General features: G+C 51.4%; 6 protein-coding genes and 1 long non-coding RNA gene across 13 annotated transcripts; 2 read left to right on the forward strand and 5 right to left on the reverse strand.

The window, feature by feature from the left end:
- The first annotated feature begins 1,747 nt into the window (after nucleotides 1-1,747).
- On the forward strand, nucleotides 1,748-31,488 carry COL8A2 (collagen type VIII alpha 2 chain). 2 transcript variants are annotated; one of them, XM_064398554.1, is made up of 3 exons: nucleotides 1,748-2,025; nucleotides 22,194-22,384; nucleotides 26,723-31,488. In XM_064398554.1, the coding sequence occupies exons 2-3, from the start codon at nucleotides 22,210-22,212 to the stop codon at nucleotides 28,642-28,644; spliced, it is 2,097 nt and encodes a 698-aa protein (XP_064254624.1). In that variant the 5' UTR covers nucleotides 1,748-2,025; nucleotides 22,194-22,209; the 3' UTR covers nucleotides 28,645-31,488. The 2 variants fall into 2 exon arrangements, with proteins under 2 accessions (XP_064254624.1, XP_064254625.1); XM_064398555.1 differs by lacking the exon at nucleotides 1,748-2,025 and adding an exon at nucleotides 18,883-19,072.
- Nucleotides 31,489-32,225: 737 nt separating this feature from the next.
- On the reverse strand, nucleotides 32,226-37,997 carry ADPRS (ADP-ribosylserine hydrolase). The gene is made up of 6 exons (XM_064398558.1): nucleotides 37,750-37,997; nucleotides 36,274-36,370; nucleotides 35,292-35,499; nucleotides 35,018-35,202; nucleotides 34,826-34,926; nucleotides 32,226-34,326 (listed from the first exon to the last, which is right to left on the reverse strand). Exons 1-6 carry the CDS (start codon nucleotides 37,976-37,978, stop codon nucleotides 34,034-34,036), a joined length of 1,113 nt encoding a protein of 370 aa, XP_064254628.1. The 5' UTR covers nucleotides 37,979-37,997; the 3' UTR covers nucleotides 32,226-34,033.
- Nucleotides 37,998-38,144: 147 nt separating this feature from the next.
- TEKT2 (tektin 2) lies at nucleotides 38,145-44,973 on the reverse strand. Of its 4 annotated transcripts, none has more exons than XM_064398168.1 (10): nucleotides 44,844-44,973; nucleotides 43,677-43,848; nucleotides 43,173-43,298; nucleotides 42,321-42,526; nucleotides 41,696-41,839; nucleotides 41,106-41,220; nucleotides 40,661-40,768; nucleotides 40,137-40,280; nucleotides 39,205-39,284; nucleotides 38,145-38,551 (listed from the first exon to the last, which is right to left on the reverse strand). In XM_064398168.1, exons 2-10 carry the CDS (start codon nucleotides 43,830-43,832, stop codon nucleotides 38,350-38,352), a joined length of 1,281 nt encoding a protein of 426 aa, XP_064254238.1. In that variant the 5' UTR covers nucleotides 43,833-43,848; nucleotides 44,844-44,973; the 3' UTR covers nucleotides 38,145-38,349. The 4 variants fall into 4 exon arrangements, with proteins under 4 accessions (XP_064254238.1, XP_064254239.1, XP_064254241.1 ...); XM_064398169.1 differs by having other exon boundaries at nucleotides 44,875-44,955; XM_064398171.1 differs by lacking the exon at nucleotides 44,844-44,973 and adding an exon at nucleotides 44,739-44,761.
- A 450-nt stretch (nucleotides 44,974-45,423) lies between these two features.
- Nucleotides 45,424-79,447, reverse strand: AGO3 (argonaute RISC catalytic component 3). The gene is made up of 19 exons (XM_064398165.1): nucleotides 79,198-79,447; nucleotides 72,569-72,740; nucleotides 71,371-71,491; nucleotides 70,627-70,835; nucleotides 69,303-69,439; nucleotides 67,086-67,220; nucleotides 64,867-64,954; nucleotides 64,589-64,736; nucleotides 64,170-64,289; nucleotides 63,554-63,676; nucleotides 63,245-63,378; nucleotides 62,628-62,812; nucleotides 62,195-62,354; nucleotides 61,457-61,547; nucleotides 60,043-60,237; nucleotides 59,605-59,739; nucleotides 58,933-59,034; nucleotides 57,678-57,877; nucleotides 45,424-56,684 (listed from the first exon to the last, which is right to left on the reverse strand). Exons 1-19 carry the CDS (start codon nucleotides 79,214-79,216, stop codon nucleotides 56,576-56,578), a joined length of 2,583 nt encoding a protein of 860 aa, XP_064254235.1. The 5' UTR covers nucleotides 79,217-79,447; the 3' UTR covers nucleotides 45,424-56,575.
- Nucleotides 79,448-79,478: 31 nt separating this feature from the next.
- On the forward strand, nucleotides 79,479-85,749 carry LOC135285668 (uncharacterized). The gene is made up of 3 exons (XR_010350426.1): nucleotides 79,479-79,773; nucleotides 80,542-80,710; nucleotides 80,965-85,749. It is a non-coding gene; the product is annotated as an uncharacterized LOC135285668 (long non-coding RNA).
- Nucleotides 81,889-104,846, reverse strand: LOC135285666 (protein argonaute-1). Of its 3 annotated transcripts, none has more exons than XR_010350425.1 (20): nucleotides 104,690-104,846; nucleotides 97,615-97,798; nucleotides 96,776-96,896; nucleotides 96,461-96,646; nucleotides 96,089-96,221; nucleotides 95,854-95,988; nucleotides 95,519-95,606; nucleotides 94,293-94,440; nucleotides 94,072-94,191; nucleotides 93,155-93,277; nucleotides 92,640-92,773; nucleotides 91,250-91,434; nucleotides 90,942-91,101; nucleotides 90,566-90,656; nucleotides 88,717-88,911; nucleotides 88,456-88,590; nucleotides 87,488-87,589; nucleotides 86,479-86,678; nucleotides 85,567-86,061; nucleotides 81,889-84,327 (listed from the first exon to the last, which is right to left on the reverse strand). XR_010350425.1 is itself a non-coding variant. In XM_064398166.1 (19 exons), the coding sequence occupies exons 1-19, from the start codon at nucleotides 104,712-104,714 to the stop codon at nucleotides 85,953-85,955; spliced, it is 2,574 nt and encodes an 857-aa protein (XP_064254236.1). In that variant the 5' UTR covers nucleotides 104,715-104,846; the 3' UTR covers nucleotides 81,889-85,952. The 3 variants fall into 3 exon arrangements, 1 of the variants encoding a protein (XP_064254236.1); XR_010350424.1 differs by having other exon boundaries at nucleotides 81,889-84,453; XM_064398166.1 differs by having other exon boundaries at nucleotides 81,889-86,061.
- A 1,346-nt stretch (nucleotides 104,847-106,192) lies between these two features.
- Nucleotides 106,193-121,280, reverse strand: LOC135285664 (protein argonaute-4). The gene is made up of 18 exons (XM_064398164.1): nucleotides 120,829-121,280; nucleotides 118,195-118,360; nucleotides 117,440-117,560; nucleotides 116,293-116,474; nucleotides 115,771-115,907; nucleotides 115,557-115,691; nucleotides 115,318-115,405; nucleotides 114,743-114,890; nucleotides 114,547-114,666; nucleotides 114,201-114,329; nucleotides 113,929-114,062; nucleotides 113,273-113,457; nucleotides 112,882-113,041; nucleotides 111,612-111,927; nucleotides 111,209-111,343; nucleotides 110,352-110,453; nucleotides 109,938-110,137; nucleotides 106,193-109,845 (listed from the first exon to the last, which is right to left on the reverse strand). Exons 1-18 carry the CDS (start codon nucleotides 120,845-120,847, stop codon nucleotides 109,737-109,739), a joined length of 2,586 nt encoding a protein of 861 aa, XP_064254234.1. The 5' UTR covers nucleotides 120,848-121,280; the 3' UTR covers nucleotides 106,193-109,736.
- Between the last annotated feature and the right edge of the window lie 725 nt (nucleotides 121,281-122,005).

The following is a 122,005-nucleotide window of genomic DNA, read 5'->3' on the forward strand; positions in this document are numbered from 1 at the left end:
AGGTGCACCAGCACCCAAAGCAGAGGATCGGGGGGCTGCAGTCAGAAGCAGCTGTAACTCCACAAGACATAAAAGAAAAGAAAGAACCCAGTGAGGTGGTAGAAGACCCCAGAGCAAAAATTACCATTGCTGGGCAGCAGGAAGAAGCATGTGCTTGGCCAGGAGCAGCCAGAGTGACACAGCCCAGCCGAGCTGGCATGGCCAGGGTGCCACGGCTGCACCCCAGGCTCCATCCTGGGGCAGGGACAGCCCTGGGGAGGAACGAGCCAGCACAGGAGCCATGGCAGGCAGCAGAGGCCGGCACGGAGCGAGGCTGCAGCCCATGGTTTGCTCTGTGGGACAGAGGAATGTCTGTGCTGGCAAATGAGCCTCCGAGCAGAGGAAATGCTTTGCCAGTGAGAGCTCTGGTTAAACAAGGCTGGTTCATTTCTGCGGGAGCTGCCGTGCCAGCGGAGGCCCCTGCACGCTCTGCCCCGTGCTCGGCTGCTGCAGGTGGGACGAGGGCGTGGGCAGGAGGGCTGGCACTGCCAGAGCACCGTGGCCGTGGTGCTGAGGTGGTGGCAGAGCCGCGGCTGCCAGCAGCCACCCCGCTGGGCTGCGGTCCCCGCAGTCACCCTGGGCTGTGCTTCAGCCGGGCTCAGCCTGGCCGGGGGCAGCCTTGGGGCTGCTCACCCTGCCCTGGGGGCTGTGGTAAAGGACCAGCTGCGGGTGGAGCCCCAGCCCTGCCTGCTCCGGGCACGGAGGGGACCCCAGCCCCATCGGCCCGCGCAGGGCGCAGCACATCAGCATTCCTGGGAGCAGGGTCCGGCCCCACGGCGGCTGCTCTCCGGGGGAAGGCATTGAGGGGGGATTAGCTGTCTGATGCCCCCCTTGCTCAGGCGCTTAATACAGAAAACAAACACCCTTGTGCACCCAGCGGCCTCCATCCCGACGGGCTTTCTCCGTGCCCGTTGCCTGAGCAACCCTAATCTGCCTCCCGGGGCACACCGGGGCCCTGCACCCCCGCGCCCACGCACCCCGGCAGCTGCGGCAGCGCCCGGAGCCCCGGCTGTGCCCGGCACGCGGCTGCCAGCGGGATGCCACGGCTCCTCCGCCGGGCACGGGCAGCGCACGGTGCCCGGCACAGGCAGCAGGTGGGGGATGCGGGCGTTCCTCTCTCCCGGGACTGAGGCAGCTCTGTCCCGGTGTGTGGTTTAAAACTGTGCCAAGACACGAGGCAGCAGGACTCGGCTGCGCTGGCACCGCATTTCCAAACTGTTCTGCCCAGGGCAACGGGATTTTCAGGGTTTCCCCACCATAGAAGTGGGGATCTTGTCCTGCTGCGGCCCTGTGTCCACGCTGGGTGAGCATGGGGGCAACGCTGCTCCAGCCCTGGGCTGCCGTAGGGCCAAGAAGGGGAAAGGAGGTTGGAGCCCATTCACCCCATGCCAGGGGCGGGCAGCGCCCAGCCCTGGGGGCTCTGCACATGGAGGGGGCTCTTCTCCCACCCTGTGGCTGCTGGCATCAGCATCCCAGGGCACAGGGCATCCCTGCTCGGGGAAAGGCAGGGTCTGGGGGAAGCCATGCCCACGGGCCCCCTGTCCCGGGTGGGGTGGCGAGGAGTGGCCGGGGGGGCGGGGGCAGGGGCCGCGCTCTCGGGGGTGCGGTGCGCGCAGTCTCCCTCCTGCGCCGGAGAACGAGCAGCGGCCGGGCTGGGACCGCCGAGGGGAGAGAGGAAAAAAAGAGGGAAAAGGGAGAAATCGCAGCACCCGCTCCGGCTCGGCCCCTCTCCGCACCCCCCGCACCTTTGGTCCCGCTCCGCATCCCCCGCACCCCTGATCCCGCTCCGCATCCCTCTCTCTCCGCATCCCCCCGTCCCGCTCCGCATCCCCCGCACCTCCCGCGCCCCCGGCCCCGCTCCGCCCTCCCGCCCGCCCCGCTCCGCCCCGCGGGGTGCCCGGCCCGGCCCGGCCCGGCCCGCCGCTCCCGCCAGCGGCCGCCCGTGCCCGCCGCTCCGCTCCGCTCCGCCGCGCCGACGGCAGCGAGGTAAGGTCCGCGCCGCTCCGCCGGGATGGGCTCAGGGCTCCGCCGCGATGGGCTCAGGGCTCCGCCGCTCCCGGTCCCGCTCCCGGTCCCGCTCCCCTGCGCATCCCGCGGGCTGCGCCGGGCTCGGGCAGGAGTTGATCCCGTGGATTTCCCAGTCACGAGTCCCGCTGTTCTGGTGCCTTTTCCCCGAGGAGCACCGCAGGACGCTCCAGCCATCCCTCTTCGGGCAGGTCTGAGCCCGCTTTCCTCCACTTTACCTTTTCTCATCCTTTCTCCCTCCTCTGACCCACCTCGGTCACGTCCCGTTCCCGCGAATCCTCCCCAGAGCCTCTGCCGTCTCCCAGTGCCCAGCCCCTTCTTTCTGCTGTTAGGAAATGTTTGTGAGAACAAAAGTTTTGGGGAAAGTGCCGTGACCTTTGGGACAGCCACTGCTGGCACTCACTGCTCCAGCCCTGCCTGGAGTCTCGTCCCCTCCTGCAGCTCCAACATCTGCACCCGGGTACCAGCACCATTCCCGGGTGCTGGCACTGTGGTGCCTTCCACAAAAACCTTGGGAAACACCAGGTGCTTATTTTCTTAAGAGTGTTGCTGTTAATTGTCTCCTGAGCTACCAGGTTCTCCAGCTTTGAACATTCCCAATAAGCCAGGAAAGATCCCCCCTGTACAGTAGCCCCAGGCCAGGCAATAACCTACCGGAGATATTTCTCATCTATGGGCAGCTTTGCTATAAGGAACATGTTTAATAAATCATAAGGCCGGTGAATTCCTGGGATTTTTATTGCTTCTGTAAAAATGCAGTTTTGATCCGTCTGCGAGGGATATTGGGAAACAAAGCGGCTCCTTTCAGAGCCGGATCCTACGAATTTAGGACACAGACCTGGCAGCAGGGCTGGTGGCTGCGAGCCCCCTGGGCAGGGGCAGTGCCGTGGTGGGGCACAGGGGCTGTCCTGTCCCTGCTCTTTTAGGAACCAATGCAACCCAGGTGCCTGAATCCCTGTCTTGGCTTTCCTCACTCCTCTGGGGCTCTGGACACGACCGTGTGTGTGGAGCCGAGGCAGCGATGCCAGGGGAAACATCACAGCTGGAAACAACCAGGCTTCCAGTTACATTTTTCCTCCTTGCCTTGTTGCCCAGAGGGAAAAGAAGCAGCAAAACCCGAAGTGCTAAAAAATGGGAGAGGTTCTTGCAGGAGGACTCGCCTGGTTTCCGTCAGCCCGGCTGACCCCATCTCCCAGCAGTGGGGCGGTGGATTGTCCCAGCTCCCAGGCTGGGCAGAGGAATGGCAATAAAGCAATTTTCTTTGCCTGTTCCAATCTGAAAACTGGGGTTTAGAAGCGGGAGCAGAGCCAAAACGCAAACAGCACACAGAGATGTGAATCCAGCAGCTGTCAGGGGCTCATTGGGATTTCGGAAACCACGAGTGCTGTGGCCAGGGCAGTTGGTTGTGGGCTGGAATAGGTGGTGGAGGCTCTGCCCCACTGCACTGGGCCAAACTGAGAGGCCAGGCTGTCCTTGTGCAAGGAGGCAGCAGTTTGGTGATCGGGATTTGTCCCGTCTCCTGCCATGCCTTTGTTTTAGGCTGTGCAGAGCCCGGCCACAGAGGCGGGGAGGGAGCGTTTCTTTGTACAGGGAAGCATTTAAATTCTTTGCAGTGATTCATATATTCCATTCATATGAAACACAGTCCTGCCGAGTGTGAATGGGGACTGCGGGGGGATTTTTTTAAGGCAATAAGCCCTAGAAGTGTCAAAAGTTATTCACACCTTGGTGAAATCAAGGATATTTCTGTCCGTGGCTCTTGGCAGGGGCTCAGCACAGCTCGCCTTGCGTTGGGTTTTTGGTTTCCCACTTGGATACGGAGCAGGGGGAGCACAGGGGCAGCGCTCCCATTCCCCGTGCCCAGTGATGGAAGATTTCCTGGTGCCAGAGGGGCCTGGCATGGGCTGTGCCCGGCGGTTGTGGCTCAACACCCCGGGGTCACACGCCCAGAAAGCCCCTGGCTGGTGAGCAGCCACCTCTTGTGGTGGTCACCAAGGCTGTGGCCACAGCTACAGACCAGCTGTCCCCATTGGGGCAGAGCCTGCCCTGCCTGCCCTCAGCACAGGACACAGGAACAGCCCAGAGAGGGGCGTTTTTGGGGGGTGCTGGGACCTGAATGAGGGGCTCCTGGGGTCAGGCATGACCCTGGAGTCACTGAGCTGCTCTGAGGGGCTGCCAAGTCCCTGTTGAGGAGTGTTAGTTTGGGGGGAATCAAATGGAGTGGCTGGGGGCCAAGATATGGGGGCATCAGCCCGGTGCCACAAGGTGCCCCAGGTGTGGGGGCAGCACCACGGGGAGCTCTCTCCTCTGCCAGCTGCTCCAGGACGCTTTGCACCACTGTAAATCCTCTCCGAAGGAACTGGAAGACAGTTTTATGGCTGCTGGGGAGGCAGATTAGCAGGGTGTTGTTTCCAGTGCTGATCCATCACGGGACGCCGGCGCTGCGTGGTGCATCCAAGCGCGGTGCAGCCTCTCCCGGGGAGGTGGAGGTGAAACTGCCCGGTTTGGATGCTCTGTCTGCTCGCTGGCTCTGTGGTGTGAGGGACAAAACCTCCTCCTTGGGCCCTGGGTGCCATGGCCAGCAGCAGGCAGGCTCCTCACACTCTGCTACAGCTGCGGATCAAGGGGATTTGGGCAGTGGCACCTGCAAAAGGCATTAACCCGGTGGGGAGGGCGTGGGGCAGGTCCTGTCTGTCCCCTCTGTCATTGTCTCCTATTTCATCTTGTCCACAGCCCAGGAAGGAGCAGAGTTTCCATTCCTCTGCGCTAAAGAAAATATCTGTGACAATAAAATCTCATAGCTCAGAAGAGAGAGGGATAAAAAGACAGCAAAATGAATTTGTCTTCCCTCAGTTTCTCAATCCCACCTTTTTCCCTCTGGGAGAGGGTGCAGGCCATCGACTCTGTTGGGCATGCACTAGACTCTGAGCATCCCCAGTCCTCCATGCACTTTGTCACAGCTAATTAGAGAGGGTAATTAACTGACTTAACAAAGGCAGGGTGGGATTGACTCATGCCCATCCCCTCTTTTGCACTCAGGGGTTCCCTGTGCAAAAAACACACTGGGGACATTTGGGGAGCAGGGCAGGGTTCTGCTGGAACCTGGCTGTGTCCTGCAGTAATCCAGTGGGACTGGGACCCTCAGGGTGGCTGGTGGGACAGGGGTGACACCCCAGAGCAGCAGCTCTCCCCTCCTGCTCAGGGCTCAGCTGCACGTTGCTTCCCTGCGTTGGCGACTTGGACGCCGGCACAGACATAATAAACCGCTTTTCCTTTTCCCCCTGTCACCGGAGCCGCTCCTGAGTCACATCCCTGGCTGCCTGGCTCTTCCCCAGGGCTGTCTGCTCTGGCTGCATAACCCTGCACATCGGCTGCAGACTTCAAAGCCGCGGGATCCATCCCGGCCGGGAAGGGCTGCGGGGATGGCAGCGCTCCGGGAAACATCTGCAGGGCCGGGGGGGCAGGGCTGGCCTGGCTGCTGCCATGTGATGCTCTGCTCCCCAAAAGCCTGGCTCACCCCTGGGCATTGATCTGCTCCAAAGAGCTGCAGGAGCTGGATTCTTCACCAAAGCCACATCCTGCCCTGTTCTCCCACGTTCTTGCAGGAGCATCCCAAGAGCAGGGACCCCACAGCTCCTGACGGCTGCTGCCCCCCTGAAGTGCTCCTGAGCTTGGCTGGGGGCTGCAGGTGGGAGATGGGTCCTAAAAAGGACCAAAGGTGGCAGTGTGAGGGTGTCTGCTGTTCCCTGAGCCCAGTGCTCCCAGTGCCTCTGGCCCAGTGTCAGCCGAGTTCACAGAGCAAAGCTCCAGCTCACAGGCAGCAACTGCAGCCAAATTCTGCAGAGCAGCCAGGTCTGGTCTCTGTGACCTTCCCTGGGGCCGAGCCCATCCTGCTGGCCCATCTGGAGATGTTTGTCCTCAGAGGCTCTTCCAGGCGCCTCCATCCAGGACGGGGCTTGGCAGGGTGCAGTCAGGGAGGAGGACAACAACTCCAGTGTCCACCTGCTGTGGATGCAGTGACTGATACAGTGCCTTGCCCAGCTTGGCTGTTTTGCACCAAAACCCTGAGTCCTTATTTCTCGCAGCGCTCCCAGCCCAAGTTCTGCCTTCCCCAGGCAGGATGTGGCCCCAGAAATTGCCCCAAAGCAGCAGATTTGTGCAAACCTGCTGCACGCTGGAGCAGCCTGGCAATGCTGGACCCCTGGGACCTCGCAGTGCTCCTGTGCCTGCCCCACAGAGCTCTGGCTGTCGCTGAGAGCCTCTTTATTGTTCTGGTGGAGGGTTTTGTTTCACTGCTGCCTTCCAAGTTCCCAGGGATCTAAATTCTAAAGCAGGGTCTTGTAAAGAGCCCTGTCCAGATGGGCGAGATGATATTGCCATATCAGATGAGAACTATCCCTGCCTTTATCCACAGACAATGCAGCAGTGGGAGCAAACAAGGATAGAGCCTTTCTTCCGAGGCACATTAGCCAAATAAGAGCCTTCACTTTGTTTTGTGCCGAAACCTAAGGCCCTGAGGCCAGACCACCTCAGGGAACTGTCCCCATCCCTGCAGCCATGTGAGGATTTGCCCTTTTCCCCATTTTCCTGGCAGGGCAGGGCAGCAGGTCGTGCCCATCTCAGTGCTGGGGTGTTCCCTGTCCTGTCAGAGTGCTGTGCGTGCCCCCAGGGCTGGGAAGGTCTCAGCAGTGCTGCAGGGACTGGGCAGCACTCAGGCCCCTTCTCTCCTTGGATACCACAGAAGGTGGAAGATGATTTGGTTGTGCCCCATCATTTGTGGGGTAGTTGAACCCACTCAGAAGAGTCAGGGCAGACGAGGCTGCTCTGTGCACTCACTTGTGGTGATGCACAAACCCTGCAGCCAATTCACCTGCTTTCAGATTTCATTACAAGACCCAGAATTCAGCCCAGGTTTGTTTTAAGAAGTTACCAGAGGCTGAGAGAGCCTGGGACTGATTTATGGCTTCCCATCAAAATCATGTGGTTTCACCACGAAACTTGGAAGCTCTGGCTGCATTTTTCCTTTGGAGATTTTGGCTTTGCTCCAGGGCTGGGAGTGTGAATCCAGGGTGTGCATCAGGGCTGGAGCATTCGGGCGCTGAGACTGAAATGGAGGAGATATGGATCACCAAGGAGAATATTTAATGTCAGGACAACACAGCCGTGGTTCTCAGGGAAGCACTGATAAGGCAGTGGGAGGCTTGGCACGGCGCAGAGCTGCAGCAGGTCCTTTGCTCTCACTGTAGCTTTCATTTCAACACTCAACACTTATCACCCTCACATCCTGCTCAGTGTCAGCAGCATCTCCTGAGCTGCTGTGCCCAGCAGGCTGGGAAGTTCCACTGCCCTCCCCGATGCCCTGCTCTGGACTCACAGGGTGAGCTGCCAGTGCCCACCGGGGTTAAATATGTGGGCTTTTGCCAGAGAAGCATATTTCAGCCTCAAACATGCATTGTCAACAACTGCAGAAAGGTATTTCTCACTGCTCCGTGTACTGTGAGCCAGGGACAAGAACAAGACGACTTTTATTGCTATTTCTTCATATTTCCTGATATTGCCAGTCTGGCACTCACAACCCACAGGCAGATCCTGACCTGGGCCTGGGTTTGGATTACAGCAGCGATACCTTTGTCTTTGCTTTGCCTTTAATTTCAGAAGCTTTGGGCCCTGTAGGGCTGAGCTGATAACCCTGGAGGGCAGAGCCCACAGACCCAGGGCAGCTTGGTCAAGGTCAGACCCCAAACCAGCCTGTGCCCAGGCACACAGAATCATTGAGATTGGAAAAGCCCTTCAGGATGATCAAGTCCAGTCTTCAACCAAATACCCCATGCCCACTAAGCCGTGCCCTGAAGTGCCACGTCTGTTTTTTGAACACTTCCAGGGATTCTGACTCCACCACATCCCTGGGGAGCCTGTTCCACAGCTGGACCCAGGCCAACCCCCTGCCCCTCACAGCAGCTCAAGGACCCCAAAGCCCAGTGATTGCCACGGGCCCACAGACCCCTGAGGGCCACATTGTGGGGGTCTCAGCCCCTGGCTCATGGCAGTGCATGAAGAGAGGAAAGGAGCTTTGTGTTACATAAATAACAAGGTCAAACCCCGCGAGCTGCTCCTGCTGCGCGCGTCCTGCCGAGCATCCCCCGGCGCGGGGGCCAGCGGGACAGCGGAGCCGCTTCGGGGCTTGGGTGCCTTTCTGGTTTCAATTTAATGGCTTTTTAAAGTCGAGATGAAAGGGAGAGGCGGGCAGGGCCGCAGCAGTTCCCCTGTCTGCATCCGAAGGAAGCTGGTGGGGCCGTGCCGAGCCCCGGTGGCTCCGTGCCCGCTTCCCGATCCTCCGCTTGCTCCTTCCCACCGCCGGCACAGACACGTCCACACCACGAACAGACGCTGTCCCTGCCAGCACTGCGCCCTGCTGGGAAGTGCCAGCTCATGTGGCAGCGTGGGATGACCCCTCAAGGCCTGGTGCGGGACACTCAGGTGTCTGGCACTGACCTGACAGCCTGGCACAGTTGGTGTCGATGGTTTCTTCCATTTCACCTCCCATTAAAGACCACACGTGATGTGGTCATTGCCAAGCATCAGCTACGGGCCAGGACAAGACCCCAGCGCTCCTCAAGCAGCCATAAATTGAGCTGTACGAGGAGTCTGTAATTATTTTATGCCAAGCCTGGTATTTTCCTCCCCCCAGGGAAGCAGCAGAGCGAACAAGAGCAGGCCTGTGCCAAACCATGCCCGGGCAGTGCTTTTATGAAATCTTGGGTTCGTCAGAATTAATTTCATTTAAAACATTCTTCTCGTTTTTCATAAAGCACAGCAAATCCGCGGTACTTAGGGCAGGAATGCAGCCAGAGCGCTGCCGGGCAGGCGGTGAGTTACCCGCGGCAGACGGGCCGTGACGCGGGGTCGGCCTCGGCTTCCTGGGGGCATCCAGCTGGGAGGAGACGCTCAGTGACCGTCTGGGAGCAGCCAGCACGGAGCTCCAGCAGTCCCATCCCGTCCTGCGCTCCCAGGGGATGGGGAGGTCCAGGTGTTTGTCCCCAAAGCTCTGTGAAGGCTGTGGATGTGGCTGTTCCCATCGCAGCGCTGTCCCTGCCCGTGTGGGATGGGGCATCACTGTCTGCTTGAGTGCCCTGGCTGGCAGCAGCTGGCCCAGGGGTGGAACCTGGTCCAAAACCTGAGCAAAACTGCTCAGATTGTCAATAATTCAAGTGATTTTTGGGGCTGGGGTACCTGACTGGGGCTGGGGGCTGAAGCAGTGTGGGGACAAGGGGTGGGAGCTGGTGCTCCTGCCTTGCATGAGAAGGCGTGAAGACCAGAGCTGTGGGAGAAACAAACCTCTGTCCACTACTGCTGAGATGTGGCAGGGCACCTTCCCAAAGGCAGGACCTCTGCAGGGCTGCTGCTGGAGGGCTCTTGGCTTGGGAAGGGGTTTAGTCCCTGGGGTCCAATCCCAGCAGGAGAAACAGCTCAAAATTCCCATAATTCTGGAGACCTGACCCACTGGGGAGGGGTGTAACTCCCCTCCCTTCAACCTTCCCCCTCTTGCAGCCTCGCAGGACAGGACCCAGGCGAGCCCCTCAGCTGCTGTGTCCTCTTAGGATGCAAACAGGAGCTCGTGACCTTGGGTGACCCTGGGGCAATGAGAGGAGACACGGGACATCCCTGTGGGATTAGAAACCAGAGGGAGCCAATGGGTCCATGCAGCTGCTCCTGCTGCAGGCTGGGATCATCCCTGCCATGCTGGGAACCTTGTGTGCTCCAAACTTCCCCCTCCTGCCAGGTCTGTGGGCTCCAGCCTGCCAGGCAGCTGGCAGGGGTGAGCAGGGGGATCAGAGGGTCTAGCAGGTGTCGACCCTTATCTTTCATCCTGCTGCAGGGAAATCCATGGCTCCGTCTCCCCTGCTCCTGCCCGAGCCCTGCCCTTTCCCTCCATGTGTGCTCTGCTGACTGGGATGGACTGGGAGATGGAACAGCGTGGGCTCTGCACCACGGCCAGAGCCCTCCGAGCTCAGCTCTGGCTGGATGGCACTGCAGAGAGTGGCCAGCACTCCTGGCACAGCCAGGTGCCCGGCTGGTGGCGTTTGCCAGCCGCAGGGTCGGGGTGATCCGTGTGGAGCGTGAGAGCACGGGGCTGGGCGTGCTGTTTATTTTGGTTAAATTGAGTTTTCTCTGGGAGATTGGGGGGCGCGGGGGGCCTCCAGACAAGGGGCTTTTGTGAGCTGAGCTGCAAGCCGATCCCCTTTTGTGGTTTTGCTTTTTTGGATGATACAATTTGTTATTCCAAGAACTACCCAGCAAATGGACCCCATTAGCCGAGTCCCCAGAGCAGCTGGAGCTGGAGCTGGCGCTTGCAGTGCCTTTGTCTGCATCCACCTTGGGCCCACGAGGAGCACTGGGGCCATGGCACTGCTTTGCCCTGGATGGTGCTGGGGGAGATGGAGGGGCAGGAGCTGCTGTCTCTCCTTGCTGGCTGTGCTGACAGAGCATCTTATGGGATTAGCCTGGGCTGGGACCAGCAGAAAGCACTGGGTTTGTTGAATTCCCTGTCACACTCATGGCACACACTGACAATAACCCAGTTGTTGCCACGCTGCTGGGGGCTGGAGCCAGTGCTGGGGCAACCCACCCAGGGGCAGCCCTTTCAGCCCCTCACACAGGGCTGGACCTCGCCCTCACGCTTGATGGGAGCTGTGGGAATCCACATCCCTCTCTGCCTTTGGGCACGAGCAGCATCCCCTGCACCAGGGGCAGCATTAGGGACCCCACTGGCATCCCCCCGCTGCTCCAAAGCGCCCCTGCACAGCCAGCACACCAAGGGCAGCTGCGTGAGCGTCGCGGCAACTCCGGTGCTGTTGGAGCCCGGCCCGGGGCCGGGGTGCCGGGGCACGGCCACCTCCGGCCAGCAGGGCTGGGCGCTCCAGCCGGAGCATCCTTGGCCTCGGCGCTGCCTCCCGCGGGGATGCTGCCGCCGCTGTTTGTCTTGGCTCCGATGGGCTTTTTCCTGCATGTGAGAGGCTGGAGCTGCGCAGGAGCCAGTGGGGTTATAAATAAAAGCGTCGGACACCTCTGTGGGTGGTGCTGAAAGCTCCTGAATTATCCCCCGCCCTGACACAGGCCGTGTGGCTGCCGCGCTCGGGACACACCCGCGGCTCTCCCGCTGCCCGGCCCCGTCCTGGCCGCCCTTGCACAGCCCCCGTGCCCCCTCCTGAAGTGCTGGGACACCCTGGCCTGGCCAGCTGGGATGTGTCCCCCTCCCACCAGCCTCCTAACGGGACAGGTTCCCCAGCGAGCAGGGGTGTCCAGCTGTGGGCACACACACCAGCCCTGCCCGGAGGTGAGTTTGCCCCAGGGGCTGGGTGCGGGAGCATCCCTAGGGCACGGTGCGTGCTGGCACCACAGAGGGGTCATTACCTGCTGCCAGGTAGCCCCGTGGCCATCTCTGGCTGCTGAAGAACTGTGAGGAGAGTGAACCTTGCCACCCCACCTCCCGCACCGTGCCGTGGCGCTGGGCTGGTGCGGGCAGAGTGGCCGGAGGCCGTGGGACTGTCACCTCGCCCTCCCCGGGCACTGCCTCCTGCCTTGCACGGCATTTGTTTCCATTGGCTCATCAGGGCCACGGTCCGGCCTGGCAGAGCCCGGCGGGGCCGTGGGAAGGGGCAGCCCTGACTTCCCAACAAAAGGAGCCCGGCAGTGGGCAGGAGACAGAGCCGGGAGCCAAGCGCAGGGCAGGACCCCGTGCGGGCTCCTCGGAGCGGCCGCCTCCGCTCACCCTGCCCGGGGGATGCAGCCCCCGGTGCCCCCCTCGGGGGCGAAGGCCAGCACGGATGGGGGGTCCTGGCGCCCAGCCCCGACCGCAGCCCCCCTCCCACCGCCATTCCACCCAGGGCCTGACATTTCAACGTGCCGAGCCTTCGGAAAACAGCATTTTAATGCTCTTGCTGTAAAAGCGGTGGAAAATGTCCGTGGGCTTGTGCGGGAAGGCTCCCGGGAGCCGTGGGCGGGCCGGGCGCTGCTGAGCCCTGCCAGGGCAGCGCGGGTGGGTGGGATCTGGGCAGCCCCAGGGCTCTGACACCCCTGCAGGCACAGCCAGCTCTGCTCACCCCGGTTTCTGCAGCAGGGGTGAGGCTGGGGCTGCCTGTCCCAGCTGGGTTCTGCACTCGAGGCACAGAGGGGACTGTCACCTCACCGTCCCCTGGCATTGCCCCCTGCCATCCCTGCCTCCAGAGCTTTTCCTGTGCTCTTCCCATACCAACTCCAGGCTGAAGGATGAAGGGTTCCTTGGGCATCTTTTCTCTTCTGTTTTTGGAGGTTGTTTTAGGATTGTTCTCTAGAAAAAATGGGCTGAATTTAATTCTTCCCATATTTCATTGCTCAGAAATGCCAGGCCAGTGTGGCAGCATGGCACCTGCAGCAGATGCCCAGTGCCTGCCCAAACTGGGGCTGCCCCGTGCCCACCACTTCCTAGAAGGCAGCAACATGGCCCAGGTTGGGTCTGATCCCCAGGTTTGGATCCATTCCCAGCTCTGGGTCTGTCCCCAGGATCTGGATCTGCAAATAACACGGGGAAATGACTGGCACAACACTTGGGGTCCCTCGGGCACAGTAACCATGCCAGCCCCTCCTGAGCTCCTTGGCAGCCTCCTGGCACCTGTGCCCAAGCAAGGGGGTGCCCTTTTCAAGGCAGGGTGTCCTGGCTGGGCGCAGCAGTGTGCCATGGCAGGAGGAGACCCCTTGGGTCCCGAGTGGAGACTGAGGGAGGCTCCACATGACACAGCCTGGAGGAGAACTCGCAGCCAGCTGAGTGCTTTTCCAGCTCCAAGCCCAAACAAAAGGTTTTGTAATAAGTGTCTCCCTGTGCCCGGGTTCAGGGTCCGGCTTTGCGCCCCGGCGCTTCCGAGTGGGAACATTTGGATGTAGATGGGAGCACAGGGGTGCAAAATCGGGGACTGACCCTGAGGGACCAAACTTCATCCCATTCTCAGTCCCCTGGGACACTGCAGGGACAGCCCTGAGCACCACTGGCTGCGTGTCCATCCAGGGCCAGCGTCTCTAACAGAAACAAATGAGTCCTACTAAGAAAATATTCCATATATTCTGCACTGCTTTCCACTGGTGCTGGAGCTCCAAGTCCCCAGTTTTGCTTGGCAAAGGGTCAATGGTAACAGCGACGCCCAAGGCAGATGCTCTGGAGCTGTGAAGGTCACTGGCTCCTCTGGGCCTTTCTTAGCCAGTCCCAGCACTGCCCCAGCTTCTCCTTTCTCCATTCTGGGCCCAGAAGTGTTTTTTCCTCTGGGATGATCTGGGGCACAGGAAATCCACACATTTCCCCCTGGGCTGCCCTGTCCAGGTCTGGTTGCTCTGCAGGTGCCGCGTGCCCTGGGCAGGGCAGAGCTGCCCGAGGGTGTCGCATTGGGAGGGGAAGAGCAGTGGGGGATGAGCACAATTTTGGGTGCAGGGGTCTAGGAGAGGGGTGGGATCTGGAACTCTTTGAAGCAAATTCAATGGGATGCTTGATGGAACTGGAAATTTGGAGCTTGGAAAGGAAAGTGTGGCTTTGGGTCGTGGCACGTTGGTGCCAAGTGATACTGAAAGAGAGGTAGTGACAGAGATGGTGCACGTGGGGACACTGAGTGGCACCTCATGGTCCCCAGGACATGTCACCCAGCTGTCCAGGAGTGCTGCTGTCCTGTGGGACAACTCTGCTGCCTCTGCACGGGGTCCTGGAGCATGGGGCTTTGGTGTAATCCTCAGGAAAGCAGGGCCACTGGAATTCCCTGTGAGGCTGTTGACTCCAGGACAAAGGAAATGTGGAAACTTAAAAAAAAACCCAAAAAAAGTAGAAATTTCAAATTGAAAAATCAAAGCAGCTGATTCAGCAATGGTGAAATATCTTGTGACAGCATCAGGCAAATTATTTCCAAACAAAATTCTGGGAAAAAATCAGCTTGATTTTGCACAACCCACAACTGTCCCGATGGAAAGGCACAAGGGGGTTGTCCATTGGGATGGGGGCATGGAGTCCCACGGTGCTGTGGGGCCCCAGGAGCACAGCCTGGCAGAGAGGATGCCCCCTAAAATGGGGATTACAGGGCACAGGAAATCTGAAATCCAGCCAGGAGCACGAGGCTGTGCCAGACAGGAGCGTGGGATATGGGATTGTCTTGTCAGAGTTTCCACTGAACACCTCGGGCTGGCCGGGGTGGCACATCAGCTCACAGAAATGAAATCAAATTAAATAACATAAATACTGCCTGAAACGTGCACTCCATCCCTTCCCTGGGTGTGGAAATGGGGAAGCAGCTGCATGTGGCTGCCGTGCCAGGAGTGCTCCTTCATGGTGCATGGCCTTGGGGGCAGCAGGGAATGGGATGGGATGGGATGGGCTGGGGATGGGATGGATGGGATGGGATGGGATGGGATGGGATGGGATGGGATGGGATGGGATGGGATGGGATGGGATGGGATGGGATGGGGTGGGGATGGGATGGGATGGGATGGGATGGGGATGGGGATAGGGGTGAGCATGGGGATGGGATGGGATGGGATGGGATGGGATGGGATGGGATGGGATGGGATGGGATGGGATGGGATGGGATGGGGATGGGGATAGGGGTGAGCATGGGGATGGGTATAGAAGTGGTGAAGAGAGGGGGATGGCGAGGGGATGGCGAGGGGCTGGGGAAGCCGATGCTGGCCCGGGGCCGCGATTTCCCGAGGCGAGGGCAGGAGCGAGGCACCGCCCCGGCAGGTAACCCCATCCCCCAGCGCAGCCCGCCAGGGAGGGACGCAGCCGAGGCTGCCGCTCCTGAAATTTATTTTAATGTAAACCTAGCTGTAAGGCAGCTTTTTCTCATTTTTAAACTATTTCATATCCATCCTTGGCCTGACATTTGTTTTCTTTGAGTGCGGTGGGGAGCGCGGTCGGCATTGCTGAGGATATCTCCTCTGGAATCTTGGCAGAGGCGGCTCCCTATCTTTGAAGAAACGGCAAATGCAAAACAGAAGGCCGATATTAGAGAAGCATAAACAATATTTTTTCCCCCGTTAACCCCAGGAGAGGCGCTGGGGCCGGCTCGGCGACACGGCGGCGGGGGGACCCCGACCCTGCCCGGCCACAGGGACCCTCTCCCGGGCTGTCCCCCGGCCAGGGACACCCCAGAACCCTCCGGGCTGGTCCCGTCACCTGCGGCCACGCCGCTGTCCCCAAGAGCTGTGACCGACCCGGCGGGACAGGGAGCGGTGGCAGCAGGGAAGGGACACACTGGGGGGGTTTGCAGAGGTTGGGGACGGGCTGGTGGGGCCGGGGGTGTCCCAAGCAGGGTTTTGTCCTGTTTGGGGTCAGGAGCTGAGCTCTGGAGTCTCCCCCGGGAGTTGTTCCCGGGGTGAAGCGGGTGTCACCGGGGTTTTGTGGAGGATGCCTGGGCAGACAGGCACAGGGAGCAGTGCTGGCACCAGCCAGGCTCACCTGGGGGGTTGCTAAAAAGCTGGAAAAGGAGAGGAAACAGAGATCAAAGGACCCAACAAAACCGAGGAGACAGAATTTCAAACTCTGTCGTTAAAATAAAATCACTGTTAGGCTAAACACTGCGAGGCAGGTTCCTGTCTGAGCAGCTGGGCAGGGATGGGGATGTTCCTGTGTTTCAGACAGCAGGAGATGCTTTCACTGCCATTCACAGATTTGCCGTCGTACCTGGGCAGGTGCTGAGGGAGGAGTGGAGAGCTCAGGTGGGAAAACCACAGCGTGGGGACGCCGTGGTGGGGATGCTGTGCCAGGGACTGAGCTGCTGACCAGCAGCACCAGCTGGGGAGCTGCTGGCTCCATGCTGTGCCACTGCTCTGCAGCTTGCATTTACCGTGGTGCAAGGCCAGCACTCTTTTCCTTGGGAGAGCAGGTGCTGCTGCTGAGGCTCCTTGTTGCCCCAGAGCCACTGAGGGCTCCCCAGATGTTCCTATGGGCTCCCACTGCATCCCCCTTAGCAGGGATCCCCTTCCCGTGGGATGGGGGGACAGGGCTGGCACAGGCACGGTGCTGCTGCCCCACATGTCCCAGCCCCCAGGGGAGCTGCCCTGAGCACCCTGCCCCAGAAGGCTCATGAGAATGAAACCAGTGACCCCAGCACGAGGCTGGAAGTTTACATGTCTGCGGCTGATGGCCACTTGCCTGCAAATTCCCTGGGGCGGGAATCGCTCTCTGCAGGTCCCTCCAGGCTTAGCAGATTTCTTTGCAAAACACCCGTTGCCTTAGAAAATGTTATTTCTGCACAGGAGCAAGGTGGGTCTGACCTGCAGACCTCGGGAAAACTCCAACTGCTTCCCACTGCTCCCAGCAGGACTCCCCTGTCCCTGGAGCAGGGCTGGCCCAGCTGGCACAGGGTCCCTGGAGAGTGAGGCCCAGTGCTCCAGCAGCTCCCTGGGGCTCTCAGCCCCCTCCTTCCTCTGGTGTCTGGGCAAATGCTCCACGTCCCACACCAGGAGCCGGGCACAAGCGTCTGTGCTCGGTCAGGGCATGAGCCTGGGTTCACAGAGCAGCTTGGACCCTGCACAGCCCCTGAGCAAACCCCTGGAAAGGGGATCCAGCCGAGGGGATGGAACCCTCCAAGACCCTCAGCACCCTCATCCCTACTGCAGCCCAGTCTGGCCCTTGGCTGCTGCTCTGCTCCTCCAGCCCTCAGGGACAGTGTCACAGCTGCCCCAGGCAGGCCACCACCCCACTGGGAAGAGGAGGAGGAGGAGGAGAGGGGAAGAAGAAGGGAAGAAAAAAAATGAATCCCCACAAAAATGTCTTCATAACAGGAAACGTCTCATAAAATACCTGTGGTTTGGCATGTGTGATTCCACTGGTCAAACTATGCACCTGGCAGGGAACCCTGCTATTAATGCTGCAGCTCTGGTATTTCAGTGGAGTGGAGGCTGACGGGGGGGTGGGACTGGGGATTTGGGGTGCAGAAACTCCGCTGGGGCCAGAGCAAGGGGGGACATGTCCCTTGGGTCCCTCTCACCTCTGTGGGTGACTTCCCAGCTGTGCATCCCTGAGGGAGCTGCAGCACCCAGGGATGTGTGAGCTGGGCTGAGCCTTGCCCCAGGCAGGACCTGCTGCTCCCAGACAGGGTTTTCACCCAGACCCAGAACCAGCCGGGGGTCTCCGCCCGGCCTCGGTGCCCACCCTTCTGCAGGGATGCCCTCAGCCCACGGCGGGGCTGTGCCGCGGAGTTTTGACAGCTGGAGGTGAGGGATTAAGCCCTGAGCCGTGACCCGCGGCTGCGCTGCCGGCACACACGCCCGGGGTCACTAATCCGCTCGGGCTGAGCCCTGACCCGGCGGCCGCAGGATCAAGCGGTGCCACCGCCCCCGGGGCGGGCAGGGCTGCAGGAGCCCGGGACCCCGGCTCCAGGCAGCTTGCACCATGGCCATGCCGTGCCGTGCCATGCCGTACCATGATCTGCCAGGCTGTGCCATGCTGTACCACGCTATACCAGGCTGTACCACGCTGTACCATGCTATACCATGCTGTACCATCCTGTACCATGCTATACCATGCTGTACCATGCTGTACCATCCTGTACCACGCTATACCATGCTGTACATGCCATGATTGGCTGTGCCATGTCGTACCACGCTGTACCATGCTATACCATGCTGTACCACGCTGTACCATGCTGTACCGTGCCATGCCATGCCGTGCCGTGCCGTGCCTATCCCGCTCCGTTCAGGGCCAGGCGCGGGCACCGTGTGCGGGAGCAGGTCCCTGCAGATGGGGTGGGGTGTTTTTTCTTCGTCAAGGAAAATGTTTTCTTGTTCCCTGGGCTGCTGGCGGGCGAGGCTCCGGCTCGGGCTCCGGGTCCGGCAGCTCGTACAGCAGCCCTGGATGGGATCGGGTGTCCTGCAGTCGAGGACAGGCTGGTGCCAAGTCGCTGCTCAGCCGAGCTGCTCCCTGATGCCTTTGGCTTTCGCAGCCCGGCCTGCGGAAACAACGTGCTGTTCTCCCTCTTCATAGCTCACTTTTCGTTTTTGACTCGGTTTATTATTATTTTTAAAGCATGTGTAGCGCAAAGCAAATCATCGACCTCCCGCTGGAGCCGGGCCAGCCCCGTGTTGGGCTTGGAAATGCTCCCTGCTTTATTTTTTATTGTAAATGACCGGAGGATGGAGCGGCTCGATGGGACACGGCGGCGGCCAAGCCCGCCTGCTCCAGCCCACCCACACTCCCGGCTGCTCCCGGTGCTTCCCTTTCCCCGCATCCCCCCGCCCCGGGCGACTGCGAGGTGCTTCCCACGGCTCCCCCAGCCCGGGGCCAGCTTCTGCCACAGCTTCTTGCAGAGGTGGTGGCTGTGCCTTGTGATGCCAGAGCACAGAATGGGGACGGGCTTGGGCAGGGGGAAGAGGATGGGGACAGCAATGGGTGCGGGGATGGGATGAGGCCTCACCGGTGAGCCTTGAAGTGCATCAAATTCCCCATCCTGCCTCATCCCTGAGCCCCTCTGTGGGGCTGGCATGGCCCTGGGATGGATGTGGGGCCAGAGCTGGGGTGAGTGCCAGCAAGCACACGCTGTGCCCCAAACTGACCATGCTTTGACTGCCGGGTCTAAACGAGCTCCCCGTTGCGCCGACCTTCAGTCACAATGGCAGATCCCCCGTGGATCACATATATTGACTTAAAAAATAATTAGCCTCAAAGGGAGCAGGCGCGGGGCCGGCCAGGCCCTTCATTAATATTTAAGTAACAGGGGCCATAAATCAGCTGCAGCTCAGCCAACAGCCCTGGCCGTGTCCGTGGGGAAGCGGGGCCATGGTGTTCACAGGAACATTGCCCAGTCCAAGCATGGGAGTGCTGACATGGGCTCCGTGGGGAGAGTGGGACAGTGTGGGGGGCAGCAGCCCTCTTCCACTGGGAATGGCCAGGAGCACACCAGGAACACGCTGGCAGCTCACCAGGCTGCCCAGCACAAGCCACGAGCGGTTCCGGAGCGACGGAGGCAGCACGGGCTGGTTGTTTTCCTGCAAGAACAAGGTGACATTTCTTGTCTCTTTTCTCATGGTTTAAGTGTGAGATTTTTTCCCCGTTCCCAGCGCTTTCATGGCGTGCCAAGGGTTTTTAACACGTCTGCTCGCCGCCTGCCAGGGGAGCCGACACTCGCACCGTCAGCGTGGCGGCGGCGGCTCTGAAGCCGTGCCAGGGGTCGGGGCCCTGCTCCCCCCAGAGCTGAGCAGAGTGGGGCTGCTGGGCCCCATCCTGCTCCACCATCCCCAGAGAACAGCATGGACCCCTCAAGTGCTGCCCCTGTATGAACCCTCCTGGCTCAGCAGCTCCCGCTGGGCTTGGCTTGGCATCAAGGGATGGTTTTGGTCACACTGGGGTGTGCTGGGGGGCTGCAGCTGCCTCTGAAGGACAGCAGCTCGGCTGGACAGTGCCCAGCCTGGTGGCTGCAGTGCCAGGCAGAGCGGAGTGAGCCAGGAGGGGCTACAGTTGGGACCCCCAAAGCATCTCCCCTGCTCCAAGTGGGAAAAAGATTAATCTCATGGGATTTCTGTTGGCCATACAAGAGCAGGTTCTTGACCCCAGACCTCAGGAGGATGGGCAGGTGACCCCAGGAGGACGGGCAGGTGACCCCAGGAGGACAGGCAGGTGACCCCTGTCTGTCTGCAGCCCCCCCATACACAGGATGGATCTGCCACCATTCACGACCTGCCAGGCGAGCGGGGAGCGTCGTGTGGCTGCTCCGTGTGATTAATTATCAGTTCATAACACAGGAGATTTCAAGCATGAAAGAGCCTCTCCACAAGCACGTTGTGCACACTTTATCCATCATATGAGACTCCAGATGTTTCCATTTTATTGTTATTAAATCACTGCCTGGAGAGTGCGGGTAGCAGGAGGCCTCCTGCCCCAGTGCTGGGCACAGCTGGGGGGACAGCACAGCACCAGAGACCCCTTGTGTTGAGGGACACGTACCTGGGGGCTCAGGCCAGGCTCCCCCTGTTGCTCTGCAGAGACTGGGGCAGTTGGAATGACCCGGCTGGATCAAGGGGGCGACAGGACACAGAGCAGGGAACTCAGTTTCACATGCAATACACAATGAAACCCTGGTCAGATTCCCTTGTGCTCCCTCTCCCTTCCCTCTGGCTCCGTTTTCCCTGCATCCCACATCTCTCTGAAGTCTGAGGTCTCACAGCAGGAGGATGCAGTGCCCAGCAGCAAGGGGCTGAACCACCCCAGGGTGCTGCTCCATGGCAGCATCCTGAGAAAACAGCCCAGTGGAGGGGAGGAGCAGGGGTGAATCCAGCCCAGGTGGGAGAGGAGAGAGCTAGGAAGGGAGGGAGGGAGGTAGAGATGGAGGCACAGGGGTCATACCAGGTAAGGAAAACAAGTAAATAGCTGATTCAGGAGTTTGTTCTCCTCTTTTATTTAACAGAAACTGTATTTTTACAGCTGCAATCCCTTAGAATGGGATTCTTTTCCCCTTAAACAAATCCTTGTAAAATAATGCTTCATAAAAAGAAGCGTTCCTCTCCTCGACCCTGAAGACAGAAAAACAATAATGCCGGCGAGGCCCCGGCCGTGCTGCCAAGGAGGCCGGGGGTGGCTGTCACCCCTGTCCCTGGCAGTGCCACCCGACCCCCAGCCACGGCTCCGGGTGTCTCAGTGGGACTGGCACCGCTCGGGGCTGTGGCTCTGGTGGGATGGGCAGGGCACAGCTCCTCTTCCAGCATCTGCCACAGCCACCTGCATCCTCACAGGGTCATCGTGCTGCTAATGGCAGGGCCGTCCCTGTCCCCTCCAGCCCTCAGCTGACTCCCAGACCATTCTCCAGGCACAAGAGCAGCTGTCAAGGCTGCCTCATCCCTGGAGACTCCAAAAACCTGCCAAGCCCTTGTGGCATCAGGAACAATCCCATGCCAGGACTCCCTGCTCCCTTGACTTAATTTGCTTTAATTTTGTTTTAATTTGGGTTGCTTTTTCTCTAGGCTGCAGCTTTTTTTTTTTTTTTTCCACTGCTGCTTCAGCAAAAGCGATTCAGGAAATTCCGATGAAATCCCAGCATGCAGCAGCCCTGCCCCTGCTCCCTGGCAGGACAGGCCAGGAGCTTAATTCTCATTAATAACCACCACAGGTCAATTATTGCAGAAGGAAAAGCAGCAAAAACTCTCTGGTATCACGTGTTGTTAAAGCTTCCGAAAATAAATGTTCGTTGCAAATCAATCTGTTTGCAGCTCCGCACGTGGAGCTGACAGGGAGAGTTGCTGGAGGAAGAGAATATTTATAAAGGGGGTTTATTTTAAATAAACAAGCACTTAAGGCTGAGGCTGCTGCTCCCATCCCTCGTCCTCCGCGTGAGTTCCCGGCGCTGCCCGCGAAGCGCCGCAGTTGAGCCACAAACGCAGAAAGGCTCTGGCTCCCACGTCGTGGGTTTGGCCCAGCACCCACTCGGGAGGCCCAGCACCCACTCGGGAGGCCCAGCACCCACTCGGGAGGCTCAGCACCCTCCCTGCCCCCAGGGGAGGCAGGTTTTGGCAGTGGCAGCCTGTGCCTGCCACAGGGACCATGGCCGTGTGAGAGGAGCCCCTGCTCACTGGAGGGTTGTGGCAGCAATGATGGGCTCGGTGAGCTGCAGGTCTCATCTGCATTTTTTCCCTCCTCTTATATTTGTTAAAAATGCATAAGGGATGTGAGAGTTACCACAGACACTCAGGGCAGCATCTGTAAGACTCCACTGGGCATCTCCATGGCTGGTTACAGTTCAAAATGAGAGAAGAGCCTCGAGCTGAGCCAGGAGAGGTTCAGGTTAGATACCAGAAAGAATTTCTCTTTGGAAAGGGCTGCCAGGCATTGGAAGGAGCTGCCCAGGGAAGTGGTGGAGTCCCAGTCCCTGGAGGTGTCTGAGGAACAACTGGATGTGGCACTCAGTGCTCTGGGCTAGTGAATCACAGGTTGGCCTCAATGGTCTTGGAGGTCCTTTCCAACCTCGGTGACTCTGGGTTCTATTCTATAAACTGTATTTACCGTGCATTTCCCAGCTGTGGTGTGTCGGGAAGGACAACATGTTCAGGATATCTGCTCCACAAAAAGGCAAATCCAAGGGAGTCCTGCTGAGGTGGGGGTGTGTACCAGTGTGGCTGTTCTTTGTCTGCAGGAGCCGTGGGAGCAGGATGCTGCCGGACGTCGCGGCGCTGCTGGCGATGCTGGGCACGATGGTGACGGTGATGGGCCCTGGCTCGGCGGCGGCAGGCGGCGTGGGGGGCTACGCTCAAGTCAAGTACATGCAGCCCATGGTGAAGGGACCCCTGGGACCCCCGTTCCGTGAAGGCAAAGGGCAGTACCTGGGTAAGGGATGCACGCTGCGGGACTGTGCGAGGCCACGGGGCAGTGGGAAGGGGACATGGCACCTCACAGTCATTGGGCACTTGTCACACTCCACCCTTCAGGCTCCTGGAAGCCGCCTGGCACAGCTGAAGGTGCTGCTGTCCAAAACACTTGGTTGAGCATGGCCAGATCATCTGGGTCTTTAACCCAGTGCAAAAGGACAGGGTGGACATGGGTAGAGGCTCAGCAGGGAAGTGAAGCCTTTTGCTGGGGCTGGGAGGGCACCAGGGGACACAGGGGACCCTCCAGCCTCTGGCTCCTGCCCTCCTGCCCATCCCCAGCAGCAGGAGGCACAGAAGCCCCAGCACTCGCTGTCTCTGCCTCTCCCTGCTGTTAAACCTGAGCTGTCCTGGCAAGGCTTTTTCCACTCCTCCACCTATTCCGTTTCCCTGTCTGCATTTTGCACCAGCTGGGAAAGGAAAGAGTGCCAAGGCTGGAGCTGAGACCCAGCCTGGCAAGGGAAGAGCAGGAGAGAGACATTTCCTCTCTCGGAGAGCAGCGACAGAAACTCCAGACGTGTTAAATCATTCCCCACGGAGTGATGTGCACCAGAGGGGCAGAGGCACCAGGGTCATTGCTCTGCACAGCCGGGGCTCCAGCACCCCCAGCCTTCTGTAATCCCCTGTCCCTGCTGCCCTTCCTGCACCCAGCCCAGTGCTGGCACCACCACGGGATGGGGCACTGCTGGGCTTGGGTATCCAGACCTGCCAGGTCGGTGCTTGGCTTTTGGGAAGAGCCATTGGAAGCTCCCCACTGGTTGTCACACACCTGGACCCTCCCAGGAGCTGAAGTCTTGGCTCTGGGAGAAGAAACTGGAGAAGGCTGGGCCACCGGTGGCTGATTTACTGGAGGGCTTATCAGGAGTTCAGCCCAGCACATGTGTCAGAAAACACACAGCAAAACCTGGAGCCGAAGTGTGCTACAAGCCCCCCCTCCCTGCCCCCTTTCCAGCTGTTGTAAAGCTGCTCCCTGAATCCCAGCCAGAGCCAAAACCTTCCAGCGTAGCACAGGAACACTTCAGCTGCTGGTGGGACTGGATTCAAATCTCTCCCTGCTGTTCTTCCTTCTTTTTTCCCTTCTTCCTATGCATGGGAGTGTCCTGCATTGCCTCTGAGCAATGCTGCCTATGGTGGGGAGAGCAAAGAGTGTGCCAGGCTGGGGCAAGGAGGGGTTTGGACAAGCTCTACCAGGTTAGACCAGGCAGAGGGGACACTGAGGCAGGGCAGAGCACAGAAGTCCCCTGGACATTACTCCTCTAAAACCCTTGGGAAGGAGAGGACAGGTGGGGGACAGGAGAGAGGGACGCAGGGACAGCTGCAGCCCGAGCCACCGGCTGCGGGGCCGCACAGAGGCAGCTGGGGAAGCCGGTGCCTCCTGGATCCCAGCGAGCTCCCATCTCTGCTTAACCTCTAATTTGGCAAGGAAAATCCCTGCTGGCCTTCTGCCCTGCTCGGGGAGCTCAGCTGACTGCCGCGACGGCGCGGGGCTGTGCCGTGCCCCCGCGGGTTACCCCGGCCGGGGGGAGCTCTGGGGGCCCCCGTGCTGCCCCAGGCTCTGCGACCCCCGGCTGGGGGTTCCCTCAGCCTGCAGGTGCCATCTGGTGAGTGACAGCTTTCCTCAAGGTGCCAGGCACCTTTTCTCGCTCAGGAATAGCTGCCCCAGAGCACAGAGGGAGCTCAGGGGAGGAGATGCTGCTAAATGCTGAAATGCTCGGAACGTTGAAGCAGAGATTTGCACATTGGGGGTTTATTTTGGCTTAATTTAAACCATGTCAGTGGCCCTGTAGACAGGTAAACCCACGAGTGAGTGCTGTGCTGGGACAACCACTGCTGGGAGACAGTAGAGAGGTGCTAAAACACTGATCCCACGCAACATCCCTGTGAGCCTGTGAAACTCTCTCACGAGACAGGGCTTGGCAGCAGCTCTGGAACAAGCTCAGCCAGGCTCCACCACAGAGCAGCCAACCTCTCCTTCCTGCAGTGTCATCTGGCCGTGCTGGCCAGACCCACTGCTGGCTGCTCATGGCTGGGAACCACTTCCCATCCTGCTGGATTCTTCCTCTGCTGGCCGGTCTGCGCTGCTGGGTCCCTTCTCCAGGCAGGAGGGGTCCTTACTGGCATGAACACAGCTCCAGAGGGGCTGCAGCACCCACCTGGCCGTGTCCATGCTCCTCAGGAGCTGGGATGCTCCGTGGTGCCCGGGGGGGAGCTCCCAGGGGTCATTCCTGCCCTGTCCCCCTCCCGCTGCCCCAGCTGGCTCCGTTAACACTCACAGCAGCTCGGCTCATGCGTTGAGGGGAGCACAGAACCCCACGCTGGTGCTGCAGAGCTCCGAGACATGTGTCTGTGGTAAGACATGGGCTTTTGAAATCGGACACCAGTGGGGCTGCAGTGTCCCAGTTTCTCTCCGCTGACGGCCCCGGTTTGGTTTTCCCGTCTGCTTTTTTGGCCGCCTGCAAGCTGGCAGCTCCCGCCTGGCGTTTCTCTCCACTGCCTTGTGTGAGAGAGTGTGTGTGTGCTTTTTCCTTCCTTCGTGGGCTCAGCTGTAGATCCTTGTTCTGATTCCATGCAAAATGACCTAGAAAACGAATTCATTTCAAACCATTGCAAGAAAATTAAAAATTAAAAAGAAAAAGTGTGGGGGGAGAAAACACATTGAAATAATTTACTGGAGAATTTTTTTCCAGAATCCAAACCCCAGAAATAGTGCAGCACTGCACAGCTCCCTTGCCCTCTTTTCCACACCATTTTCCTGGGTGAAGAGCAGAAGTTTGCATAAATCCAGTGGCAGTGTCGTGACAGACAAGTATTTCCTTCATCAAGAGAGCCAAGTGACCACAGCTACAGCTGAGAACGTGGGCCAGGCTGTGATTTATAGATAAGCTCTAAAAATGTTTCCATTACCCAAGGAAAACACAGTGGCACCAGGCTGGGAAGGGCCAGAGCTAATTGCTGTGTCCAGGGCAGGCACAGCCACCTCTGATGCTCCGGGAGCTGTGCCTGCTGCTGCCAGTGTTATTCTTTTCACGTGTCTCAAATCTCCCATAAGCTTTTCCCGTTGACTGAGGAAATCTCCGTGCTGGCGGATCCCAGCACCACGTGTGTCCGTGCTCCCAAAGCCCAGCTTGGCTCACTGAAGGGGCCAGACTGGCTGACCTTGTATCCTGCTCCCACCCCAGGCAGGATCCATCCCCATCCCAGGAACTTGTCCATATAGATCTATTCCCAACTGGAATGATCTCCCTAGGGCAGATTTGATTTAAATTCACCCAAGATGTCACAGCCCTTTCCTCTGCCTTTAGCATTTCTCATCATTGTTGCGTGTACATGTGACTGTCGAGTATTTCCTTCATTTCAAACTGCCCAAAAAAGTGTTTGTCAGATTTATTCTTTCTCACCCTTTCCTGGTGTCACGTGGGAGGCGACACCCTGCCTGGGCCAGCCTCGAGGAGTTATTTATGCTCACGTCTGTGCTTTCCATGCTGAGCTGTGGTGGGCATGTCATCTGCCTCTCCTTGCCTTTGGAGTCTCTCAGCCCATTAGTTTCTTTCTTATATCCGTTTGCAAAAGACCTCAATAAATTCTTGAAATGTCAAGTGGTTGCGGCCTATTCCCAGCTGGGCTGACTCATTTGGACGGAGCTGAGGCTGCATTTCCCTCCCAGCTCTTGGCTTCTGCTCCATCCCAAGAGCTTTTTTGCTTTTTGGTTTTTCTCTGCCTTGCTGGACTCGGGAGCTGTGCCAGCAAGCACTGTAGGCATGGCCTAACCCATACATCCATCGCCTCCTCAGGCTCTGGAGTACATGTCCAAGAGTTTTCTTTTTAATCCAAAAGGATTAAAGGTCTCCCAAGGCCCTGGACTCGTGGGACGGGGTGAGGGATTATCCTTAGTCTTGGCTCGCTCTGTCGCCATCCTCTCAGCTGAGGCCAGGCAGGAACAACTGAATCCCACGGTGCTTTCGAGGCCGCTGGGAAGTGAGGCAGCAGGAGGTTTGAATCCAGCTCTAAAACCACCCTGCAGTAACTCATCACAAAATAGCCCTGCCAGAGCTGGCAGCAAGCACTGGCACCTTCCATGGTGCCACCTGACATCATGGAGGGATGTGAAGCTGGAATGAGAACTCTGGGCTTCGGCCTTGCCTCAGGACAGCGCTCTGATGTGGGGGCCCAGGAAGCTGCTGTGGCCGTGTTTCAGTGCAAGGGTCTCCTTTCAAACCCAGCCCAGGCCACTCAGAGACTCCAGCATCCCAAGGGCACTCCTTGCCCACGGCCAGTGACACTGTGTCTCCTCTCTCCACAGACATGCCGCCACTGCTGCCCATGGACCTCAAAGGCGAGCCAGGACCGCCAGGGAAGCCTGGCCCACGTGGACCTCCCGGGCCGCCCGGCTACCCGGGCAAACCGGGCACGGGGAAGCCAGGAATGCACGGCCAGCCCGGGCCTGCTGGGCCCCCTGGCTTCTCAGGCATTGGGAAACCCGGCATCCCAGGGCTCCCCGGGAAGGCGGGTATGAAAGGGATGCCCGGAGCCAAGGGCGAGCCTGGCATGCGTGGGGAGCAAGGCCCGAGGGGCCTCCCCGGCCCGCCGGGGCTGCCCGGGCCAGCCGGCCTCTCTGTCAATGGGAAGCCGGGTCCCCAGGGCGGCCCCGGCCTGCCCGGCTTTCGGGGAGAGCCTGGCCCGAAAGGAGAGCCGGGTCCCCGCGGAGAACGAGGGATGAAGGGTGAAAACGGCGTGGGGAAGCCAGGCTTACCGGGGCCGCGGGGGAACGGGGGCCCTCCCGGCCCCGCGGGGCCCCCGGGGCCCGCCGGCGTTGGGAAGCCTGGCCTCGATGGGCTGCCGGGAGCGCCCGGGGACAAGGGCGACATGGGTCCCCCGGGCGGGCCGGGTGTCACCGGGGAGCCCGGCCCTGTGGGGCCGCGGGGACCCCCCGGCATCGATGGCATCGGTGTCCCGGGCGCCGCGGGGGTGCCGGGGATACAGGGCCCCATGGGACCGAAGGGAGAGCCCGGGCTCCGCGGCCTCCCTGGCCTGCCGGGCCCCACGGGCTATGGGAAGCCAGGCATGCCCGGCCTGAAAGGAGACCGCGGGCAGCCCGGGGCACAGGGAGCCATCGGCGATAAGGGGGAGCCCGGCGTTGATGGGGAGCCGGGCGAGCCGGGCCCGGCCGGCATCATCGGCCCGCCGGGCCCGCCGGGGTCCATGGGGCTGCCGGGCAAGCACGGGCTGCCCGGCCCCAAGGGGGACGTGGGGCCGAGCGGGCCCCCGGGAATGCCGGGGATACGCGGCGACCAGGGCCCGAACGGCTTCGCCGGGAAGCCGGGCGTGCCGGGAGAAAGGGGCCTGCCTGGGTCACTGGGACCTCCCGGCCCAATGGGCCCCAAAGGCGAACCGGGGTTCATCGGCCTCCCGGGGGTGCCTGGATTAACGGGCGGCCCTGGGCCCAAAGGGGACGGTGGGATCCCGGGGCAGCCGGGGCTGAGGGGCCCCTCCGGCATCCCGGGATTGCAAGGACCTGCTGGGCCCATGGGGCCTCAGGGGTTACCAGGCCTGAAAGGGGAGCCCGGGCTCCCTGGCATTCCCGGCGAGGGGAAGACCGGAGAGCCTGGCATGGCCGGACCCATCGGCCCACCTGGAATGCCAGGAACACCGGGGCTGAACGGGCCACCAGGGCCACCGGGGCCGCCTGGGCCACCAGGAGCGCCAGGAGTGCTGGACGAGACGGGCATTGCGGGGCTGCACCTGCCCGACGGCGGCGTGGAGGGAGCTGTGCTGGGCAACGGGAAGCCGGGCAAGCCACAGTACGGCCGAGGAGAGCTCGCTGCCCGCATCGCGCCGGCCTTCACTGCCATCCTCACCTCCCCCTTCCCCGCATCCGGCATGCCCGTCAAGTTTGACCGGACCTTGTACAACGGGCACAATGGCTACAACCCGGTCACCGGGATCTTCACCTGCCCCGTATCCGGAATCTACTACTTTGCCTACCACGTGCACGTCAAAGGGACCAACGTTTGGGTGGCCCTGTATAAGAACAACGTGCCGGCCACCTACACCTACGATGAGTACAAAAAGGGGTACCTGGACCAGGCCTCGGGCAGTGCCGTGCTTGAACTCAAGGAGAACGACCAGGTCTGGGTACAGATGCCCTCGGACCAGGCCAATGGGCTGTACTCCACGGAATACATCCACTCCTCCTTCTCCGGGTTCCTGCTCTGCCCCACATAACAGCTGTTGGGCTTCCTTTTCACCCACTTTAGCCATAAACTTTTTTTTTTTTTTTTTGATAAAAAAGTGTTTTAAAATTAATACAAAAAAGAAAAATCACTGGGAAGAACGCGCAAGACATTGTCATGGGACCTTGCTTCACGCTGTTTGATCCATGAGTCAAGAGGGTAATCGGGAAGGAGACATCTATCCATCTATTTTCCTTTTTGGGGGGGAGGGAGAAGGGAGGGAGGGGAGCGACTTCCTCAGCAAAGCATATTTGGAATAAGTACCCCAGTGACTGGACATCAAACACAGGAACACGCTTGGGATGGCAAGGATCTGGCTCTGTGATCCAGAGAGGAAGACCAGACCCCCATGGTCTGTATCAAGTGCCCTCGTTTCCCATTTGGAATGCTAGATAAATAAATCCAGCTGTGTCATGGTGATGTGTTGGTAACCAATGCAGGGTCCCAGGCACTTACACAAACCCATACAGCAGCAGGGATCCATGCTGGATTGAGAAATTTCTTTCCAAACCATCAGATGCCCAAGTTCCAGGCTTGCTGACGCCTGTTTTTCCAGACTGTGCTTTGGGGCAGTCTCTCCGATTCACTCCAGATTCAGTGTGGTTGGATTTATAATCCTAAAGAGTGGAACACTTTGCATAAGCACCTTCTTCTAAGAAGTAAATATTATTTTTAACCCTCCCCCCCAGCACCTTTAGGAATAAAATCATCCAGGCACTGGTACCTGGGAGGATGCCGTGACCGGTTCCAAAGGCGGTGAGGGAAGCTGGGACCCCCATGATGAACAACGATCTGCTCTCTCCATTCACCTGCTGGGAAGTCCAAGGGCTGGTCCTGTCCCGTCTGTCTCTGCAGCCCAAAGACTTGCTTGGCCTCAGGAGCATCTCTGCCCACACAAGGATGGCAGTGCAAGCCCAGCTCACGGTGCTGCCAGCTGGTGTGACATAAGGAAGTGCCACTGATGGACAACTCGCTTTTCCTGTCTCACTATTCTGGGATGTGTGAACTCTTGCATTGGTGTCCCCCCTTTTCCCTGGGGATCTTGGAATTCAGAAAAAATAGTGCTGGTTCTAACTTGCCACGCAGTGATTTCACCACGGTGCTATGACCCATGTAAGAACATCACTTACAAGTGTAGTGCAATACCTGTGACAGGGCACCAGCCCCGGGGCCACTCTGTGACTGAGGTTAAAGAAATCAACATTTGCCTGCTCTTACCACTTTGTCTCTCTAATGCTTGGAGCGTTACTGACCTGAGCATGAGCTGCAGGGCTCTGGGCCAGGCATGATGGCACTGCCCCACACAGATCCTGTGGCTTTGCAGGTTTTCTCACAGTAGAACAGTCACTGCCACTTCCAGGACAGGGATGCTGCTCATCCCAGGCCAGGAGCATGCTGCTGAAGTCAATCCATGTGCATATCCCACTGCATGTCCTTCTGCAAAGGCACATCCCTGAGAAACAGCAACAATTTGGTCACCAGCTCTGACCTTTGCATTTTCCCAAAGCCTGTTTGATGGCCAAAGAAACGTAGCAAGACTGGGACTGGGCTTGTTTTCAGATGGACTCTATGAGATATTTAAACAACTTTTCCTGGTTTTGTTTTGCTTGTTTGTTTTCTCCTCAAGCCTGTCCTGTGTTTCTGCCTCTTGCCATTCAGGCCTTCCTTTTAAAAACTCACCTATCCTGAAATTAAGAAACACAAGAAGGAAATTTGCAGTTGGAAGGCCAGTGCTCTGGGCACTGCCCATTGGGGCTGTGTGTCCCCTCCATGGGATCTTTTCCCTGTGAATTTCTCTCCTTAAAGCTGCAAGTTTCATGCAGAGATGAAACTGCTCAAGCTGGAAGGTGTCTGATCCCACTGGACATTTTTAACTCCTGAGGGTGTGGTCAGGACCATTTGGGTTGTGATCCTAACAGGTTATTTCCCAGCAGGAACAGTCCCTTAAATTAAAAGTGGAAGCTCAGATGATTTTTCCAAGCCCAGGTTTGGTAGGAGGGGATGCTGGGAGAGGACTTGTCTCCTTTCCTGTGGAGAATAGAGGGATTTGAGCTGGTCCAGCCTCGTGCAGGGCCAGGAGCTGCCACACCTGGTGGGAGCTTCATCCTGCTCCTCAAAGCAACTTATTTATACTGTGCCTAATCTACAGCCCATCTCTTGTTCTGTTCTGCTTCATTCCAAACTTCTTGTTCGAGCTGGCAAAAAAGCAACGACCAAACTCCTCACTGTAGCCACCCCCAGATTAAGTTTGTGCTGTAGATACTGTTTTGTAATTCCACTTTCCTATCACGTGCAGAGCAAACCCATAATCACCCCTTGCAGCTATTTAACCTCTTACATTTACACACTAATGGAAAGCAAAGATATTACACGCACATAGTTAGGCTAAAAAAAAAAAAAAACGATGCACAGGATGAGGGAGGCTGTTCACTCTCCAGAAGGATTTTTTTTTTTTCTGGAATACTGAGTACATATTAGCCAGCAGAAAGGATTATTTTCTGTCGTGTGTGTGAGCGCGTGGGATTTTGGTTTCAATCACAAGAATAAAAAAGGTTGGGTTGGATGAGGTATGTCTATTTTTAATGCTGAAAACTGCATTACAATGTGCATTTTTATATACAAATTCTTACTATTTTTTTTAAATTTGCCTCTAGTATCTTCATTTCTAACCTAGTATATAGAGGTTTTTAGTTTTGTAAATACTTATTACATGCACTGTCCTAGTAAAAGTTGGTTTAAAATGCACTCTTTGTGACCCAAAACTGACCTGCTCTTCACAACTAAAACTGCAGTACTTGATTGTATTGACAAACATCAATAAAACTTATTGTATAGAGGTGGGCTCAGCTGTGCTTTGTCCTGGTCTTGCTCTGTCTCATACAGTTCTTACACTCTATTTCCACCTCAAATGATCTCACTCATGCCCAGCAGATTCCCTAACTGATCCTTATGTAAAAAGTTATTGCAGTTTCTTGTGATTAAGGAAAAGACTCCTGTCTCCAGAAATTCAGTTTTAGAAAAGGTTGAAACCCAGATCCTTCCAGCCTGGTGATTATTAATTTCAGGGACTCAAAGTCTTAGGGATTCCCTTTCCCTTCTGTGTAGTTTTTTTTCCCCATGATGTTTTTATCCTGTATCACACACCTTGTGCACAGCCAGCCTCAATCCTGAGTGAGTCAGGAACACTCAGGGCTGGTGAATCACTGGCAAAACAAGGCTCACAGTCCCAAGATAAGAAAATGTGTTTTCCCATCTGATCTCACCTGGCAGAGGTGAAACATTTCCAGGGAAGCTTGGCTGACACACAGGCACCTTCAAAAGCTCATTCCAAGGAGCAAGCCATCCTCCTGCTGCCATTCACGAGGCTCCCAGTGAATTCCCTGGTCTCTGCACCATCATCATGCTGCACTCCACACCTGAACTCCTTCCACAGGCAGAGAAGGAAAAGGGGCCTTTCCAAAGGCCCTCCCTGCAGTGCTCAGTGTGAACCCACCCTTGGACCACTCCTGGTCCTCTTGGCACTGAGGATGCACAACTTCATGACTTGAGTGAAAACACAGGAGCAGTGGCTACTTAACAAAGATAACTGAGGGATTTTACTTCTTTCCAAGGAAACTAAAGGGTGTAGTACACATCTGAATTCAGGCTCAAAGAGCTCCAGTCTTTAAACAGGAGTTCTTTGCTTGTCAGGAGTTCCAAACATTTAAAATTATAAAGCTGCTTTAAAAGAAAAAAATATCTTTTTTTAAAATAATTACATGAATCTGGTTGTCCCTCTGGCAGAATAATGTGGAAAACCTGATATTTTACAGCTCAGATCTGCAGCACAATACAAAAATACACAACAGACCAAAATTCCACATGTTCCAGGACAAGAATCCATTTATACAAGGAAAACCCATTATAGCATCACACAAAAGACTGGCACTTGAAGGAAACAGACAACAGGGAAAACTGGAAGGACCTGTGGCAGCCAGATTCCCACATGTGCATGCAGCCTGACACAGCCACCACGTGCTGACACCACTGGGGAGCACCACAGCCACTTCCCAGTGTCACAAGACATGCTGGAGAAATCACAAGTTACAGTGTCACATTTAAGTTTATAAACATTTCCATATGACGACTTTTTGTTTTCAATTATTAAAAAGCTTCCAACCCTTTCTAGATGTGCCATTCCCAAGCTGTTTCTCCCTTTCTGACCAGCTCCACTAGGAAAAGGTTTTAAATGTGAAGTTCTGCAACACAGCTGTGCTAGAATGTTCTTGGCCACCAGCACCAGCTTCTTTTCAATATTGATGTCCCCAATTAACCCACCTTTCCCTTTAATTCTGGGGCAATTTTTACCAAGTACAGAGGCTGAGACTGTGATAAATTAACTCCTGCATCCTGCTCAAGTCACTTTTGTGGCTGACTGCAGAAGAACCAGGCATTCTATCCCTGTAGTACTTCCACTTCCCAGTCTGCACTCCACAGGAGCTGAACTCTCATGATCCTTGTGGGTCCCTTTCAATTTGGGGTATTCTGTGATTTAAGGAATCTCACTTGGTGCTCTGGGCATACACAGGACTTTAAAAATACAGGATGCATGGATTAGGAACACAGGAGCAGCCAGTGGCTGCAGCAGTGTGACAGCAGCTGTGCAAAGGGGCACAAAGTGCAGCAGGTGCCAACAGGCCAAGGACACAGGAGGAGCAGCAATTAGTGACACTCTCTCCCAGCAGGGACAATGAGCCAGCTGGGATTGTCTGCAGGCATCAAAGGTGTCTCACAGAGCCATCAGCAGTGCAAAGAAATCCCTTCTCTGGCCCTTCTCATTCTGCCTTTAAGGCAACAAACATCCCTGGAAATCTGTGCTCCATTATCCTAACTCAGCACAGGTGACAACTGTGCCACGAGGCCTCTCTGGTGACTCCTATGACATCCCTTATCTGGCCAGCTGAGAATGACCTGCTGCTCTACCAGGGGTGTGGACACTGGACAAGCCACTGCCCACCAAAACAGAGCCCATGGACACAGGAGCAGAGGAAAACAGGGAGTGTCCATGGATTCAGACACCCACCAGTGACTGCAATGACAAATGGCACAATGGTGGACACAGCAAGCAGCAGAAATCCATGGAAAATGAGACACTCGTGTACACCCGGGGAGCTGCCCCCACTGTCCAAGTGCAGCCACTTCCCAGCTGACCCGTGACTGAAGGGGATGTCCCCTGTTTTCCAGGCTGGCTCCAGCTCCCAGCTGACAGCAGCAGGCTCCCCTCCTCCCAGGGGAGGCTCGCTGGCGTCGGTCGATGGCGCGGCTCCACCACTGGGTCTGACCAGAGGAGCAGAGCTGACCATCCCTTTGCCTTCAGGAAAGCCCTGGAGCTGCCCTGGAGCTCAGAGCCGCTGGCAGTAGAGTTCATAGAGGCTCTTGGCCATCCTCTGGGTCTCCTGGAAAGCCTCACAGCTCTGCTCCCAGCTCGGGGGCACCTGCTCCTCCCCGTAGTAGGCGCCGGCGATGGCCCCCGCCATGGTGGCGATGGTGTCCGTGTCCCCCCCCAGGGAGATGCAGTAGATGATGGTTCTCTGCAGGGCGTTGTAGTGCTCAGGAATGTCAGGATCAGCGTCCATGCAGCGCAGGAAGGAGTAAATGGCAGTGGGGACGGAGCGCAGCGCAGCGATGCCGTTGCCTGGAACACACCCTGTCAGCACCCTCCGGCCTTCCTTCCTTTTCCCTTCCCACTGCAACCTGCTGTTGCCAGTGACTTTCCATAGCAATATCATGGATTTTACCAGGGAAAGGTGAAAAAGTCTGTCCCTCAGAAACCCCCCAGTTCCCCAGTGCCACTCACATCCTGCACAGCAATTCCCAGTTACCCCAGTATGGCCTGGCCATACACATCTACTCGTTGCCATTCAACATGATGACCCAATAGCCCTTAAGAGATCTTAGAATGTTAAGAAACATGATGAAAGGTAAATTTCCCTTAGCAAGACTTTTTTTGCTGTCAATACACAGAGGAAACACTGGGTTGAGACTCAGAATTCCTGACTGATAAGTACAGGCCGCTTTTCCAGCATAGTCTGGGCCTGACAGGCAGCATAGGCTGAAGAGGAATCTAGGGGAACACACATCTACCAGGCTGGCTGAGTTAGTCCTGCTTCCAGCTTCCTAAGAAAGGTACTCACCCAACTCAAACAATACATCTGCTTTGGGAACACTGCTGAGCTCCAAAAATTCCTTGATTTTCTTCAGACGCCTGGAAAACGGTAAATCCTCAAATCCCAGCCTGCAAACAGAGAGTGCAGTGAAGAGGAGAGAATGTGACGAGCCAGAAGAAACCACCACAGCAGGGTTGGGGCTCTCCCTGAGCTACTCACGCTCGGGCATCACTGAGAGACTTGTCATCGGCCTCCACGTGCTCCATGTGGCTGATGAGCTGCTCCAGGAAGGTTTCCCTGCTGAGCCCTTCCTGCAGGGCCAGGTGCACAGCCAGGGCCTGCAGGATGGCCCCGTTGTAGCCCAGGGAGTTGGCGTGGGTCAGCTCCGCGCTCAGCTTCGCAAACTGCCAGAGAAACCCCGCTGTCAGCAGAGCTTCCTGGGACACTGCCCTGGCAGCAGGGACAGCCAGAGAAGCCCAGAATGTTCCGGTACCTTCTTGACGTCCTGGATGTCGGAGTAGACGAGGGGGATGCCGGCCACCCTCATGGCCCCGCCGTTCCCGTAGGAGCCCTTCCCGTTGAACTGGGCTCGCGCGGGCTCAAACACGTCATTGCACTTGGGGCTCAGGAGCTTCTTGAAGACGTTGACCACGGCCATCCCATAGCCCCTGTTGGGCTCCTTCTTGTACTCCTCAGCAAACCTGGGGTGGGCAGGGGGGAAAACACCCGGGGGTTTGGTCTGTTACTGGGGTTTGTGATTGGATGAAGCCTCTTGCTAAAGTGGATTAATAACACACACGTAAATCAGTGACAGTCAGGGCTCAGGGATTCAGTTCTGCAGGAAACAATTCCCAAAGAACAGTGTGAAAGAAGGATGTATAAATATCACCTTCCATAACCCACTTGTTTCCCTCTCAACTCTGCCTCAAAATAGAAGCAAACTAGAAACATTTCCGTGGGTCACAACCACAAGGAAAGTCTTTTGTTCAAGTTCAATTGAAGAGTTTTCTAAACAAAGAAATGCTTTCCCTTAAGTGGAACCAAATGCTCTCAGGGCTGGGGATTCAACAGGGAAACGGATCATGAACAGAGTCAAGCTGAGCTCACTCCTATTCCCTCACTAAATTAAGGGCAGCACAAACATAAATAGCAACAAATAAACATGAAACAAAATGTTTCTGGAATCTCCAAGCATTCTCCTCCCCAAAGGTGAACACACACGGGGCTGAAACACACAGGACTGACACACACAGGGCTGCCCTGTCAAGGCAGCTTCAGACTCCACACTGCAGCTGATGCTGCTGCATGGTCCAAGGCACAGCAAAGTAAAAGGATTAACAAACTAAAGGATTAACAATCTCTTTCCTAACTTTTTCCCCTCCAAAAATTATGAATTAGAATTAGTCTGTGTCAGTCCCTGTCCCCTTCCAGACAGTCTCAGGGATGGTTACACCTTCAGGAAGCCTCATGCTCACCTCTTGGCCATGTCAACCTCATCGAACTCCTGCTTGGCCAGCAGTGACTGCACCACCGACCTGCTCATGGCCGTGTCGTCCGTGTACGGCAGCGACTCTGCAACGGGGGGCAAAGAGTCACAAACTGCTCCTGCCCTTTGCCAGCACCTCCCTCACCTCCCAGGCCTGACTGCCACAGGCTGTGGCTGCCCCTGGATCCCTGGAAGTGTCCAAGGCCAGGCTGGACAGGGCTTGGCACAACCTGGCACAGTGGAAGGTGTCCCTGCCCATGGCAGGGGTGGCACTGGATGATTTTTAAGGTGCCTTCCAACCCAAACCTGTCTGGAATTTAAGTTCCTTGGCACTCTGAGGTTGACACTGCCATGGCTGTCAGAGTAAGGACACAGTTAGGGAGCTGCATCCACAGCTATAATGACAAAGAATATACTTCAAGGTTAGTAAGAGCCAGGAGAAGATGCCTGACATCCAGAGGTATATATGGACAAGAGAGTCAGGCCAACACAGAATCACAGATTTCCAGGATGGTTTAGATTGGAAGAGACCTTAAAGCCCATCCTGCTCCACTTCTTGAAATGGGCAGGGACACCTTCCACTATCCCAGGCTGCTCCAAGCCCCGTCCAACCTGGCCTTGGACACTTCCAGGGATGGAACAGCCACAGCTTCTCTGGGCAACCTGTGCCAGAGCATCATCACTCTCATGGGGAACAATTCCTTCCCAATATCCCATCTAACCCTGCCCGCTGGCAGTGAAAAGCCATTCCCCTTGTCCTGTCCTACCAGGCCTTTGTCAATAGCCTCCATTCTTTCCTGCAGACTCCTCTCAGCACTATAAGGCTGCAATCATTTCCTAAGCATTAAACAGCTCTGAGCTTCTCTCACTCTCCTCCTCCTCAAGTTTTGGTACCTCTGCACTGCCCCAGCATTGCCACACCCACTCACAGCACACTCCACCTCAGCATCCTGGAGTAGGAGCAGCACGGGCAAAGCAGAAAAAACCACGGGTCCCTCTCCATCAGCAGTGTCCCTAAGGAATCCCCAGGGAATCAGGAACGGGTGTTGAACCCCCACAGGACAGGAGACAGCCAGGGCAGGCACAGCAGAGATGCCCCACAACCAGGTGAGGGCAGGCACTAGGGGCAGCCACGTTTCAGGGGAGCACAGGGGTTGGGGATTCTGCAGGTTGGGCACACCTCAAAGCCCAGCCCTGGAGGTGCTGAGGGAGTGGGATACAAACACCCCAAAGCCCAGCCCTGCGGGTGCTGAGAGAGTTCAACACAAACACCCCAAAGCCCAGTCCTGGGGAGTGCTGGGCTCTAACCCAATCTCTGGGGTGCCGAGTGCCGTGTGTGTGAAGGGGGACAGGGGACATCCCCCGCTCCCCGCCGCGCTCTCCCCACGCACCTCCACGTGCGCTCCCCGCCGCGCTCTCCCCACGCACCTCCACGTGCGCTCCCCGCCGCGCTCTCCCCACGCACCTCCACGTGCGCTCCCCGCCGCCTCCCCTCCCTCCTCAGGCGGCGCCGGTTCCAGCCCTTTGAGGAAACTCAGCAGCTCCGGCAGCTTCACGACGCTCCTGCCTTCGAAAACAGCTCCCAGGCAATCCCCCAACAACGCCCCGGCCAAGCAGCCCCGGAACCGAGCGAGGCCGGGCCGGGGACGAGCCGGGAGCCGCCCGGGCCCTGAGGCAGACCCCGCCGCCGCCATCTTGCCGCGCGCGGCGCCTTCTTCCTCCGGGCCGCCAGGGGGCAGTGTGTGAGGAAGCTGCCGCGCACGCTGCCCCCTGGCGGCCCGGAGGACCGCGGTGCGGACAGCACGGCCGCCTTTCCCTTTAAATCCCTCCTGGAATCCAGCTGGATTTAATCGCCGCGGATGACAACTGGGGACAGGCCCTTTATTGTTTATAAATCTCCTCGGAGCGCGGGAGGCTGTAAACATCATCCAAGGGCCAGACAGTTATAAAACAAACTAGAAGAATTCCATTCTCCCCAAACGCGACGCAGATGCCGCTTTTGCTCGCTACGGAACTGAATCACCGGGAGTTTTTCATCCCCCCCGCGCTTGCACAATTCCCGGCGCTAAGCCAGCTCCAGCTGACTGTTCCTCGGCAGGTTCCTGGTGCGGCTGACGGCGTCGACCTCTGGGTCAAACTTCTCCACGGGGACCACGAGTTTTCTGCGGGTGTCCATGCACTTGTTGTCCAGCTGCAGAGAATTGTTTTTGTAGCCAATATCTGTCTGAATGCGGTGAAGTTGTCTGTAAAGAGCGTCCAAGGCATCCCTGGGAATGAGCAGAAGGGACAGGAGTTGGGATCAAATGGGAGCAGACTCCCCAGGGAATGGTCACAGCCCTAACCCCGCCAGAGCTCAAGGAACATTTGGAAAATGCCCTCAAGCACAGGGTGGGATTTTTGGGGTGTCCCGTGCAGGGCCAGGAGTTGGTCTCAGTGATTCTTATGTGTCTCTCCCAACTCAGGATATTCCATGATTTTAAACTGGACAGGAAGCACCCAACTTCCCACTTGCTGGCAGCATTTGGCCCTGTACAGGGAATGAACTCAGCAGATCCTCATTGTTTGGGCAGGGAATAGCCAGCCCACACATTGCTCTGGGAGGGCAGCAAGAGATGTGCACCCGGGGAGCTGCCAGCCCACAGCAGCACTTCTGTTCCTTCCTTGTCACTCTTTTTTTTGGCACAGTCAGGGCCTGGATGAATTCAGAGTCAAGCAGGGGCTGTGTGAGCCCCATTCCCCTCCCAGCACAGCCCCTCTGTACCCCACACCCACCAAGCCCCAACACTGCTGCCCCTCATGAGCCCAAGCAGCACGAGCACCAAAATTTGGGTGCTGGAGGTGTGCCCAGAGCAGGGGCACCCAGAGGCACATCCCCTGAGGGCAGCGCTGGGCATGCTGTGCTGGGCAGCAGGGCACTCACTGTGACTGTGTCCGCTTCTGCTGGAGCGCACGGATTATCCCCTCCAGCTGCTGCACCTCGTCTGTCAGTCCGTACTGAGCCTGCAGGAGGAGGGGACAGCACTCAACAGGGCTTTACAAAGGCTACAGTTCCCTCTTTCCCCTCTCCCCCAGCTCTGACGTTATTCCCTTGCTTTGCTGTCTCACTGCAGGATCCCTTGCTCAGCTGCTCCAAAACCCATCCATTGTTGCGGTGTGTCATCATGGGGTGCCTCAGTTTCCCTGGTTCCTCCCTGAAGTTTCCTTCTGCAGGTGGGGTGTCAACCACCTCTCCTTTTCCCCACCCTTGAGCCCTGCTGGGCACTGTCTATCAACCCAGAAATTCCAGGGGAACATCGAGTGATTGGCAGGTTCAAAGGATGCTCTCCATCCCTGAGGGGCCATTGGCCCACCCAGGTGTCCCTCTCAGCTGAGACCCCCTCCCCCTGTACCTGGATTGGTGGTCCCTGTGCTCCCCTCTCCCCGGGTTAAAAGGGTGAGCACTCCATGTGCTCGAGGGGTTCTCATGGAGCATTCAGAGGCCATGCAGCCCAGAACAAAAACTCTGGATTAACCCTCCATCAGGACCAACTCCTTCTTCACCATCACCTTAAAAGGTTTCTCCAGCACAGGGAGGCCTGAGGAGTGACCCTCTTCTACCAACAAGCCCCAGCCATAAGCCCTGGAGCTCGGGATGTGCCTGGACGTGTCCCCAGGTGCCCAGCTGCGACCACTGGTACCCAAATAGCATCTCTAGGGAGAAAACTCCACAGGTGCCACTATTTGGTTCAGCAGCAGGGACCAGACAAGCTAAGGCACATCCCATTCAGTAATATTAGTAAAAACCAATAATCCATGTTTTCCAGAGCCCCCTGCCTGGTCAGCTGCCTGCAGGGGGCAGGGCAGGTGAGGTACCTGATCGCGGCAGAGCTCGATGTGGGGCCGGTACGTGCGCGTCTCCAGGCGGGTGTGAGCCACCTTCAGATCCAGAGTTCTCTTCCGGATATCTTCCTCCAGCTGCCGGATCTCCTCCTCCATTTCAGCGATTTCCTCCAAGGTCTGTGGATAGACGTGTGTCGTGAGGGACAGCCTGGGGTGCAGACTGGGAAACTGCCCCTGTGTGTCTGGGAATTTTGCTGTGCTGGGGACAGATTTTACTCAAGGGCTTCTGAGGACTGAATTCTCTGCTTTCACATGGACCAGGATGGTGCTGCTGAGACAAGGGGTGAAATAAAGAGGCTGAAACCTGGCAGTGCTGCCAAGCAGTGCCAGAGAAGCACTTGTGAGAGGTGGGATACTGCTGGGATCGTCTGTGTGCCACTGAACAGCAAACACATGGAAACTACACTCAGGCTGAGTCACTTCCCATGTAACAAACAGCCTTTGGGACTCCCTTCCCAGCCAGGATTGTAGTCAATGACCAAAGAAACAACACTTACATTCTTCTCCTGCCATTTCAGCTCACTAAGGGCTGCTTCCATGTCTCTCATCCTCTTCCTCAGCGCAAACTCTGTAGCTATACGCTGAGCATCCAGCTCATTGTTTGTCTGAGGAGAGAACAGCTCCAGTCACACATGGCTGCAAGGTGTCTGTGTCCCCCCAAGCTGTGCCTGGAAGGTTGGGACAAGCTCAGGAGCAAAACCAGCTGGGTTTGGCTGCTGCCACATGTGCATGTCACACCTCCCCAGTAGCCAAAAGGTGGGGATCAATGGACAGGGAATGTCCTACAGCTTGCTGACACTGCTGCAAGCTCTTCAGCATAACCAAGCTCCTACTCAAACCAGGAGGGCAGCTGCTCCCAGACACATCCAGAGACATGCCTGCCACTCTCCCACACCAGATCCAGAATGGCACCACAGATTCTGGGCCAAGGGAGCAGTTTACCTGGGCAATGGTAAGTGTGATTGCTCCTCGGAGATCAACTGAGGCCTTCATTTCTGCCTCAGCATGCTCCTTGTTGTACCGGCTGTTCAGCTCCCACTCACTAAGTGCAGTTGTTCTGTGAACAAATCAGTTACGAAAATAAATTGAGTGTTTGCAAGATGTTTTAAAGGAACCACCTGCTGCAGCACAAAATGATTCTGGAAAGCTGGAGGTCACATCTTCCCTGATCTCCTCAGAGACTGAACCCCACCAGGCCCAACAGCTGCTCCACCAGGGACACATCCAAACCATGGAAAGCAATGCCAGGCAAGTGAAAATGTGCAGCAGGTCCCCCTGAGCTGTGCCAGAGGTGACACCACACTGCTGAGTGTCACTTACAGCTAGGCAGGAGGGAGGCAGGGCACCTGGCCTCCACTGGGTTTGTGGTGACAATTTAGCTATCTCCCAGAAGTCTGTGGCTTCCCCATGCCACAGTCAACTTCTGTTTGTTCTGAGCTCTCTCCAAAACTGTAGCCATCAAGCCTGGACACAGTATGGAAGGAAAAAGCAACACAAGGATTTGGCCACACAAGGACAGACTCTTTCCTTACCCATCTGGGATTCGTGTGGGGTTGACCTTGAAGGAGATGTTGCCAGAGGTGGGATTGAAGGACACGCACTGCCGATCAAGCTCCAACGCTTCCACCTTGTGCCGGTGGTCACAGCTCAGCTGCTGACGAGCTTCCTTTAAGAGGCTGTGGAGAGCCAGGCTGGAGTCAGCAGGGAGCAGGCCCAGGGCAGGGGCAGCTCACAATTCCCAAAGCCTTCATCACCATGTCAGTCATCTCAGTGAATTGAATGATGAGCTCCCACCCTCCCTGGGAACTGGGCCTGCCCAGCACTGCCTTGCTGGCTGCCCTGGGCTGTGTGCTGCTATCACACCCTGGAGAATGGAGCTGTGAAGGATTCCCACAGAGCACAGGACCTGGGAGCTTTAACACCTCGTGGCCACTGATTCCTAAACCAAGGCAGATGGCACAAGAGAGCTGGGACAAAATTTCCAAATGGTGCCTGTGAAGTCGCCCTTGACACCCTCTTCCCTGCCAAATCCCTGACCTTGAAAATCATCCAGAGTTCCTGTGTGGTTCCCTGCCTGCCTGCCCATCTCAGTGTGGCATTAAGTATCTGGGGCCAAGCAAGGAGAGCAGTCATCAGCCAAAAGCTGTAACTCCTCACCAGAGCTGTCTGAAGGCGTCGTCCACTCGCTTCTGCAGCTCTTTCTTGGTTTTCTCAATCACCTTCACCTCTCTATGTAGCTCCTCTTCCACAGGATCCCTCACCACATCGATGTCACGACGGCTCTCACGGAAGGTCAGGCACTCAATGGCAACATCCAAACACAAGTTCTTTGCCTGGATGGCATTTTCTGCTGCTTCCTTCACCTGGAAGAAGCAAACAATCAGGTGTGGGGGAGATCTTTTAGGGATGGGAAAGAGAAAGGAAGGGGAACCCACCCATACCATCATTAAGAGGCACTCACACTGTCTTTGCAGTTCTGAAACCTTTTATCAAGTCTGGAATAAAAATTGCCAGAGCCAAACACCTTAGTCCTCTACACCTGCCATTTGCACTGGGGATCACACACCTTGCTGGGGGTTAACAATTCCAGAAGCAGCAGCAGCCTCTGGGTTTAAAACTCATAGTATCAGAGATCTCCCACCACTATTCCCTATGTAAACCCAAACATTTTTGAAGGATGGTGTTAACATGTGTTAACATATTTCTTATTATCCTTTGGAGCTTTATAAAAAGTCCAAACAACAAAATCCATCCAGAAATCTAAACAGGAGTGTGTAATATACAGCTGCATGACACGGCTTGGCTCAGCCAAGAACACAGAGGTTTGTTTTCCAGGAAGTCATTCCATCAAGTATGGATCTCAGTATAAAATATATATATATATATATAGTGAGAAGCCCCCCTTGAACTCCAGATGGGCTTGCCCATTGCACAAGACAAGTCTCAATTATTTCACATCCCATGTTGAGAGTGTAAATTCATTTCCAGCCATCTGCCTTCCCAACATACTTTGGTTAAGGCATCAATTTCCAAGTCTATCTCTGCGAGGCATTTGGCCAGGGCCTCTCTCCATTTGTCCACGTTGGTGATACGATCTTTGAGGTGGGTTCGGCTGTTGTGCTCATCCCATTTTGCCTGGAATTAGAGGGAAATCCCATTACTCTTTTAAAAATTGTAGTTGTGAATCTTGCTGAAGCCTTTCCCCGTTTTCAGGACTGACTGAGCCTCTCACAGAAATACAACACGTTGCCATTTGGAATCACAGTCATCTACACAAATGGCGAGCACAGAGAACAACATCAGTGGCAGTGAATGTGAGAAACACACACGGGGATTTAGTGACAGTACAGATACATCATTGCAGGTGGGTTTACAGGGAGTAAATGTCCACACTTAGCATGTTCTGTACGGGTTTATTCCCTCATCCAGACACCCAAACCTAGACACACTCCCCAGCTCCTCAGCCCACTATCCTGACAAAGCTGTGAGCAGCACCCCCGGCAGAGGGCTCACCTGGTTGCCGGTTTCATTGCGGAGGGCTCGTCCTTCCTGCCGGACATGATGGGAATTAAAACGCTGCTGTTCGGCATCGGCCGAGATGAGGAGGGAGTTGTTCTGCCAGTCCGGCAAGGTGAAGCGCTGGCCTGGCTTTACACTCAGCGAGGCCATTGTGCTGAACAGGTGACTGAAAGGGAGCAGCAGATTTATGTGTTTATTCATGGAAATGCACCTGAAATGGAGCTGCAGCCAAAAACTACAGAGCTCTTCGGGAGAAAAGCAGCAGCAAGCTGCAACCTGGCACCTGGCCTAATGCAGATACATGTCCTTAAAATGGGGGAGCACAAGGGCAGGTGATGGGAGCCATCCTCTGCCTCGAGCCAGGGGGAAAAACCCTGTCCCATCTGTCCCTCCCTAGGAACGTAATTGTTTGCAGGGACAAGGAGCTGCTCACAGCACCAGCTTCCATATGGTATTTACTGAGCTTGGACAAAAACGGCTGAGTTTGTGACTGATTCTGTTGTGCTACCGCTGAAGGCTTAGCCCAGGGCTGTGACCCCCGGGGCTCCAAGGCTTTGAAGGAACAGCAGAGTTTTTAGGCTTCTCCTTTTTCACCCAGCACAGACTGTACAAGGAGCAGAAACTGCAGACCCTACTCCAGAAGGTCCGAGGAGCTCCCGAGGGGGCTGCAGGTGCAGTTCTGGGGCAGAATCCCTTGGCAGCGGGGTATCTATCCCATGTCTGGCGCAGCTCCCGCGGGCACAGGGCGCTGCCCGGAGCCCCTCGAGCACCGACCCCAAGGGATGTGCAGCCCCTGAAGGGAAGGAAGCCCGGGGAGAGGGCACAAAGGGCCCGACCATAGGTGGAGGGGAAAGAGGGGAAGGAGAGAAGGAGGGAAAGGGCTCGCAAGGGGCTCACCCCGGCTGGTATGAGGGCCCTCGGCTCCTGAGGCCAGACCGCGCTCCCGCCCCGCCTCAGGGCCGGGCCGGGCCGGGGCCGCTCTCTCCCCTCACCGTTACCGGCCGATTTCCCCCCTTTCCACTCACCGTTCCCGGCTGACCCCCACTCTCCCCTCACCTTTTCCGGTCGATCCCCTCTTTCCTCTCACCGTTACCGGCCGATCCCCCGCTCTCCCCTCGCTGTTCCCGCACCGTTCCCGGCCGATTCCCCTTCTCCCCTCACCGTTCCCGGCCGATCCCCGCTGTCTTTTCACCGTTCCTGGCCGATCCCCGCTGTCTTTCACCGTTCCCAGCCGATTCCCCCTCTCCCCTCACCGTTCCCCGGGCTCGCCCCGGGCTCGCGCGGGGCCGTTGCGGGCGGCCCTGGCGGCGGCTCTTGGGCGGGTATCGGTGACCTGGACACCGCAAACCGCAGCAAAGCAGCGCCAAAATCACCGGAAAATAGTGTTTAAATTAATATTGTTTTAAAAAAATCCCACGAAAATCCCATAAAATCCCACGAAAATCCCATAAAGCAGGAGAGAGCCGGGGGTGTCCACTTCCAGAGCTCTTTCCCATTTCCACAGCAGCTATCCAGCCCCAGGATGGCTGTGGGCACTTCAACAAGGTCTTGCATTTTTAAAATGATTTTTTAAAAAATGTAGTTAAACTGCATTAAAATACAAAAAAAGACCGAAAGTAAATGGTTTTCTGTCTTTTGATGCCTGGTGCCTCCCTTCACATCCCCCCACCCAGACCAATATCTGCTCCTTGCTTTGAGAATAAATCAAAATGATGCAAGTATTAATGAAGCCTCACACACGTGCATTTCAAAAAAAATTTATTTTTCAAATGAATACAGTTCGTTTACAATACACTCAAGTTGATGGTATCTATAGCCAGCAGAGATCGATGACTGCTGTGTCCTATACACAGTCGTACAGAGGTTACAGATGCCTACGAGAGGGAAGGAACAGTGAAAGAAGTCGACATTTTACTGTGCTGGAAGGAAAGCAACTCTTGCAACAGGTAGAAAATTTTGGCAAGAACAATTTGTCCAGAAAGGGAGAAGGGGCAGAGGACACGGCTTCTGCTTAGCAAGTACATCTCAAACACCGACACACTCCCTCCCACCCCGCACGGCTGCAGCCCACGGTACAAAGAGGCACACATGGTCAAGATGGTTAAGTAAAAATAAAGGCTTTTACCAGTTTGTTTGCCATCCATCTACAATCTATTTGTGCAACGTCTCAAGTCACAGCTCTACTTTGCTCTTGAAACATTTCCCTTTTGCTTCAAAAGCCCCCAGGACCTTGACGGTGGGAACACATTCACACTCCTGCCGAAGCAATGGGACACCAAAACAGGGGAGCAGTTACCAGCATATGAGAAAGAGCAGACACATGGGACAGGATCAATCCACCAGACTGGTTTATTAGAATTTTATTCAGAAAAGGAATCCCAAACAGCATGACTTTGTCTTTTTTTTGAACAATATAAACCCGTGGTATTAAATACGCAAGATTTCTATGTGTGACATTGCTTCCAGCAGTCTCCAAAACTAACACAGCTCACTGGCCAGTGAGCACACACAACGCCACCTGAGCCACCTTCTTCCCAAAATCCTTTAATGTTAGCTCGTAATCAAATGCTACCAATTACTGTGAAAGCTCTGAAGTAACACCTGCTGACAGAATGTCCTTGTCCATGATCACACACCTCCAGCCAGGTGAACAGCCCACTTTGTCCCCACCAAGCACCGTTTATCCACCATGAGGCTACCTGGGGAGCTGAACTGCTTATACCAAGGCAAGAGACAAGAACAGGAAGGAGGGTCTGTACCCTGTGAGCCCAAAGTGTCACTGCTCCCCTGGAACGCTGATCTGTACACCAGTGCCTGTAAAACCAACATTTCTGACCCAAAACTCGCTCTGCCCGCCCCACTGCTGTGCTGCAGCTCACTTTTCACACCTGCCTGCAAACAGACACCAAACACAATGAGCTAGAAGCAGGTTTTTCTACAGGAAAACAACATGTAGTTGTCTCAAGGAGAGATTCAACACTGAAAACTGCAAAAATGAGAAGATTTCACTGAAAAAACAGAAATCAAGTTTAAAGAAAGCAAACACTACAGCCACAGGAAAGAAGTGATGCACAAAAGCGAGTACCCAGAGAAAGCCATTCTGCACTGCAAAGCTGCCAGAAGCCAAACTCCATCTCTGGCATTCTTCCTCTCACCAAGTTTTGTTGGTGTTCAATTATCCTCACTGCTTCAGGAGCAATACTCAAGTTTTCACTTTGCTGGCACACCAGCAGGTTCCAAAACTTCCAAAAGTTCTTTAAATTCAGCATTGCTCCAGTGGGCATCACTTTGCTATTACATCTGAGAGGACACTACCTACCAAGACACATATTTTCTATCAAAGAAACTGGTTTTGAAGATAGTTAAGAGATTTGCAAGTGTAAGCAAAATGAAAGTTTATTAGTAACTATTTTAAAAGCTAACTTTTGCACACCTGTACTGAAATGGGTTGTGAATCTATGATTTATGGGCAAGCATGGCCCTAAAATCAACATACAGCCATATTTTTGTGTTGCTAGATAGTGTTATAGCATTAATTTTCCAACTGCCAAATGCGTTTGAAAGACCTGTGTAATTCTCAGCAATGAAAAAAACCCCTTTCATTTAAATAAACTTGCCCTCTGAGCATTTGTTTTACAACAAATGGGTTGGTTTAAAGAAAGCAAGATGGCAAACACAGGGCTGACCCCAAGGGGCTTCAGCCTTGGGCAGAGCTGCAATGGGATGGGAGGGAAGAGCTCCAGCTCCCAGCAGGGATGGGCTCCAAACAACTGGATCCACTGGAAGATGTAAATGTGCAAGAAGTGCACGGGTTTGTATCACAAGGTCACCACTGTCACGACATGGGTCACCCTCAGGTCACCCAGTAACTCACTCTCGTAAGGCGATGTGATCATCACAAGCATTTTCTAGATGAAAAATGAGGCAGAATCATTTCCCCCAGGTCAGAAAGGGAACCTGCTTCAGAGCCAGATGGTTCCAAAGCTCCTGGCTGGACAACTTGCCAATGTCTCAAAACAGCTTCAAAAAGAACCTGGTGGAAAAGCTCTTCCATTTTGGTCTGAAAATCCACTTTTTTTAGCAGCTTAAAGCCCAAACTGGCATCTAAGCACACACATGCTTACTTCTGCACAGTGCAGTGTCTGCAGTGGGGCCCTGGTGCCAGAGGATTGGTGCCAGGGGATTGTTCCTCTTCCCACACCCAAGTGACCACACGATTCTGTCCCCAGACATCGCCACCCCTGCTGCTGGCCAACTGCTTTTTGAACTTATCTGTGACATTTAATCCTCACCTCCATGTCTCTACTGAGCCAGAGCTTTGCACTGCTCCCCAACATTCACTGGGCAACATTCCCCATGTCCCTGCAACCTCCAAAGGGTGGAGAGGGGAGAGGCAATGGAGTGTATGGAAAGCTGCAGGAGCACAGTAAAGAGTGAGGACATCACTGGACAGGCAACATTCAAATAAAGGCAGAATTAATGATTCTCATTAGATAAACATAGCAAGGTTAAATTTTATTTTAAAAAAATTGCAAGTCTACCAGGTAGTAGGTTTATTTGATGACATTACTCTCCAGAAAATACTTATTTTAAAAGCTTCTCCTCTCTGGGTATTTCTAATTCACAAATAATTCAGGGCTCGCTTTGATTAAGTAATTCAACACAAAACCAACTCTGACCAAGGATTTTGAGCTTTAAAAACAGTTCAAGAAAAATACTAACCATCCTACCAATGCAAATACTAGTTTTTCCAGCTCTGTTCCTGGTCAGAAAAAGGCACATACTTGCTCTCAGTGAGTTCAAGTCCAACACAAAAAGTTCAGGATACCCAAGCTCACGTCTCATGTCCCTGAAAGGCGTGAGCTGATCACAGCTCACCTGACACCCACCCACCTCCTACCCAGTCCTTTGTTTCTACAGGTTTTTGTCACCATCCCACCCCCACCCTCACATCCAGAGCTGGTCTGTGCTCCACGCAGCCACAGCATCCTCAACATGGCTAATTCCATCCAGGCAGTGGAGGGAGAGAGACCCTGGCCAGGGAATGGGGAGGTAGGTAAGAGCTGAGTAAGAGCAGAGCAGCTGCAGTGCTACAGCAAAATGACCTCTACACCTGCCTGCTGCTGTTCCTGGGAGCCAGGCACCCCTCCAGGCAACCAGGAATCTCTCAGGGCAGCTGTGCTGTACAGAAGGGCCACATATTGCTCACAAACCCCTTGGGTCAGTGCTGTCTGAACCAGTGGATCCACTGGAAGCTGCATCTGTTTCACCCCAAGTAAGGGATTCCAAGGTTTGGATAAAAGCACAGTTTGATTTCAGGGGGCAGCTGTCACAGGCACTGCCACCTGCTCACAGCACGGTCCTGGAGAAGAACAGCCACCCCTAAAAATATACAGGAACATGCTTTTTCGCCTCATATGTTAGTTTTTTGAATTAGCAGTCACAGAATAACAGAGCAGTCTGGGTTGGAAGGGATCTTTTAAAGCTCATCCAGACAAACCCCCTGCTGTGACTGGGACCTCTAGACCAGGTTGCTCCAAGCCCCATCCAATCTGACACCTCGGATGTTTTCAGGGATGGGGCAGCCACAGCTTCTCTAGGCAACCTGTGCCAGTGTTCCATCACACAAATTGTAAAAAACTTCTTAAATCCAATTTGAACCGAGCTCCCTCAGTTTAAAACCATCACCCCATATCCTGTGGCAACAAGCCCTCCTAAAAGTTCACCCCCTTTGTTCTTACAGGCCTTTTCAAGTACTGAAAGGTACTGAAGGAAAACACCAGCTGTCAAGTTTTGCTTTTTTATTTACTGCAGGAGGCAAAGGAAGCTCTGCTGCTTCTTCATTAGCATCAATATTCTGTTTTCATGTTCCCACTTGATAATTTTTAAAGAGTTTGAATAGCTCCTACAGTGCTCTGTTACTTTGAGTCTGCCCTTTCTGCCTCATCCACCTTTTTTCTTTCCCTTGTTGAGCTGTCCCAACAGCCACAGGATCTTGATGTCCCACAGGTTCTCCATCTCCTCGGGGAGGTCTTCCCTGTCTACCTGCAGCTGCTCCTTGTTTTTTGGTTTGCTTTTTAATTTTTTTTTTTTAAATTTAAAGTATTTTAATAATGCCTATTTTCAATAGTTAGTTAGCTCTTATTTAATTTGGACACTTTAAACCATCATGCACCCTCCAGTGACTGCAACAGAAACATTTCTACTGGAATTAAACCTCACATGTGGCAGCTCATGGACACCAAGGCAAGAGATTTGTGTCCAACAGAAAACTGCTTCATCAGGTGCAAGTTCATTCCTTTTGATAAAAAGAAGACACAGCAACTTCCTTCTAAATCTCAACAGGTTCACTATGAGCTAAATATAGAGAGAAACAAAGCAACTGGTTGTCAGGCAGGGGAGGAGGTGGAGAGTATTGCTGCAAACAAGCTGATGGTGCAAGATTTTTGGCCCTTTTTAGTCTAAAAGATAGAAACAGCTACTACTAAAAGGGTCAGGAGACACAGTTTTGGCTCAGAATTTAGACTGAAAAATGCTTTCTAAACCCCAGCCTAGTAGTATTGAGAAATTGGAAATATAAAATAATTGAACATCGTGGCAAGCTTAATACCAACACAGTGGCGCTGGGCACTGCAGTAAGACAAGAGAGTTGGTACAAGCTACAAGAGACACTGGATCATGTCTCCAACTTGAATCAGAAGAAATTACAGAGCAAAGAGAGTCAACTTGTGCCTGGGGAGCTGCAGCATCCCCTCAACAACGAGGTGTGGGCAGCTCAGCAAGGGCACTGCCCAATGCTGGGACTTTGAACCCCACATTGATGATGTCCAGAAGCTCTGCTGACTCCTAGAAAAAGTCTGGACACAAACATATTCCTGCAAAGAGACCACTTGGAATTACTCAGTGAGTTCTGTGGTTAAGCTCCTGATATTCAAAAATATCCTGACATCAAGTTATTCCACATCTTGAATGCCCAACACTATAAACAGTAATAAAATGCACAAAATCATTTTAGTTGTAGAGAAACAAGGTACCAATGAAGCACTTGTCTATGGCGAGCGGGTTAATTGTCTCCTCTCAAACACGACTGGTTAAGCCAACTTTCTTTGGAGAAGAAAACCAAAACATTCAGAAACTTCTCCTGCCTAAAAATAAGTGTTAAAAGCAACACACAGAGCAGACACACAGACCTATGAGCTGCACACAGACCACCAATAAATATACAGAAACACCACAACAAAGGACAAGGCTCATCATAAAAGAAAAGTCCCATAACTGCTACTCAGATCAATACCAAAGGAAAGGGAAGTGTTTTTTGCAGGCATGTGCAAGCACATTACAGTGTCAAAGCACAACTTTGCTATTATTATTACTTTATGCAGCATTACAAGGTTACTGAGGTGCAGTGTTTAATAGTCTAGTCTACAGCTTTTCCTGACTGCAGGAACGCTCACCAAACTCACCATGGACCCATCCCCTCATGGCATCACCCAGCCACCAAGCTGCTCCCACGCAGAGCATCCAGCTCCCAGCTGGCAGTCAGAAGACACTGATCCATCCCAGACACACGTGAGCCATGTGAGGACCAACCATCTCCCAGGCCATCCTCCTAAGACACCCTTCAGTTTGTCTCCATCTTTGGGAATCCCCTAAGAGAAGACATCCTTCAGGATTCCTTTCAGCACCAATCAGGTCCCCATGGCTTCTCCCACACCCCAAGCCCCAGTCCCCTCAAAATGAAGAGGTAAATCACATTGACCAAACCCAACCTAACCCCAGCCTACCAGCTGAATTTGGTGATCGCTCCTCAATGCCTCTCCCTCCAAAGGAAAACACCTTCCTGGTTATTCTTGGTCCTGACTCAGAGAAGCTGATGCTTGAAAGTACCTAAAAGATACCATCAAACACTTGGCATTTTCAATAATTTATCTTAAATTTGCAGCCACGTACAACTGGAAAATAAAAATCTACAGCACCATCTTCTAAAAAGGCACTTTCTGAGGACTGTCTTGCTTAAAAAAAAATAAAAGTCACTCCAAGTTTTAAACAGTGGAACTGCTTTGTTTGAAAAGGACCCTACGGTAACAACCCGTGTCAGGTGAGGGGGTACCTCAGACAGGATGGGAAAGGCCAGGGCACGTGGGATGGAAAGTGGATGGAGTCTCCCCAACACCCTCATTCCTGCCAAACCAATGCTTTGATAGTTTCCCTCACAAGCCTCTCCCTTACAACTCCTTCCCCACCATATGCACCTTTGTCTACTCAGGGGACAACAATTTGAGTTTTAGTGTCACGGAGATCAGGATTTTTGAGATTCTGCTCGGGAGGTAAGATGTAGGATCCTGAATCCATCTTGCTCATACCTCAACTATAGGAAGTACAACATTTTCTACCAGCAGAAAGCATCAACGAGCTCAAGCTCTAACCACAATATTTTACAAAAACAAGGAGTGAATTGGCCAAGTGAAGTCTGATTTCAACATGTGCCAAACCAAAAATGATATTCCAAACACGCAGCATCAACCTAAAGTACCATCTTTGGATAGAAAAGACAGACAGAAATCTTTCCCTTTGACACCCCTATGGAATTTTTCACTAGATCCAAACAACCTGCCAGTAGCAGCCATGAAACTCCACAGCACTGAAAGGGACAGAGCATCTGCCCGCCTGACCAGAGACCACGATGGCCATTCCGAAACAACCACCTCTGAAAACTGAATTTACAGGTCCAACACACATAATCTGAACTTTTGATTCCTTGGTTATAAAAGTGCTTTGAGTAAAGTTCTATACCCTCAGTTCACAAAACAGGGAAAATACCAAAAGTGGACAAGATATGAAGAAAGTGTAAGAAAAGGGAAGAAAAAAAAAGGCCCTAAGCTTGAGCTTGGAATTTCACCAGAGTGAACTTTAAGACTAGTAGAAAACCAGTATTTGTAGCTGGAATTTTTACAGCAGACTACATGGTATCTCATGTTGAGCATTTTATAGGACAAGTATTTGTACATGAAGAAGTGAAAATCATTTAGGACCAAGAGCATCTTGAAATAATTTGACTGACAACTTCCAGAAACCCATTTTACTCCTGAAAACCATTTCTGTGGCCAAACTCCCAAAAGAACACCGGAATGGATACTATAAAAATAACTTTTGGACACGTGTAACCAGATGACACATGGAACAGTGACACAGCGATCCTGAGTCAAATGGCCACGGCTCAAGTCCCTAGGAAGGGAAAAAGGCGACTTACAGCGGAGCCACTCCTCCTGTTGGCAAATGTCACGAGTTTAACGCCTCAAGCACAAACATTCTGTGATTCTCTCCAGCTCTGGGTCTAGCAGTGGCCAGGTGGGAGGCTTGGGCAGGGCTGGCTGGGTGAGGAGGGGCTCGGTGATACCCTGGGCCTGCCCCCACCACGGGAGCACTTAGTGGCACTTGTTCAGTACAAGTGAGGTCTCGGGGCAGTGTCTGAGGAGATGGGAACTGCTTTTCTCCACAGGCAGCAACCCAAGGCCGGTGTCTGCAAAGCAAGAAGAGCCATCAGCCTGTGCCCACATCCCTCTTTGGACTATCCACAGCCAGCTCTGGGCTGGAGAGGGGGATCTGCTGTGCCACTCAAGATTTCCTCAAACAGCACATAAAATTTGAGATTTTTTTTTTTCTTTTTCAAGGAGAGCAGGTACAAAAATAAAAGAAATCCATATACTCTGAAAATATACTGGAAACTGCCACCACAGATGAGGTACCATTTATCCCGACCCCCCACCCCCAAACTGCAAACATCAAAATATATATGTTTTTAAACAAAAGAAGAATATCTGGCTATTTAATCTCAGTTAAAATGACAGCACCCTTTGTTACACTTGATATTTCACACCATTAATTCTCTTTTGAAAAAAAAACCAAGATATCTAACTAACCTTGATTCCTTGCTTTTCTCCTCATTCCTTAGTGCAGTAATTGTCCATCTCCATTTAAATAAATATAGCAGCTACAGCATCATAAATGTGTGGCCCTCACAACGTCAGTAACTTGATATCGTAATACAAAGAAGTATCGGCACTTGACGTAGATATTTGCAAAACCAAGAAGAGAGATTAAAACTTCCAAATACTCTTCACATGAAAACCAGGTACAATGTTACCTTGACAACAGAAGTCACTTTGCCAATGAAGTTTCTTTAGTTTTTGGTGAAAGTAGTGAGCAAAAAAGCTTCTCAAATCCGAGTCACCGAGCGTGGGCAGGGTGAGAAGCAGCTTTGAAAGGAGAGCTAGAAGGCTTTGTAAAAAGGAATTTTCAGCTAAATGCCAGAAGTCCACAAGAACTCTTTGTAAAATAGGTTGTTTTTTTTTAAAAAAAAAAAAAGTTCTCTGTTTCAAAAGAAATTTCTGTATAAAGCTTAAGCTGAACCTTTTACAAACAGCATTGCTACTGAGAGAGCTTTAGGAGAAAAGTGTCAGGTCACAGACTGGGAAAAACATCTGAGAGACTCACTGAGAAACCACCTCGCTCAAAGGACTCTGTCACAGCCCCCTCCCTGCACCAGGTGTGTCCAAAGGCACAAGGACAGGGCACTCCAAGCTGGGACCCCCTGGCTCTGGGGGTCCCCAACCCCTCGGGGCCTGCTGAGCCCCCCCAGCCATCCCCACTGAGCACCCCCAGCCAGTGCCCACCCCCACCACTGTTTCCAGTGCAATTTTAGCTTTGCCAAGTCAGTCTTTGCCATTATTTTCCTTGTTTTTGAGAGATAAAATAGGTATCTACACCAGCTGTTAGTAAAGCTCTTGCAGACAGTGTTGTGAACAGCACTACGGACATTTCCATACAATATACAAACGCACAAAATACAGTACTTGGTTTTTCTGGCAGAAAAAAGGGGGGTTCATGCCTGGTGAAGCAAAATGGGCTCAGATTTTAGGCTCAAAATACAGTATATTGGCAAACAGCAGATTTGGTGAGAACGAGGAGAGAAGCTACTTAGACCAACCAGGTTTTCATGTGAGAGCAGGTGGAGGTCGGGAGGGCTGGGATCACAGCAATGCCCATACAAACAGCTGCAGTAAATATACTATGAACCAGTGCAAATAAAAACAGTCAAAAATGCAGTTCACGAGTTTACAAAGTGCAAAACTCCCCAGTCCCCTCGTTGAATAAATGCTCGTCTCTGACATCTTAAACATTGGTTTTAAAGTGGAATGAAAGAGTCCCATTGGTTTGTTTCACATTTCGGTGATTTAACATGTTAGAACTATCCCAGCCCTCTTTATTTGCAAAGTGAAATGAAGTTACCAATAACTTAATTTTAAAAGGAAAGTCACTATCAAAGAGGAAAAAAGCCTAAAAACTTTTATTAATTCCAGACATTTTACTGATGTCAAATAGGTTTAACTAAGCATGTAAAAACTGAGATCTTAATACAAAACCCTTTCCATTTAATTCAAATATGCTCCACATTTCAAAGCCAAAAATAAGGCCAATTCCTTTGTTAAATCAAAAGACTGCAGCGACAAGTAAAGCTTGCAGAAGTCTAGAAGCATTTTTTGTATTTTTTTTTTGATTTAAAAAAGGAAAATTCAAGATTCCTTCTGACTATAAAACTTTCCTTTCAAAATTAAGGCTTTTACTTTGTCCTTTTAAAATCCTGGAGGTGTCCATTCTCCCACGGTCCGTGGTACAGACACTGCTTCAGTACAGCTCAATGGACACAGTTTTTCTTTAGAATGCTTATTGCACTAAAAGATAGCAAAACAAGTTGTCAGTTTCTTTTTTTAAAAATAAACATGATTACATTTCTAAAAAATAAAAGTTGATGTTGACCATATGTTCTGTAATAATTAAATTAAAGCATTATTATTACTCTAATAAATATAAAAGAAACAAAAGGAAGCTAAACTTCAAACACACATACATATGAATCACATTAAGGTGTGAGAGGCAGCAAGTAAAGTAGCAGGTTTCTTTTTTTTCCAAAAAGACCTTAGCTCTAAAGTTTCAGTTCTGGTGGTTACTGTATGTCATCCCAGAAAACCTGGGACATTGGATCTCACATGAAGCTTCAACAGATTTGACTTGCTAGATAGGAAAAAATTGAAACTTTTGGACTAGGAAAAACAGCAGCTTTAGTAAATTCCCCCAGGGAGCAAGAAGAGTTGGGTCACTACTGCCTGCACACGAACCACGAGCTTCTTGGATTGCTTTAGAAAGGGAACTCTTGGAGCTGAGAGCTCCAAAGCTGTGAGAAAAGACACAAAGGCAGCCATTGGCTAAATCAGGTTCAAATTATTGGATTAGTGTGCAAAGGATCTTCCCCCCTCACTGTTACCTAGCTAGTGCTGCACATTCCAATGCACTTGGATATGTTCACATTCGACCGCTCGATGGCAATACTGAGAGAGAGATTCCTCAAAGCACGGGGGTTAAAAACTTATTTTCTTTTTTGCACACTTCCCTTCTCCAAACAATCACTGTGATTGTTTCTAAAAGGTGGTTTGTTTTTTGTTTTAAATTACACAATAGATTTTAGTTTATTATTACTATCTTTTTTTTTTTTTTTTGCAACAATAGTTGTGCTGCCGAGCAACTTGAGGTAAAGGCAGAAGAGGGTTAAACTACGAGAAATAATAATTAAAAAAAAAATGATGGCGGTGGCTTCCCACAGGAGCCCGCCCCAAAAAAGCAGTTGGCTGGTTTCATATTGCATAATAGTGCTGTGTTCCTGGATGAAGTAAACAATCTTCCTCGTGTCAATTTAAGGGTGAGCCTCTCGCCCCTGCACAGCGTCAGCTCCAGCACGATGGGAGGCACAGCCCCTAAACCAACCCCCTGGAAACATACATTGTATGTGGCTTAAGTTCTCAGTTCTCCTCTCCGTGAGTGTCTCCCGGGTCATTGACTTAAGCGAAGTACATCGTGCGTAAGGTGTCTTGGTGAATCTGTACAGCCTTCGCCAGGGCCTGCGGGTCTCGCCCGTTGCTCTGTCCTGACACGTGGCTCCCTTCAGCACTGCAGGGAACGAGGGAGAGACAGGCAGGGCTGTAAATTGTATTAATTCCGATCAAAAAGCTGCTTTTGTGTCTCTTGGACAGAATCACTGAGGTTGGAAATGACCTCCAAGGTCGAGTCCAACCTGTGATCGATCCCAACCTCATCACCCAGCCCAGAGCACAGAGTGCTGTGTTCAGTTGTTTTTAAGCACCTGCAAGGATGGGAACACCACCACCACCCTGGGCAGCCCCTTCCAATGCCTGACCACCCTTTCCATGGAGAAATTCCCCCTGATGTCCAACCTGACCCTCCCCAGGCACAGCATGAGGCTGTTTCCCCTTGACTTGTCCCTTGTTCCCTGGAAGCTAAACCAGCCCTGGATGGACGCTCCTGTCAGGGAGTTGTAGAGACTGAGGAGGTCCCACTTTTCTCCAGGCTGAGCCCTCCCAGCTGTTACCCAAAGAACTGACTCTCCAGACCCTACACCAACACAGCACCAGTGACAGAGCTGGACACAGAAATATCAACTCTCATATTCACCCAGCAACCTTGAGACTTTTGACAAATCTCTTCACCAAGGCTGCTCAGCTTGTTCATCTAAAAATAAGCCTTTTATAAATAAATTGATAGCTTGAAGGTTATAAAATATTTCTGACGTACAGAGTTAGATAAGTGGAAGCACTTAACATTTGGTTCATTCATGACTACTCTGATCCTAAAGCAAAAAAATTAAATCGGTGGCTTGATTGCCTCAGACCACGTCAAAGTCATAACAAAATACTTCAGTAACTGAATTCTTTTAATCTGAGTGTTATTCAGTAGAATCCACCAACCCACTCTGGTCTGATGTGGAGCAGCAGCTGCCAGGAGCGATGATCTTAACATCACTCCTGGAGGCAACAAAACCTGAACGCGAGACCAGCAGGAATCACCCGCAGCCAGGTGCCTTTGGGCCTGACAGCGGGTGAGAGCAGTGGGGACTAAACCAACTGAGCACAGGCTGTGATGTACCTGTCGTGTTCCTTGTCCACGAGGTGGTAGCGTGCTCTGAATGCCACCAGGTGAGCGTAGTAGGCGGGCGCGGGGATGGAGACGGAGCGGGTGCAGCGCACGTACGTGTGGCACAGCTGGTACGTCAGCAGCTGCAGCTCGTCTGCTGTGAAGCAGTTGTCATCCCACAGGACGTGGTAGTGGGAGGGACGGCTGGTTCCCTGCAGAGATGGGGGTGGAGGGTCATTTCTCTGGGTTTCCATAAACAAGCCAGGTTTGGATGTTTAGAAAGGGTCTAAACTAGTGTGAACTCCTGCGTAACAGCAGCTGAATGAGTTCAGTTTTATGTCAGGCCTAAATGTATTTAAAGATTAATAAGTCTAACATATACATCATTATATTGCTCTAAATGTTTTTCCTTGTATAAAACCCCTTCTACATAACCCTCAGTGATCAACATCTGCTCCCAACATGATTAAACCACAATTACAGCTCCTTTTACCTACCTTCAATTAAACTGTTTCTCACGAAACATCCCAGAGAAACACCCAGTGCTTGTAAATCCTTCCAGTTCCTGAGCACCCTAACTGCAAGTATGAACACTAGAAACTCAAGTTAAATCTTACAGTACACCTGAATTGTGTAAATAGTTGTGCTTTAGCCAAGCTACAAGTCTCTCTTTTTAAAACAAATAAAACTGGAGTATCAATTTAGTTCAGGCTCTTTATGCCTTGCTATATTAAATACAATAAGCTGCAACTACACCCAGCATTTCTGCCTCAACTTTGATACAAATCTTTTTTCCACGGGGCCAGAAAGCAGCTTGCTCAGACACAGTGTAAAGGTTGACAAAAAACCCATTGAAATGATTCAAAACTGGAAAAAAAGTCATGCCCAGCCAACCTAAACAAAACTGGTGACAATGTGGTCAGATTCACATGATAAAAATTTAAAGAGTAATTTTCTTTCTTTTTACAGTTTAAGAAATAGCCTGATACAAGTTGAAATATTTTTTTCAGAAATAATAATGTTACAAAATAAAGTGACCTCTTAAAAACAAACTTTAAAAAGCACCACTTATCATTAGTGCAAATTTAAATGTGCAGCAGAGACCACCTGTTAAGCAAATAATACTCTAAATCTCACAATAATCTCAGATAAAACCAAGCTAAAAGAACATTTCCCTGCTAAGTAACTGTTTGTAAACAGGTGTCACAAAAAGAAAAAAAACCCAATTTGTTCTAAATTCCCATTTACTTACACAAAGCATCCATACCTGTATTCCAGCATGGCTACAGAGGTAAAAATCAAACTCGTAGGGGTGTGTAATGTCTGTATCTACAGTTGTCCCAGCTGGAATATTGCCACTTCGTCCAACCTAGAGAAGAGGTTTGGTAAGTGAGGCCTCAGCTGTTTATACAGCTCAGCTGTAATGAAAAATACAAGTTTCTATTCACCACTGGCAAGGTTTCGGCACATCAAGCGCCACAGAACTGTTTGGAATGTGCCACTACATCAGCCTTGGAGGTTTGACAAGGACACTGGATGGCTCTCCAGCACCTTACACAACACTGCACCTCCAGTACATCAGAACTTTCCAGCTCAGACTGAGGAGCTGCACAGACATTTGGATTTAGAATTGTCAGCTTCAGTTTGGATTGATTAACTCAGAAAAAAGTACAAAATGGTGGAACCTTTCTTCTGTTATAACTGCTGGAGATTGGTCCTGAGTAGTTACATGGATTTTAGCTCCAGTGTGATGTTGTGGAGGTTTTTAACAGACTTAAGGTCCATGATTTTTCAATTTGGGGCCCCATTTTATCAAATCAACACTTCCCTGCATGCACATTCAACCAGATGGACAGAAGCCCACGCTAGTATTTTCTCCAGCAGCCTAAAAGCTCCTCATGAAGCTTTCCCAAAAGGCTCCTCAGAGGGCAGTGATTACCCTTTCTGTTCTATCAGCACAGAACAGCCGTGTATGATGTCGCTTCTGCACCACAATGTAGGTTATTCCAGGCTGGTAATCCTTCTCCAAACTGATGCAGGCTTCTCTAATGGCCAGCAGCTCATAATACAAAACCTACAAGCACAAGAACAGAGGGGTTTAGGTTTACTTCCACTGCATTCTACACACAACACCTACCAACTCAGTGTAGTTAGCAGATACAACTTTGGCACACAGCTAGTAATCTCAGAAAGTACAAATCTGAAGACTTCTCTTTCCCAGACAGGAAAACAACTGCAACTCTTCTTACCCAACAAGATGAAGAAATTCTCTGCTCAATTATTTTGTGTAAATGTAAGAAACTCAAACAGTGCAAAACAAGACCTGCAGCTACTACGGAGTAAAAGAATATTTCAAGAAACCCAGAGCTGAACCCACCTGTCTGAACTGTCCCTCAGAGACCCCGTCCCTGTAGAAGATGATCCGGGTGGGCTTGAACCGTGTTGATTTGTAGAACTGGATGAGCAGCTCCCTGACCATGGAGGCCAGGTCCTGGATGATCTCCTGCCGGGGCCTCTGGACCCTCACCGTGGCACAGTACCGGCTGGGATGAGCATCCATGCTGCCTACAACCTGTGGGGAGAGTGCAGCAGGGGAGGCCTCAAGCTCAAATCTATGCCAAAACAATTAAAAACCAAAAAGCCAAGAGTGGCAAGTGCAATATGTTTGTGCTAATCAACAACCACAGTAACACTTTCAACAGGAACTTGTACTTGGTACAGGTTTAACACCTTTTGCCCCCAAGCATCCTGCAGAATTTGGCTCCTCACTAAGGCGTATTTTTATAATCCAGACAGACATTTTGCTGTGACGTTTTCTCACCTTTAACACTGAGAAAAACCTCAGCTTCCCTTAGTTTCTTTAAACACAGATGCAGTTTCCTGAAACCAATAACAACTAAAATACCAAGGGACATAGTAGGAGAGGCTGATCGAGCCTCCAATCACCACCTTGAGTTCCTGGACTGTACCAACACAAAAGGTAAGAAATATCAAAAACATTTCTGACAAACCAGGCCTTTAATGACACTTTTCTCCTTTAAAAAAAACCAAAAATATTATTAGCTAACTGTTGCAATAAGGAAGAAAAATCATAAAGAAAGGCCTCATAAAATCAGGCCTGCTCTGGCTGGCCTGCCATTTCTTCTAAGGCAAGCTAACATTTTGCAGGTTCCTATGTGAAAGTAATCCTGGTGTAAGCAGTTCATTAACATAACAATCTATTCCTGGGTAAAAAACAACTAGCACCTGTATAAACCGTTTTAACACCATCAGATAGAGAAATGAAAACTATGTCTCAGAAACAACTTTCCCTGCAGGTACACAGGGAGAGTTTGAGTGACCAATGAATACAGGGTAACAACTTGTTACTACCCAATAAAGTAATTTACAAGAAAGCTACTAACCAATTAGAGCCACACACGAGTTCTGTAAAACTGTTAAAAAAAGGTTATGTGAATAAAGAATGGGCTTTTTCCAGCACGAAGAAAATGGAGTCCTGTGTAATTTATTCCCATAGCTAATGTCACCATGCTGTGTTATTTCCTTGAGAATATTTCTGCAGAAATATATTATTTAACAATGCCATTTTACCTTGATTTAAAAATTAAAGAGCTAAGGAACCACTCTGAAGTTTAAGGCAGTTTTTTTCTTTTAAATACATGATTTTTAATATCATTGGGAATGTGTACAAAGAAATGGCATTTGATACGGACATAGTCCACGAGTTGCACTTACTATTCTAACATTTACCCACAATGAAAAAACACCATGTAAGTTTTATTAAAACTTACAGCAGCAATGGAAGGCTTCTTTCCATCTCCAGCAGGAGGGTGAGTGACATCAGCTCCCAAAAAGATCACTGGCTGCTGGAACACAGAAGGTCTTCAAAAAGAAAAAAGTGCTAAGTCACACTCGTAGCTGAAGAGCCGCCACAAGGTCATCGCTCACCGTGGGGGTTGTTTCTGTCTCAGCCTTATCAGGTACCCGGGCCAAGGCTCAACAATGGGATCTTTGTGCACAAGAGGTGAACTTGGAACCCTCCCCAGCAGAGCCCAAAACACACTGCAAACACTCTGCCAGAACTGGGGCATGACTCTGGTGGGGAGCAGCCCCAGAGCTTGAGTGGAGTGGCACAGTCAGGGGCTTCAGAGGCCCCACGTGAGCCTGGGGGTTCCCTGAGCCCCACGGAGCTATAGCACCAGCATACACATTACACTGCTCTGCAGGACTTGAGCAGCAGGATGGTCTTATACTGCCTTTAAAATATTTTTCCTCACACAACTGTTCCTCATTTCAACTTTGATACTGATCGAGCATTTGACAAGAACCTTGGCTGAAGACCTACTGCACAGGCCAACTACCACTCTGAGCCTGTGCTGGAAGGAATTTAATTCTACTTCAAATACCACATACTATTATCAGAAGACTATTTTAATTTAAAACTTGGCCACATTTAAATTTTGGGTGCTAGGTCACAAACGTAACCACATCTGTTAAAAGAAAACCCAACACAATCTCCAGAGTCTTACCGTTGATGAGGTACAAGGATGTTGTTGATTCCTCCTAGTTTAACATTAATCTTCAGGCACAGATTTGAGAGGGTCTGTGGAGATGTTTTAATGACGTTCTTGACCTGAACACACTGTGTGGCCATTCCCAACAGCGTGTCTCCCACGCGCTTCACCTCCGCTGGGAAGCAAACACAAGGAGACAACTTGAGTCCATTTGAGGTTATCGCTGCATTTCGATCTTAGATAAGCCACAATAATTCTAGTGTACATACTGTGCAGTAACTTCTAACTTATCTGCACACTCAGACCTGCTTCCAATTTATCTTCAGACACAAACCAGTGGTGTCAATAACCTAAAGGATGGTTCTGAGTAATTTTTAACATATGCTGGGCAGCAGATTTCTCCGAGTGATAACTGACTGAACAGGTAAAGACAGAGGTGTGCCCTTACCATACACAGGTGTCTTCCCTGGCAGGATGACAATGATGAGCTGCAGCCCTGAATAGGTGTTCTTGAGGTGTCGGAACATGGGCTCCACGCTGTCTGCACCCTGGGCGTACTTGCAGAAGCAGGGCTGGCCCTGGATGGGCATCCCGGCGTCCTTGGAGATCTTGCGCAGCTGGTCTGTGAAACCCCTGCAGAAGAGGAGATTTTTGGGTTTTTGCAGTAGCAACAGTATACAATAACCAAAGCACAAAGGGACAGAATTGTCAAAGGAGGATGATTGCAAACAGCTTTTAAAGCAGCATTTTAAAAATGTTTGTTATGTGAAGGGTGTACAGCTGTGAAACACCACAGGCCAGAATGGGCTAAAAAATAGTCTAGACACCTTCAGTACACCTTCAAGGTGTCAGAAGGGACTATATACAGTGATATTACAAGACAAACACCCCACAGTGTACCCAGTGCCATGTTTTGATTGTAGCTTCCAGCATGGAAGCAAACCAGCCCAGATTCTCAGCCTAACATCTCACATTAAACCCAGGTAAAATGCTCATTGTAATCCTACATTCCTGCTTCACTCCATTAAGGGAACAGTCCAAAGCCTGAACCACAACATGCCTTACTTCAGAATTTCTTCTCTGCACTGTCTCTGTGTTGCAAAGCAAGCTATGGCCCACATCTTGATCTCCACCCCAGTGTGGAACTGTTTCCCTCTCATGTCCCACACGCCATGGCTTGGTGTTGCCACGGTTCGATTCTGAGGAAACAAAAGCAACAGACACTCGAGTGACTAAAAAAGCAGCAGCCAGTGCTATTTGCAGTTTCAGGATAACAAAGAAGAGTTTATTATTCAAAGTCTGATCCCGGTAGAGTCAAGGTGCACAGGAAATCACTCCTCAAAATGGAAAGCAGAGGAAAAGCCAAAGCCTCACCCGTCCTCCGTACTGCAGCATGGGGGCTGGGAGCACACGTCCTGTCACATGCGCCATCTCGTCCCGCACTTTGAACTGGAACTCTTGGACAAATGGATCTGCATCATAATTTGCACTTCTCACCTAGGAGAGATTTTTCCATGTTACAGAAGTATTGATTGCAATCCATATAACAAACCATAGGCTAACAGGAACAATGCAGAAGTGTTCTTACTTCAAAGTGTTCTTTTCAATTTCATTGAAAAAGGCTCAGACTTGACTCAACACAATCAACCCATCCCCAAGGAAAACAATTACTACCATGAGATCTAATGGATGACATGGTTTCTGTTCCCTTCATTACTCAAGTGCTCATTTCCAATTTGTTCATTCAAAAGCATTTTTTGAGTGTTTCCTCACAGTAAATTAAGTGCAGAGATGATAATGCAAGAGCCTGTACTGTGGACTCGTGCTATCATTGCATGCCACTTTAAATAAATCCTATTAAAAATGTATTTAAAATCTGTTAAGTTAAAGGATGAGGAGGAATGAAAAGACTAGGAAGTTTTGCATGAATATAATCCAGCCCAGTGTCACTCTGAGCAGTGTCCCATGGAGCTGGGACTGGGGCACTCACCAGTCTGCTGATCTCCTCCTGCCTGTCTGGGGCAGACCTGGCTGTAGCTTTTATCATGGTTGATGTCTGATTGTCTGTCAGCTTCTTGATGCACCTCTGGCCAGCCACGATGTTACACACCTGCAGGGGAAACCAGAAGCATTAATTCACATCAGAAGCACTCAGATCACACCACACTGTACACATGTGACACCATGCTGCCACTATAAACCAAAATGTGTTTGAACAACTGCCTGTTCTTCCTTGTATTTCTACACTTCAAAACACGGTAGTATGCAGACAGTATTTAGTGAAATTAAAGAGTGATGAATACATAAACCTGTAAACATATTTGTATTGCAAAGATCATAAATTCTTAATGTTTTGCAAACTGATAGAACCCACCCAAACCCACTGATCTACCAGAGTAAGGCTCTTACTTCTAAAGGCAGGTAGGTGTGTTTTTGTTCCTGTCCCACTTGCAGACAAGGAAGGTGAGGGTATTTCAGCTGGAGGTTGTATTTCTCTCTGAAATACTGTGCTACTGTCCTCTCCACAGTCTGGCCATTTTCTAGCTGTAAAGGAAAGCTGAGAAGACAGACATTTTAGTAAAATATTATCTGTCAAATAACATCATCCCAAACGGAATGAAATACCAGGTGCTGTTACTCAGTGTGAAGCTACCACACATTCCATGCTGTGACAGAAAGCCTCTTACGTTTGATGACTTGCAGGCCGTCTCGTTACGTTACAGACACGGTACTTCCTCCTCATTGTCCCACAGTGAGTCACTTCTACCTTTAGACCTGCACAAAAGCATCAAAAAAACCTGATGCCATAACTGCACAAACATGTACACAGGAGACACAACGCTTCAAATGATAGGACATAACAGCTTTGGGGTCAGCACCAAATAGCACAAAGAAATTATTATTCGCCAAACATTTTTACTTCCATTATCATTTGAGTTCTGACTAATCCTGATGATTATCCTCACAAATAAATCATGACGTAAAATAGACGTTCAATGTCTTCTGAATTTCATTTAAAAAGCATTGACTGAACTTGGACAGCAGTTTTCACCATATCCTTGTGTTCTCATTCTCAATCTTGTACATCTCTCCAAACTATCAGCTGCAATGTAATTGAAATTAAAAGGATTAAAAAACCAGGTTTCTACTTTATTGTCTTCCTCCCAGCTTTGTGTCCACATTCATCCTGTAATTTTCTTTAATTTCACTGACCAAGTTTAATTTTGCATTTTGAGAATCTCGTCTCAAAGCACCCAGCCTACACACCAGAACCTCTCCAGACTTATCTCTGCCCACGATAATCATGACAGTGGCAGCTCCAGGAGGCTCTGGGGGCTGTTGCTGTGACTGTGCACACACTGTGCTGCTCACACAGAGCAGCCTCGACATCTGCTGGGAGCACTGAGCTTATCACACCAGGGCTGCACAGCATCCACACGCTGCTGTCCTTCCCCAGCTCCACAGGACAGAAAGCAGCTAAAAACAAAGCCTGGGTGTTCAAAGGATTCACTTCCAGCAGTAAAGTCTAATTTTAGTGAAGTCTAGTACTACAGGCCTTTGAGAGAGCAATTGGATGGCTCATCCTGCTGGGGTTTGTGTGGATTGTGGACCACTGACTGACCACCAGCCAAAATCAGGTCCCCAGGTACCAGACACCAGACTGTGTTTAGTTTACTGGGGACACAGACATCACAAAGCAGCACTGACTGTACCTCCTTGCTCCCTGACAACACTAATTGCATCAAGGACATCACTATTACTCAGAGGATGGCACAGTAAAAATAAACCACCACTGCCCTGACACAGCACTAAGAGAAAACAGAGAAAAGAAACCATGGGGCACTGTGACCACAGACAAGGGCTGATGAAAACAGAGATATCTGGAACCCATTCCCTGCTCTGTCATTACTCTGCTGTGACACTACCAAGGCAGTGCCCTCCCCCAGTGCTGCTCACACACAGCCAGCTCTAATGCAGGGCTTCTTTTGCTGTACATGGTCACGTCCTGGCTGGAGCTCTCAGACCCTACAGCAGCAAAGATGAGTCTGAGAGCAAAGGGATAACTCAATATTTTCTGACCATGGTAACAAGAGCCTCTGAGGCACCTGAGATCAAGCAGAGGCAGTTTCTCAACCTCCACTTACCTGCCCTACAGAACAAAGGCAGACAGGCAGATGTAAAAGGGGGCATGTTAGGACTAGTACAAAATAATTTCTGTCTTTTTTCAGTCATAACTCATCTGTGAGCACATCCTTTTATTAATACAGTTCAAATTTATTTTTTAGCTGCCCAGTATTTCAGTAGAGTCCAATCTTGCATCAAGTGTTTAAGAGCTGAGCTCCTCCAAGGCTTTTCTCTCTGCAAATTACATTGCAATGAAGGATATGGGAAAATACAAACCCAAGTAGCATATATGGAGTGAAACCACTCAAACCAGCAGCTTATGCAACTCCTTTGGAATGGAATTTGGCCTTCAGCTGCAAGTGGTACTTATTTTTCCACAATGCAATCAGTTATTAGAATTCACCATAACAACACTCTTTCAAAGAATCAATGTTAGCCTTGAAATCAATGTTCACTTTGCCACAGCACTGAAACAGGAGCCCACACACAATGCCAGGTGGCCTCAGGGACCCTGGGTTAGGAGAGGTTGGCACCAGCCACTTACCCCTGCCCAGGCAATGAACAACATGATCCCTCATTCCCTCTAAGCCACTGGGAATGTTCTCCAGCTCCCATTTCTGCAGAGCTGCATTGCTTGTCTCAGGATTAGAGCTACATACATGGATACTACAATTCTCTTGGCAACTCCAGGCCCCTCTGATCCATGTTAACCAGGCTTCCAGTTAAAACAATTCCCTTAAAATTAACTTTACTGGGACAAAACCAACTCATTTCTACTCACCCTTTATCTCTTTGGTGAATTTTACCCGATGAGAATCAGTCAGAGGTCTTGGTTGTTCATCAATATTATGAATGTCAAGGACTTCACACATGAACTGAATTACGGGTTGTGCTTTGTAGAAGGCAGTGGCAGAAACTACAAAGAGCAAAATATGAAGTGTAAAAAACTCCAGTCGAGGTATTGTGAAGCAGTTAATACATCAATATTTCTTAGAATTCCACGTAAACCTCAGGCACATTTAGAAACAGAACAGTGAGTTCTGCAAGAGTAAAATATCAAAAAGCCAGCAGAAAGTCTACAGTGACACATCTCTCTCCAGTACAGTCATCCTGCTACTACCTGGAATTTCAGGGGTTTAAAAGGGTTTTTCCCCCAGAGAACATTTATTTCTAGAAAGCTGAAACACCCCAGAGACACATTCTCTTTTACCTCTGTATGAAGCTGCAGAGGCAGGATTAATATCTCTCTACCACAGACTTTTGAATATTAAAATCTAACATAATTCAACATACAATATAATTTTGTCAGTTACACAATCTGCTCAATTACTGAAACAATATCTGGAGTAGACATGAGCACTGTTTTGACTATGCACAAATTGTGTTGGTGTAGGGGGAGTGGAACCCTTGATCTACTCCAATCTCTTACCCTCCCCACATGCTAATGACACTATCACTTTAAGGGACAATATACTGCTTTTAAGTAGGACAGCTGACTTATTCCATGCAAGGAAGATTATAAATTACCTTCTTGACAAAGTTACAAGCAACTGAAACAACACCTTTGGCAGGAAAGGCGAGGTGGGACTTGATAGAGCTCAGACACAAACTGTTCCACACATTTAAAACTTTAAATGTCAACAACAGAAAAAAAACCCCCATGCATTTATCAGTTTTCCAGATCTCACGTACCAAACCTGCCACACATCTGTGCTCATACAACCCAACATTCTTCAGACATGTGTCACTTGAGCAGCCTACCAGCCTCACATGAGGCATCAACCAACACCTCCGGAAGCCTGAGACTGCTCCAGATTTCTGAGTGACCCCAAACCCTCACTCTCCCCACCCTGGCAGTGTGTGGGTTGTCTCCCACAGCAACACTTCCATGGAGAACCTCATCCAACTGAACAACCTCCAGTGATGGGACTTGAAGGCAATTTCACAGCCTCAAATCAGGAAACAGAACAACAGCTCTGTGAATCACCACTTACAAAGGGCTTCAAATTTCTCATTCACAGGAAGGACTGAAGGACTTCTACTCCCAGAGTTACTACTACACTTGCTAATGCTGGTAAGAAAAACTTGCCTCACAAAGTAACAGCACAGTACACGATCAATTGGTGTAAATTCATCCTCTTCTACCTGAACTGCAGTTCTCTCAATTCCTTGCATATAGATACCAGCGCTAGTTCTTTTTGGGACAGGTTGAGATTTTTACATTCATTTTTTCAGACCACATCTGCTGTTAGAAAGGCAATTTTACAAGAACAAACTGTGTGACTTCAGTCACATGAGAATCACCCACAATTTACGTAAACCAGAACACATGGACTTGCAAATTTTCAGCAAGACAGCTCAACATCTGCAATATTTTATTATGCTCCAAGCACAACCTGACTTGGAGTGCTCAGTGTAGAGCAAGACAATTTACCTTCAGTTCTTAAAGCATTTCAAAGACAGTGAGAACTGAATGCAAATCAGAGAAAACCTCAGGCAGCACCTGCACCTCCACCACTGACACTTTTCAATGAGGGTTTAACAACTAAATAGAGTCGAGTGCTCACAGGACGAGGGAGTCTGACACAGGCTCCAGTTGATCTCAGATCCATTCATCTGGGACTCAATACAGTGCTGCAGAGCTTATGCTTTTGCATAAGAAAGCCTGTCCCAATCAGCCCTATTCAGAGAAGTGTTTGGGGTATGTTTTACAGAGTTTTCTTGGAAGTACTGAGCACCACTCACTGTGTACAGCTGCACAGAGACACAGCGTGCAGGCAACCTGCCTCTGTCACTGGGGATGCACCACTACTGAAATTAAGCAGGAAAACAAGCCCTGTGCAATTCCTTCTTATGTAGGAATATTGGTTTTTATATGGCAGCTAAATTTCTGCACAAACACTGACTTGATGACAAATGCAAGGAAAACAAACTAGAATTTCTAGGTAGCTTTGCCATACACGCCTGGTCTGAATCTCAGCCCTGAATCTCCACTTACCATCAATGTTGAGCATCATTTTCCACATGGCAGGTCGGACAGACTGATGGAACCCAAACCAGACCTCCCTGCCCCCTCCCAGGGGGTGGTCATAGCCTTCTGGAGCTGAGAAGAAGGAACGGCCCACAGGGGTGTACCTGGTGAAACAGGTGGCCACACATTTATGTTCTTGTTTTCCAAACATAAAATTCATGTAACAAAGATTATAACACACAGCATTATTATTTTTTGGCATTTTGTGCACCAGCAATCTGTGCCAAGAAGCAAGTATAAACAAAATACTCTGAATGCTTCTCTTCCTATTGCAGTGCTTTTAAATTTAGACAAAAACATTTACTACTTTTAGCAATGCACAAAACCACTTTCAGTTTTTACAACAAATCAAGAACTAAGTTAACTTACCCTTCCTGATCTTCTGCTTCAAGGAAGTGGAATCTCCACCACAGCAGATTCTGTACAACAGCCTTGTCTATACTGGCCTGACCCTTAAATATCATTTTTCCTAATTCATAGGGAACTTTTGAATACAAGATACATTGAGAGAAGCAAAAACTATAGAGAAAACAAAGAACTAGATGAAATTATGTTTCTCTCACAGGTAGAAAACAGCTGCTCCTGAGCCTCCACACCTCCTGTTTTGTAATGCACAGGCACTAGTACAGAGGCCACATCTTCAGATCTGGGGAAGCTGAGGAACACTGGATTCCACAAAACCACAGGGCACTTTTTTGGGGAGTCAGCTACACGCAGTGAAACCTATCAGAGCTATCAGTGAAACCTATCAGAAATCTGCTCAGAGCAAAACCATGATGATGACTAAAGCCAACAAACTGCAAAAGTAACTTTCATTGACCAACTCAAGCAAAATTAGCCTTTTCTAAATTTCAAGGTTCTGAGATAAAAAAACAAATGAGACTTTGTTAGGACAGATCCTGGTCCCAGCCATGTATTCCAGACATGAGAAGCATGCACTGGTGACAGTGTACCAATGGATTAAAGAGACTCTGCTTCTCACAGGCACTGCCATCACTTGGCTCAAGCTGAGCAGAACCAGGACAGCAGTGCTGCAGCTCACTGGAACCTCTCAGCATTTCTATAAAGGCCTATTATAAATGTTTCTTGATCTTTTCCAACACACACATCACCTGCTCTGCCTACAGAAACACTTGTACAGGACTGACTAAAAGCTCCCCGTTCAGCTCACCAGCTGGGCTGCAGAGGGGAATGAACAGTTTCTCTTTTCACCTGTGAAGAAATGGGGATGAAGGTCTCCCAGTGGGGATACTTCAGGTAAAGACAGACTGCAGGAAGACAGTGAACCTACTTCATGGAGGGGAGGTGTCGTAGCACCACATCGACAGCATGAACAGGGTTAGTGCTGATAGGTTTGTCTAGTTCCAGAGGCTCAGGCAAGGTTCTTCCTGTCAAAACTTCATGCAGCAAGTGCCAGCTCACCCGAGAAACAAACTTTATTGACACTTTGAAGGGACGATCTTTTCCACCTTCTCCGGGTAGTGTCACATCCAAATCCACCTGGGCACGGGAGAAAAGAAAGAAATAAAAAGCAGCTTTTTAATATGGAGTCTGGTACCTTGAGATTCCACTCCTTCACTGGGCCAGAGACTCAAAAATTCAGATATTAAGACACAGCATGTTTGATGAAAGTACCTTATCAAATGCACAAGGTGAAGAGAACTGGGCCCTGACCAAGCAGAAGAGGACAGAATAACTTTTTGTCACCTCAAATCATAAAGCAATACATTCTAGAAAAACTCTGGCTTGTTTTTTCAATTCATCCTAAGATCATGTGTTACAGTCTGTAAAATGAAATGCTTTAATAGATTTTGCTGTAGAAAGCAGCTACTAAATTATACAGAAAGTTCTGAATGCAACTATTACATGAACATTTACACACACTGGAATTTGCAGGAAATATATCAGAAGGACTCAGTTTCAGTACAGATACTGTACGATACATCCAGCTTTTCTGAAATAGCAATAGTTAAAGTTGGGTTTTTTCCTTTCCTATGAAGCTGCTACCAATATAACATCTTCCCAGTTGTCTTACCCCAGTAGTGGCCACAGGAAGTGGATTGGCTGTATAGAGGCTTCTTTTCCCATCATAAACTGGTCTACGGTCCCCAAATATTGTCACTTTAAAATGCTGCACCATAGAGTCCACCACGTCCCTGGAAAAGGGGATATTTACATTGAAGATGTTTCTGAAGAAGGATCAGACCCCAGCTGGCTCCCACTCCCAGGTGTTTTGCTGAAGTAGTTGCAATAAACAATACTTGAGTGAATTATAAACACCCACTGCTATTCCAAAAGGTGCTTCATGTACTTTAACTAAATAAATAAACACTACAGAATAAAATCAGAATCAACGCAAATGCTCAGATACCGGGGAATATTGGTACTGAAATAATTTCAGAAACTCCTAGAAAGGAGTTCATACCATAAAGACCATACAAAGACCAAGGCCTTTGTATGATCTTTTGATGGAAAACAAGGACACTGTTACCTTGGAAAAAAACCCACAAAGTGGTACTGGGAAAAAACAGCACAAACCCCCATCTGGAAGCTCTGCCAGTTCATTGTACTGTCTGCAGCAATGTTTATCTGCTCCTTGATGAGTTCTGAATTGTGCCTATATTGGCTATAAACATGAGATGCCCTAAGAGAAAAGGCTTGGCTTTAGGTCCTTAATAACCTGAGTTTCTACAAAATCGTGTAAAAGCCTGATCAAATTTACACAGTTATAGATTTGCCTCCCTTGCTTCATTATAAATTGATGGCAATAAAGATTAACCTGACACAAGCACTGAAATTACACTTGAAAAACCATGCTGAAATTTTCAGCTTATACAAAAATGCTTCTTGATGCGAGGAGTAGATAAAACTTTTGGAACACAGTAGACTTTTGGAACACCTCCAACTATAACAGGCCTTTGTGATCTGAATTCTTTGGGAGGCCTTGGTGTTTCAGTGGCACAGAATGGAAACACTTTACTTTCAGCACATGCAAATCAGCCTTCCTGCACAGCAGCAGCCTCCAGGCACCACGTCCTGGCCAGGCAATATTAACCCAAAGCACTTCAGGAAGATGATAAATATTGACTTCCTCTTCAAAGCTGAATGAGCAGCAGCACTTTCACCTCCCAGCTGGGACATGGGGGAAAGGAAAGAAAGCCTCCCTTTCATGGGTCTTGATGTTATTCAACATTCCCATTGGTATAATTTACAAGACAAATGCATCTTCTCACCTGTTCACCCTCCGAGGACACTTATCTGGTTTGATATCCACCTCATAGAGGTAGACATCAATCTTTGGGATTTCAACTTGGAAGCAGTTGGCCAGCAGTTTAATGGGCTTGCCCATGGTGCCATAGCCGGGACGTCTGGGCACCATGAGCAGGGGCTGTGCCCCCACGGGTCCTGCAGAGGAAAAATCCCACAGATTAGGAGAAAAGCACAACAGACAATCCCCTGAAACAACCCCCAGGGCAACCAGGTGGGCACCAGAGCCAGCACACTCGAGGAAAGGAAATCAGCTGTCTCCAACAGCATGAAATTCCAAACAAATGCTTGCCCATTATTAATCCTTAATCCTCCACCTACATCTAGACTGTTCTCTTACTCATGAGCTTCAGCAATCAGCATGAATAAAATCAGGAGGTTTTGTTTAGGAGAATTCCTAAAAAAAAAAAAAACAACCAAAAATCCAAAACAAAAGGCAAAAAAACCCAAAACCAAACTCAAAAATGCGTAAACAAAAACCACCCCAAAAAAACACAGAAAGTTTTACAAGTCTTTTCTGAACACCATGGTAATAACCGAGTGGCTGCAGAGTGCAAAAATACAGAAGTAGCTCTGGACTGATGCACAGGATTTGAGATAAACTCTTCATTTCAGTGCCAATATCAGCTTAGTCTTGGAAGACAGATTATTCTTGAACTTTGCTGGCTGAAAATGGATGAAGAGTAAAACCATTACCTCCCATCTAACTGCCCCCATAAAGCCAATTTGCCAGAAGAGAAAAGACTCAGATTAAGACAGGATTGTAAAACTCTTGATTACTTGTAGGCTAGAGAAGAATACCCAGAACTGCTCAGAGAAACATCCAAATCTGAGATGAGTATTTTCAAAAGTAGCTTTGTTCCATTCTCATCTATTTAATTTGCTTTGTATCATTTAGGTGAGAACCCTCCACTCAAGATTTGCATTACTCATGCCTTTGCAAACATGGTAGTAAACATAGCCCATTTCCCAGAATTTCTACTGGTATTTCCACTTAAAAATACCTCTTTCCAGTTAAGAAAAAACAACAAACCCAAAATGCTTGGTCGCCTGAGTTTTAAGAAGTTACTCGTGGTACAAATGTCCTGATTTTCAGAGCATTTGAGCGAGGTAGTGCAAAGTTCTCCCCTCTCCTCCTACTCGGTGACGCAGGCAGCAATTCCAGCCCACTCATTTTCATAGCAGAGTTAAAATGTCAAGTGCTGGGAAAAAAAATGGTTTTTATTTGCCTTTTCATTAATCTCCATAATTTCTGTAAAAAAACCTGTATTACCTTGAAGGAAATAAGGTCCTGAGAACAGGTGAATATCAAAGTTCCTCTGTAACATTTGTCTGGCTCTACCCAGAAAACTACTAAAAAATTCTGAGTGGGTCTGGCTCGAAGCCACAAGATAAAACAAAACAGAAAGCAAGAAGCATCATTTAAAACCCGCTCACAGACTCTGCTTATGCAAAACTTGTTCCAAGCATCTGCTCTCTTCAACTTTTCCTTCATTTTAATACTCTCACGTGAATAAAAGCAGCCTAGAATTTACTCCAGCTATATTTGCAGAACATAAGCATAAGCAAAAAAGTTACTACTAAACATTTGAGTGGCATAAACAAGTCAACAGTTTGTTTTAATATTCTGAAGACACACACACCACAGTTTATATTTAGTTCCTATCTGGAGGAGAGAGTAACAAAACTGCTGAAATAAAGATAACATTAAAAAGATTCTTTTAGTCTGGTCAGCCTTGTGTGTCCCACCCACCCTGCAAGAAGTCAGAACCCAGATTTTGGCAAACAGGAGTTAAGTGACCAATAAATGAATCAGAAGCGCAGGTCTATACATTGTTCAGGTGTCATTTAAAAAAATTCAGCTATTTTGCTATTATAGTGTGAATCATATGCTCCCTTGAACAAATTAACTTAAAAATATGAGTATGCCAGTACTCCCCAAATACAGGGGCACCCACTCAGAAGACCCTGCTTTGAAGAGACACTGACTTGTCAGATTCTATTGTGAAAATCTTGTGTCAGTGGCCTCAAAGCTGTGACTCAAAGCCCAATAAAACACAAATAACCAGCGACGCTCTGGGGTTGGTTCTGCCGCCGATCTATCCGTGACTCACCCAACCTCATGCCTAAGTCCTGTGTCAAGCCCATGGAAATAAACACACAAACCAAAAATATTCAAAGTACTATTATTCTGCAGAGTACAGGATGCCCGAGTGGCAGATCCTTTCCTTCAAGTCCTTTAACACTGCAAAAACAAAGTGGGTCAAGGCTCAAAAACCTTTTTCAAAGCAGCAGCACTGTGAGGCCTCCTCCACAGGGGATGGAGCAGCTCCTCAGCGCTTCCAGAGAGTTCTGCACTGCTCAGCTGCCCACAAATTTGAGAGGAGAAACCTCCTTGTGAGAAAGAAACCACTACTCTGCCATTACAGCACCAAGTATACATATACTATAGAAACATGGAATGGTTTGGGCTGGAGGCACCTTAAAGATCATCTCATTCCTACCCATGCCACGGCAGGGACACCTTCCACTGTCCCAGATTGCTCCACAGCCTGTCCAACCTGGCCTTGGACACTTCCAGGGATGGGGCAGCCACAGCTTCTCTGGGTAACCTGTGCCAGGGCCTCTCCACCCTCACAGGAAGAATTTTTTTCCCCAATATTCCATCTAAGCCTGCCCTCGGGCAGTGGGAAGCCATTCCCCCTGTCACTCCAGGCCTTGTAAATAGTCCCTCTCCATCTTTCTTGTAGGCTCCCTTCAGATACACGCCTAGGATGTTCTCAAAAATCCAAGTAAAACCCCCACACCAAGTCTGCTCAGTGTGCTGGAGCAGAGCTCAATTCATAAAACCAGCTCAGCAAAACTCCCAGCACTAAAACTCCACTGATTTATAACAGAAAACAATGAACACACAAACAGGAACTAAAACTGGTGTCTCAGACAGATTCTTGGAAGGCTTTTGTGCAGCAAGGGAGCACGTCTGAAGACCATGGAATGGTTTGACTTGGAAGGGATTGTAAAGCTCCCCCAGCTGCACTGTGGAAGTCCCTCTAACGGTTCCAACGAGCTCCGAGTGAGAATCTTTTCTTCCATGGAAGTATCGATGTTCCAATCAAGCTTAAACACAGCCAAAAGGGACGGCGATTCCTCGGCAGCCCAGCCAGCACACGGACAAGCCTGGCCTGCATCCAAAGCCTGGCTGCACCTACCTAGCAACCAGAGAAGCCCTGTCAGAATAAAGCCTGAGCACAACGAGCAGGAGCTCAGAAACCTGCAAATGCTTCCAATACGGCAATGTACAAAAAACTGCAGCTTCTGGCACACACCACGCTTTTACAGAATGAAGAAAAACCCTGATCTCCAGCAGGATGCTAATAGGAAATGCAGATTTCCTTACAGAAAGGGCCATCCCCACCAAGCTTCCAGAAAAAAATGATCCTCTTTCACACTATGGTGGCTTCAGCATTATTAAGCCAAACTCTAATAACAGAGATAACTTAGTTTTATTTTTGTTTATACAACAGTTCTAAATCCAACTGGATGGGTGCTGGAACTGCCTAAAACACAAGATCAAGGCCTGAGCAGGTAAATACAACTTATTCTGGCTCAGGCACATGAGGCAGATTTGTGGAACCGATCCCAGCCCCAGGCTGGAGCTGCACCGGGGAGAGCTAGAGCTCCACGGAGGGGAAAAAGAAAAGACTCCCTTTCACAGGGCCCCTGGCCTCTACTCAGAGGCCCAGCCTGTGGAGTTCTAAGAAAATCTTATCACTAGCAAAAAATAACCTAATTCTGGATTTAAAAAGTGCATAGAGAAGATTTGATTCAAACGCCGGTTCCGATGATCGAGCTCCGTGTGCCAGAAGTCATGAATTGCCTCATTTCTGTCACTCGGCCTTGCTGGGTGGCATTACATTATTTATGGGTAATGCAATCCATGTTTTCTAAACATTCCTCCTTGCAATTTAGGGTTTGGTTTTTTCCAAGGTTTCGGATACTAAGTCATGTTCAAACTCATCAAAAGCCAACATTTTGATGCTGTGCTCTGTGACTGCCAGCTGCAGAGCAAATACTGGTGTGGTAACTCATTCTGCCCTAATGGACTCACAGAAAATGCATTGGAGTGTTTTGGGAGAATTTAAAAGACAATCAATGCTTCTGAGCCATTAAAAAAATCTAAATACAAAAAGCTTTAAGCCCAAAAATGCAGCTTATATGCACATAGTGAAGTTAAAACCCAGTTGCTCTGGGAAAAGAGAATGTGCCAGCCCACACAAACCCTGCAAGAGTTTTCCCTGGAAGGTATTTCCACAGACCAAAATCTGGAAGGTAAAAATTAGTTCAAGAAATACTCTTTGACACCTTCACCCCTGAGGAAGCAAAGCTCTGAGGATGAAACAATTTGTAAGGTTCATACAGTGAGTCAAACAACTTCCACAGCAACTCCAGAGGAAATCTGCCACTGTATCTCACAGCAGAATAACTTTTGAAGGCAACTATGAATCACCCCCTTCCCTGCTCTACCACACCCACAAAAACGGGACTTTTAATGGGCCTCCCAAATCACTACTCTGAATCAGAGAGAGAAAAGTCACTTCTTAGGATTTTCTCTGCCCAAAGTTTGTATGGAAAATAAACAGAACATTAAGGATGCCTGCAGTGCCTCATTAAAAACTGAAATTAAAAAACCCAAGCCAACACAAGTTAACACTTTTAATACAAAAAACTGTGAGCTTTGAAAGAACAATGAAGGACATGGAAATGAAGACAATGGCACTGAAACAACTTGGCTACACCACGGAACATCCCCTGTTGAACCTCCCTGCCTTTTGGAATTTTACTGAACATTCTCCTGGTGGAAGTGCAATGCCTGACCTGTGCTGAGAGCAGCTTTTGCTTCACTTCACTTTCCCCACCGAACATTTTATTGCTGTTCCTCAGTTTGGTTCCACCATAACCCACACCATCTTCCCATCCTGCTCCTGCTTTCAGTGATGTTCATATTCCATGGACCAGGAGAGCCACAGTACTTCCCAGATTCCTTAGCCTAAGCCTCTCACACAAACAGGACATCACCCACAGCACTGCTTCACCCAAGATGTCCTTTCACTTCCACACTTTACTCCAGGGATACTCACTCTTTTGTTCCTCTCTCTGCTTATTTCATCCCATGTTTTCCTTTCATGCACAGAAAACAAAGCACGTCTCAGGGTCTTTCTCTCTTTCATGACAGAGCTTTAATCCTCATTTGCTCCACCAAGGATGGTTTGTGTTCTCCTGCTCCAACACCCCAAGACTTGGAACATGAACACTGCACTTAACACTTCCCTAGGCATAAGGAGAACCATCCATCCTGCTGGACACTGCAGCAGCTTTGCTAAAATCCAACACATTGCAGCCTAACAACAGGCAAATTCATTCCAAAGGAAAACTAAACCTTTTATGGGTTCCTCTTGCACATCTGATTATCGGGAGACCACCAGGTTATAATGAGAGTTTATTTAACACCGTGCAAGAGAGGATCGTATGAATTCCACCAGACTGTTAAAATCCTGCACCTTAAAATGTTCTCAACCCATCACAACCTCAAGCCAGGCAACAGCTGAGGTAGGGAGTTTTTCCAGCCAAATGCATCGTTGTCCTTAAATCTCCAAGTATGTCAGAAAAGGATCTCCGTATGGAGATGGGAAGGCACATTTTGTGTTGACACCTTCAGTATCAGTCTTGTGTTTTCACCACCTGTGGTACCTATTCAAGTGACAGACATGGAACTCCAGGTGGCTTTGGACATTCTCTTTGCCACTGAGGTACAGCCAGGGAATTGCTGATTAAACACTGCCCAACCCTGAACGCTCCTCCGCTGTTCTGCCAGATTTGGAATAAGCTGTCTTCAAAAACTGAATCAGAACTTCCTTCTCCAACCCCCAAAATCCATTTAAACCACAAAGTTAATAAATACTGAGCACGTGCCTTCCCAGCAAAAGGATCAAACGGCCAAAACGTGAAGATTTTCACAGAATCACAGAACGATTTGGGTTGGAAAATACCTTAAAGCCCATCCCATGAGCAGGGACACCTTCCCCTAGCCCAGGCTGCTCCAAGCTCCATCCAACCTTGCCCTGGACACTGCCCAGCGATGGGGCAGCCACAGCTTCTCCAGGCAACAAGAAGAATAATCACCTCGGAATGATTATTGCGAAGCAGCACACCTAAAGGCACAGGAATTTCCCCAAAACTCAGCGTGCTGACACGCAGGGCCCGACACGCGGCGTGTGCCCGGCAGGAGCTGCCCGCGGGAGCGCTGCCCGGTCCCGTCCCCCGGGCACCGGCACGGGTTACGCAAGCCGGGCACACCGCTTATGAAATACCGACAATTCCTCCTCCACCTCCGGCACGGCGAGCAGGGCACGGAGCGGCTCGGCCGCGGCTCTGCCCGGTACCGGGGCCGTGCCCGCGGGGCTCACTCCTCCCGCCCGATCCCCGCCGGGACGGGCTCGGCCCGGCCGCTGCACCGGGGCGGGCAGCGGCACCTGCGGGGGGTGGCGCGGGGGAGCCGTTCCCCGCGCCCGCCAGGCCCCGCCGGGCCCGCGCTCACCTGCGCTGCCGATTTCCATTCATGGAGCTGGGGCGCAGCCGCTCGGGGCTGCGGCGGCCGGCGCGGGGCTGCGCTAGGCGGCGGTTCCTCTGCCGCGCTCCCGGCTGGGCCGCTCCCGGCGCTGCTCCCGGCGCGGCTCCCGGCCCCTCACGCGGCGGCGGAGGCGGAAGTGGCGTGGCCGCCCCGCAGCCCCGGCTCCGCGCGGCCGCTCCCGCCCCGCCGCGCGCGCGCGCGCCCGCCGGAAATCCCGCCCGCGCTTCCCCTGCCCCCGCGCGCGCGCGCGCCCCGGCCTTTCCGGGGGAGCGGGAGAGCGGCGCCGGAAGCGGGCGGGGCGCGGTTGCCGCGGCAACGGCGGGTGCGGGGAGAGGCGGGAAAGGCGGCGGCGCCCTCAGGGCCGGGCGAGCCCCGCCGGCAGCGGCCGCTGCCCCGCAGCGGGGCATGAGCACGCATGAGCCCAGCGGGAGTCACAGCGGCAGCACCGGGCGGGTATTCCCCCGTGTTTCAGTTATGTCCGCGGCGTTTTCTCCCCTATCGGAGCGGCTGCCTGCGCGGCGGCCTCGAGGGCCGGTCCCCAAGGTACCTTCCCAGTTGTTTCCCAGGGGAAGGCCCCTCTCACTACCAAAAAATAAGAAAAAAAGTGACAGTTTCTTCTTCACAAGGAGTGGTAGGTTCAAACCCAGTTGGATAAATCCCAATAGACTGATGCCTTCCTAATCCTCGGTGAAACAGAAGCAGCCCCGCGCCCTGGCCCCGGGGACCCGCACGGACACGGAGCCAGCCCGGCTGTGACAGCCCAGGTGCGGGCCCTGCCCGGGCTCCCCGGGGCATGGCCCCGGCCCCGGCCCTGCCAGAGCTCCAGGAGCGTTCAAACAACGCTGCCAGCACAGGGTGGGATCGTTGCGGTGTCTGCAGGGCCAGGCACTGGGCTGGATGATCCCTTCCAATTCAAGGATGTTCCGTGATTCATGATTCGATGATTCACTGTATCAACATAAATTCGGAGCTTGTGCTTGCCCTGGCCTCATTTTTTGAGACTTTTTAGCAATGTTCAGTACCAGTGTGTTAGGGATATTTTACACAAACTGGCTCCAAACAAGCAGCGGGGTGAAAGGGGCAAATGGCATGCGGGGAAGAGATTAGAATGTGACAGATGCAACAGGCTCAGTGCTGGGTCAGGCAGTGACACCTTTATTTCCTCTGCCCTCAAAAGATCTTCTTCTTTTTTTTTCTTTTTTTTCTTTTTTTTTTTTTTTTAAGAACAGTATATTGGGATTTATCCAACTGGGTTTGAACCTACTACTCCTTGTGAAGAAGAAACTGTCACTTTTTTTCTTTTTTTGGTAGTGAGAGGGGCCTTCCCCTGGGAAACAGCTGGGAAGGTACCAAAGAACTGGAATTTTGGGCCAACAGAAGTTAAAGATCCATCATCCAAATGTCAGGGTCATTATTAAGAATTACCATCCTGAAGATTCCCAGCTGAATTAGTGTTTAAAAGCATAAATTCAATTTTCAGGTAAGTGCCACAGTAAGGATTTTAAACCCATGCAAATTAAAGGTAACCTACTAGAATATTTCCTTAACTAAAATGGGGAGTGGGAAATGTGATCTCCAGGATGAAGCAGATCCGTGGGGGAGGCATCTCTGCACACACACATCCCTCAGGGGCAGCACATCTGGTCCCACAGCTCGGGCACTGTAACCAGCACCAGGGCTGGGGCTCGAATGCTAATCTAACACTTGAAACCAGTTTTCTGACCTGTTTTCCAGGACTCCAGACCCAGCTGCAGAAAGCACGGTTTGCTGTGTACCTCACACAGAAAAAGCCCCTTTAAAACTGCTAAAGATTCTGTTACATAGTAGGAATCATTTAAAATAGGGGATAGAACCCACAAAGCAGCTGGATGTGTGCAGGACCTGCACAGGTGCCCAGCTCAGGACAGAACTTTCTGGTGCTGCCGTTAGGTAAATTAACTGGCAAGTGCCTGCATGCCATTAGCAAGCACTTCCTTAAAATTCCTTGGCATTATTCAAAAACCCAGTTACAGCTCAACTGCTAAATCATTCATTGGCTTAAGGTCTGCCCCTGCATCCTTGTAAGGTAAAGAAAGAATTCCTCCAACAAAGAACTCAGAGGATGGCAAAAAACCTCCAGTTCTGGACCCCAAAACTGAACCATAAGCTGCTGGCATTGGAGAAGACTAGGGTATTTGCAAGATTTGCAAAGCTGGGAAATGTAAAACATGATGGGAAATGCAAAAGATGAGGCAGTGCAGAAACCCAGATGATCAAGTTTAACCTCAATCCAAAAGGAGGCTGGAATCTGTCCTTAAAGCACCTCAGAGCCAAGAGCCCCTGAGCACTCAGTGAGGCTGGAGGAACAGCAGATTCTGATGTACATTTCTGTTATCTAATAACCCAGGAGCCCAAATCAGTTGGTTCTCAGGTGACATTTTAATAAAAAGTAGAATTGTACTGTATTCCCAGAAGTTTTAAGCACCTATTTGTTTGCTTCAGCGTTTCTCTCATTGAGCTGAGATCTGGACAGTGAGGAGTGTTGGATCCTCTGCAGTGTCTGATGCAATTCAGCTCCAGTCAGCGTTTCCCTGTTTGTCCCCCAGCCTTTCCCTGGGAATGGCTGGGATGCGCATGTCCCTTCCCCACGAGATGTGACTCAGGAGTGTCACCCCGACATATTCACATTGCTTTTATTTAGGTCTTCTGCCAACAGTTACAGGGTAACAGACACTTGGGACTGCAAAGTCGAAGTTGCAAGCAAAAATCAGGACCAAGGCAAAAAAAAAAAAAAATCCACAAAGGCAATTAAATCAAATCCAATATAAATACAATGTTCTGGAGCTCTTTAATCATACTGCTTTCTTTAATAAAGAGGTGGTTAGGATCTTACAGTATTTTCTTTTGGCCTAATCCAAGGATTTTGTTACTCTTCACCAGTCTTAATTCCACACATACAAAAAAAAATTGATATTCAACCTTTAAAATATAAGCCATATTTTCTTAATAAAATAAGTTTTGTGCTGCTGCTTGTTTAGTAAGTACTGTACATCAACTGTTCACGGCTATTTAACAAATGGACCATACAGAGTTCAAGCTAGAGCAAAAAAAAAAACCCACAAGAAAAATAACAACCCAAACGGAGCGTCCTGTAAACACCCTATGTACAGTCCCACACTTGCTCATAGAAAGGAGGTACGAAAGGGGCTGGAAATCGAACACAAAAGCACTGGAGTCCTGGAAATTTCCTTTCACAACTATTGAAGTGCAAATCACTCAGGCAAGATATGAATTTCTCTTGTTTATTGCTCTCCTGCTGTCTGGCTTCCCTTCCTGAAACAATCACATTCTTTTATTTCACACTGATTTTCCAAGAAGAAAACCTTCCGCGAGGCAACGCTGGATGCTTGGGCTGTTTGAGACATCGTGTGCGATCCCACAACACCCCGACTGCCCTGGAAGCTGTGGGGAGAGGGCAGAGCAGCCCTCCCACCCCGTTCTGCTCAGATATGAGATAAGGGAAACAACAGCATTCTACAGGTAAAGGAAAGCTACTCCTCTTCCCACAGAACTGCATGCGCTCGGCAACGCTTCCAGCGCAGGTGGAACTCGAGAGGCAGAGACTCGGAGCTGGTCGGGATGCCTGTGTGGGGTTTGTGGCTAACTACAGATCCTGATATGTACCTGGGGTAACACCTATCCGCTACAGGCAGCAAAACGCACCTCAACATGCAGCTACTCGTTTGCATCTCACACAAGAGAGGGGGAGAAATGCCGATGCCGGAGCGCGGAGAGGGTACGGTGCATAGTCCGGTATAGAAAACATGCGGGTCACTCCAACCTCTCTAAACTTCTTCAAAGTGGAAACAGGGTTTAAAGGGCACAGCAGCTACTGAGTTTGGCTGTTTTGTTTATCCAAAACCATGAAAACCCAACGCAGAGGGTGAAATAAGGGCAGAACACGATCTGCAAGTCAACAGCTGAGAGTTTCAGAAGCTGTGAAGCTTTTGTGTAGTTAAAATTGCTGTTAAAAATAGGTGCTACATCAGCAAGTCTTCATTCATAGTTTTCTATGAACAGCCACCTTACAAATGAGTGCAAATCTTAAAGGTCCATTTTACATTTCAAGTCTCAAGGTTAAAAAAAATTGTTACAGAGCAACAAGCTGTTTCTGTAAATGCCCACACTATCTCTTTTCAAATGGTTAAAAATGGCACGTGCTATGCCACAGCTACTAAAAGACATTTCAGAATTCTAGACCCAACTAAAACACTAAAATTAAAACGAGGAACCAAAATACCTTTGCCCCTCACTGCAGAGCAGCAGCCAGGCGCGTTCCGGTGTAATGCTGGTGAACAAACTGATTTGCAGAGAGAACCTTGACCTTGACCCCGATTTTACTCTTAATGAGGAGCTTTCTAACACCAGGTGAGCGGGAACAGCCCCTCTGAGATTGTTTTGCTTTCAATGAACATAAGTCAGAGTTCGGAGGATGAGATGGAGGTGCTGATTGGTGTCACTATGCAGGCACTTGTGTAGAGGAATGTAGGCTTCTCATGTTGACACTTAGTGTTGATGTGTTCCCTACGCTCTAAAAGCCTTCCTAAGAGTTCCCTACCTACTGACCACGGACAGGTCCTGGTCTCCTCCCCGTCACCTTGAGGATATACAGCAGTGGAGGTTGACACAAGGTGCAAAGGAGGATATGAACCAAACAGTGTGGTCTTGAGGAAAACAGGACTGTGCTAAACGTAGGATCTTCACCAAACGTGACATCAGTGGGCTCAGCACTTAGTTTGCATAGCATAGTGATGTTGTCACTGTTCACAAACACGTTGCCCCAAAAGAAAACGGCAAGAGTGAATTCCCGGGGTTAGGACAGCTCAATGGGCCAACATGACCGGTGTGGTTTTCATGAAGGCAAGGCAAGTTTCAACGTCAGAAAGTACAAACCAAAGAGGTGTAGATGTGCTTCTGTCCACGCGCGGGCCAGGGGCAGCGCTCGCGTGGGGCCGCCTGGGAAACGCGTTCGGCAGGAAAATGATACCAGAGCTCTTCCCCTCAGAACGTGGCAGGAGCGTGCGCCTCGTTTGTCTCTTGAAGGAAGCGCTGTGAACACTTTCATAGAAAAAAACCCAGATAATGTGCCCGGATGATATTGGTACTGAGCTGCCACCACGGCCCCGCCACCGTGCGTACGGTCACTGTGCAGCAAAACGGGTCTGAAAAGCAGTGACCAGGTTCCTGTGGGGAAAAAGGCTGTTTTCCTGGTACAAGCACAGATCAGGAGTTTCCCCCCCTGACAACAACAGGGATTTCATCATTCTAAGGAACAATCTGGTGTGCTTTCAGAATAAAAACCCTGGGCATGAGAGCAGTGATACCATGACACAAAGAGCAGCAAAACCTAGCAGCAGAGAGGGTGAGAGCCTGGAGGTGGGGATGTGGTAGGTGGAGAAGCAGCCGGCCCGGGCAGGCACGTGCCAAATGCACACAGGCAATGGGCACTGTGGAGCACCTGGCACAGCACAGGCTGCAGTAGGCAGCACTCATTGGACAGAAACGTTGGAGGGCTGTGGCGTGAGCACACAGCCTCAGGAAGTGTGGGGATGTAAACTCTGAGAATGTTAATGACTTGTGGATTTTGGCAACAGACTCAATATTGTATAAAAATAATGTTTAGTAAAAAAATCCCGGTGTCCATCATAAAAAGTCAGGGGAGGGGGGGAAAAAAAAGAAAGCAAGAAAAACATGGATAGCGCTTTCTGTCCTAATGGGATGGAGATGCCCCCATTTGTCAGAAACAGTTTTAAATAACAAGTAGTACATTGGAAACAAAAATGGGTCAGCAGCCATTAAACGTGTCCTGTATGAAAGTGCACATCTTTCAATGGGGTTTAACCACCGTGAGGTCGTGATCTGACACAAACTGCAACTGAGGACCATAGAAATTAACTCCTTCTGATGGAAATATGGACCACCATCAAGACAAGATTACTAGTTTCCTTACAAGATTAAAAACATTGAAATTTTGCAGCATCATAGTAAGGCACTCACCCATGGAAAAGTCTGTGACTGTTGCTTTGAGCGGCAGCAGCTGACTAGCTTGTAACACGAGGAAGACAGTTTTCAGTTCTGAGCTAAGTGCTAGGGTGCCTTACATTATCTGGGAGGAATTACTCGGGGGCGGGGAACTGTTAGTGTTACAATTCTCCTATAAACTAGTTGTTTTGTTTTTGTTTTTTTCCCTTAACCCATTAAAGCATCTCATAATCTAAAATATTAGTTTTATAAATCTAGTCTTCTGTTTTAAGGCTCTAAAAATCCCCTCCCCCAACCCCCACAAAAAATACCTACCAGCGCCTGGTGGGCAACGGAGGACCAAAGCCGCCAGTTCACAGTCAGGAGTCTCTAGTATTGCATCTTAAAAATGAAAACCTGCTTCCGCCTCCCGGGAGTTTTATCCCTTCCCTTGAATGCCTTCATGTGTTTGGTCAGGTCAAAATTTTGCAAAGCCAGAAAAAATTAAAAAAATAATCATCATCGTCATCAGTCTCTTCCAATCCTACAAAGGTGTTGGATCGTTCTGTCCCATGGTGCTGGTCTCCTGCCTCAAGTCGACACTGCCTGCCCTGCAGTGATTTCTCATTGGAAAAAAAAACAAGGTGTCCCAATGCTTCCTTTTTTGTATGGCTCCTACAAATCTGAAAGCTTTCTTGAGTGAGGTAACAAAAGTTAGGCTTTCAAGCAAAGTACATGGTACGTAAAGTGTCCTGATGAACCTGCACAGCCTTCGCCAAGGCCTGGGGGTCTCTGCCGTTGCTCTGTCCAGATATATGGCTGCCCTCGCCACTGAAAATCAAGGAAATCACTGCATAATTATTTCATATTTTCCCCCCAGGAACACTCAGAAACTCCCCTGGAGATGGGGATCAGCTGAATGCTGGCAGCACAGGAAGTCACCTCACTGCAGTGCACAGGGATGCTGTGCATGCTGGTGACCATGCCTGTACTGCAGATTCCAGCACCTTGAGGCAGCTGGAAATGCTCAGACACCCCAGGAATGCTCCCACAAGCCTGGAATGAGCTCAGGATAGGATCTAACTCTCCTTTATCCCACTCCCCCTGTGCTGGGCCTTAACAGGATGCAGCTACATGCTACATCCCCTAGAAAGGCTCTGCTGCAGCACTCTCAGGCACTTTCAAACATCGAGGTCCCCTGCCCAAGCCTGGCTCTGCCCTCCCAGGGCCATGGGCTGTGCCCCTCACCTGTCGTGCTCCTTATCCACGAGGTGGTACCGTGCCCGGAACGCCACCAGCCGGGCGTAATAGGCTGGGGCTGGGATGGAGACGGAGCGGGTGCAGCGCACGTAGGTGTGGCACAGCTGGTACGTGAGGATCTGCAGCTCGTCCGCCGTGAACCGGTTGTCATCCCAGAGCACGTAGTAGTGGGACGGCCGGCTCGTGCCCTGGGAAGGAGGGGCTGGTGTGAGAGATGCTGCTTGCACCCAGCTGCAGCTGCCTCGCATCCCCATCAGCCCCTCCCTGATCTGAATGATCTGTCAGACAGCCTAGGCAGGAGGGATGCTGTGCTTCCCTGCTGTGAGAACCCTACACGGCACTGAGGCAGGAAAGCCCTTTGCACCAAGGTGCAAAGCAGTACTAGTGCTGCTGCCTGGTGCCTGCTCCCTCTGTGCCACACACCCACTGCAACCCCCAATGCATCCCCCACTGCATCCCCAGCCGGACCAGCTCCTGTCATCTGCGCAGGGCAGGGGAAGCTGAGCAGCCTCCCTTCTGGAAGCAGCTGCAGATTACACGAGTGCAGTTTTTCCAGTCCAGTTTCTGACTAATCTTGGCTGCCTGCAGCCAGGCAGCTGCAGAGCAGGCAGGGACGGCTGGCCTGGCTCTCCCGCCCACGGGCAGACAGCAGGTCCCTGCTGATGACCGGGCGCCCCAGCGAGCCCGGCACGCTCAGACACCAGCTGACAAGCTGCTGAATTGGCTGCTCTGAAGGAGGAAAATCTCTTAGGAGAGACCCTTGGCTCCAGGAGAGAGACTGAGTATGTGCCACGCAATGCAGCAGCAGCACAGACCCTGCACTTGCTTGCCAAACCACCGCAGTGGCAGCTCAGATCCAACTATCCTCAAAGCCAACTGCCCACATCTCCAAGCTAAAGGAGGCTGTGACAGGGCCAGGACAAATGCATGAGGACAATCTGCAACAGCAGCCAAAAAACCCAGCAGCATCTCAAGAGCCAGCATTGGAGCACAATACCTGAATGCCTGCATGACTGCACAGGTAGAAGTCAAACTCAAAGGGGTGGGTGATGTTGGTATCCACTGTTGTTCCTGCTGGGATGTTCCCACTCTTTCCAATCTGCAGGGAATAGAAAGAGATCCAAGCACTGCAGAGTTTAGTTATTTCCAGTTGCCAAGACCACTGATCTTAACACAGCTGCCCTGTCCCAGGACCATGGTAGAGGGTCCCCATCTCCCTCTGAGATGTAGAGATGATCTCCAAGTGCCCATTCAGGTGGGACAGAAGCAGCTCATCCTACTCTGCTGCCTGCCCAAATAGGCCTGCTGGCATTTTCTGCAGGCATCAACACCAGGCATGACATGGAGACACAGCCAACAGCATGGGAAAGAGAGCAGCAGGGTAAGGGCTGGGCAGGTGCCCATCCTTCTACAGAGATGAAAAAAATGCCAGGGATCTCTGTAGAGCATGCGCTGGAGTCTGTGCCACAAGATACTGGAGCTTTTATATCCTGATCAAAACCTGTCCTTAGTTCCCAAGATTAAATCTTCCTGCTCGTGTGAAGCAGTCTGGTTAGACTCAATCTGACCATTAAATTCAGATGAAATCTAGGAACAGTGACAGCAATCAATGTTACTGCAGAGCACACATGAACAAGCTGTGAGCAAGCAAGGGGTTATTTAGACCGTCACGTCAGCAACTCCAGCTATCACCAAAACAACAGATGTTTTCAAGCTGACAGAGGCTATTTCAAGAGTCACCAGGATCATCAGCACCCAGTAACTCATAATAACAGCAAACAGCTGGCTGGGCTTCTAGAAACACACTAATCCATGTGGCTGTAGGAGTCCACTGAGCAACACGTTTCATTCAGAACAAGCTCTCCCTGCCAGTAGCGAGATTTCCCCTCGGAAAGCCAGGGCTGGCTCTTCCATCAGACAGGGATGAATCAGCCGCCTCCAGCCCTGGCACCCTGCAGCACTCACCCTCTCGTTCTTGTCTGCACAGAAGAGACGGGTGTGATGCCTCTTCTGGACGACGATGTAGGTGATGCCAGGCTGGTAATCCTTTTCCAGTTTGATGCAGGCGTCTCGGATTGCCAGGAGCTCATAGTGAAGGATCTGGAGAGACAAGGGCACACAAAATGAGGGAACACATCAGCAGCCAGCTGTCCCTGAGCACCCTTAAGGAACCTCATGGCAGCTGGTGCAGCCCCACTGGCCAGCGGGGATCTGAGGGTTCCTCACCTGTGGGAGCTGCCCCTCAGGAACACCATCGCGGTAGAAGATGATCCTGGTGGGTTTGAAGCGTGTGGATTTGTAGAACTGGATGAGGAGCTCCCTCACCATGTAGGACAAGTCCTCAATGATCTCTTGGCGAGGACGCTGCACGCGCACCGTGGCACAGTACCGGCTCGGGTGGGCGTCCATGCTGCCCACAACCTGCACGACAGACAGGCAGCCCATGTCTCACACCAGGAAGGGCAGAGGGGATGTGGGACACTCCCAGCTTCCACCTGCTTCCCACACAAACAACTGGCCATGGGCAGAGCACCTGAACTCCCAGATCAATGGGACAGCAAATACTGTACAGGCTGTCAGTGCCCAAAAGGGACATCCCTGGTCGTGGCCACATCCTGATGTCACACTCTGCAATGCTCTTTTAAACATTTGTGGGAATTTCCAGTGAGACAACTTTGGTTGGTGCCACTGAGTGCTGTGGCTGTGGGGGACTGCTGCTGCTCTGCCTTTCCTTCACTTCTCCTGCCTGGCAGTGAGAGGGCGTGGGGCTGCCCCAGACAGCCACAGGCTGCCCAAGGACGTGGTAGGTGGAATCACTGTATGGCAGCCATTGAGCAGGGAGTTCCCACTGCAGGGCAGGCAGACCTCAAGACACGTCAGAGCATCAGCTCAGGGGCAGCTGGGCTTGGCTGTGACACAGGGCTGGGGGCACAGTGTGAATCAAGTGCTGGCCCCTGTTGGGGAACAGACACCCAGCTGCCTCACTCCCCACACTCAGCAGTGACTGTGCTGTGTGCCCCACGTCCCCGGAGCAGAGGGGAAGCACTGCAGACTCCAAATCCTCCGCAGTGTGAATCTGCTGCCCCTGCCCTCCCCAACACTTTCACTTTCACTTTGCAAACAGAGCTCTGGTGTTGGGGCTCCCCCACTAGAGCCAATGTGTACAATAGAAACTGTTTCTTTAGTTGCAGCCACAGACCCACTATTGTCCCACCAGCAATACACCAAGGACACAGTCAAGTTACTTCAAAGGCTCTACCCTTCTCCTCCCCTGCAGCTTCAAAAAAGGTTTCACAAAAATTAAGAAAAAAGCCCCAGTGGTCCTGCACAAGCCACAAAAGATATTTTCAGAGGGGAAGCTCTGCCGCCAGGAAACAGACTGTTCTGTCCCACCCACACCTACAGCAAACAGCCCAAAGCCTTTCCCAACCTCTTCTAATTAAGAAAAAACACTCCTCCAAAGACGCATTTGCATGCCAAGGAAAACCTGAGCTGTGAGTCCTGGAAAGTTAAGAACTTAATAGGAAAATGCTGACGTGCTTATCCTGCATGGCAACGAGCACAGGGCAGTGTCTCCCAGCCCAACGGAGGGCACAAGCTGTCCCTGGCCCTGCTGGCACCAAGCAGCACTTCGCTCCATGGATGCTCATTTTTAATTTGAGAAAAAGGCAAATCCTCCTGCACAAAGGGCTCAGAAGCCCAGTCACCCCAGTTTCCTCCATGTCCCACACCCCAGCTCTCCAGCAGGGGGAAGGTCCCTGAAGGGCTGCAGCTAGACAGGGATGTCCCAGAATGACTCCATGCAGCACCAAGCTCCTGGCACCCTCAGGGCCAGCACATCACGAGCCCCATCTGGTGGCAGCTGCCAGTCTCCCTGCGGCTCCCAGAAACCGCAGCTTCTCTGCACGGAGAGGCAGGAAGGGACTGGGAGGAAACATCCCAGGAATCAGATAAAATCATCTGGGGTCCACCCTGAGAAGTGTCATCATAGGGACAGCAGTAACACATGGACATGTGAATCCCATTCCAGCTCCTACATCCTGCAGGGTTTTTGGGCACCAAGCTGTGAACTTACAGCCGTTATGGAGGGTTTCTTCCCATCTCCTGCTGGCGGGTGAGTGACATCAGCTCCGAGGAAGATCACTGGCTGCTGAAAGACGGCAGAGCTGGTGGGAGAGGAGAGAAAACAAGTAGTCAGTATTTGGGGCCATCTCTGGGTGATGTACAACCCAATGGAGATGAGCAGATGATATCAAGGATATCTCCTGACCTCCAGCTCTGGCTTGGACACATCAACACCTCATTATCAACAAGGTGAAACAAGTTATAAATCCCCATTTCAAAGAGCTGCTTTATGAAGACCCCTTCTTCACCATGTAAACCAGGCAGGCAGCACCACGAGGGAGTTGGGGTACAACCCCAAAACTATGAGAGGCAGTGGCCATACGAACCGCTGGTGAGGCACAAGGATGTTGTTGATCCCGCCAAGCTTGACGTTGATCTTGAGGCAGAGGTTGGAAAGGGTCTGTGGGGAGGTTTTCACCACATTCTTGACCTGGACACACTGTGTTGCCATTCCCAGGAGAGTGTCCCCAACACGCTTCACTTCAGCTGTGGGTAGAGGAAGCAGGTGAGCACAAGGCAATCAGCTCTGCACCACTTCCAGCAGCACCCTTGGGAATGGGGAGAGCCAGCCCTGCTGAGCCAGCCCTGCTGAGCCAGCCCAAAGCCCTGCTCTCTGTGCTCGCCCCAGACGCACCGTACACAGGTGTCTTCCCTGGCAGGATGACAATGATGAGCTGCAGCCCTGAATAGGTGTTCTTGAGGTGTCGGAACATGGGCTCCACGCTGTCTGCACCCTGGGCGTACTTGCAGAAGCAGGGCTGGCCCTGGATGGGCATCCCGGCGTCCTTGGAGATCTTGCGCAGCTGGTCTGTGAAGTTCCTGTGCCGGGAGGAGAAGCTGTGAGCCCTGAGCCCTCCTGCACGCCAGCTGTGCCACCGAGCACAGAGCCCCATGGCCAAGTGCTGCAGCACAGAGACAGGGCCATCACATCACCTACTGGTGGCTCTGTGGCACCCAGCACATGCATGGCACAGGAAACACAAGATCAGCACATGTCAGGGCTGAACTGTCCCCTCTCAGTGCCCTCTTACCCATGTACTGACTTTTCCTAATGCAATGGAGCTGAGCCCTTCTCCCTTAGGAAGCTGAAGCAGCAGGGAACAAACCTGCTGCCTGCAACAGCTGATTTCCAGGTGACTGCAAAGCTGATGCCAGCCTGCACTTACCACAACTGAGCCACACTCTGGATTTTTGGAATGCCAAGGATTGATATGGTATGGTGAGAGCCAGAGGGAACACAGGGCTCATAGCTCTGCTGCAAAGGGACCACGGGAGGAGTGCAGTGTCACTCCCACCTGCACCCAGGTACTGCAGATGTGGACATTCAGAACTCTTCCAAACCCCAAACACTGACCATGCCAAACACCCAGAAGAGACAACAAAGTGCTCACCTCAATGCATCCACTGTCAGTGAGGAGAAACCTAAGGCCCCAGAAGAACCCAAAAACAAAGTGACCATTTCCCTAAATCAAATAAACTGTTCCTGCTCTGTGACACTTTGCTAGAGAAACATATTCTCTAAACTACCAAAGCTTTTCAGAAAGCCCAAAACTTCTTTGCAATAACTCATGGGAAGTTAGGATACTTCCTACATGAATTACATAATTTCAGATTACTGGGGAAACTTTTAATCCTCAGAACCCCTTCTCTCTATGAAGATTCAGACTAGAAAAGTTCAATACAGCTTTAAAGCTGGCAGTTTCATCTGTCAATACTGCAGCTCCCTGATGCAAAGAGTAGATCGAGGAGAGCCTGAATGACAACTCACAGGTACTCACTCCAACCTGCCAGCTTTGTGATGGCTTAAGGACCATTTGCAGCTGGGACAACAGGCTCTCTGGATAAACCAAAAGCAACAGGAACTGGACACCCCACATCAGCCTGGTACCCCAAGCAGTGGAGCTCCCTGCAGATCCAGCAGTGGCAATGCCAGACACCCAGACCCCAGCTGTGAGCAGTAGTGTGGCCCTGGAGCCAGGGCCCCTCTGGCTTCCCCCACCCACATGGGCTGCCCCTTTCCTTACTTCAGCACCTCCTCTCGACACTGCTTCTGCGGGGCAAAGCAGGCAATGGCCCAGACTTTGATCTCAATGCCGTTGTAGAACTGCTTCCCTCGCATGTCCCACACGCCCTGGTTGGGAGTTGCAATGGCCCGGTTCTGCAAGGCAAACAGAGGGTCAGAGCACGGCCGCAGCCTGCCCGGCCCCGCAGCCCCAGAGCCCTGCACGGGCTGGGGCTGTGCTCCCTGTCCCAGTGCTGGAGCTGACTCCCTGGCAATGGAGAACCCACAGCCTCAGCTCCTCAGCAGTGACAGAAAATGCATCCGAGCTGCCCTATGCTGAGCACCCCTCTGCTCTTCATCTCATCACCAATGACTCTTGGCTACAACTTTCAGAACCAGTTATATTGCAAAAAACTCAAAGCCAAGGCACTTTGATAAAACATTCCAGCTCTAGCAACTTTTTCTCAGAAACAGTGTTTCCAGGTGTTGACAGCATCTCCCTACACAGCGCAGCCCATCCCAAGCAGCCCCACTTACCCGGCCTCCATACTGTAGGATGGGAGCTGGCAGGACCCGCCCTGTCACCTCCGTCATATCATCCTTCACCTTGATCCCAAACTCCTGAATGTATGGATCCAGGTTGTAGCTGGCATTCTTCATCTGCAGAGGGAAGGAAGGGCCATGGGAGGGAGTAAGACCAACTGCTGCATCCCAGGCAGCTGCAGCTGGCCAGGAAATATGGACACCTGAAGCCTTGTTCTCCAAAGAGCTGCAGGTGGAGAACCTCTGACAGGGGAGGTCGAGCAGATCAACACTGAGGCCCAAACCCTCTCCTGCAAACTAACCCACCGAGACCTGATTTTGAAAAACACTAACCAATGCAACTAACAGCATAGCCTGCTCCTGAGATTTAAGATTTCAACAGGATGGTTCAGACTGGCAAGAAACTTATCAAGAGTCCCAGAAGGAATACCAAATGTCCCTGGCTTCAAAAGCCCAGATGTACGTGTATGGGGAACAACAGCCCCGTTAACTAGGGCCAGGCACAGAGTCCCTGTACTGCAGCCCCACCACACACAGCCCCACATACACCACAGGCAGGGGCGTGTCTCTAATCTGTTTCCCATTTTTAGTTCCAGCTCCCTTTGGATGAGGTTCCATCAGTGCAAGGGCCTGAATTTGCTGCATGTGCATTTGCGTGGTGTCTTTGAGCCAGGCTCACCTGTGCCACTGTTCATTCCAGACATACAGGCACCTCTGCGCAGGGATTCAGTGGGAAGAGAGGGATAAAACCCCACCATAAACCTCACCAACACCTCCTCAGCAGGTCACAGCTCTCCACCACAGAGCAGCTGAGGAGCAGGACCATGACAAAGTCCACCATGGACACGATGCCATAACCTCCCCTGGTGCCAAGCCCCAGCCCTGCCTCCCCAGGGACTTGTGTCACGTACCAGGCGACTGATCTCCTCCTGCCTGTCTGGGGCAGACCTGGCTGTTGCTTTTATCATGGTTGAGGTTTGATTGTCCGTGAGCTTCTTAATACACCGCTGGCCTGCCACGATGTTACACACCTGCAGGGGAGGGGACAGACAGCAGCCATGTGTTTGGGACAGGTAAGACACGAGGGGACCACAGCTGAGCACAGCCTCAAACCACAGGTGCCAACACTCACCTCCAAGGGAAGGTACGTGTGTTTCTGTTCCTGGCCAACCTGGAGACAGGGCAGGTGAGGGTATTTCAGCTGCAGGTTGTATTTCTGCTTGAAGTACTGAGCCACTGTGCACTCCACTGTTTGACCACTCTCCAGCTGCAGCGGGAACCTGGAAGAGGCAGGACAAACGGGATGCACCTACTCAGAACAGACACTTCCAGACCTCAGGCACTATGTACTGTGGCTGGGAAAAGGGAGCTGCCAGGCTCCCACCCTGAGCTGCCATACAACAAAATAAAAAGCACAACAGTGGTATTTTCAGAAATGGAGTCAGGAATACTGTTACCCCAGTGTGGGACTGAGGTCTCTAAATAAAGCTATCCCACACTAATCCAGTTTATCAGGGCAGATGTTTATTGCAGGACCTGCCACACCATGGTTGGGCACAAAAGTACAACACTGGCACTCAGGAGGGCTTCTGTGCCTGGTGTCCTCTCTGGGAGCTGAACTGAACTGCAGAGAAAGGCTAAGTGGCCTCTCCGGGTACAGGACAGCAGTTGCAGGTTGGGCAGAGGGAGGCAGGAGGGCAACATTTGCCTTCAGAAACAGGGGAAAAAAAAATCCCCAAACTTCCTGGCTGCAGGGCTGAGAGGTGCCATGACACTCACAGCTGGAGCACAATACCCATCCTCAGCCAGCACCAGCTACTCCCAGCCCAATAAAGATCTCCATGAAAATGCAGAATTGACCTGATATTCTGTAGAGAACTAAAATTACAGGAGAGCCAGGCTGACTACATCAGTGAGGTGCCACATTCCTCCTGTACTCGCCAAGCCCCAAGGCTGCAACCCATGGATGATAGTGCACAGGAGACACTGAGGGGTGCCCAGGCCTAGCCTGCTTCCAGGCACACACAAAAAATTCCAAGGCAGACACTCGTGTTAGCCCCAACAAAGTCTCTGCTCTGGCAGTGAGTATTTTAAGAATGAAGAAAACCAAACCCGGAGGTAAAAAGTAGGACAATTCCTGGCATGTCAGCTCCCGCCCACCGCCGTGCTCCGCCTGCCAGACACAGCATCTCCCTGCATCCCACTCCACACATGGCACAGGGCTGCAGAGCCCCAGACACGTCTCCTTTTGCCATCAAAGACTGGAGCTTCCTGTTCAGCTCTCCCTAACGACACCAGCAGCTGTTAACAAGGAGAGCAGTGAGAATTCTTCCAAGGGCATCTGCCCACCCGCCTTACGTCTGGTGGCTGGCTGGCCGTCGGGTAACGTTACACACACGGTATTTCCTCTTCATCTGCCCACAGTGGGTCACCTCCACCTTCAGACCTGATGGGAGACAGGGAGACACAGCACAGTCATGCTGAAGATGGGAGCAATTTCCCTTTGCCCAACTTCTCCAGGACGCTGTCAACAGCTTCCTGAACTAATTTCCTGCTTGCAGATACCCCAACAATAGCATGAGAGAGGCAGTGGTACCCCAGAAGATATTTAAAACATGCAGCCCCTGTAACCCCACTTCACAAGCCACAGCCAGTGTCAGGGCACAGGCTCCAGAGCTCCCTGGGGGTTCTACCTTTGATCTCCTTGGTGAAACGCACTCTCTGTGAGTCTGTCAGGGGCTTGGGCTGCTCGTCGATGTTCCGGATGTCCAGCACCTCACACATGAACTCGATGACAGGCTGGGCTTTGTAGAAGGCAGTGGCCGACACTGTGGGACAGACATCACAATGTGTCTCTGCTCTCAACCAGCCTTCCCAAATACACCCAGCCCTCCCACTGCAGCTCCCCAGCATGAGAAATAACATCACCATCGATGTTGAGCATCATCTTCCACATGGCAGGCCGGACTGACTGGTGGAAGCCGAACCAGACCTCCCTGCCCCCTCCCAGGGGGTGGTAGTAGCCTTCAGGGGGGGAGAAGAAGGAGCGGCCGACGGGAGTGTACCTGTGAACCAGGGCACACCATGTCAATGGCACACACTGCACCCCCAGAGCCCTGAGCTGGCACTCGCCCTGCCAGCTGCATCACCCCCTCTATTTGTTTTGTAGGAGCACCCAAGGACACGGCTGGCACAGCTGCCTTCTCCAATGACTGTCAAGGCCAGTCCCAGCCACAGCAGCCTGCCAAGGGCAGCAGTCCCCTCCCCTCCCTGGCACAGCCCCATTGTCCCTCACTGCAGGTACCTCATGGAAGCCAGGTGCCTCATGGCAACATCCAGTGCCTGGACAGACTCCAGTGGGACGGGGATCTGCCCGCTGACCAGGGCCTCGTGCAGCATGCGCCAGCTCACAATGGCCATCCATTTGATAGAGACTTTAAATATCCTGTCCTTGCCTTCCCCCGGGATCGTCACCTCAAAGTCAACCTGGGTGCAGGAGGGAAGGGACAGTGACCATGACATCCCTGCAGGGATGAGGTAGGGTTGTTTTTGGCTGGTCTTTCCCGGCAGGAGGGAGGTCACAGTGCCTGCATGGGGCTCACTGCCCCCTCTTACCCGCTCGTTCCCAATGGGTAAGGCTGTGACAGTGTAGATGTTCTTCTTCCCATCATAGACTGGTTTTCTGTCACCAAAGATCTGCGGTTTGAAGTGCTGCACCATGTACTCCACGACTTCCCTACGCAGGCAAGATAGAGGAGCAGGAGGAGAGAAGGGAGAGGTTTGTTTTGTCACTTTCTTTAGAGCCTGACACCTTCTGCAACCTGTCCAGTCCACCCCAGCCTCCCTCCCTGGGGCAAATGAGAGCAGAGCTGAGACCCACGGGGCAGAAAAGTCCCTGGACAAGCAGCCATGTGCCTTGTCCCACAGCTCAGTACATTGGCTTTGGCAGGAGTGCACATGGCACAGGGGAACACACAGTGGCTGGAGCTGCCACAGTGTGACTCGATGCTGAAAGCACGTGCAGCATCTGCTCACCAGCCCTTGGGGCACAGAGCTCCCCAGGCTGCAAGGGCAGGAGGGGACAGGCAGGGAAGAGCACATCAAAAAGAAAAACAAAGAAAAGTACATGATGGCCTGAGGTCTGGGCTTGCTATTTTTAAATCAGGGATTGTTGCCAGAATAGCACAGCTGCTTTGGAGCAACAGGGACTGTGCTGAGGCTCCGGACCCCTGATGCTCCCAGGCCAGGAAGCAGCACTGCTGCACAAACGTGGCTGGGGGGTCCAGCCACCTGTGGGCATCATGCAGTGCCATGACCCCTGCCACTGCTGTGACCCCTGCCATAATGGTCACCTGAATGGCTTCTACTGCAAAGTCAGAGACAGGCACTTAGAGAGTCTCCACTAGGAAACTGGAAGCAGGGAACAGGTGCCAAACCTCTAATACTTGCCTTACCTGTTGACTCTGCGTGGACATTTATCGGGTTTGATATCCACTTCATAATGATACACATCGATCTTGGGAATGTCCACTTCAAAGTAGTTGGCCAGGAGCTTGATGGGCTTCCCGACAGTTCCTATCCCAGGCCGACGTGGTGCTTGAAACACCTGCTGCAAGGGGGGCAGGTATGCGCCTGCAGCTGTGGAAGAGAGCACAGGTCAGCAGGGCTGCCAGGGACCCCATACTCAGACAGACAGACAAACAGACAGATCTCACAGAGTCACAGCGCTCTCCATCACCACATCCTGAACCTCAAGGTGTCCCACTACCCCTCCTCCTGGCAGGAGGTGGCAGTGGTACAATTCAGAGCAGCACACCAGGAAGCAGCTTCCCCGGGCACCATCTGGGGAGCACTGGTGCCAGCCAAGCTGTTGAAGGGCAGTGCCAGGGCACAGGGGCCCCACCAACTCCCTTGGCACAGGCTCCAGGACTGCCACCTGCTATGGGAGAGCAGCACCAGCTCCATCATCATGGTGCCCCTTTCCAAGGGGATGCAATTCCCTGGATACTCAGCAAGGACATACAGACACATGTGTTCCCCTCCATTCCCCAGCAAATTCCAACTCACTGCTGGAGGAAGGATGCCACAAGAAACAGGAAACACATCATTCCATCTGCACTACACAATTGTTGAACTGCTGGGGTTTGCACAAAAAAAACCCCAAAAACAAATCCAAACTAATTCCAAATTCCCACTTGAAGCAGTGTGGGGTCCTGTAAAGAGGGAAATACCAGTTTTTCCACAATTCCCATTACACAGACTCACTTATGAAGTTCAGGAGATGCTGGATGGCACCAGCACATGGCTACAGGACTGAGCTGCATTTCTAAATCAACAGTACCCTTGGACTCAAATGTATCTGAAAATATTGCCAAGGAATTATTCCACCCCGCTGCTCTCTGAGGTGAGTTCTGCCCTTCCTGCCCCATTCCCACTTTGCCCATCTCCACCCCTCCCAGTCTGCACCTTCTATTTGTTCCTCAAACACCACGAGGTCCGAGCCAGCTGGGCTGGTGTGGGGATCCAGTGTGGGGGTATTTGGAGCACTCCATCTGTGTGGCCAACTGTCCACGTCGGCCCACAGGCACCAACCCAGCTCCAATTCAAGCTCCTGAACACATGGTGCTTTTAGCACCCTTTTCTCCCATCCACTTTCTTTTTAAATCCAAATTTCCATTCCAGACTAAAAATACCAGAAGCAGAAAAACAGTAGAGCAGCAAACTAAGCTTCAAATTTGCTTTTTACTTTTGCACCCAAACTTTGCAAGACTTTTCCTGCCCATGGAAGGCCACCAGTGCTGCAGGACACTGAGGGGATGGGAAAACTCTTGTGAGCATTCAGGGGCTGAACTGCAGAAGTTAATTCTCCAAAGCCAACCTCTGCTTCTGCTTCTGCCCTGCAACAGGAGCTCAAAAGACCCAAAATCTGCTGGGAGCTCCAAGCTGGGGTTCACCTGGCCCCAGCACCTCATCAGACAAGGCAGCACAGGACTTGTAGCAAGGTGGGGATCCTTGAGTCCAGCGTGGGGCTCAGACCCTGCAGGCACCCAGGACAGGGTGACTGCCAGCAGCCCCCAAAAAACATCTGTGCTGCACTTCGGAAGAAGCTCGTTGGAAAGAACTGATTCTCAGATGAGCTGCTCCCGGTGTAAGTCATGTCTCCACATTATTAACATTTCTTGGCAGTGGCTCCCTGGCTGTGAGCTGATGCATTTTTAAATCATGGCTCACAAGCAAAGAGGTATTTGCCAGTGCTGCTGGAGTCTCCCAGTCCCTGAGTTTGAGTGAGGAACCATACCGCCCACCTGCAAGACCTGTCAGAGGACAGCAGCTCTCTGCTGCCTTTTCTGCAGCCATATCAAGGCCAGCACCCACAGCTTCTCCTCCTCTGGATCATCTCACCCCTCAGACAATCATGGTAGCCGTGTGTGAGCAGGACCACATGCAACTCCATGTGCCCATGCTAACCCCACAGATGAAGGGAACCCAGGGCAATGGCCACAGCTTCACAGCTGCTCAGTGGCACTTGGGTGCCCAAGAAAAGCTGAAGCCAGTTTGAGGCTGGCAGGAGTTGCAGAGGTGTGACCAATTCACCCCACAGCAATCCTACATTTGGCACTACTTTGGTCACTCCAAAACTAAGGCTTTACCATGCAAACCTTTGCCAAAGGATCCCCAGATGCTTCATGAACATAACACTCCACAATTAGGCTCATGAATCATAGCTGAAGGAAGGAGCCAGCCTCCAGCAACACAAAAGTTGGCTCAGAATTTTCATTGGACAGAGAAGATACAGCAAACGCAGGGTAAGATAAATGGGCAGAGTGGCCAGAGGGAACAGCACCTGATGGCACAGGAGATGCTCTGCAAAGACCAGGGCAGGACCATGACCAGCATCTACGATGGGCTAGTTTACCCCCAGGGACTCACAGAATTTTATTTCGGTGACCACAACCCACAGTCCCTGAATGTGACAAGCCAAAGCAGCTGCCCAAGCAGCACATGAGCCAGGCTTTCACCCAGCCTTGGCTGCTTCAGCCCAGGTGGGATCAACCCAAATCCCTTTGTTGAACATGCAGGCTTGGCTCATCCTTTCACATCCTACATTCCTGCCCTGGAGCACTCAGGGTCCCTCCATGATTTGCGTCAATGAAAGCCATCCTTCTCCTGGCTCGGAGCTTGCTGCCAGGGAATCCCAGATGGACATCTCGGATGGACATCTCAACTGTCATCCCCAGGCACCTCATGCCTGAAGCCGGCTCAGGCAGCAGAAAAGGAGCCAACAAGAAGAAGCCTCGTTAAAAAGCTACCCAGAGTGCATGGAAACAGGGGGGCTCCACACATAGTGGGGCTCCTGCGTGAGGGGGTTGGCTCCTGCATACCTCGACTCTCCATGGCGAAGCTGCACAGGCTCCCACTTTGTCATGTAAATGCGGGCGCCGGGGCCGGGGGCTGCAGGGCGAGTGTTGTTCCTGCAGCACAATGCGGCCAGTGAGCGGGATGAAATCCGCTGCCATTAGAAATTCCGCGGCCCGGGAGGAATCACAGACTTTCGCACACAAAGCCGTGCCCTGGGGACGCGCCGGCGGCGGAGCATCGCCGCTCTTGTGCCGGGTACCACGGGCAGAGACGGCGGCGAGGGCAGAGCCACCGAAGTGAGAGCAAGTTTGAGGTAATTAGCGCTGGAATACGCTTTGTTTCTGTTATTTATTGTAACAGCTGGGGAACACGACCCGCTGCCCAACAGCTGCCTGCGCCGGGCGAAGCCGCCGGTGGGACGGCATGAAATTACCATGTCATTGAAATCCTCTCCAGCGCCGCATTCAGCCGAGGGGCCGCGGGAACGGGGCCCAGACAAAAGGGAGTTTTATTGCGGCGGCGGCGGCGGGTCCGTGCCGGCCCCTCTCCGCACACCCACCCGCCAAAATAAAGCCGGGAATCAGAGAGGTGCAGACGGGGCCGGCGGCACAACAAATGCCACCGGACACGCAGCGTGGTCCTTCCTCACCCTGAGACATCTCCATCCTAAACCACCCCAGAATCCCCCCGCGAAATGAAATCCCTGTCGGGGAGCAAAGCAAGGGGCAGTGCCAGTGGAAAAGGCAGCTGCTGGGGAGGATGAGCAATTGGCATTTCCAATCTCGAGGCTCGACACCTTCAAAACCACTCTAAGCAGCGAGCAACACCATTCCACACAGCCCAGGCTTCCAGAAGTCCCATCTCAGCTCTACCAATGCAGACATCGCCGCCCGCTCCATCCGGAGTGACCTGAGCACTGCCAGGGTCATGCAGCTGTGAGTGCTTTTTGGTTTGACACCAAACTGAGTTTCAGCAGGTGATGCACACACGGGACAGAGGCTCCACCTGCAGCCATCAGAGCCCAGCATTAAGCCTGTCTGTGCACCAGTCTGGCTGCTGAGGGCACAGCTGAGCTGCCCAAGCTCTGGTCCTGCCCTGCACTGGGGTGGCTTCACCCAAAAAATGAGCCAAAACAAGCTCTAAACTGTTTTACTACAGGACTGACATCTGAAAGCTGCTCAGTTCTTTGTATCCTCACACTAAACATTGCAAAGGACACTGCTGTGCTTCCCACCTGGAAATCTCAGGTGACACCCTAAAGTGCAAGCTATAAACCTGCCTGGCCGAATGGGTGTCCCTGCACCCTGGGATGTGCAGTCCCACAGGCTGAGCCAAGCAAGAGTGTGAAGCTGCAGGTGCTGCAACAGAGCCCAAGGAACAGCAGCAAGGGGGGTGCCAACTCCATCACACCCACATGCAGGGGCTGTACTCCAGCTGCTCTGGTCCTGGAGAGCAGCGTGGTGATGCCAGCAGTGTGGTGATGCTGGCGGTGTGGACACGGCTCAATCGTGACCTGACCCGTGAGGGCTCTGCCAAGCTGGCCTCAGTTGTCCAGCAGCTCTCTTCTCCATCCCTCTGACAGGTTTGAGAAACACTGGCACAGCGAGTGCCAGCACTCCTGCTGAGCACACCGAGTGGCATATCCAGGCTGTGTGACTCTGCTCAGTGACCCTGGGGTCCCTGCTAATGGTGCCTGGGCTGGGCTGAGGCTGAGACCCCCTGCCCAGCCCTGTCTCCTGCTGCTCCTGCACACCCAGGCAGCAGCCAGGGACACGCAGAGCCGAGAGTCGCAGACAAAGGCGGCCCCCAGTGCCGGAGGGACAGGACAAAAGCGACGCCGGCTCCTCTCCGTGTCCCACCGCCGTCCTGCAGTGCCACCGGCTCCCAGAGCAGAGGCTGAACCCGCCCGGAGCTCTGTGCAGATCACCCTGCCCAAGGAGAAGCTTCTCTGCGTGATTTGGCTTCCTCCTCGCGTCTGCCATCTTAATAACTTGTCTGTGTTTTGTTCTTCCCGGGGTTTAGGGAGAGGCTGCAAAGAGTGTTTAGAGATAAAGCATCCGTGCAGTGTCTCCAGGCAAGGTGCTTCTCCTGGCTTTGTTTCTCGGCCTAATCCCGTCCCAGAACCAGGCATACGCAATTTCGTGTTTCCTGAAGATAAAGAGCCCCAACAGACGGAGCAGCTTTGGGGTTTTTGCAAGGTTCAGCACAGGAAGACAACGGTTGAGATTAACAGCCTTTAGGAAGTTCACAAGGGATAAACTAAAAGTTGTGGGAAAATAAGTTTAGTTTTTAAAACCACTGCATGTGTGTGCTTCCCCGAGTGCTGCCTGTGGGTTAGATGTCCTGGGTTTTCCCGCTGCCTTTCCAAGCATCTCCATGTTGGGCACATCCAGGCACATGCCAGTTTCCGCTTTATTGCCCCGATAAGCCACAGCATCATTAGAGCTCACACGCAAGGTTCAGCCCCTAGTGAGGCACAAGCAAAGGGGTGCCACAGCAGGGCAGGATTCACAGCAGCTCTGAGGATGTGGGGTTCATGAGTCCCCTCCCAAGGGGTGAACCTGGGTGGGAGCAGATATCCACAGCTAAATTTGGCGACAGAAGGGAAAACTCCCAAGGGTGCAGCAGCAGAGCCCTGCTCGCAGTGCAGCCCTCACAGGCCCAGGGACTGAAAGCCAAACCTGTCCACCGAGTGCATCCCCATCCCAACACAGGCAATTATTTTAAAGCACCTTAACAGCATCATTTCAGGCTGGTGTAGGAGGGTGCCCGCAGCGTTATCTGCGTGGCCCTGAGGCAGCAGCGCTGCTATCGCCCCAAGGCGCTGGCAAAGCCCTCAGTGCCGCCAAATCACGGCTTCCAGAGGCCATAAATCAGCCCAAACACAAAGCACCCAGAAGGTAACGCAGACACAGGGAGATTTCTGTGCCACACTTTAAGTAAATGACGTAAGAAAGGACTGAAGTTTACAAACACTCAGCAGATTTATGTCAAAATCTCACCAGGCTGATGTGTTATGGAGGGTGACAAACGCACCAGCACAAGAGAGGTGGCAGGGCAGTGACTGCTGATCCCCATGACTTGTTTCTCGGAAGGGCAGCAGCTCCCCATCCCCAGCAGGGCAGTGATCTGCGTTTCCATCACCCCATCCCTCCCTCTGCCTTATTTTAGGCACCAAAATCCATCTCCGACTCAGCAGCGCAAGTTGGCGATGCTCAGGCCAGGCACAGGGAGCGAGCGGCAGCTGACGCCACGGCCTGGGGAGCAGCTCTGCAAACCCCCGCGGAGCTGCCCGGCACGAAGGGCACTGCCAGCTGCTCCCGTCCCCAGCCGGGGGGCAGAGCCTGGGGCAGGGGACACGGGGTTCGGGGTGGCTCCGGAGCTCGGCCCCGCGGGGCCACGCTCAGCCCCGGCTCCGCGCATGCCCTGGCACGGGCAGAGGAGACGCTTCGTGCTGTCACGGCACACGGCGTCGCCGGCCCCGCGCCAGCTGCAGCCCGCGCCCCGCTCCCTGAACTCGGGGAACGGGGAGCTGGGCGATGGATGGGGAGCTGGGGCATGAAATGGGAGCTGGGGAGGGGGGGGAATGGCAGGGAGCTGGGGGTGGAATGGCAGCCGGGGCGATGGATGGGGGTGGGAGACAGGGGGGATGGAATGGGAGCTGGGGGAAAGGTTGTAAAGCTGGGGGGATGCTGCTGCTGCTTTGTGCAGAACAGGCCCCTTGAGCAGGGCTCGCTGCGCGCTGTGGGGACCTGCGGCTGGACGTGACCCCGGCCCTGTGCCCCCTCCTGCGAGGTTTCCGCGGGTGGCTCCATCGCCCCTTCCCCAGCGCCCGCACCGCTGATGCTCTGGGGGCACCCGGGGGACGCGCCTGCCCGGCGGCCGCAGCCCCCCCGCAGCCGCGCTGCTCAGAGCCCCGCGCGCCTCCGGCACCCTCCGATCCCCGGCATCGCCCCCGCACATCCCGCGCCGCCGCCACATCCATCGCCGCCCGCCGCGGTCCCCTCCGCACACCCCTCCACCGCGCTCCCCCGCCGCGCTCCCCACCCGGTACAAGCCCCCCGGCCCCCGCCGCGCACCCGCCCCCCGCTCCACCGGCCTCATCCCTTTCGCCCCTCGTCGCCCTCCCGGCGCGCAGCGCTCCGACCTCCCCATCCCCGCCGGCGGTACCTGCTCCCGAGGGTCCCGCTTCCATCCCATCCACGCGGGCGCCGCTCCGAGCCGGGGGCCGGGGCAGGGCCGTGCCGGGGGCCGGGGCCGGGCAGGGCCGGGGCCGGTGCCGCAGCCGCCTCACGCCCCTCACGCCGCGCGCACGCGCCGCCGCCGCCCGGCCCCGCGCGCAACAAAGGCGGCGCCCGCCGGCCCCGCCGCCATCTTGGGGCCCGCGGGGACCGAGGGGACCCGAGGGGACCGGGCGGGACGGCGGGGGATGCCCAGCCGGGGCCTCGCTGCGGCCGGGGAGCGGCGGAGCGCTCTCCGCCCGCCGGCGCCCGGGCCTCCCGCTGCGCCTTTGCCACAAATATTTTTTTCGTGGTTTTCCCTTTTTTTTTTTTTTTTAGTTTCTTTTTTTTTTTTTTTGACGTTTTTTGACGTTTTTTGTTCGGCCGGGCCGAGGAGGAAGTGCCAGTTCTTGTATCGAACTTTGAAGTGCCCTGAAGACCCACTTCACTCCTGAAGTGCCCTGAGCCTCATCAGGCAGGAATTCCCCGTGGCCCTGCTCCATCTAAACCCACAGAACCGGGCAGAGCATCCCTTTCCCATCCTGTTTCCCACCACATCCCAGACCTGTCCTCCCAGGAAGCGCAAATCCCCACCCTGTGCCTTGACTTTGTCAATAACATCATAAACCCCAGGAGCATCATTCCCACAAGGAGCCCAGGTGTGTGTTCCCAGCTGGGCCAGTCCAGGAAAAGCCCCAGGAATTCAGGCTGTCAAAGCATTCCCATCTCGTGCTGTTCTCCCAAAGCGTGAGCAGCAGCTCCTGCTGTCCCGAGGGAGTGGCTGGAGCAGGACCCAGCTGGGATTTTGGAATCAGAGCTGCACAGACAGCAAAGCTGTGGCACAGAATCCCACGCATCACTCACTCCTGGATTCCTGAGGTTTGGTCCAAGAGGTCTTTACCTCATGCCCGGAAGCACCAGGATGAGCAAACCTTGGGGCTTGAGCTCCTCAGGTTTCCGTGAGGCTGAGCAACCTCAGTGGCAAAGGGCCAGGATCTGCCCTGCAAACAGAGCTGACGCTAACGCGGGGCTGCAGAGGGTGCCGGGCATTTCAGACAATCCTGTCCTGGTTTCACTCACAGCTCCCACGCTCTGGCCTCCTCCAAAAGCTTTTCCTGTCCTTCCTGCAGTATTTATAGTGCAGTGCAGCTGTCTGAGGAGACAAACGCTCACCTCACTCAAAGAAGATGAAGCAGCCAACAGCTCCTGTATTTATTCACTGCATCTCTCTGATATCAAATCCCCTCTCCAGGCAGGTACAGTCCATCAACACCAAATTTTCTGTGTAATTTCCCAAACATTATAAAAACAGGCCCATTCTGAACCCTGCCCCTGGGGTCTGCAATTTCAGCTTCCTTTAGGATCCTGGGAGATGTCACCCATAAGTATTTCTTTAACTTGCTAACTCTTAATGCATCAGAAATAAAGATATTGTGGTAATGAGTTCCACAGGTGACACGTTGTGTACAAGTTTTAATTAAAAGTTAAATAGTTTAAGACATTTGTTTACAGGCAACAGTATTGGTTGCTCACTCTGTACATTGCATTTATTGGACAGCAATAAGGAAAAACAGAACATTTGGCACGAGAATGCCAATTTTTTTTATTATTATTATTTTTTTTGGACACATGAACACAAAATATCCCTGCAGGCTAAAAAAAAAAAAATACAATGCAATTGTACACGACCAGCATCTTATCTCGACACGGGGCTGTGAGCCCCAGGACAGTTTAGAAAGTACCTCGTATTGCTAGAGACATACATCCAGTCCAAAGTTAATAAAATACCATTTGAAACATTACAAGTCTAACAATATAGAAACCAAAAAATTACATCAGAAGTCAAACTGAACAAATGCAAACATTTTACATTGAAATTGCAGCCTCTAGACATAGAAATATGAAAATGTCAATAGCAAGGTCTAAGAAAATCTGTAAGTGATATTCAGTGCAAGATCTTTCCTCCAGTGCACAGGGAAAGAGCCTCGCAGTGGATCGGGATCGGGATGGATCCAATGCCCTCTGGCCCTGCCTTCTGAAAATGAAAGCAGAGTCACTCCCTCGCTATTGAGCAAGAAAACTCCTACAGCACATCCACAAAGGGGTCGGGGCTGTCAGATGCCAGCTCTGATCCATGGCCCTGCCCCATCCCGAGGGCAGCCCGAGGGGGACACAGGACACAGGACAGCCCCTGCACCGACCTCGGCTCCCTCTGGATGGAGCTCCGGGTGCCTGGGGAGCTCCCAGCAACACAAGAGCCAGACTGCTGGAGACAGGCTAACTTGGGATTGCCAGAGCTTGTTCAGAGCTCAGCAGGGACAAAGCAAGCAGAACCGGGTGGAAAACAGGATTTCTGCCCCCTCCCCCCCTTTTTTTTTAATATTTTTTTTAATATATATCAACCACCCCCATCCCAACTCTTTGAACTTTGCTACATTTAAAATCTTTCACACCACAGAGCTAAACAGTGGCCAACAGGCTTTATTTATAAAAAAACCCCAAAAAACAAAAATCAAAACACCCTAAAACTACAGCTACAAGAATGCACATCTTCCCATTGATTGACACATGCAGAACGAGTCACTCAGGCCCACAGGGCTCACTCAGGTCCTCAAGTCCTCCAGACTTGGGCTCAGACCTGCCTAGGGCAGCACTGCTGCAACTTGGATCCTGAACTTCAGTGCTTTCCCCCCAAAACTCCAGCCCTGTGCCCGGGGTGGGCTCACACCAGCCCGACTCAGGTGCTGGCCCAGGGCTCACCAGGGGCTGATGCTCCACCTGGTCTGAGGTCAAATATCCAGTCACAGGCAAACCAAGGAGAGGCTCTCCCTTCCCTCAGTCTCAACCAGGAGTGCTTGGCACTGGACAACTAATTGGTGATAAAAGTTCATTTTTTATGCACCCTTGTTAAACCAGCCCCATTCCTAGTGCACAAACTCAAATCAGGGATCTTGGATCCTACCACCTCCAACAGGTGCTCAGGTGCTTTTCAAGGTGCCAAAGTTCTCCGTGTGTGTTGGGTCAGTCAGAGTTCACTCTAAAAAGGGTTTTTGTGTCTTCTCCCTGAACGAGTACTGAGAAAAGCAGCGGTCAGTCTCCCACCCACATGTCCTGATTTTGTTACACAAGTGAGGTATTCTTTAAAATAAAAGTTAAAAAACGTAAAAGAATCTTTTTTGTTTTTTCAATCTAAACCTGTCCTGGCACGTGCCAGGAGCAGGGTTCACTTCAGTCCCATTTTGAACAGAAATGAAAAGAGGTTAAACTTAATTTATGAGACGTACTACTGGCAAGGAGGTTATAAAACTGTTTGAAGATGTTCAGTGTACTCTGGTACAACTGAAAACAACAGCATTTAGAAATGTAAACTTTCATTTATTTACAAGCTTAAAGACTGAAGGAAACAGCATTTCCTATTGCTGAAATTTGGAGGGGGCTGGTTCCTAAGCTTTGGGACAGCAGACAACTTAGCAGCAAACCCCACACAAGTATCAGAGACCACAGTGCAATCCTTGGGCTTCTCAAACTCCTCCTCAGTTTAGGAATAAGCTTTAATCTGCACTAACTCAGGTATACAATAAGGAATCTAGTCTTAAATTACTACGTTCATGGATTACAGGAATACCAGGGAAACAAGGTCCCTGTTCTGGATTACAGGTTGCAGCTGAAAAAAGCCAAGCAGATTAAAAACCCTAATTTCTAGGCTGGGACAGAATCAGCATTTGAGACTCACACGGGTTCAACATGCTGTAAATGCAATTGTGTGGGCAACCCAGATTCCCAGGAAAAAAACAGTTCAAAATGCTGGTACAAGTCCTCAGGTTGCCTGTCACACAATACATTTCAACTGCACACGTTGGCCTTTCCTACACGGAACACCCAGTTTCCAAGCTTATAAAAAATGTTGTAGACAGGACACCAACAGTGAATATAAAACAGTTAAAAATAATTCTTAAAAAAAGCATGGAAATGTGTCTTTTCTAATTTGTTTCAGAAACTGCCAAATTGTGTGTTCAGAAAACGACACGAGAATGTTGGTTAAACTCATGCACAATCCTCAGCTAGAAAATTACACTGTTTGGGGGGGCTTAAAAAACAAAGATTTATTGCCAAAGTTAAACCTTCTATGAGAAAAAAGTTTTAAAATCACTTAGATTTATCAAACCACACAGCAGCATAAAGTGGGCACTTTTGTAAAAGTTTGCAAAATACCTAAAAGCTAAATTTTTTTTTTTTGTTTTATCATTTTTAGAGGGGGGAAATGATGGTTCAGTACTTGTTACGATACCATGGCAGTATTATTTATAACCATTATCATTAAAATCTACTGACAGGCATCACTATTGGTTATATTACACATTCACAGAACAAGAACCACCTATTAACTCGCAGTATAGTGCAATTGCTTTGCAGCCCAAGTCTGCAGAGATTAAAAAGATAATTAGTAAAACTGACAAAAAACTGCAATACCTGTGAAAGTTATGTTTGTTAAAAGGCATTTACAGTAGTGAAGTCTAAAATCTCCATAAAAAAATCTATGGCCCCACACGACAGAAGGATTACAGCGAGCTGGATAAAACATTTTGCCATCACATCATACTCACGAAGCAGGGCACGGAGACAGAGCAGCAGTCACCGTCAGCTCATGGGATGAGGAGAACTGAAAAAACCACAGCTAGCAAAAGATTTGATAGAAACCTTTCGTGCCAAGTCCTTGAAAAATTTCAGGATGATCGGCCTTTGCGCTTTGAGGTAAAAATTCAGTCCAATGCATCAGAAAAGACAAGTCTATGGATTTCTAGTACAGAAAACAATGAAACAAATGGCTCAATTGTGTTGGTGCATCAGACGTTGCAGTGAAGAACAGATTCAGTGCGACTGTCCGGAGCTGCTGGTAGTGGGCAGTCCGAAATCCCCCGGCCCTGGACAGAGCAGGAGGCTTCCAAACACTTCAGGACTGCATGGGTAGTTGTTTTGCCTCATCCTCCCAGGGGCTCTCAAGCGAAATACATGGTGTGCTGGGTGTCGTGGTGGATCTGCACGGCCTTGGCCAGCGCCTGCGGATCGCGGCCGTTGCTCTGCCCCGACACGTGGCTGCCCTCAGCGCTGCGAGCAGACACACACCCGTGAACAACTGGGACAAGCAGCACAGCTCAGCCTCACTACCTGCTTACCACGATGATGAGGCCATTCCTTACCTGTCGTGATCCTTGTCCACAAGATGGTACCTGGCCCGAAAGGCCACCAGCCTGGCGTAGTAGGCGGGCGCGGGGATGGAGACGGAGCGGGTGCAGCGCACGTACGTGTGGCACAGCTGGTACGTCAGCAGCTGCAGCTCGTCTGCTGTGAAGCAGTTGTCATCCCACAACACCTGGTAGTGGGAGGGCCGGCTGGTTCCCTGCAGAGAACAGGTGAGCAGTCAGCTGGAGAGCAACAGCAAGGACAGAGGTGGTAGCTGCAGGCTGCACCTTCCAGCAGGCACTGAGGAGTCGGTGCCAAGCAGGCACCGACACACTCTGAGTCTGCCAAGCAACAAGCAGGAGTGACTTTTCCCATGGGGACAACTACAAGGATTTAGTCACACAGCCTGAGCACAGCAGAGCTGACATTACCTGAATTCCTGCATGGCTACAGAGGTAAAAGTCAAATTCAGAGGGATGTGTGATGGTGCTGTCCACAGTAGTGCCTGCTGGTACGTTGCCACTTTTACCCACCTAGTGAGAAAGGTTTATTATTAGTCCATGGGCTTTTTTGGAAGTGACCCCAAAATGCTTTCAAAGGTAGGCTCTATTGAAAGCTGCTGGAGAATTTACTGCTCAGAAAGGTGAAAATATATTAAGGTCGTTTACACAGGAGGAATGAAAATGTTCTCTCTGAATTCATTTTTAGAAACTTTACCAAATCTAGCTGGTGTGTCATCAGAGGAAAATAACACCCTTGCCAGCACCATTAAAACTGCAGAGTGGGATAAAGCCTACACAAGTAATTCAGGATCTGAAAATGCAGGTTCCTGAGATAAATTTATTTCGTACCCTTGTTTGCTCTTACACCCCGGAGATCTGGGTTTTTAAGCAAACCTCAGATCAAGTGCTTCCCTAAAGAAGGTTCCTCAGCTGGCCTGTGGATTTGTGCCATGGGCACATCTTAGATGCACCTGGAGACAGAACAGGGAACAGAGTGAACAGCCAGGTCAGCCCATCATCAGGAATTCTGGACTATAAAAACCCAGGATACATCTCCAGGTACACAAATACTGAGATACTGAGCACACCTATTCCAAAATGGGGAACAAGCTGTTCCATCTGATGTAGAGCAATAAAAAAAGGAGGAACTGGTTATTTTGGTAGAGAAAGCCTGTTACCACTCAGTACTGCTGCTGCTTTAGTGGGCAAGATGGATCCCATCCCACTGAATCAAACAATCCCACTTTCCTGTGCCATCACCTCCCCCTCATGGAGTCAGTACTTGCCCTTTCAGTTTTGTCGGCACAGAACAGCCTGGTGTGGTGCCTTTTCTGCACAACAATGTAGGTTATTCCAGGTCTATAATCTTCTTCCAAACTAATGCAGGCCTTCCGGATGGCGATCAGCTCTGGCCAAGCTACCTACAAGCAGAAGATTTAATTAATATGTGATTAATTCAGTAGGTATTTGATTATTTTTTTAACCTGTGTACAAATACCGCATGGTAAGGGACATGATCAGACTGGTAAATTGTTCTTGCCCAGGGCAATTCAAGGAAACTTAATTTTTCCAGTAACAAATATAATCCACACATAAAAAAATATATTTTTTCAATGGCCAATCCCTTATAATCCACATAACTATCTATCAATCCCTTTCCATGAGCAACAAAAAATTATCAGACAATACCTGTTTCATCTGTCCTTCCGACACTCCCCCTCTGTAGTAAATGATCCTCGTGGGCTTGAAACGAGTGGATTTGTAGAACTGGATCAAGAGCTCCCTCACCATGTTGGTGAGGTCCTGGATCACCTCCTGGCTGTAGAGCAGCTCCTGGGAGGTCTCCTGGCGCGAGGTCTGCACGCGCACGGTGGCGCAGTAGCGGCTGGGGTGCCCGTCCATGCTGCCCACCACGGCCGCGATGGACGGCTTCTTCCCGTCCCCGGCAGGAGGGTGAGTGACGTCTGCTCCCAGAAAGATCACTGGCTGCTGGAACACCGAGGGCCTGTTCGGTAAGATTATTAGTTAGAATCACAATCCAGAAGGGGTTGGGCTGGAAAAGGCCTTAAAGCCCAGCCAGTTCCACCCATCCCACCCTAACCTTGGTCGCTCCAAGCCGTGCCCAACCTGGCTTTGAACACCTCCAGGGAGGGGGCAGCCACAGCTTCTCTGGGCAACCTGTGCCAGGGCCTCACCACCCTCACAGGGAACAATTCCTTCCTATTCTCTAATCTAGACATACTCTCTTTCAGTTTGAAGCCATTACCACAGACCCTCTCTGGTCTCCTTGTTGGCCCTTTCAGATGCTGGAAGGTGCTGTGAGATTTTCACACAACTTTCTCTTCTCCAGGCTAAACAACCCCAACTTCCTCACCCTGGTTTGAGAGGAGAGGTGGCCTCTTGTCAACTCATAAAAATAAATAAGAACAGTAAAAAAAAAGAAAGAGGGCCAGGAACAAAAATACATTACAGCTGAGGAAGGTGCATCCAAAGCACTGAAGAGAACTAAAACCTGTGAGAGTCTTTAAGCGCAAAATTCTCTGCCTCCAGCACATACAGTCCCGAAAGAACAGAAAGTGACAAGGACAGGATCAAAGGCAGACCAAGTTACAAGCATTGATTCCAAGTCACTCCTCCTCACTCCTTCTCTTTCAGTTTGGACACAAACACAGGATGCTTTTGGTGGCAAAAGGAAAAGGAACACTGAGTGAATCCAAAGGCAGGAAAGAGACAGGAAAAAAACCTTGGTGAGTTTGGTGGCTCTGACTGCTGCTGGATGGCTGTGACTCCCCTTGGCTTGGGGCTTACTGGGAACACTCCAAATGCAGACACTGTCCCCTCCAGACTGTGGGAATTTCTAAAGTATGTTTTATTTTGAAAAGTATCATTTTAGCAAACACAACAAAACCATTTTCCTTGGCAATGCAGACATTACAAAGAGCTTTTGATTGAATCTCACCTCTGATGAGGTACCAGCACATTGTTGATTCCTCCAAGCTTGGCGTTAATCTTCAGACACAGGTTGGACAGCGTTTGTGGAGAGGTTTTGACCACGTTCTTTACCTGAACACACTGTGTGGCCATGCCTAGCAGAGTATCTCCAACCCGCTTGACTTCAGCTGTGACAAAAAACAAGGCAGTGGTTCCTGCTTGCTCTTATTTTTTTCAAATATTACTGTAATTCAGATCCTTGAAACTTCACTGACAAAGGTTCAGTTTGCTCTTTGGCAATGCACAACTTCGCCAACCAGCTCCAATCTTTTTAAAGAGAACCCATCACCTCATCTGCCTCCTTCCTGCCACCCACGTGCAGTACAACCCCTGATCACTTCACAGCCCCTTCTCCATACCGTACACAGGCGTCTTCCCAGGCAGAATCACCACGATGAGCTGCAGGCCAACATAAGTCAGCTTTAAGTGTTTGAACATGGGCTCCACGCTGTCTGCACCCTGGGCATACTTGCAGAAGCAGGGCTGGCCCTGGATGGGCATCCCGGCGTCCTTGGAGATCTTGCGCAGCTGGTCTGTGAAACTCCTGAAATAAAAGTGGATTTGTTCTGGTTTTCTCACTGTGGTTCACTCATCAGTTTTATCAACCAGATCTACCCTAGTTCTGCTATTTCACAGCACTACAATAAGTATTTTTTAGCAATTCTATTCCCATCAGGAACTCACTAATATGACTCTAATCCTTTCTGAGGAAGGTCATCAGCTACTGTAGTTTTATAAGCCTTACAGAAACAGACATTTGAGATAAACATCCTGAGGCAGACTCCCAAACTAATACTGATGCTCTGGTAAATTTTCACTTATCCACCTAATTTATCTGAGCATTATTGCAACAATGACTTTTACCAATCAGTGGTTCACAGAATCTCTTTCTTTAGGATTCTGTAGAATAATTTGAAGGGCAGGGGAAAATCAATTTATACTACACATCACCTTTCAGAAACATGAGAAAAATACACCTTGAAACAGAATCCTAAATAAATAGGAAAACACTTACTTCAGCAAGTCTTCCCTGCATTGTTTTTGAGGAGCAAAACAGGCAACAGCCCAAACTTTAATCTCAATGCCAGCATAGAACTGTTTCCCTCTCATGTCCCACACGCCTTGGTTTGGTGTGGCCACAGTCTTGTTCTAGGTAAAAACCAAAGGCAAATTACAAATCAAGCACTGCTCCATTTTGACTGTACCCCACCAGAGGAAAATACACAAAACATCTCATGAATTTCAATAACCTCAGGATAAGGAGTTTTACAAGACATGGAAACTCACCCTGCCTCCATACTGCAGCATTGGGGCTGGCAGAACTCTGCCTGTCAGCTCTGTCATTTCGTTGTGGACAACAATTCCAAACTCCTTCAGATACGGATCAGGCCCACCAACCATACTGTTACTCTTCACCTGGGGACAAGACAAGTACTGATGTCACTACACTGAAGCTTCAGGTGACTCTGCCCTCTTTGTCATCAACAGCCTTTCTGTTTAGAAGGATTTGTTTTAACCAAAACAGATTTTTTAACTTCTCTCTTGGTCATGCTGCTCAACATCACCTGCTCCAATGCTCTGGAAAAGCCACGAGAAGTGACAAACACAGACTGTGCAGCTGGAAAACACTCACCAGTCTGCTGATCTCCTCCTGCCTGTCTGGGGCAGACCTGGCTGTTGCTTTTATCATGGTTGAGGTCTGATTGTCTGTGAGCTTCTTGATGCACCTCTGGCCAGCCACGATGTTACACACCTGCAGGGGAGCAGGGAGAGGTGCTGTGACACTGTTTAACACAGGACACCCCACAGTGCAGGACTCAGATCCTTACCTCCAGTGGCAGGTATGTGTGTTTCTGCTCCTGTCCCACCTGGAGACAGGGCAGGTGAGGGTATTTCAGCTGCAGACTGTACTTCTGCTTAAAATACTGAGCTACTGTGCACTCCATGGCCTGCCCATTCTCCAGCTGCAGAGGGAACCTAGAAATTATATTTGTTCTGGTTAGACTTTGTCAGATATTTTTAAAGGAAAAAATTATATGAAAAACCTATTCTACACTACCTTTAGCAAATCTCTATTTTCCTTAGTTACTGGATCTCTTCTTAATGAAAAGATTTTAGGCTATATACTGAATTTCTTGTATTTTAGCTATTTTAAAAACAGGAGCTTTTGATAACTGTATTTAAAAGCCAGGATACAGCTCAGTTTTCCTGGGTTGAAAGAAATAAAAAAGTAGTCAAAACCCACACTACTCTACTCCACTAAGACTAAACATTCCTATAAAGCCACAGCGCTGCTTCACCTCCAGAGTCAACTATTGCTGCACAAAAAATACACCAAATATAATCCAGATATATTTAATAGGTTGAAGATTTTAAGATCTGTCAGGCAGTGCTTGATACATACGTCTGGTGGCTGGCTGGCCGCCGGGTAACGTTGCAAACTCGGTATTTTCTCTTCATCTGGCCACAGTGGGTCACCTCTACCTTTAGACCTGAAAACGCAACAGAAAATAAATTCAGGGACAGGAATCATCTTTGAAGAGGATGAAGGCAAAAAGGAACAGCCAGTTCTCCATGTGCCTTGCAAATATATTATGAGAAGGTTTTGGTATTTTCTTGCAGCAGCTTTAGGACAAGCTTTACCTCTGATTTCTTTGGTAAACTTGACACGCTGGGAATCTGTCAGAGGTTTGCTTTGTTCACTGATGTTCTGGATGTCCAAGACCTCACACATGAACTCAATGATAGGCTGGGCACGATAGAAAGCAGTCGCTGACACTAAGATAAAAAGACAGGACAATTAACTGGGAAGCACAAAGAACTCTGTTACATGAGTGAGACAGAATCTCCTACACACCATCAATGTTGAGCATCATGTTCCACATGGCAGGCCGGACTGACTGGTGGAAGCCAAACCAGACCTCCCTGCCCCCTCCCAGGGGGTGGTAATAACCTTCAGGAGGGGAGAAAAAGGAGCGACCCACAGGGGTGTACCTGGAAAAAATAAGAAAATTAATACTCTTGATCATTTCTTTCTGATTTTATTTTTACATTCACACCTATAGTGTTTAAAACATGTTATTACAGCATGTTATAACTGTCAGAGCTGACTTATGGCAAGCACACAAAGCCTTTTCTGACAGGGCAGCTGGAAAGGGTATGGCAAATTCCTGTTAGAAACATGACCAGCAGACACAAGTCTAGTTCAGATCACATTTCCCTAATCTAGTGCAAATTTGTAAGGCAGGTGTTGAATTACATGGCTGTATCCCTCATCCCTTCCACCACAGGAGTGTAATGGGCAGCAGAGCAGCAGCAAGGAATAACAAACACAAATGTTAAGATGGATAGAAGACGTATCCAGTCAGGAAGGCCCCACCTCATGGAGGGAAGGTGCCGTGTGATTACATCCAGTGCCTGTACAGAATCTTCAGGAACTTCATTCAAGTGCCCTGCCAGAGCTTCCAGCAGCATCTGAAGGCTGACGACTGACACCCACTGAATGGAAACCTTAAATGTCTGGTCCTTCCCCTCTCCTGGAAGTGTAACCTCCATATCCACCTGCCACGGGCACAAGAAAATCAAGCACAAACTTTTGTTATGGATTGCAGACAGACGCAACGCTCAGCAATGGTACAGTTTTCTCCTAGGCATCCTTTGAATCTGTATTTTTGATTATTAATTTGTGTAATGACCTTAAAATATTACAATTGGTTCCCTCGGGACTTTGAAAGTTTGTCATTTATTCATCTGAAAAACTGCACTGAAGTATCTTTAAATGTAAATTTTAAGCAGTGATTAGTATGGTGACATCAAAGCTCTGGAGAACAGTGAGTCATTTTTTAAAATCAGCCAATTAATAGCAGGGTGTTTTGTGAACTAAATGGGAAGGCAAGAAAACCTTTTGGTCATAAAGGAGACTCTCCGAGAGACACAAATCTCAGAGTTCTGGCACAGCACTTGGGATAATTCTCACACCACACAGCCTACAGAGTAACTGTGAACTCATCCTGGACATCCTCCAAGGCACAACAATGACCAGATCCTTTGGGAGATCAGGAGATGGGGGGAAGTTTTGTTTAGAGCTGGGGTGCACATGCAAGGCAGGAACAGCTGATCTGGATGTTCCAAGAACACAGACGTATCTCCACAGCACAACCAAACCCAACCAGAGTCATCATCAGCTACAATGACTTTATCACTCAGCAACAGAACAAGGGTCAGAACAGGGAAAAGGGAAGTTCCCACCAGGGTGAAAGAAAAATAGTCTCCTTGCAGCTCTAAGAGCAAAATGCAGTTCTCATATCTCATAATATTCTGTAGCTGAAGAAGTGGGAATTAGAAACCCAAAGACACAAACTTCAGTAAAACACCAGTGAGCTCCCAGAGCCCTTGACTGGTCCTGTCTGTCATTTCCAAGACTACACCAATAGGTGTGACAGTATTTTGGGTTTATGTCAATAAAAGAACACTTTTCAAATGACACTGTAACAGCTTTCCTGTGGAGAAGTTAAAGCAACACTTACTCTGTCCCTGCCGATGGGTAAGGGGTGTGCTGTGTACATGTTCCGCTTCCCATCGTACCCAGGCTGCCGATCCCCAAAAATCTGCATCTTGAAGTGCCTCACCATCGTGTCCACCACCTCCCTAGGCAGCGATTCATTAAGTGCAAGAACAGAAAATTCATTAATGGGCTTACACTATTTAAAATTATTTTTTCACTTTTTCTTAAAGGAGCAAGATATGAGAAACAGTAATGCACGAAAGCACCCCCAGGTCACACCAGAAGCTGTGAATGTCACCCCCAGGTTAAGACACCCAAGTGGTACACACAGGTGTCTGTACAGGTATCTGTGCTGTCAGCAGAGCCACAGCCAAAGCAAGCAAAGGAACCTGGAGAGATGTTCTCACACAGGAGCAGACACAAGCCTTGGGGTGGGTGGGAGAACTCTGTGGATTGATCCATGTGTGGACTCCAAAATCTACAAGCTGAAATGCCTCCCCTCAGCTGCTACACGTTTGTGTAACAGACTGTGGAACAATTACCAGGGACATTGACTTGTAGACTGTAAAATAAAACCAGCTGGAGGTCAATGCTCAGTATATTTCCTAGAGCCTTCCAGATTAAAGGACAACTGCAAGAATATTATAGTTCACTGAAAAGCAACTGCTGGCCACAAGCGGGCCTTTAGCAGATGGAGAATTCCTAGGATGCACAGCTTCCTTACATTCAGATATACACTCAATTTAAATCAATAAACCTTTATTAAGTAACTCCCACCTGTTGACTCTCCGGGGGCGTTTCTCTGGTTTGATATCTACATCATAGTGATAAACATCAATCTTGGGGATCTGAACCTGGAAGTGGTTGGCCAGGAGCCGGATGGGTTTCCCAACAGTGCCCAGGCCTGGGCGACGGGGCGGCTGGAAAAGGCTGGTGGGGGGCCCTAGGAAAGTCAAATAAATAAATGTGTGTGAGACGTGATGGCTCACTGCATGCACCATTGGACTGGGCAGCAAGAAATGCTGAGCTTTTTGAGGCTGCAAACAGAGGCGTTCAAAGAGGCTCAGCCTTCCAGCTGCTCAGAACTCCAAGGTAAAAAACCTAAAGCATGTATAGGTAGGTGCCATTGTTAAAATTTTAGTGTCATTTATTCATGAACATGGTTAAGAACATCACAGAGTCCTGAGAGGGAAAGCAACCATACAGATATTATGTATTTTCATGTAATGCAAAGACAAATACAACCCTACCTCCATTTCTAGAACAAACCAACAGCCCCAAAAGTCACATTTTGTCATTGTTTTCACTACAGGTTTAAAGTTCAGACATCAATGATCCAATTTAAAATTCCAACAGAAGGACAGGAGTGAGGAAAGGTTTAGGCTTTCCTCTAAGTAGAAGGATAAGGGAGAAAGCATTAGACAGGTATGGACTCCCACAGACATGGAAGAGATATTTTATTGGGACAAAAGAAGAGCTTCAGGAACAGATCTAAGGAGGAAATTATTAGAGGCCTGGAAGCATTACTCACATGCAAGCTGGTCACTAGGGAAGCCTTTAGTTACCCTCCTCAAAGTGTTAAGATCTGAGATACCATGTTAACGAGATTAAACCGACTATTTTTTAAATCGATCAGAGCCTCAGCTGACACTGCACATAAAGCAAATGACATTGGTATATTTTCATGGGTTTGTCTGTATCTGAGCAAGGCTCAGCGTGATCAAAGTGTCTTCCCTCTGTTGTAGAGCAGCAAAGGAGAGGGCAAGCACTCTCACTAGAATGCAGTAATAAACCTATCATAAAACTTAGGGCAAATTTAGCATTATAACCTGACAGCACCCATGTAAGACAAAATCTCAGAGTTTGTACCAGGAGAAAGGAGAGGTAGGTGACTTCTATTTGGGTACACAATAAACTTTTAACACAACCATAAACTAAACACAGGACCAAATCCCAGGATTTAAAAGCCATCCACTGGCTACTGCATTAGTAAATGAAATGACCAACCTACGGACACCAGCCCTGGAATATTTTTAAGCAGAAGGAACACAGAGCATGTAAGCAGCTGGAGCCAATGCCATGTCAGCTCTGCAGAGCTGCAGTGGCAGGGGGCTGCTGGGGACAGGACACGTTCCTGGCTCCACACCCGCCTGAGGGATCATGCTCTGTCACCATCAGTGGGGTACAGTTAGTGTTTAAAAAAAGTTACAGTTGTCTAAAAAAACTACAGCTGTCTTGACAAGCGTGAATCATTGAGGGCAATCAAAGTTTGCTGTGCGTATTTGGATACGAGAGATGATCCATTAATCCCATGCTAATTAGTCTGAAGGAAGTGCAGGCACTGACCTCCTGCAAGAGATTAAATGACAACTATATTTACCCATTTTCCTCCCTTGGTATTGACAAGTTCTGCAAACACACACAGCAATGCTGCCCTCTGTTCTGACCAAAGGAAATAAAAATTACATCTTCTTCTTCCTAAAGTAATTTCTCAAAGGATTCTAGAGAATCAGCTACAAACTGTTTTCCCATTTGAAGCCAGGCTGCTCTGGCATCACAGGATTTTCATCTGATCAGCCTGACTAGGGTTGTATGTGCTGTTATATTTTAATTTCTCTTACCCCACAACCATTATGCACTAAGCACCTCAACCGAATTGCTTCAGACAGGAAGTAGTTTTCAAAACTGAAAGAGAATCTGCTTCCCCAGCTGGAACTCAGGGAGGCCAGGACACATCACACACATACAGCAGGCTCTGAGTCAGCCCTCACTACCTCAAACTCTGGATTCTTCTGGAATTGCACCTTTGTATCAATAAATGTTTCCTATCACACCAAAATTAACATCACTTCGCTTATACCAATCGTTTCAATGGGAATTTGATGGGTCAGGTGTACAGGGCCACCGAGGGCTAGAAATACATCCTGCAGGCATTTGATGGGAGAATAATCATGGAATAGGAACACGCAGGAAAGCAGCACATGCAAAAACCCACCAGCATTTAAGCGAAGTTTGTTCAAGAAATAAACCGCCGTATTTTCAGACAGCATCACCTTAAACTCTCAGAAATAGCTCAATGTCAAATATAAAACTTATCCCTGCACAGGCTGCGGGGCGCGCATCGCTGTGCCAGCCCAGCCCTGCCTGTCCCCGTCCCCTCGCTGCCGCCGTCCCGCTCCAGCCCCGTCCCGCTCACCCCGGGGAGGCCGAGGCGCGTCCCCCGGCAGCAGCGGGGCCGTGAGGGCAGCCGCAACCCCCACGCAAAGTTTCGCGACCCGGCTGCGGCTCCTGCGCGCCGGCGGCTCCGAGCGGGCCCCGCCGCCGCCGGGGAGCCCCGCCGGGCCCGCGGCCTCCTTCCCCGCCGTCACGGCCCGGCAGGCCGCGGCCCCCGCGCCCCCCCGCGCCTCTCACCGGGTCCCAGCGCCTCCATGGCGGCGGTGGCGGCCTCGCTGCTCTCGCCGCCGGCCCCGCCGCCCGCCCCGGGCCCCGCCGCCGGCCCCGCCGCCGCCGCGTAGCGCTTGATCTCGGGAATATTGGCGGCGGGGTGGGGGTCCGGCGCGGACACGGGGGCGGCGGGGCGGGAGGCGGCGGCGGCCGAGGAGGAGGATGAGGAGGAGGCAGCGGGGGCGCGGCGGGGAGCGCTCCCCGCGTTCCGCTTCCCCGAGCGGCGGCGCGAACAATCCCCGCGCTGCGCCCCCGCCGAGCCCGCGCGCGCCCCCGCCGCCGCCAGCACGCGCCCGAGCGCGCTCCCGGGACGGGGGTGAGGAGGAGGAGGAGGAGGAGGAAGAGGAGGAAAAAGGAGGAGGAGAAGGGAGGGAGGAAGAGGCCGCTCCGCGCTGCCCGGCGCCGCCGGCTCGCGCACGCGCGCCGCCCCCCCTCCCGGCCGCGGGAGCGCGCACGCCGCCCGCGCGACCCCGCAGCCGCAACAGGTGACGGCTCGGAATCACGGAACCCCGGAATATTTAGGGTGTGAAGGGAGCTCGGGAGATCGTGCAGCCCTAACCCCCTGCCAGGCAGGGTCACCGCAGCAGGTGACAGGGACGCGTCCAGGTGGGTTTGGAATGTCTCCGACAGGGAGACACCACGCCCTCCCTGGACACCTGTTCCAGTGCTCGGCCACCCTCAACAGAAAGTTCTTCCTCATGTTAAGGTGAAACACTGTGGTTTTGTTTATGGCCATTGCTGCTCATTCTGTTGCTGGGCAGCAGCGAAAAGATCTTTTTTCAGTGGTGCCCAGCAACAGGGTGAGGAGTAATGGCCATAAACTGTAACACTTTCTCAGCATAAGGATGAACTTTCCATGAGGGTGGAAAGCACTGGAACAGGATTATGGGGTCTCCCTGTCTGGAGAGATTCCAAACTCACCTGGACACGTCCCTGTGTCACCTGCTCTGGGTGACCCTGCCTTGGCAGGGACATTGGACTGGATGATCTGCAGAGGCCCCCTCTGACCCAAACAATTTTGTGATTTGGTGAAAAGAGTCTGGCACCATTCTCTTGGCACCTGCCTTGCAGACATTGGTGTGGATTGATGGGATCCCCTCTCAGCTGTCCATTCTCCAGAATAACCAGGCCCAGCTCCCAGAGT

This window comes from Passer domesticus, chromosome 24 (genome assembly GCF_036417665.1).
Source record: "Passer domesticus isolate bPasDom1 chromosome 24, bPasDom1.hap1, whole genome shotgun sequence".
Lineage (NCBI taxonomy): Eukaryota > Metazoa > Chordata > Aves > Passeriformes > Passeridae > Passer > Passer domesticus.

What these genes read in the sequence shown, in the direction of transcription:
- LOC135285664 (XM_064398164.1), bottom strand. An exon ending in GTGCCGACAAAACTGAAAGG is followed by an intron (nt 110,454 to 111,208) that starts GCAAGTACTGAC and finishes CTTTCTCACTAG; the next exon opens with GTGGGTAAAAGTGGCAACGT. An exon ending in GTGGACAAGGATCACGACAG is followed by an intron (nt 109,846 to 109,937) that starts GTAAGGAATGGC and finishes GTCTGCTCGCAG; the next exon opens with CGCTGAGGGCAGCCACGTGT.
- COL8A2 (XM_064398554.1), top strand. Translation starts at nt 22,210, where the DNA reads ATGCTGCCGGACGTCGCGGCGCTGCTGGCGATGCTGGGCACGATGGTG. An exon ending in AGGCAAAGGGCAGTACCTGG is followed by an intron (nt 22,385 to 26,722) that starts GTAAGGGATGCA and finishes CTCTCTCCACAG; the next exon opens with ACATGCCGCCACTGCTGCCC.
- LOC135285666 (XM_064398166.1), bottom strand. Translation starts at nt 104,714, where the DNA reads ATGGAAGCGGGACCCTCGGGAGCAG. An exon ending in ACACGTACCTTCCCTTGGAG is followed by an intron (nt 94,192 to 94,292) that starts GTGAGTGTTGGC and finishes CCTCCCCTGCAG; the next exon opens with GTGTGTAACATCGTGGCAGG. An exon ending in ATCCTTGTGCCTCACCAGCG is followed by an intron (nt 90,657 to 90,941) that starts GTTCGTATGGCC and finishes CTCTCCCACCAG; the next exon opens with CTCTGCCGTCTTTCAGCAGC.
- TEKT2 (XM_064398168.1), bottom strand. Translation starts at nt 43,832, where the DNA reads ATGGCCTCGCTGAGTGTAAAGCCAGGCCAGCGCTTCACCTTGCCGGAC. An exon ending in CCCACACGAATCCCAGATGG is followed by an intron (nt 41,221 to 41,695) that starts GTAAGGAAAGAG and finishes ATTTGTTCACAG; the next exon opens with AACAACTGCACTTAGTGAGT. An exon ending in TCGAGCTCTGCCGCGATCAG is followed by an intron (nt 39,285 to 40,136) that starts GTACCTCACCTG and finishes CTCCTCCTGCAG; the next exon opens with GCTCAGTACGGACTGACAGA.
- ADPRS (XM_064398558.1), bottom strand. Translation starts at nt 37,978, where the DNA reads ATGGCGGCGGCGGGGTCTGCCTCAGGGCCCGGGCGGCTCCCGGCTCGT. An exon ending in GGCGGGGAGCGCACGTGGAG is followed by an intron (nt 36,371 to 37,749) that starts GTGCGTGGGGAG and finishes CCCCCGTTGCAG; the next exon opens with AGTCGCTGCCGTACACGGAC. An exon ending in AGATGTATTGTTTGAGTTGG is followed by an intron (nt 34,327 to 34,825) that starts GTGAGTACCTTT and finishes GGTGTGTTCCAG; the next exon opens with GCAACGGCATCGCTGCGCTG.
- AGO3 (XM_064398165.1), bottom strand. An exon ending in CGGCCTGCAAGTCATCAAAC is followed by an intron (nt 64,737 to 64,866) that starts GTAAGAGGCTTT and finishes CTGTCTTCTCAG; the next exon opens with CTTTCCTTTACAGCTAGAAA. An exon ending in CTGAGGGACAGTTCAGACAG is followed by an intron (nt 59,740 to 60,042) that starts GTGGGTTCAGCT and finishes TTGTGCTTGTAG; the next exon opens with GTTTTGTATTATGAGCTGCT.